The sequence below is a fragment of the Halichoeres trimaculatus genome, unplaced genomic scaffold (assembly GCF_033239565.1).
Source record: "Halichoeres trimaculatus isolate MK-OKI-2021-1 unplaced genomic scaffold, fHalTri1.1 fHalTri1_scaffold_3, whole genome shotgun sequence".
Taxonomy (NCBI): domain Eukaryota; kingdom Metazoa; phylum Chordata; class Actinopteri; order Labriformes; family Labridae; genus Halichoeres; species Halichoeres trimaculatus.
Genome location: NW_027437181.1, coordinates 36,256,160 through 36,400,338, shown reverse-complemented (window position 1 = coordinate 36,400,338; position 144,179 = coordinate 36,256,160). Strand labels below are relative to the sequence as shown.

General features: G+C 40.5%; 5 protein-coding genes across 5 annotated transcripts; 2 read left to right on the top strand and 3 right to left on the bottom strand.

The window, feature by feature from the left end:
• Nucleotides 1-8,637: 8,637 nt before the first annotated feature.
• On the top strand, nt 8,638-18,335 carry slc7a6os (solute carrier family 7 member 6 opposite strand). Its single transcript, XM_074666105.1, has 5 exons — nt 8,638-8,878; nt 9,760-10,089; nt 12,464-12,670; nt 13,562-13,694; nt 17,225-18,335. Exons 1-5 carry the CDS (start codon nt 8,690-8,692, stop codon nt 17,356-17,358), a joined length of 993 nt encoding a protein of 330 aa, XP_074522206.1. The 5' UTR covers nt 8,638-8,689; the 3' UTR covers nt 17,359-18,335.
• A 1,028-nt stretch (nt 18,336-19,363) lies between these two features.
• On the bottom strand, nt 19,364-29,759 carry slc7a6 (solute carrier family 7 member 6). The gene is made up of 10 exons (XM_074666104.1): nt 29,623-29,759; nt 24,779-25,330; nt 24,313-24,438; nt 22,027-22,171; nt 21,813-21,936; nt 21,634-21,737; nt 21,417-21,513; nt 21,106-21,255; nt 20,391-20,574; nt 19,364-20,306 (listed from the first exon to the last, which is right to left on the bottom strand). The coding sequence occupies exons 2-10, from the start codon at nt 25,266-25,268 to the stop codon at nt 20,239-20,241; spliced, it is 1,488 nt and encodes a 495-aa protein (XP_074522205.1). The 5' UTR covers nt 25,269-25,330; nt 29,623-29,759; the 3' UTR covers nt 19,364-20,238.
• Nucleotides 29,760-32,963: 3,204 nt separating this feature from the next.
• On the bottom strand, nt 32,964-61,803 carry LOC141787402 (adhesion G-protein coupled receptor G1-like). The gene is made up of 15 exons (XM_074665693.1): nt 61,464-61,803; nt 48,845-48,918; nt 46,118-46,377; nt 45,651-45,849; nt 45,449-45,506; nt 43,539-43,614; nt 41,909-42,031; nt 40,979-41,092; nt 39,840-39,882; nt 39,646-39,749; nt 39,264-39,379; nt 38,911-39,170; nt 38,734-38,830; nt 36,706-36,980; nt 32,964-34,316 (listed from the first exon to the last, which is right to left on the bottom strand). Exons 2-15 carry the CDS (start codon nt 48,906-48,908, stop codon nt 34,189-34,191), a joined length of 1,917 nt encoding a protein of 638 aa, XP_074521794.1. The 5' UTR covers nt 48,909-48,918; nt 61,464-61,803; the 3' UTR covers nt 32,964-34,188.
• Nucleotides 61,804-73,888: 12,085 nt separating this feature from the next.
• On the bottom strand, nt 73,889-89,087 carry LOC141787373 (synapse-associated protein 1-like). Its single transcript, XM_074665664.1, has 9 exons — nt 88,759-89,087; nt 88,310-88,428; nt 82,650-82,716; nt 79,880-79,953; nt 79,326-79,465; nt 79,009-79,160; nt 75,854-75,900; nt 75,578-75,734; nt 73,889-74,586 (listed from the first exon to the last, which is right to left on the bottom strand). Exons 1-9 carry the CDS (start codon nt 88,958-88,960, stop codon nt 74,456-74,458), a joined length of 1,089 nt encoding a protein of 362 aa, XP_074521765.1. The 5' UTR covers nt 88,961-89,087; the 3' UTR covers nt 73,889-74,455.
• Nucleotides 89,088-89,862: 775 nt separating this feature from the next.
• On the top strand, nt 89,863-96,779 carry phospho2 (phosphatase, orphan 2). Its single transcript, XM_074665595.1, has 3 exons — nt 89,863-90,003; nt 90,294-90,388; nt 95,024-96,779. Exons 1-3 carry the CDS (start codon nt 89,933-89,935, stop codon nt 95,575-95,577), a joined length of 720 nt encoding a protein of 239 aa, XP_074521696.1. The 5' UTR covers nt 89,863-89,932; the 3' UTR covers nt 95,578-96,779.
• Nucleotides 96,780-144,179: the final 47,400 nt, after the last annotated feature.

Sequence of the window (144,179 nt, the reverse complement as noted above, 5' to 3'; positions counted from 1 at the left end):
CAGATGGTGTTGGACTTGCTGGTGAAGGAATACTTACCATTATGTCAACTGGCAGCAGACCACAGATTTCTCCCTCTGGAGCTGGAGACATGCATGGACTTAGAGGCAGGGGGACCCCCCAAGGCTTCACATTTTGAGCCTTGGAGAACACCGCTGCCTTTTCATTATCCACAGCTGAATCATCATAGTTGTCCAGACATGGGAACCCAAGGATCTTAAAGTCAGGGTACATATTTGAATCCAGTCCAGAGTCCACCATGGTCTCAGCAGGTGTTGGACTTGCTGGTAAAGGAATTTCTGCCAGGACATCTAGTGGTATTAGACCAGGAACCTTTTCTCCTTCTGGAGCAGGAAACATGCATGGGCTCAGAGGTAGTGGGACCTCCCAAGGCATTTGGTTTGTGAGCCTTGGGGAACAATGCTGCCACTTCATCATCTAGAGCTGGATCATCTTCATCCTCCAGAGAAGGAAACCCAAACCCTGCCATATCAGGGTACAGCACCTCTTTATAATCTTTGATTTCCAGCTCATTAGGGCTTGGAGGAAGTGGAGCCTTAAAGGCCCGTTGGTTTAACTGCTGCTGAGCCAGCAACAAGGACACTTCTTCAGTCTCAGCGAGAAACCAGATCGTGTCTGGTGGTGGACTGCGAGACAGGATCCCTGGCTCTGGGCTCTCTAGAAGTGGGACCTCCCATGGCATTGGTTTGCGAGTCTTGGAGGATGTTGCTGTTATATCATCCTCCAGAAACTGAAACCCAATCCTTGCCATGTCAGGGTAAGGCCTCTCTTTAGGATTGTCCAGTTCATCATCCAGTGGTGGAGTATGAGACAGGACTCCTGGTTCTGGGCTGTCTGGCAGTGGAACCTCTTCAGCAAAGACGAATGTAGAGTTGAAGTTGTTCATTGCTGTAATAGTGGAAGTATCGACTGCCTTTTCAAAACTTTGCAAGTTGTACTTGGTAAGTTTTTTCTCAAGTGCTCAGGAAAGCAGACACAGTGTGCTGACTTTGAAGAGTGAGCAGGTAATGAGGATTGTGGCTTCTACATGGGAATCAATCTACACCCCTTCAAAGTGGTTGACTCCCTGGCTGCTTTATGACACAAGGCCAAGAGTAATACATATGACATATATATGACTGTTAAAGTATTTCAAGCTGTTACTTTTCTTCTTCTTCCCCCTTTTTGTTCAATAAACACCTTGCAAACATTTACTTTTTTTAATGATACCCGTTTGGTTTTGATTTTGTTAGCAGTTCATATTTTACTGATAATAACTCAGGTTATCCAAAGTCTTGACCATAGACTGTATAAAATATGGATGTAGTCTCAACGACATTACTCTCCTGTTCCTTATGTAGAGAAATAAAGCCAATCTTTGGAGGGAGCCATATTGGATATGATGTTAGTGTGAGCTTCTTTTTCCATAAGTTGTAGGTCACCAATTAGTCAAGTGAACTGAGATGTGTCTCTGATTGGACATATAAATATCCTAATATATTCTAAAAAAAAAAGATAAAAGTAAAGTTAAGCGTGTGCCATAAGGATGGGAACCAAATTAGGTTCTTTTATAGGTACTGACCAAATTCTGTCAAAAATACTGGGTACCAATTCATATAAAATCAAAAGGTACCATGTTAAGGTACCTTAATTCATCCTTGTGACTGTGAGGGACAGAAAGAGTCGGTGATTTTCCATGCTGGACATGAACACAGCATTGCAAGGTTATATATTGAAAAATAAATATGTGAAATAGAAAAAATATATGTATCTTATTATTAAACAAATTGATATTTTTTTACCACATAAACACATAAAAAGTACCGAAAATTGGTACCATTAAGTACCGGTAGCAACTGCCAGGTACCAGGCATTGGTACCGTTTCGTTTCGAATGTGAAAGGTACCCATCCCTAGTGAGATGATAGCAAAATTAGCATTTCAGACTTAAGCGGATTTTTAAACCAGGCTGTAAATCGTTTTTTTTGATGAAGTAAAAGTCTGTCCGGTCATGTTTTATCTATTTTGTAATAGAAGGATTGTCAGCGCAGGCTGAAGTTGGGTTCATGGCAGTGAACCCATTTTCATGCTTTGTTATTGTTTTCTTTCTTTCTTTACAGAGCTAACCGAGTGGAGGAATTAGCATGTTGCCGTGAGTAAATAAAAACTAAGACAATTGAGATAACAGCTCATTCGACTTTTGATGCAGCTTGTAGCAGCATTTCTGATATTTTTTAATGTGATAATGAAAAAATAATGGAGGCACAACTTTGGCCCAAAACATTTTAAGCTGTAAATATTTGGTGCATTGTAAAATGAAACCAAAAACTGTGCACTATGTATAGTTGCATCACGAATAGTGCTCCCCCCTCTCAAAGATTTAGGGGTGTGGCTATAATCCAGACTCAACCAATGAATTCAAACTGTTGTGTTTCAGCTGTGACATAAAATCTGGGGACACTATTTTTCAGCATATCAAAAGTAATTTAAATTTTATTCCCACAATAGATCGAAATCTTTCAACTCATTTTAGACTTAATCACAAATATCTGTTTAACCACACTTTTTAAAAAAAAAAATCTAAAAAATGTTTTTGCTGTTGTTTACACAAAGTAAATTTCAGAGGTCTGGGCATATATATATATAGCTTATCTCTATCTCATTTTAATGTTTTTGTGTAAACAGTTTACAAAAAGACTTTTGCAACCATATATGACTTAACACATTTTTGTCTGCTTTTTTTTTTTAATGTCAGGGGACAGCAATTTGGACCCTTTCAGTAGAATGCCCCATATATATAATTTTCTTTAATGACTCCAAACATAAATTTGGAAGCTTTTAAAACATTCAAACTCCTTAAATTTGAAACAGTTGTTCTGCTGGACGGTTGGCTCCATCTCTAACATATTTTTTGTCCATGAATCTTGGGATATGTGAGGCTATGAAGGATCCATCCTTCGCAGAATTCGAAACAGAGGACCGATTCATCTGCCACATTTTGAGGAGCCTCTGTTGTAATGTCCCGTAGTAGGTACTAGTGAAGGCTGCGCAGTGATCTTTGATTCTAGGCTATGAGAGCCATAGTACAAGCATGCGGAGCAGTATTGTTTACAGCAGCAAAGGAGGGAAGCTCCTGTTTATGTTCCTGACTGAATTCACTTATTGAAGTTCCTAAACTTGGACACCTGGACTGTTTATTGAACATTACATGGTGTCAGAAGTCAACCATGGCAAAGTTCCCACCGCCAGACAACTTTGACTTCACCCATCCGGAGCTGAGGCCTGAATGGAACCAGAGGTTCTGCAGGTACAGATAAGCTACCAAGCTCAGCAAAGAGGATGAAGACGTGCAGGTCTCTATTCTATTGTATTCCCTTGGAGGTGAGGTTGAACAAATAGTTAAGACTTTCGTCTACGATAATTCTGCAGATGCGGAAAAGTATGGAGCTGTAATGGATAAATTGGACCACTATTTTGTGCCTAAAGTGAACGTTATCCACGAGAGAGCAAGGTTTCACCAGCGAGCACAGAAACATGGAGAAAGTGTGGAGGAATACATATGCTGTCTGCACGAACTGGCCGAGAAATGTGATTTTGGGGCCGTAAAAAACGAGAATATAAGGGACAGACTTGTGATGGACTTGATGACTTCCGGATGGCTTCGAAGAGGTTCTGGACCACCATCCGGCATCTCAGAAGGGGGAAGCAGTGCACTGTAAACACTGTGCTAAGTGGGGACGGTGTGCTGCTGACCTCGACTCAGGATGTTGTGGATCAGTGGAAGGAATACTTCGAAGACCTTCTCAATCCCACCGGCACACCTTCGTTGGAGGAAGCAGGACTTGGGAATGTAGGGGTGGGCTCTTCCATCTCAGTGGAGGTAGTTAAAAAGCTCCTCGGTGGCAGGGCCCCAGGCGTGGATGAGATCCGCCCAGAGTTCCTTAAGGCCCTGGATGTTGTGGGTCTGTTGTGGCTGACATGACTTTGCAACATCGCGTGGACATCGGGGGCAGTGCCTCTGGATTGGTAGATCAGGGTGGTGGTCCCTCTTTTTAAGAAGGGGGACCTGAGGGTGTGTTCCAACTACAGGGGGATCACACTCCTCAGCCTCCCTGGAAGGGTCTATTCGGGGGCACTGGAGAGGAGGGTCCGTAGGATAGTTGAACCTCGGATTCAGGAGGAGCAATGTGGTTTTCGTCCTGGCCATGGAACTGTGAACCAGCTCTATACCCTCAGCAGGGTCCTCGAGGGTGCATGGGAGTTTGCCCAACCTGTCCACGTGTTTTGTGGACTTGGAGAAGGCATTAGACCGTGTCCCTCGGGGGAGTCCTGTGGGGGGAGTATGGGGTGTCGGACTGCTTGTTACCAGCCGTCTGTTCCCTGTACGACCGGTGCCAGAGCTTGGTCCGCATTGCTGGCAGTAAGTCGGACTCGTTCCCAGTGAGGGTTGGACTCCGCCAGGGCTGCCCTTTGTCACCCATTCTGTTCATGACTTTTATGGACAGAATTTCCAGGCGCAGCCAGGGTGTTGAGGGGGTCCAGTTTGGTGACCTCAGGATCAGATCACTGCTTTTTGCAGATGATGTGGTCCTGTTGGCTTCATCAAGCCGTGACCTTCAACTCTCTCTGGATCGGTTTGCAGCCCAGTGTGAAGCGGCTGAGATGAGAATCAGCACCTCCAAATTCGAGTCCATAGTGCTCAGTTGGAAAAGGGTGGAGTACCCTCTCCGGGTCGGGGATGAGATCCTGTCCCAAGTAGAGGAGTTTAAGTATCTCAGGGTCTTGTTCACGAGTGAGGGAAGGATGGAGCGAGAGATCGACAGGCGGATCAGTGCAGTGTCTACAGTAATGTAGACTCTGCACAGGTCTGTCGTGGTGAAGAGGGAGCTGAGCCGGAAGGCAAAGCTCTCTGTTTACTGGTCGATCTTCGTTCCCACCCTCACCTATAGTCATGAGCTTTGGGTAGGGACCGAAAGAACAAGATCGCGGGTACAAGTGGCTGAAATGAGCTTCCTCTGTAGGGTGGCCGGGCTCTCCCTTAGAGATAGGGTGAGAGGAACCAGATGAGGTGGCTCGGGCATCTGATGAGGATGCCTCCCGGACACCTCCCTGGTGAGGTGTTCAGGGCACGTCCCACCGGGAGGAGACCCTGGGGCAGACCCAGGACACCCTGGGGAGACTACATCTCTTGGCTGGCCTGGGAACGTCTCGGGATCCCCTGGGAAGAGCTGGACGATGTGGCTAGGGAAAGGGAAGTCTGGGCTTCCCTGCTTCGGCTGCTGCCTCCCTGACCCGACCCCAGATAAGCGGTAGAAAATGGCTGGATGGATGGATGGATGGATGGATGGATGGACTAGTGATAGGCTTCCTAGAGAAAGATGTTGTAAATGATGTCAGATTTAACCCTGGATAACGTGTGCAGACAAGCGAGGCAGTCGAAACAGATCAAAGGACAGATCTCGGAGCAGAGCGGAGCCACAGCGTTGTGAGGTGACGCGCACACATAAGAGGGACTACGTGGTGCGGCCAATAGGCGGAGAGAAGGGACAGCCAAGGACACCACTGATCTCCCAGGCAGCAGTTCTCAGGTGCGGGCAGTACAGTCCAAGGAAAGTGCTCAAAATGTGGCAAGCAGCACGGCAGAGACAATGCGTGCGCTGTAAGTGTGGTAAGAGAGGCCACTACGCCGTTATGTGGTACGTTACATTGGTATTAACTCAAATAATCCACACATGAAAAGAAACGACAACGTTTAGGTCCATAAATAATGATTATGTGGAATTAAGTACGATAACACAGGAAAAAAGTATTGAACACACCATGGAAAGGCTGAATACTTTGGCAAGGAAATGCACCATCCCGGCTGAAATCTGTCAGTAATTATTACTTGAACTTCCAATTAGTGCAAACCAACATCAGCTGGGCTACAGCAAATTGATGGTCCTATAAAAAAGGTTGTTTTTTCACCAAGCAGTTAAATACGACACACCTCATGGGTGAAGGCAAAAAGCTCTCTGAAGACATTCAACCTGATTGTTGCTCAGCATCAGAATGGATCTGGTTACAGACTTATATCAAAGCACCTGAATATTCCAGTCAGCACCGTTGGGGCCATTATTCACAAGTGGAAGAAGCACCACCTTACTATTAACAGGCCACACACAGGAGCTCCTTGCAAGACTTCTGACCAGGGAGTCAGAGAGATAGTCAGAAGAGTACTCAATGTGCCAAGGACCACCCTGAAAGTGCTCCAGAAAGACTTGGAGGCAGCAGGTACAATTGTTACAGAGAAAACAATAGGCAATGCACTCCACCGCCATGGTCCCTATGGACGCTCAGACCGCAAGACTCCATTCCTCAAGAAAAGGCATGTTGAAGCTCGTTCAATGTTTGCAAAACAGCATCTTGACAAGCCTGTAGAATACTGGGAGAATGTTGTCTGGTCAGATGAGACCAAAATTGAACTTTTCGGCTGTCATACTACATACCATGTTTGGAGGACAAATGGCACTGCACATCACCCAAAAAACACTACACCAACAATGAAGTTTGGAGATGAAAGCATCATGGCATGGAGTTGTTTCTCATCTCATGGTATTTGCAAACTTCATGTAATTGACGGAGCAATGAATGAAGCCATATGTCGGGAAATTCTTGATATGAAGATGCTGCCATCCACCAGGATGATGAAGATGACACGTGGCTGGACCTTCCAGCAAGACAACGACCAAAGCACACGGCAAAGTTGACTCTCAAATGGTTTCCTAAAAAGAAAATCAATCTGTTAGAATGGACTAGTCAATCACCTGACTTAAAGCCAATTGAACATTTGTAGAAATAACTGAAGAAAAGGGTTGACCAGAGGGCACCAAAGAATATTCAGAATTTAAAGACAATCTGTGCAGAGGAATGGGCCAAAATCACATCTGAGCAGTGTGGGCCATTAGTTCAAACATACAAGAAGCTCTTGAAGCTGTCATTGCAAACAAAGGCTTCTCCACTAAGTATTAGATGAGTCTCAGTTAGTGTGTTCCACACTTTTTTCTTGTGTACTAAATTCCGCATCATCATTATTTATGGACCTGAGCATTGTGATTTATTTTCATGTGTGGATTATTTGAGTTAATACCAATGTCTGGTAGAAATTTTGTTTGAATTGTATCTTTGGAATTAAATGTGATAAAAAAATTTTTTTTAAAAGTTGACGCATTCAATACTTATTTTCCCCACTGTATGAGCAAATGTAGAAACAATATTTCAATCTCCTAATATACACCTGTCAAAGTCATGTGTATAAAGTTCACTCTAGAAAAACTATTAACAATCCAAGTCATTCTAAATAAATGCAACGTGTCGTCCAGTGCGACATATATCTGTTGTTTTCTCATCACAACACATTTTTTGACTGATACACCTTCATAAAGCATATCATTGTACTACGGAGTGACTTATAGCCCAGAAAGTATGGTACATAGTTTATCACTGAAAAATGATGGTTGTAAATAACTATTTATCTTCAATCTTCACAACTTTAATTAAATGCAATCTGAGACTACTCCTTTTATGACCTTGTCCCAATAGACTGCATATTTTCATATGAAAGGAGTACAACCTTCCACGTGGCCTTTTCGGGGCTGAATACCTGATAATGACCGGTAGCTTTAAACATTAATGTAGTCTGGGCTCAGGCGTCATTTACATTAAAAAAAGTTGTAAATTTAGTTCAAGTAAACTTTAGCATGTCATCATTGGCTTTATTCACATAATTATCCAAGAACAAAATTGTGGCTTGTGAAAATGCCGAGTGGCTAGTAACTTTGGGAAACCACTAGCCACAGTCACTGGTGAGCAAAAAAGTTAATTTCAAACCCTTATGTTTTCATGTCTTTGGGTAGATAATGATAAAGATGCTAAATCCTTGTATGGGTCTCTCCCGCTCATTAGGTGTTGGCAGAAAGTAGTTTTTGTAGAAGTAGTAGTAAAGTTTGTTTCAGACAAAATAATGACGATAACAATAATAGTGCTAAAATATAGAAATAATAATAACAATAATGATGATAATGATAAACAAACAACAACAAAAATACTCTACAGAAGCCAAACACATGAAAAATAAGCAATAAAACATATCAGATAAGAAATCTTAAAATCACATTTTGTCGCTCACTTCTATCTCCATCCAGTCATGTGTTTATATTTGTGTATCTCCACTATGGCTGCACATTTGGGTAACTACCATAATAGTGACATCAGTGCAAACACTCAACAAGCCTGTACAATACTTTAACATGTAAATATTAAAAAAATAATTTATGGTTAAATCAAGAGAACACAATTTATCAACCAATCATATCAACCATTCATTAACTAGTAATTTTTACACTTGTCTCTACGTTTGATGTTGAATTCTCAGGTGTATGCAAATCACTAGAGGGGACATATCTGGAACTTTAAAAAATGGGAGGAAAAAAAAGAAATATTTGAATTTTTTTTTTTTTTTTACTTGCCTAATAAAGAATAAAAACACTTTACGGATCATCTTGACACAGGCATTCTTAACTCATGCTCAGGGTGTAAACTTGCGCTTGTTACTCCAGTACGGTAGGTGGCAGTACAAATAGTTTGACGCCATGGTGTTAAACGTAATAAAGGCTAAAGAAGAAGAGTTGTGAACATCAGACAGTGGGTTAACATGGATCCGAACACAACCATCTTGCGGGTAAAGAGAAAAAGGGGCACTGACCCCGCTGATGCCCTGTTATTGGCGTGTAAGCGTATTCGTCCAGAGTCGTCTCAGAGCCCAGCAGAAACAGTCCCGGAGCCCAATGAGGCCGAAGTGGAGAACTCTGTCTTCAAACTCGTTGCGACCGTCGCAACCCAGGTAAGGGGCCCGCTAACGGCTACGCAGCTCTAACGACCAACGACGACCAAACATCATATATCCTATTGGTGTACGTGTAACGGCTGATTAGACTGCCTGTCTACAACGACGAGCGTTTACAGCCTAAACCCGGTCGGTGTCGTGCAACGATGAGTCACACCGTTTGGAGTTGTTAGCTTAGCTTTAGCTAGTCAACGTCGTTAGCAAACATTGGATCTACGTTGAATGGGCTCATGGCGTTAGCTTAGCTGTCGTTAGCTTTTTATTGACGTTGAGGCAACTTGTGACGTGTTTGTAGGCCTCAGAATGACCTGACTGTTCCCAAACAGAGTGTGTTGTATCTTATATAAGATTTAATATTTTTATTTAAAACTATTAGGACATATTTGATTCAAAATCTATGATGAAGCAGATTTTTAATTACGGTGCGATTACGATAATAAGAAAGGAAGAATTGAAGAAGAAATACTAAATGAATCGTCAAGAGATGAAATGCACAAAACTGGAACGATAAATGACACCTGTTGATTCAAAAACATTCTTTGATATTTCAGAGTGATTTCATACTTTGAACGCAATTTTATAAAACAATATTAATGAAGTAAATAGAGTGGATAAATAACAATGGTTTGTATTATGTTTTGCATGGAAGATTCTCTGCCCATCAGTGTTAGCAAGAATTATAAGCGAAAGGGACTACACTACAAAAGTTTCTATTGGTTAAGGATAGTTTTCAAATACTGCACATTTTATGGTTTTTAGTTGTGCTCTGATTTTAATAAAGATCTACAAATCTAATGGTGGCCTGAGACTTTTGCACAGTCTTGATTCCATGTTACCATGTCAAGCTTTACATTGTCAAATTGTCCCCTGTCCTCCAGGATGCTCCGGTTCAGACACAGGTCCGACAGGCTCTGGCCCGGCCTCGCACAGCCCATGCATTGCGCCCCTCTGCTGCGAGCTCCCAGCGGATAGTTGGAGACCTACGGAGCACAAAGTGGAGCACTCGGAGGGAGGAACGCTACAGGATACTGTCCAGCCATCGCACAGGGCTGTCAAGCCCAGCTGAACAGCAGCTCCCCCAGTCAGATACTCCAGAAGGTGCTGATGAGATGGGGAAGGAGAATCAGAAATTTTTAGGCCTTGGCGAAATCCAAGTGGTTGATCTTGTACATGAGGATGTGGAGGGACAGGACAAGTCCTGTGGCAAGGTGAGTGGTGTGTAAGTGAAGTTTGAAAGAGTTGAGTTATGCAGAAAACATACACATCTGTACTTCACTGATTAATTGGTAGATATGGGAAGTTTGCCCAAAAAACAAGAAAGAAAAAACACCGACAACGATATGTAAATTTGCCCTCAGTAAGCTCCTGTTAGTGGGAACTCTGTGACTCTCAAGGCCAAAAGCAGATTATTATGAGCTCTCTATATTTTGGTTTGAGATTTAAGTGGGCATTACATGAAAATTTACTTAATATTCTCTATTTTTGGTGAAAAGAATCAACTGAATTTTTTGTGTTAGATATTTATGAAGAGGGAATCAGTAAGGGATGAAGTCTAAGCAGAGCAATGTCAGCTGCTCTTATATGGTTTATTCAGGTAAAGTTGTCTCTGTAGCAGTGCAGAGCTGGAGTGTGTTATGAAAACTCTATATATTGAGTTGTCTGCTTTGGTCTCAGAGTCATATTGATAGTTCAAACTCGTGCCCCTGACCACACACTAAAGGTAGAGTCTGCAGGAATTTTTGTTGTTTGTTGGTAAACACCACATTCAGACTGGGCTCCTCCTCCTTGGATCAGTGCCAGCAGTAGGGCACAACCTCTGACCGTGACTACTTGAACACACTCACTAGCCCAGCAACAACCTGCAGCATCCTGTTTCTGAGTGGGAGAGACTTGAGACCCATGCACCTGACTTGGCATGTTAGCACAAGCTAATCACAGGTATTTGACACATACCTGCTCAGCAGAAAGCCAACTTGCGTTGCTCTTTGTCCTGCTCTGTTCTCCAAGTGCCCAAAAGCAGACAAGCTTCACCTTTGTTTAGGAGAAAGCTTTGCCTGTTTGGTGTTTCATTTCACTTTGGTTGGGTTTTTCATGCTCCCCGCTACAGCCACTATCATAGCTGCTAGTTTCCTCCACTTGCTAATCAACACCATAGACTGTAAAACAAATGGACGTCCGCTTGCTTGGCTCGAAATGAGGTCTCCACAAAAACTGCTCCCCCTGGTGGCTGGCTGCAGTATAGGTTTAAAAATACGGCTTTCCAGCCATTCCAGATGGGCTGTGGTCAAACTTTAAAAAATTATTACACCTCGTAGAAATGTTTCTCTCATCCAATTGTTGTGATGATTTGAAGATATTATTTGGCTGTCTTGTATCCAACTCCTCTTTTTTCTGAAAAGTTTCGTTTTCATGAGTTATACAAGGTTAAAAACAAGGCTTTATGAAACGTTTAACAATGATTGACAGCTACTGTTCTCGTGTATTTTTTTCAGGGATCGTAAAATATGTCGAGAGGTGGAGTCAGGAAGTGATTAGACTCTCGAAAGAAAAAAATAATTATTATTTTTGTCACCCGGCTCCACTCAGATTCTCCCAGAATCCCTCACAGTCTCTACCGCACACACTTTGGCTCCAAACTGCTACAATGGTGGCGCCTGAGATGGCAGTATTTTGGCTTTAAAGCCAGTAGAATGATAAATGGTGGAGCCACGCTGTCCACTCTATGTACAGTCTATGATCAACACGCAAAGTCACTTTCAGACTAGGTGCACTGTGATGGACTGAGGTAGCCATGCCCACTCTTCAAGTGTCACGACACAACCAAAACATCAACATACAGGCTGAGGAGAGGGTTCACAGCACTGTACTCCTGCTGGAGAGTATGTTCAGCGGTCACACTACTCCAACCAGAACTTAAACTAAACTTGGGACATACACATGGCGCGCCTATGTCATTGTTAAGCATCTGTTTACACAATGCGCAATCTCATCAGAGTCTGCACAATGAGACAGTCTTCAACTTAAGAGACTTTTTGGTTTATGTCAAGTCATATTGGTCCGACACAGCCCTCTAACACCCTGTTAATGTTTAAAATGACTGTTGAGAGGAGTGTTTGGAGCGAGCATATGTCATGGATCATACCCCATATCCACATGCCTGTGCTTGTGTATGAAGTGTACCCTGCCAAAGCAGAGAAGTTAACCGGGCTAAAGCACGACATGCTTGCTGTCACACTGTCCAAATGAACAGGACTTAAAGGTTGAAGTGTGCTTAAGCACAGTACGGTTTGCAAGTGTGACAGCACCCAAAGACACTGACACACATGTGTATAGAGGCTCAGAAGTAACCAGAGAGCAGGATTATTCCTGTAAAGGCTGACCTTTTTTGACAGTGTTAGGAAAATCCTGCAGACGCTACCTTAAAGGCTCAGGTTGGGTGGGGGGTTGATACAAATCTCATGTTTTCCTCTCAATGTTGATTGTTTAACTCTTATTCCATGTTAATGTGGTGAAAGTGTAAATATTGAGCTTTTTCCTTTGGGGAGGCGTTTGTCTCACTGATTTGTGTTGTGTTGTCCAAAGACCCCGTCCTCAGATCCAGAAGTGATCCTGTGTAACAACACCAAGATGCTGCGAGAGCGTCTGAGCATATCTGGAGAGAGACCCAGAGAGCAGCATCAAGATCAGGATGCCGACTACGTTTATGACCTTTACTATCAGGAGACGGTCACGCCGGGCTGGATCCAGGACATCCTGTCTGTCAGAGCCTACGCTGATGAAGGAGAACTGGTGTGTGTGGATGGATGGACGGACAGATGAATGAATGCTGAACTCTGAGTGAGTGAATGAAGACATGGGGGAAACGAGGCATGTGAGAACAGACAGGTTATGAACTTGTTAGTGACATCTTGTGTCTCAGGTCTTATTCCGTTTAAATTTACTTGTTGAATTCTTAGTATTTGTGTGTTAAACTCAAAAAGGGGACACATGGGTTAACAGCCTATTAGACCGCTTTGAAACAAGTTAGTTGTAGTTTTGCATGATGCTGCCATGATGTTGCTTCAGGGAACACCCTGTATTGTCATGGTTTCACCGCATTCACCCCTGGGATATTTCCAGGATCTAATGTTACGGAAAGATTTGGGATCTTTCCGTAACAGTAGAGCTGCACAGTTATGTCCCAAATATTAATCAGCATTAGTTGTTCACTTTTTACTGTCCCGTTTTTGCTTTTAAGTTTGTTATTTTTTTAATGTAAATTTCTAAATTTGAGGGCGAACCTCATGGAGCACGACCTAGGCCACTAAGCCATCTGTGCTCCATTTTATGAACTGTTGTCTAGGTCAGCCCTTTTGACTTTGTTTCATTTCACACTAGCTCCCTTTAAAAAGTGGAGCTGAACCCTCTCCACCCCCCCTCCAGTGAGCATTTTAGGTCTACATTCTGCCGTGAAATGGTACGAAGGACAAAATCACAATGGAGATGTAAATTCAGCTTATTGTGCAGCCCAACTGAAGAGTGTTGTGTTAACAAAACATATTTGAGCAGATTTAGTTCTGTTAATTTATCTAACATTAGTGTTGGTTCATTTTACAGCTTTAAACTTTTAGACTTAATGAATAAAAAAAATAATGAAGTGATGAAACAACTTTAAGATAATCTGTCATCTGTTTATCTAAGGTGCCTGATCTTGTAGTCCATGAAGAGGAGGTGTATGACGACGAGGATGATGAAAATGAAGAAGCCAACTGGAGGAATGACTACCCAGATGAAGACAGCGATGCAGACAGTGACAGAGAGGAGCGCTATGGTGGTATGTACAAATGTATGGCTTAATGACGTGTAAGTTGTAAGCTGTGCTGGTGTGCTAAAGGCCTGGACAGTGAATTACTTTTGAAACCTGTAAAGTTTAACTGAAGATGCTCCACAACTTTTAGTTTAGTTCAATAAGCTGCTCTTCTGAACTTCCCCTCTGAAATAAAAAGCTTAAACATGGAGTAAAATTAATGAAATTCGACTTGCTCACCTGTAGATTTATAAATCTTTTGTCTTAATTTTATAACACTATTCTCAAAATCCCATTTCTCCCTCTCAAGTGGCTCTAAAGCCTGGCTCACACTACAGGATTCTCGGCCTGATTTAACCCCGATTCGGTCCTCCCGACAATCGGGGAAGAAATCTGGTCGGGGACTAAAATCGTCTTGACGTTCGGGCAAGATTATCCTCTAGTGTGAGCAGTTGACAGATGAATCTTTAGCCCCATGATTGTCTCACAGACTCGTCGGACTGATCATTTTCAACATGTTTGATACTTACCTGGATGATTACAACATTCATCCTCACTGAGGATGACAACAGCCAAGAGAGAGAGAGAGCCCCCTTACAAGAGACCAGACAACAGACAACAAACAGGCTCAAAATGCAACTGAAAGACTCCGGGTCAGCTGACTGCGTGCTCCACTGGCCCACTCGAGCCAGTTCAATAATGCCTTTAAGAATAACACATAATCACACCATTTTCATACAGTAGCAAACTGTTGTTTTATCAGTGATGGGTGTGAGATCATGCCACTGTTGGCTGATACAGCAACAGTTTCACCTCTGTCCCTCTGCGTAATGGATGAAAGGCACGGCTGCAGACAGCTCCTCTTCTCTCTCCTCCTGTCTCACCAGTGTACTAAAAACCTCAGATCAAACAACTGAGCACATGTGGTACATCACTCATTCTGGTCAAAAAATCTTGGTGAAATCCTGTAGTGTGTGCTGGTCAGTATTTTCAAATCTTGTTGTTAGAGCGTGCTTAAGATTTAAGAGGAGGTGATCCGTGAAGATTCTCCTTGTGTGTGAGATACAACCTGATTTCAGAATCTAAAATTAAATTAAAATGAAGAGTCAAGCGAGCTCAAGCTTCGTATTAAAGCTCAAATGACTGATAAAGAGAAAATATAACTGCTACAGTTAGTCTGAATATTGTTTTAAGTGTTTTGTTCCCATTTTTAAAGTTCAAAAGCCTGTTTAAAGAGGGCTTTTTTAACAGAGCTCCATTTTTTTTGTGGTTTAATTATCAGTTATGTTACGTTCTGCTTTTGAAGAATCATCAACATGCATGAGTGAGGGGGTACTCATGGTACGACACAAAAGGATCAGGGGGTACACAGGACAATACAGGTTACGAAGCAGCGGTTTTAAAGAAAAGACCTGTCAGTCTCAAGTCGCTTCTACAGATAGTGCTGTGTGACATCACATGAACCCAAGCAGCAACCTCTGGCCCAAAAATATGAAGCAAAATGGAAGTGCTAAAATTTGCAGTTTTTCAAGTTTCCGCTTGAGGTTGGCTCTGAAATGACCAGAAACCACACACCAAACCAAAAAAGCTGTTTTTCACAGCAGAAATAAACATGCTTTTGTACCATAGCCTGGTACAAGAAGTGTCCCCCATCTAAAAGCCTAATCTCTTCAACGGCATAAATGAATGTGTTTTTACAACTCGCCAGTTTAAGAAGATCTTAAGAATGCGGATTGGCCCAATCGGAGTCACAGATCAGCTGATTGACAGGCAGACGCCCAAAAGCTCTGTGGGGGCTCAAACCCGCCCCATTAACAGTATGGCCCCTGACGACACTTTGCTTCAGAACTCTGTTTCAGAAACAGACAGATGACATCACGGAGACTATGTGCATTTATTAAACAATCCTGAAACCTATGAATATGCTGGCAGAGCAAATTGCTACAGAGGGCTCATGCTTCTAGATAAACTCTGCTGCATCTCTGTGCAGTTCATATAACTTTAGTTTTGTTTTGAAAGATAATTTTGACTTTTGCCTGTATTTAATGGGTTCAAGGAAACTATTGAGCATTTTTACATGTAGTGGCATGTGTTCAGTCATCATACCAGAGAGTAGCAGCAGTAAGAGTACCGTATTTTCCACACTATAAGGCGCTTCGAAGTATAAGGCGCACCTTCAATGAATGGCCTATTGGAAAACTGTTTTCATTCACCACATTATAAGGCGCATAGAGTAGAAGCTAGAGTAGTGGCTGGGGTTGCGTTATGCATCCACTAGATGGAGCTGTGCTAAAGGGAATGTCAACAAAACAGTCAATAAGTCAGTCAAACTCAGGCTACATCTACACGGACCGGCACATTTTTCTATCCAACTATTTACAGTGCCGTTTTCAAAAAAAAGGTGCACTGTAAAGATGAAGCTGTTTCTGCTGTCCACGAAAGCCGTTTCCAGAGATCAGTTCACATGCCAGAGCTTTGGGGGGCGCTGTATTGCTCTAACAATAAACAAGAGAAGAAGCCCGGGCCAGCCTGTGAGCTAATGTTAGCACTTAGCAGAATTCCTCTTCACTGGTTCTGTTACTTCGGCGATGCCTCCTGACTACAGTAGCCATGATTAATCCTTACCTATACCATGGTCAGTGAGAATTCAAATGTCAACTGGTGTGCTTTAGATTGGTCTAATGCACGCTAGTTGACAGTTAGTTCGGCAAGTTAAATCACCATTGTATCACTCCGCTGTGCGCGTTACCATAGCAACGTATCACACACATTTCAACGGGTGAGGATAACACAAGAGCGCTGAAATATGGATTTTGAAGTCGATTTCAACATTTTTGGACCAAACAAAACATGATGAATGGGAAGAAGAGGAAACAAAAATAGAACAAGATAGGCAACGTTACAAGCAGGTAACATCAGAAGAACTCAACAAGATTGCAAAGGAAAAAGATGAAGAGAACACAAAAAAAGTTTCAAAATGGGCTGTTACAATTTTAAGAGAATATTAAATGTTGAAAGGAAGAGATGCTGAGTTGAATTTGTCAGCTGCTGAACTAAATACTATTCGAAGAGAGTTTTACGCATCAGTGCACACCCAAACTGGGAATAGTTCCTATATTTGAGCACGTTTAGTAAGTTTACAGCAATTATTCATTATTTCTTTTAAAGTTTACAGTTTGTGGGACCATAGTATAAGCAGATTAAACTACTCGGAATCGGGGTTAGAACGTCCTAAGGCACGATGTGGAGTGGGAACACCACAACGTGCAGCAGAGTGGTGTTACTCCGTGAAGTACCTTAGAACGGCCTAACGCACGCTTCTGAGTAGTTTAATCCTTACTTAATCCATATATAAGGCGCATCGGATTATAAGGCGCACTGTTGCCTTTTGAGAAAACTGAAGGCTTTTAGGTGCGCCTTATAGTGTGGAAAATACGGTAGCCATAAGAAGTGGTATTATCGATGGACAGGATCTGTATTGATGAGATCCTAGCTCTTCTTTGATGTGTAACACAAGCCTGTCATCATTAATCGACTGTTTCTTTTCTCGTGTGCAGGTTACTGGGAGGAGGAGCACTCTTACAGCCGGAGGAGCTGGGAGCGCTACCAAAGGGAGGTGCTAAATGAGCTGAGCTGCAGGGGTGATGAAGAAGATGATGAAGATGGAGATAAATATTCGGATTCAGATTGAGCTGCGTCCTAACCTACACCTGTCAGTGGATCCTTCCCAGCACCCTTTTTACCAGTAACACAGCTCTCCTTAGACCTCTGTGTAGGTGAGAGTTCAACTGCAGGACAGACGCCAACTTGAATAAGCACTGCGGCCATGTGTAGCACTCTTTAGATTTTATTACAATAAAAATTGCAAAGTGAAATCTGGTGAAGTTAAGTTGCATTACACTTCATATTAACATTCCTTTAATGTCAACCATTGAAATATTTTTTTTCTCTTGTGCGCAGCAAGTTTTTTTATTTATTCTTCAGAAGTTTCTCCAGACATCTCACAAAAACTGTTGAGAGATAACTTTGAGGTAAAACATGAAAATATTTGAACCCTGGCTTAAATTCAGACCTTGGTACAAACTCCACATTGATAAAAGTGAAATGTATCGAGCAGTTCATCTGATTTTCACACAGGTTTGGATTTTAGAGTAAAGTCCTCTCTTCTACACAGTGTGAAGGAGTGTGTGTTCCCTCTCAGTTGGATCCAGTCTTTTTTTTTAACTGTGGTGGAGTGAACTTGTGAGTGGGTGTTGTGTTCAAAGTGAATGTGTGTTAGAAATGTTGCATATTAGTGTTAAATGCCCGGTATGCTTTGTGCTGTTAACACTTCTGTTAGTGAGATGATGTCTTGAGCTGAGTGTGTTTGCATTTCAGGATGTTTGCATTTTGTGCATGGTAGTGTGTGTAGGTATATAACTGTGTGTGTTCAGGTTTTTTGCATAATGTGAGTGTGCTGCATAAGTTGTGTTGTATGTGTGGCTCAGAGTTTTCTCTTGGATGGCTTCTCTTGGATGCTTGTTGAAAGAAAATTTTGTAAATATGTAGATGTGTATAAAAAGAAAGCTTTCAAAATAAACTTCAAACAACTGTGTTGGTTTGTCTTAAATGATGACATCTCAAAGGGATTAATTTACAAAGATTTTTAAAAAAAGTGAGCGATGAATTTACACTGCTCAAAACAATAAAGGGAGCACTTAAACAACACAGTGTAACTCCAAGTCAATCACACTTCTGTGTAATCAAACTGTCCACTTAGGAAGCAACACCGAGTGACAATTTCACATGTTGTGCAAATGAAATAGACAACAGGCGGAAGTTATAGGCAATAAGCAAGACTCCCCCAATAAAGCAGTGGTTCTGCAGGTGGTGACCACAGACCACTTCTCAGTTCCTGAGCTTTCTGGATGATGCTTTGGTCACTTTTGAATGCTGGCGGTGCTTTCACTCTAGTGTTAGCATGAGACAGAGTCTACAACCCACACAAGTGGCTCAGGTAGAGCAGCTCATCCAGGATGGCACATCAATGTGAGCTGTGGAGGTTTGCTGTGTCTGTCAGCGTAGTGTCCAGAGCATAGAGGCGCTACCAGGAGGCAGGCCAGTACATCAGGAGATGCTGCCAGAGCTCTGCAACATGAGCTTCAGCAGGCCGCAAATGTGCATGTGTCTGCTCAAAGGGTCAGAAGGGTCAGATTTTCCTGTTAAAGACATGCTCTTTTCCCACCTGTGTTTCATTTGTTCTATCTATGGTTCTTGTGTCCTTTATGTTAAAAAAAAGTGAAAAATATGTGTTTGTTTACTAGTGTTAAGTTAGTTAAAAAAACAGACTTTCCACAACACAATAATAAGTGAAATATACTCAATAAAAGCATAATTTTCTAATTTCTCTCTGTTTTGATTTTACTTTAGCAAATAAAGCCTATGGGCAAGAAAAACAAACAAACACTAATTTAGATAAAAAAAACAACAACTCATTAGAGAAGCATGATTCTTGATACAAGTTGTCTTATCTTGAAATAAGTGTAATCTTATATTAGGGCCTCAGCTTCCTCCATGTTCATGATTCATCCTCATCCCTTGTCTCCCATTGTTTTCCTTTGTACAGAATTTAAAGTGCATGTATGCATTTAATCGATGAATTTAGACATAAGAACTCAGCGAAGCCTCAATTTGTTATTAAATTTATTCTTAGTTTGTTACAAAATCAAGATTTTATAGCCTGCTAAGATTTTGCACACTCAAGACACATTTAAATTCTTTGACACGAGACCAAAACAAAAACAAAAGATGTGCAAATTGAAGTGTATTGAAGGATGGAGCGCTACGATCGGTAGCTCAGTCTGTAGTTTGACCTGAGTTTGAACCTCTGGAGGTGTCCTGAATACAGCATGTTGTGAAGACTTCGATTAAAGCGATTTAGTGCCACATGGTTCAAAGCAAACATACAGCCCCAGAGTTAGTTTACCCACCTCAGCCAAAGTGCTTCAAAAATGTACAAAGTTGTTAAAATACCAGGTAAAAAAAGTCTAGACATTCAGGAACCAAAGAGAGAGAGACACAGAAAAAAAAAACACAGTGAAATCAAACTGAACACACATGATGGGAACAACAGCTTCATCTATCTTCATTTAGCAGCAGACAAACAGAATACATTCCCTTTTTTCATCCAGGACTTACACATGACAGTACTCCAGAGACCCTCAGGTATCAGCACACACCACACAGAATCTCTGATCCTCAGGTTACACTTCTCATAGACTCTTTGCATTGATTTCAGTGTTATTTGGTTGTGTGTGTGTGACTCCTGTAAATTCTCACCCGCACAATTTATTTACAATACATACATACAATTAATTGTTAAACAGAAAGGCAATTCTTTATTCTAGAGTTCATTAAAGTAGAGTGAGCATGAATTCCAGGATAAATCTGCATTGACTGTGCATCCTGTGGCAGCATTTCAGTGCTGTAAACCCGTGGAGTAGAAAAAGAAGAGTCTGATTTTCTAACAGAAGGATTTCTGCTCTGGTCCGCTGGTGACTGTCAGAGACCTCTGAGTAAAGTTTGCTGCATCTTATTCACTTTTGTCCAACTCTGTGAGTACACAGAAGCAGGTGAACTGAGTGAGGTGAGTCAGAGAACCTGTGAAAGAAGAGAAACAGCACATTAATGATGAAACCAACACATCTCTGTCCTCTCCACATGCAGGATGTGCAGTGAACTTACGCAGCAGTTTGGTGATGACAGGTGGTCGTTTGGACTCTGGCAGGTGGACTCCCAGGAAGTAGACAGGAACTCCTGACAAGGCGATGCCGATGCCAATCAGAGAGTTGATGGTGTCACTGTAGAGCGGGACGGCCACCAGGAAGACTGTACACAGACAGAATATCACTGGGTATGCTAAGGTCAGCTGCAGAGAGAGACAGTAGAGAGACTGTTAGTCTTTGCACACTGAGTGGCTCCGCTTTTTCGTCTGTAATTAACCCACGTAAAAAAAGAAATTCGATCACACACTTACACCAAAACTTTCATCAATCATTGTTTTTTCCCGAACAGGTTCAATTTTTTGTGTTTTTTTTTTTTTTTTTTTTTTTTTTTGCATCTGCCCAGCTCGTTTTCTAAGGTAGTTTGACAATTCATTCAAATAGTTGCAACATCAGATTTTCACATTTCCAGCACATTTTCTCTGTACATTTCGGGTTATGTTTGGATAACAGTATAAGCAGTAGAAGATCATGGATGAATAAATAATCACAGTATTGTTATCTAAAACCATGTGACAAAAATACTGCTGTGTTTTTTGGGTGCCGGTAACGAATTAACGGCATTTCATTTCATTTTGATGGGAAAAACTGATTAAACATTGGAGTAATTTGAGTTACAAGCTCCGTCACACGACAAATTAAACTCATAAGTAAAAGGACCATGGTATTATTAATACCTTCAGTGGTCTGGGTCTGTCTGGCTCCTTCCAGCGGAGGTAGATCTGCCCGGCGATGGACAAACCCATGAAGAACCAGTAACTAAAGCTGTAGTAGTTGATGAGCTGGAAGACATCTTCCACGGTGAGGTAGATCAGTGACATCACACACTGAAGAGATAATTTTAGGAAAGGAGGGGTGGAGAGCACAGGTAAGAGCTGAGGACAGAGGATGCTTTGGTTGTTGTTCATGGGAACAAAAGAAAACAGCACATGTAGTCCAGCTCCTGCAGCTTTCCCATGCAGCATCAAATAACTGATGGTATACTTACATTAAAGATCAGCGCAGGGATGGGAGTGAATCTGTGTATGTGGATCATGGACAGAGCGTCTGGGAGGTGACCCTCACGAGAGCCAACAAAGAACAACCTGGACAACAAACATGAATCAGGAGGGAAAGCATTACATCCACATTGCCTGAGTGACTGAACACAGCTTCACACACAGCTGTGCTGCTCTGATCTAGGTTTGTTTGGGTGTTTGCTCTACCTGGAAGCAGCAATGATGGAGGCATTGAGGCCTCCGTAGCAGGACAGAGCCACAGCGATGGGGATGATCCAGCTCATCACACCCAGAGTGTGATCTGCAAAAGTCTGGAGCAGAAACACGGCTTAGTTCAGCAGCTGCTTCTTCAGCTCACACATTCATTTCACTGCTGAGTGACTCACCACTGCTACTGCATCACTGGCCAGTATGGCGCTAACATCCAGAACAGCGTAGTAGGCCACGTTGGTGAGGATGTAGATGATGGTGACAATAGGCATGGAGATAGCGATGGCCAGAGGCAGGTTCCTGCATCAGCAAGGACAGCTGGTTCAAATACTCTGACCTGTTTCTGCTCAGACTTTGTGTTACATGAAGGAAGAATAAAAGAAAAAGCACCTTTCAGGATTCCTGATCTCCTCCGTAACAAAGTTGAGGGTGTCCCAGCCTGAGTAGGAGAAGAGAGCAGAGTAGAGGGCCAGAGCAATGTCCCCAGGATCTGTAGACGATCCCTGAAAAGATGACTCAAAGTTGGTGGTGTAGCCTGAAACAAAGGACAAAAAACTTTACACAGAATCTTTTTATTAGAGCAGAATTTTTATTTAGATATGAGCAGTAAACGATGTTCATGATGGTAGAGTTAAAACAAAACCACTGATCATGGAGAAGCCGATTCAGTACACACCTGATGAAAATTTTAAGACCAGTTGAAAGTTGCACAAATTTATATTTTCCGCTGTTGGCTCCTAAGAGAGTTCTAAGTAGAGTTTTAAAATGTAAAAAGGAAAAATGGGAGTGAGACAAAATTGAGTAAGTAAGTTATTAAAAACAACAATTAAAGTGAAATAGTCTGTTCATCAGCTGATTAAAAGTTAAGACCACAGCCCTTTAAAGAGAAAATCTGTGATAAAATGTGGATTTAGTGTCATTTCCTGTCACGTCTGTGACCTGACCTCTTGATGGCGGAGGCTAAAAAGATATCTCTCTTTGAACGTGGTTGGATTATTGAGCCGCACAAGCAAGAATTCCAACAACGCCCCATCGCTGCTGAGGTTTGATGCAGTTAGACAGCCATTTTGAAATTCTTCAAAGATCCTGAGGGTTATGGACAAGAGACGATCCCTCACCCAATTTAAGGTCCTTACTAGAGCCAACTGCAGCGCAATAACATTAGAGAGAAGAGCTTTAAGAACAAAGCATGTCTTCAAAGGCCTCGTCTCCTTCAGCGCCACAAACTCACCGTTTGGACTTTTTCAGAGAGCAGCAAACATGGGACACTGAAAGGTGAAGAAAGTTTGATTCTCTGAGGAGAAAAAACTGAACCTTGACGTCCTGATGGCTCCAACGTTACTGACATGACCAGGAGATCCCACTGGAGATGTTTTCACGGCGGCACAGTGGAGGGGGCGCCATCACGATCTGGGGCTTTTTCATTCAATGGACCAATGGAGCTTCAGGTTGGTCAGGGGCGACAAACGGCGGCTGGCTCTGTGGAAATGTTGCAGGGAGCCTCCTTCATGACTGAGGGCCCTGGTCCGTGTGGTAATGTCTGGGTGTTTTAACAGAACAACGCTGGCCACCTGACAAAGGACTTCTTCCGGAGGAATCATCATGAGTCTTTTTTTCAAACTTGATTTCTATTCTAATAATAAGATAAGATAAGATAAGATATACTTTATTGATCCCCAGAGGGAAATTCATGTTGTTTGGGCTCTCTTCCAAGCAGAGAATTGTACACTCTGATGGCTGCAGGGAGGAACGATCTTCGGTACCTCTCGGTCCTGTAGCGCACAGAGGTAAGGTGTCCCCTGCTGCTTATCCTCTGGACTATGATGTTGTGAAGTGGGTGATCAGAGTGACGGATGATGGCCTCCACTTTCTTCTGTGTATACCTTTCCACCACAGCCTCCAGTGAGTCCAAACTGGATCCAACCACGGAGCTAGCTCTCTTCACCAGCTTATCCAGTCGCCTCTTGTCCGTCTGCTTTAAACTATTTCCCCAGCAGACTGCACCATAAAACAAAGCACTGGCTACCACATTCTGGGGATTTTTCAAGTTTTTTTTAAGCTGTGATCTTGAATTTTTGATCAGCTGATGAAAAGCCTACTTCGGTTCAATAGTTATTTGCAATAAAATGCCTACCCACATTTTTTCTCTATCTCCCATTCCTTTTTGTATATTAAAGCTCAACTTGAAACTTTTTGACGATCCCACTGTGCAATAAGTACATTTTTGATATTTTCAACTGGTCTTAAGTAGGGATGGGTACCAAATTAGGTACTTTTATAGGGACCCACCGAATTCTTTCAAAAGTACCAGGTACTGATTCACGTAAAATCGTAAGGTACCATATATAGGTACCAAAATGCATCCTTGTGACTGTGAGAGAGTGGAAGAAAGGGTGAATTTCCATGCTGGACATGAACACAGCATTACAAGGTTACATACTGAAGAATAAATATGTTAAATTAAAAAGAGTTTACATTTTATTATTTAACAAATTTATATTTTTTGCCACATAAACACACATAATTGGTACCGTTTAGTACCGGTACCGATTGCCAGGTACCGGGAAACGGTAGTGTATCGTTTGAAGCTGAAAGGTGCCCATCCCTAGTCTTAAGATATCAATGTGTGCATTCGTCCGGTCTTAATCTCTGGTTTGAGCTGCAGCCTCCACTCACCCTGACACAGCTTGATGATACCAGTTATGATGATGACGATGAGAGCTGCCACCTTAGCGTAGGTGAAAACATCCTGCACACGTGTGCCCCACTTCACATAGGCAGAGTTGATGAATGTCAGTAAGCCTGTGGAGAGAGGAGAGTGTTACTGATAAGGTCAAAGTACAAAGACAGAGGAAATCGGACCAGTGAAAAAAGCCATGATGTACTAATTGTGCTTAAAGTGGGAACATTTTAAAGCTCCTCTTTGTCTGCTCAGCTGTGACGGTGTGAACAGTGCAGAATGTTAAAATATGGAGTCGCTGCACAGTCTTCTGGACCAGCTAAGCATTGGCACCATTTCTAAAAAAAATGTTTTTTTTTCTTCCTTTCAAACACAGTGTTGCTGGTAGGCCAGTGACAGGGAATGGCAGCAAGGACACACACACACATAATGCAGAAATATCACAGAGGCTCCTGTACGTACATATACAGGCTGCAGCGATGAGCCTGGCAGCAGCATAGGGGGGCTCACACGTTGGGAAGAGCGGCTGCACCAGATAGTTTGCAAACGTGATGGCGATGACGGCCTGGCTGGTGGGCTCGATGATCAACAAAGACGTCCACAGACGGATGAATGCGATGAAGCCGCCGAAAGACTCCAGGATGTATGCATAAGAAGCCCCTGATTTGGTGATGGTGGTACCCAGCTCAGCGTAACAGAGAGCCCCCACTACAGAGAACAGGCCTCCAATGGCCCAGATGACCAGGGACAGCCCGTAGGAGGCGCTGTAGATCAAGACCCCTTTGGGGGAGACAAAGATGCCAGAGCCAATCATGTTTCCTACGATCAGGCTGACTCCGTTGACCAGTGAGATCTCCTTCTTGAGCTGCATGCTCTCTTTGGGCGGCTCCAGGAGTTGGGAGGCGTGTCCTGCACTGCCGTTCCTCTTCTTGGAGTCCTCATGGTTGGCCATGGTGGTTTTCTACGGACTGGACCAGGAGGAACCACGAGCCCTCGTCCCTCTCTGGCAACAACCTGTACAACAGATTCAGATGACAACTTTTTAGTGAGGTGACAAAAAACTCAAAGCCTCTTATAATTCTAACAAGAAACATAAAATATGGTTAAGGGTGTGAATTAAACACCTTTAGCAGATTTACACCAATCAGAGGAGCCAAACCTTTAATTAATACCTCGCTTTATTCTGAACTTCAGCCTCAAAATTGTCTCCTAAATCAATCTGCCGATGCTGATACCGTTGTTATCCTGGTTAAGTCACCTCAGGGGTCAAGTAGCAACAAAGAAATGGGGAAAATAGATCAAACATTTTCTGTTGCATGGCTTACTATCATATTTAACAACATGTTCTGTTTATATTTTTACAATCATGGATGAACTATGCAACTGTTAACAGTTCTTGATTTTTAAAGGTATTAAAAACCTTCTCATCAGTGTTTCATGACCCCCCACCTAGTGACCCACTGTTCCATATTACCTATCTGAATCATTTTTGCAAACAGCAGTGTTGCCCCCTGCTGGCCATTAGCAGGAATGCAGATTCAAGGCACTGTTGCAGCATCTTATTTTTCAAAACCCAACAGTCTGCAATGGATTATTTTTACATTTTGTGGGTTAGTATCCAGAGTATTAAAAGCTGCTTTAATAAAAGCCATGACTTCAGCACAGATCAGTGAGAAAAGAGGAAAGATGGGAAAAGTTTGGGTAGAGATACACTTAATAGAAAGTGTAACTTTTTGGTCTCCAAGTCACTGTTTGCTTCTGTAGAAACTGGCAAAGGTAGGTGGGCCTGTAGCTTCAAACAGAAACATCATGCCACCCTGTCGGTAAATTCATAAGCGTAACCTTTGAACTTCAGCCTTTATACGTTAACTGTAACATGGCTGAGTTATCCCTCCAGTAAGAATGTAGATGTGGAAGTCCTAGTTTCTGATAAGAGCTCATTCTTTCAAAAGTAAATTATCTCTGTGTTCTCCAAACTCAAACTTATAGTAGGATCATCTCAGAGCCTATAAGACAATAAGCTTGGGCAGATCTTTGCCTGACTGGCTGTGGTCCTGTTCACTCTCTGCTCTCAGTTGTGTTTGTTCAAAATTGCGAGCGACCTGAGCGCCAGAATAGTCAAACTGAAACGGAAAAAGAAAATAAACACAACAAAATGAGATAAAATGAAGGAAGGAAGAAACAATGAAAGTTTTTTCATTATGAAAACTGAGTCTACTGTTACAACCAGCCCTGCTGCTGTCAGTCCAGTAAAGTTTTTATTTTACTTGAAATGATGGAGTTTGAAATGTTTAGTTTTAGCTCAGTGAAGCACTTTTACATTTTCTTTTTCTTTTTATTTATAACTGTGCCTCAAATAAAGACAAGCATTTCTTTACGCCTTACTCTTGTTTCAAAATTATTCACATTATATAAAAGTTATGGAGACGATAAAAGTGTGACCTAATGGTATTAAAGGTAATGCGATGACAAATTTGGATGCACCTTAAAAAGAGAAAAAACAAAAAATTAAGCGCACCAGTGCAACTAACACCAAATGTAGACCTGTGGAAATATGAGAGGTTAATCAGCAGGATGAAACACAGCTGGGCCCCACTGAGGCTCGGGTTTAAAGTCGTAGAGGTCCCAGGGAGATCTGACCTCTTCAATCATGTGATTTTGGTTTGTCTTTGTTTCAGTCACATGACAAGTACACAGTACATTAGCACTTCCCTACACTACACACCCAACCTTTGAACTCTGCAAATAAAACACATGTGCCTCCAAGTATTGAAGTATTCTAATTTTGATGCCTTCTATTCTGAAGCATCTCCAAATACTTTGTATCCATAGTGTCTGCAGCCTTTTCTCTGAACTAATGGTTATTCCAATACACAAAACGACTGAAAAAGTATTAACAGTTTGTGCTTATTTTAACAGCTAGTTGACTCTTGCTGTATGTTTCTACTTATTTCACCCTGGCATACATGAATGGAGGATACCTGAGCTGTTTAAAGAAAAGACAGATAATTGATTCCACATTTATTTTGTTGATCTAATAGGATCATCATGAAAACTGCCAGCAGAGGTTTGATTTCAAACAAAAAACCTTCACAACATCCTCCTGTACATGAACCTCAGTGAGCAGCTACAGCAGGTAGTGGTGCGAGTCTCTATATGAGGGTGTGAACTTGTGTGTCAAACTGTGAAATACTTCAAATGTTATATGACAACACACTTGACCATCTTGAAGATGTAAGTGTGAAGTGCAGTACACTCTCTGATACTTCATGGCCCCTTGTGATAACCAGAAATAAAACCATGCAGTGAACATTTAGCTGATTGATCTTGATGCAGAGATCTGTCACTTTGATGTGATCACTGCTCCTCTTTAAAACTCATTTACAACCCTGCTGCCGCTGTCTGGAGACTGTAAAGGTCTAAGGTGCTTTTTCATGTGGGTGTGATCTCCTGGGTTTAAAATAGGCCATGCTCCCTCTTTTTTAAAGGTTTACTCCCTCATTTTTTAAAAACTGGAGCCTCAAACCCCCACCCACCGAATGTGCTTCTGTGCTTCTTTAGGCTGCTAAGTTTCAGCTAAATTAAAAAAAAAATCAACAAGTTGATTGAGAGTTGTTTTCAGCCTGTTCTGTAACCACAGACAGGTTGAGTGTCAGAGGAGCTGCAGCAGGTAAACCTTTAAAAAAGATCCTGATCTTTTTTTCTCTACATAGATATATCTTTGGATTAACATTGAATGAAGAAAGCAGCAGCTCCTACGGTAGTGCTGAGTGTGTAATATACGGCTCCTGTGAACCGGCCCACTCTCTCCCTAATCTTCTTTCTCAGGCTCGGATGAAATCGGTGTCTTTGTTCTGATGACCTGTGATTGAAAACAGGATAACTATGTCTGTGACAATAAATAGACACGATCATTAAAAAAGACCTCACAAAGCATCACCGTCAGCGGTTTCCGACTAAAATAGCCGGCATCAAGTTACAGATATGAACGCGTAACACTTCCTCTGCGGGCTTTCAAAATAAAAGCACAGTTAATATATTGCTGCAACTCGAATTGATTCCCTCTCGATAGATAGATGATAGATAGATAGATAGATAGATGATAGATAGATAGATAGATAGATAGATAGATAGATAGATAGATAGATAGATAGATAGAGAAAAAAACTATGTGCCTAAAGCCAGCTATTGCCAAAGACAGGCTCTTTGTGGGAGTGGGTTTTGTGATCTTTCTCCACGTCTCCTCATGTTTTTGAATGGCTAACTACATCAATCACGATCAAATGGCATCAATATAATCCTTCTATGTCAATAGACAGTCTCTATTTGATGGGAAGACAGCAGAGAGTGAGTAAGAATGACTTGGTAGGAGGTGGCGGTACCTTAATAAGACATAAGGGAACTCTTGTGGACAAAAATCAGAAGTGCAGGTGCCAAGTATTTCCTGCAATAGCCATCACTAATATCTTCTTTAACTAAAGGACAATATCAAACACAATATTTTTGCATTTAATATTAATCTGATAATAATAATAATCTAAACAGATCATCTAAACCATTTGCTGATAAAGTGCTCAACGACAGAAGTCCTGGAGCCAAATAAATAAAACCAAACTAAAAGCCTGAAAGCAAACAGCAATGGTTTAACCTAATCAGTGGGTACAACCTCAAAATGCACAGTAAATACATGAAAACCCAAAGGCAAGGGAAGAGAACTCAGGCCGCACAAAAACCCAATAACATAGACTGGGATGTGAGAAGAGGTAAATAAAGAAGGTACCTGAAGGAAAGATAAGAAAAAAAGACCAAAAAGTAGAAATGAGGTGAAAGGCAGAAAAAGTCAACAACAGAGAGCTAAACCTTCCGGCTCAATGCTTTAAAATGTGAACTATTAAGCACCAGCTCCAGGAAAGTTTTTATTTTAAAGCTTTTTAAAGACTACAGACATTTGACTGATCTGCCTCATGACACAGGTAGGAGTGTATGTCACCCCAGGCCACCCTCTATGAGTCTAAAAACATAGATTTGCTCTTATATCAAATATCATTTGATGAGTCATAAAAGAGCAGCATCACATCACATCACAGCATCACAGTTGTTCGTGATTATCTCAGCCATGAGTTTTTATTTCTTTCATTTTGAATGTGAACCTCCGGTAGCATCTGGGCTAAGTTCGGTTAGCTTTCCGCAGACACGGACCTGGCTTCCCTTTTGTCTCTTCCTTTATGTGTGTCTTTGTCCCGACTCTCTTTATCTTTATTTCGCCTCAATTAGAATCCGTCCCATGAGTAAATCTCCGGTCTTACCTGTGCTGGTTTTCCTGCTGTCTCCGTGATTTTGACAGCCTGCCAGCTCTGTGTCTGTCCACAAACGCATCAGTAGCAGCTCCGGTAAACAACTGGCTGCTCAGCACGGTGACGTCACATGACGCCGCAGCACCGCTCGAGCGTGATAAACACGACACGCGGCAGGTTTACCATGATTTATATCCAATTTACCACCTTCAGCATTCACTTTTTTGTTTATTCATTTATTTATCTATTTTTTTTATTTTTCATTGGTGATAATATTTAGCAATTCATTTGGATAAGGTAATGTTTCTCCTTCTTTATAGTACATCAAATACGGAAATCTAAGCAGGTGTTCATACCAAATCTTAAGTGAAAATTGTCTTATCAAACCAAATATGAGCCAAATTCAGCTCAGAAATCCCGAAAAATGTCTAATTTTGTGATACTGAAAGACAAAATTTACGCCTTAATTAAATGAATAAAAATAAGTTTAAAAAGATAATCTTCCAAAGAGGTGAGCAAAATGTGCTTGTTTAGTTTGTCGTTTTAAGACATTTTCTTTCAAGTACTTTAACAAGAAAATTATTATTATTATCATTATTATTATTATTATTATTATTTTTATTTTTTTTCAAGCAACTCAGACGCCATGTTTTTTTTTAATGAATAAGACAATTTTTCAGGACTTGTCAGGTGTATGTGGTTCATATCAAGTCTAATTAATCAGCTTTCACTTAAAAAAAGGCATGAATACATGCTTAGATTTCAGTATTTGGAGTAAAAAGGTGTGTTTTAGTTTCAGTTAAATCAGTACTGTTTCTGTAATTTGGAGGAACTGTCAAAAGCCAGACCAGAAAAAAAAAATGTGTAGTGAAACTTTAAGAAGGTACACCGTATAAATTTTGAAGGCAAACCATGAAGACATACAAAAACAAAATCTCTGCTTTTTTAAAGCACAATATATATTATTTCTGTTTTTTAACTGGTGAAACCTCATTCATATGTTTAGACCCCCAAAATTTTTTGATCTTGTATGACTTTTTGATTTTTGGCCTCATAAAAAAAAAAAAAAATGGCCTAACAGTAACCCTGCTGCACATGTTCCTATTCTTAAAGGTCTACTTTTTATCACAGGTCTTAACAATCTTCCTAATGAACACTCCTCAATGACCCCATCTTCTGTTTTCAGTGAAACTGAAACCTTTGTTTGCCTGAGCTCTTTAGAATAAACTTCCTCAACCTACACATTTCATTCCAAATTATTTTGTGCAACCAAGAATTTATGAGGGTTCTAACACTGCTCCTTCAAATGATAGGAGCCATGGCAAAGCCACTACAAAGTAAAACATGTAATCTGTTAATCCCATTACAGTTATAAAAAACACAGAAATCTCTTGATTATACAAGCCTGAGGCAGACACACAGCCATACATTTTAACTGCTGTGTTGTAACATTGCCAAAACCTACATCCAGACAACAATGCTCTTACCAGTCCAATGGTAACCCAGAACCCAGAACTGCCAAAGCACAAAACACAGGAAGTGGCTTGATTGAGTTAATGCAATGGCAATGGCTACATGAACAGCCATAATGATAAAATCAGCCTCAGTTGTTAAATAATTTTAGCTAACTTTGAAGCTCTTCATTTCACTCAATCATTGTCTCCTTTCATCTTTCATGCCCCTGGGATTACAGTTGTCATTGTCCTAAGTAATGAAGGAGATACATCCATTACAGATAGGGGGCGCTGTCCTCTGCTGTGAACCTGTATTTGTAGATAATTTTCTAAGCTTTGAAGCAGAGATCTTGTTAAAAAAAATCTGTGAAGAGAGGAGCGGATATAGTATAAATGCCTGCCTGTTCAGGGCTTCTATACTTAAAATATTTAATGTTTTATTTCTGTTGTTATGTATTTATTTGCCACCAGCTGCAAACAAATTACAGTAAAGATATCTTTGACCCTTGACCCCACTTAATGCTGAAAAGCATCTGTTTAATTCATGCTTATCAAATTCCACCTTTTCTCAAATTATTGATCAAGAAATATTTAATTTTCTTTGTTTTGTTTGTTTTTCCATTAAATTTGAACCCCCTGCAACCTCAGTACAGCCTGTCTTTGTGGAGCACATCTAGCACATGTATAATTGTGATTTCTGACCAAGAATACAAATCTTATCTTGCTTGTCTTAAACTAATTTAACTAATTCTGCTGTAAGTCATCCTCTTCTTACAGTAGAGTCACAGACATTTAGACAGTGTTATTAGTTTTTTTCTGTTTAATATCAAGCAAAAAATTCCTCACTGGAGCTTTAGTAAAGATGATGTTGCATATGTGTTATGTCTTATTGGCTTGTGACCTTACTGGCCACAGATTTGTCTTTATCAAATGAACTTATATGGTCCAGTGAGATAGGCAACAAGCCTGCCAGTGTGTGAAGTGCATGTACGTAATTAGAGCCAACCTGTCAGGAGCATGGGGCAGAGGGGTTGAGGCCTGGTGAACAATATGCGCAATTGACATGTCAGTGATTTGTTACACATGCACACACATGGAAAAGTGATAAGAGACTGTCGTATTGAGGGCAACACCATCAGTAATTTGCTGTCTTTATTTGGTTTTTGATGTAAGGAGAGCTCAGGTTAAGTCAGCAATGAGCCAGTGCTTCATATGCAAACATTCCTATGGTGAAGAGAAACTTGCTGGTGTGGCTGAAAGAGAAAGAGTAGATTGAAAAACCACAACAAAACAGCAGGAAGCATGTAAAGGCACCTCTGATGATGGCTAAGTGTAAGCTATGTGCTGCACAATGCTTTTTGGAATGCACTCCTCCAAATCATGATAGTGGAGGAGACGGCTTTGGATGTCCTCTGTGTTTATGAGAACTCCCCTGGCCCTGATCTGTGGCAGTTTTTATCACCTATGACCTGATCTGCCTGTGCTGACTGATAGTGGAGAAAAAAAACTGTGCAAGAGAAGTAAACGTGTCTGTCTAGGCCACTGTTCTCCAGTCTCTCTCTTGCTTTTTTTGTTTGGAAAATGAAAGACTGTGAGTATGTATGCAGCAGAGACAGTGAGGATATTGTTGGCAATCACGCAGCATGTTTGTGAAGAGAATAACTATAAAACCTCCCGGGAGGAAACACACGGGCAAAGATAAGAAGGAGGGTGGACTGAGCAGGAAAAACAGAGAGCCTTCAAAATGCAAAGTCTGCCCCGCTGCACGGTCTCATTCAGACAATCTCACACAAAGTTTTACTTTCCAGATAAAACACTTTTATTCATACTCTGCATTTATACACAGAAATGCAATTTATACACAATAACTTGAGTTACAAACAATGTTACTGAAGAAAATAAAGAGTGCAAATATCACAGTATCCAAAAGCTGACTTGTGGGTTCTGCCAGAGATGAAAAAGGTCACTCTGAGTTTTTTGTTTTTAATTCAAACTGGACCACATACATGCTGCATCCAAAACTTTACAGCAGCTTAAAACTAACCCGTTCAATGAATTTTGGTCCATTCTGAGGAATAAAACTCAGAATCTGCATGAATGTGTCAAAAAGTCTAAAACTGGTCAGGAATGAAATGTGGAGTCAACCTGAACATTCTTCTATTTACAATACAAACTGTACATGAACTTTTGTCTATTAATCATTTGAAAACAACACAAAAAAACAGCTGGCTGAGGTTTTTTCTTAAGTATCTGTATAAATCTAAAGTGCTACTTAACAAGACAATAGCTCTAAATCAAATGTTTGCACAGTACAAAATAGCAAATAAAAGCTTATCAAAGGCTCATTTCTTAAAAAATAATGACTAGAGAAGTAAAATACAGTGAAGCACAATAACCTGCAGTCATTGAATATTTGTCTGTTTTTCCCTGTCTGAGTATAGAGCTTACTGTACCCCCAGCTTTCAGTGTACAATCTCAAATAAATTTTCTCCCTTCATTAACTAGACCCAGTCTAGGTATCTTATATACATATACATATACATCTTATATAACAGGCTCCTGGCCTGTCTGTGAGTTCCTGAGTGACCGTTTTATTTCTTTTTTTGCCGTTCTGAAGAGGTGCTAAAGAAATACTTTAAGTGTCTTTTAACTGCAAAGTTGAATGGACTGATTAAAAATATGTCCTGGATAATGTTTATGACTTTATTCAAGGCTAATTCTTTAAATCTGAATGCCATCTGTAGCCTTTAGGAAGAGATAAAATTGCAAAGATTAAATTCTTGTGACTTACAGTATGATTAACACACCTCGTACCGTATTTGTACCCAAATGAACGACTGCTGAAGTCAATTTCCCTTAATAATTCAGTGCTGACACACAGTCTTCTTGAAAAAGTGCTGAAGAAGGAATCATCATCATCATTAAATTGGGAGTAACACTGGATTTCCAGGACCTAATGCTGCAGAGCAGGAGGAGAGTCCAAACAGTGAAGCTTCTCTGTGACAGTCCTTGCCTCAAGTTCTCATTTGTTTTTTCTTTTCGTTTAAAAAGAAAGAGGAAAAGAGGGGGAGTTTTTACTTCAACAGTAGCTTTGGTTTTGTTCCTCTGTCTTTTTTGAACTTGTCTAGCTCTTCTCCTGGGCCTGAAGCATGTGCTGTCTGGTAGATCCGGTGCTGGTGCTGCCCAATGTAGAACCTCCAGCCTGTTTCCTCATCCAGTCCAGCATGAAGAACCGCAGCATCAGAAGGAATCCTGGTTAAAAAGCAAAATAAAAGAAATAATCAGATTCAAGGTCCAATCCCCTGTTTAAGGTTCACTTTAAACTGTTTCACAACATTAAGGTTCAGAGACTTAACTAAAGCTGTATTCAGACCAGAAAAGTCCTTTGGTCCACTTGTTTGGTGCGGACCAAAAGCGGACTTTATTTTTTCATTTGGTGCGGTTCGTATTCAGATTGTACTTTTTTCAAGTGGACTATATTCTGTAAACACATCCAGGGGTGTGACGATCAGTGCTCTCATTGGACAGCACTGACAAAGGGCGGCACACAGAATACAGACCAGTAAATGGAGGTAAATGTGAGTTTGTGCTCTTATTAGAGCTGCAAAATCATTTTCAGTTTCAAGAGCAGCTCCTTCAAAGCAGGCTTAACAACACCGTTTACAATTTTGGAACAGCAAAGACGAATGCGCGCAGCGAGGAGGCGCTATGCTCTGCGTGTCCTGACCCACAACATGCTAGCAACAGCGTGGCTAAACAGAAGACGGAGGATCAGATATGAACCAAAGACGGTTGGGTTATGGTGGCTTTATAGGCCCAAAAGGCGCATGTATCCTGTAGTTAGTTTGGATGGACCTTGGTTTGTATTCAGACCTGCACCAGAGAACCACGAACCACACCAGAGTTTGTTTGGAAGCGGACCGAGACCACCTCAAAAAGTGGGTCTCGGTCCGGTTGTTTGTTCTGCACCAGGGTTCGTTTGTGTCTATTCACACCTGCATGAAAAGTCCACACCAGCGTGGGAAACAAACCCTGGTCCGTTTAAAGTGGACCAAACAGTCCAGGTCTGAATATGCCCTTAGAGTATTGTTTGTGACCATATATTGAACAATGACGTCTATAAACAACTGACAGGTGCTTTAACCTGAATAACACAAAACATTTGTCAGAAGACTTGAAAAAACCTTAAAGAAGAACCTCCTTGTCTCATAAATGATTTTTAAGAAACGCTTTTTAGCAATCAAATTTAGTTTAGAATAAAACAACAACTTCAACTGCAAACAAAAAAATAAATAAAAAAGGATATGCAATAAATACAGTTTATCAAACGCAATTTCTTACAACCTGCAGACTCTGAGCTCTGGGGCAGCATACTGCTTCCACTTTTACCACCATCTTCAAACATCATAACTCCACCTTAGTTGCTGAATAACTGAGCATACTTTTGGGACACTTTGTTCCAGACAACCACTTCGTCCCCATCTTTCATCCACCAAACACAGGGGTCATAAGTTTCTTAATAAACCCAGAGTATATGATGATCAGATATATTTTGTGGGAAAGACAAACTCATTTTCTATGGGTTGATATCAGCATTTAATCAATGACGCCCTCATGGAGGACAATCCTAGTTGTTTCAGAAGTATTTCAAACAAAAATGTTTATTACTCAAGGGGGCAAATATCAAAGTCATGAATCCTTACATCCATCCATCCATTTTCTGAACCACTTATCCTATTCAGGGTCGTGGGTGGCTGGAGCCTATCCCAGCTGTCATGGAGTACACCCTGGACTGGTCGCCAGCCAATCACAGGGCTGACATAGAGACAGACAACCATTCACTCACACACTCACACCTAGGGACAATTTAGAGTGCTCAATTAACCTACCAATTAACCATGTCTATTAAATATTTTTCAAGTTTTTTCTTCCAAGTGCTTCATATCTAATTAATCTAATCTGTCTGACTGTGAATATTGTAGATCGGACATGAGAGGGTTGTTGACCATGGCTATCAATGATCTCTCTTCAAACAAAAGACAAAGTGTCTTTTTAAAGTTTCATTTTCTTTCTTCAGTGTTCTAATTAAAAGTGTTAATATACAAACAGTAGATGACGGCGTGAACAGCTGTGTCCTCAAACTGTGTTATTCAAAACAAAACAATCCACGTGAACGTCCAGTGTGCAGCAGCACAGGGGTTAATATGTTGAGTTTCTGGATCTGAATCAAAAACAAGCTGCTGCACGCTGCTTTGTGAGAGGAAACAGCTTCTCGTCTGATAGGCACCAGTAACACAAGGCCGTGATTAACCACGGCGGTTGGCTCATTCCCACACTGATACAATGGACTACAGGCTGAAAATACACCGCCACAATCTCTGAGGCAACAATGAAAATAACTCTGTCCAAAGACTGACTGTATATGGTTTCACCTTCACTGAATGTTCAGAGAAAACAACAGAGAGTTACACTACCCCGCCATGATTTATCCCTGTGTTTCTAAATGTGAGAACAAAAACAGAATTCACACTCATTGCAGTCCAAGAGTCATTTATCGAGGGCCTGTGTGGATTCTACACGCACAACAAACCATAACCCCCCCCCCGCAGTGAAATGTGTGACACCATTCCCGAGCACAGACCTTGAAAGGAGTTGAGGATGCAGCCGAGGAAGCGAAAGACATCAGTAAGTACGCCAAATTCCAGGAAGGCGAGAGCCCACATGGTCCCAAAGAGGCAGCTGAGGCCCCAGATGCTGAGAAAAGCCACCCGGTGCTGCCTCCACTCGTCCCTGGTGCGGATCTCCCTGTAGACTAGGAAGAGCATCACAAAACCTGACAACACCAGGATGACCAATACGGTCATATTGGTGAAGTAGTGGGCAAGTAACGCTTTATTGTTATCCAACATCCAGCACCTAGAAACACAGAATACAGAGAGTGAGGAACAGAAACTTACTCTGACATAAATGTCTGCCAAGTGTTAACAGTATAAATGTAAGGGTGATACTAAAGCTGCCCAGCTTGTTGAGATGAGTGAACATCACTGGTTGAGGACAAGCTGCTACAGTTTGCATCAAATATAGAAAATAACATAACTGTTAAACAAACTGAGCAGACTTTAGAAAGCTTTGACTCAGCTCAGACAGCTGAGAAAAACTTGACTAAGACAAAAATATCTCATCCTAAATATGAGTTATAATACATGAACAGTTTTAAGACAGTATGTTTTTAGTATCACCTCTAACTTCCACATTGACAAACAGCAATCATTAAAGAGGCAGGAAAAGATGAGCCCGCAGACGACAACAAACAACTACATTAAAGGTAGGGCGCAGGATTTTCCTTAAAAAAGATTAAAGCGACAACTTTTTTAGAAATTAATATTTTTACTACATGAACACAAAAAAGTACTGAAAATTGGTACCATTGAGTACCGGCACCAATTGCCAGGTACCAGGCATCTGTACCGTATTTATAAGGTTATATATTGAAGAATAAATGTGTCAAATTGAAAACCGGTACCGATTGCCAGGTGCCGGGCATCGGTACCGTATCGCTTCAAATGTAAAAGGTACCCATCCCTAGTCCAGGCAGTGGGTAGCCGCAGCTACCTCAGCCAATCATATCCCGTCCAGAGCGCAAGTGACTTTGCTTGATGCTGTTGGAGAAGCTATCCTGAGCAGCCACTGTAGTGGATGTAGCATTGAGAACATGGGTGAAGCTTAGCTCAACTTTCACTTAGCTCAGGCACTTTGGCGCAAGTTGGCGTTCAACTGAGCAGGTACAAGTCAAATACCCATGATTAGCTTGTGCTAACATACCAAGTCAGGTACACGGCTCTCGAGTCTCTTCCACACAAAAAGGCAATGCTACAGGTGGTTGCTGATGTATGCTCAGACGTATGTCTCTGTTGATCCTTATACAGATGCCACACACACCTGAAATTTTCCCAACATTGTTCAGGTGCATAAGTGAGGTCCGACCTCATGAGTCCAACTTTGAAAGGATGTCTGTCCCCTATCCACAACGCAAGTTTTTTAAACATGAAGTCAGGTTTTGGCCATTGTGTGAAGACAGCTGGTTACAAACCCTGAAAATGTACGAGGAACGTTATGAAAATGTTGAGTTAATGTCAGAGTTTCTTCGCTGGGGCTGCAAAGGGGTGGAAAATTTCTGGCAGATTTCAAAATTTCCATGGGAATTTTAACTGGGAAATTTTCAGGGTTCTGTGTCTGTTAACTTAAGTAATTTTTTGTAAAAATCATCAGGAAATTAAAAAAAAAAAAAGAATCTTGTTATTATTTTGAATGAGGTTTTCTGAAATGTTCTTGGATGAAACAACATGATTAAATACTAATTTAATTGTGTATCATGAACCACGTGTAAAAAAGAGAGGCTAAAATAAACACTTTGACATTATTGAATGGGACTTTTTCGGGGGGAGGCTCAGGGGACATTATAGTCTACTTATAACAAACCAAAAATGTTTAATACTCATACATGTACCTGCAAATTTTAGTACCTAAATGTCCTGAAATTGTCCATAAATGAGAAGAGTTCATACCTATAAGGGTTTTAAACACTTGCATTTTATTTTTACACATCGTTAAGGAATATCTGTGACTGTTTCTTTGCAGCAAACATCTGAGTCCAAAGAGTTTTACTCACATCTTATAAGGCTCTGGGTCTTCTTCACTTGGTATCTTTCGCACCCCATAAATGCCCCCGACTGCAACCAGGATGCTAACAGGGACAACAGGAAGACCTGAAAAGAAGACTAATGTCAATACAACCTGTGGTCCATGAATTCGGATCCTTCCAGAACGTGACTGTTCACACACTCACCAAAGCCAGCCAGGTTCCACACATACGGCTTTGGGGAGGGGCTGAAAACCCTGTAGACCAACCAGAAGGTGTGGAAGATTTCTATTCCCATCCAACAGAAGGAGCTCAGCAGGGTGTAATGGAGTCCTGCCCCGACCCAGGTGCACAAAGACTCCTCCACATTAGCCAGGACTCCGGTGAAGAAGAAGATCAGGTAGAGGAGGGCGAGAGAGACTGCCAAGCCCAGGTGGATCGGTATGGACTGCTCTTTAGACCGCTTACTTCAGGGAGAGAGGATACCAGAGGTTCACCAGAATGTAAATAAATAATAATTTTATCCTTTGACAACACAAGCCCTAAAGAAGTGGTCTTACTTTTTCCTGCAGAGGAAAGCAATGAGAGCGATGCAGCTGATCAGGGACACGGCACAGCCCAGAGATGTAATGACAGTCAGAGCCAGGAGGTGGCGCACTGGGCGAGGCTCCAGTTGCTTCAAGGATGAAATATGAGAGTTCATGTTTTTCTGTTTGCTTCTCAGCTCACCTGTCTTCACTACAGAACTGTACGTGTAAGCCTCTCTCTGTGTATTGGGATGTATTCACTTATTACTTTACCTTTTTAAAACACTGAACATTGCTTTCATGTTTGAAAACTGTCAAGTACTGCTTACATCATGCTCAGGTGCATACGTTTGACAGTTGTATGAAAAATCACAATCTACTTCTTGTGTCTTCCAGTGTGTGCTGCAGGACTCACCACAAGTACAGTAAAGTAAGTCAAATGGTTGCACAGGCACTCTGTGTGATATGCGTCCATCTTCCCTATCTCACATCCGTCCACCCAGTTGACCTGATGTGGATCTGCAAGAAAAGAGCATTGATTCAAATTTATTTCAGTTTGGAGAGGCAGACAAATGCTCATGTAACAGGTTTTTTCTTAAGGTTTCCAACCTTTCTTTGTGTCCCATGAAACACATTTCCTCCGGTGAGATTTCTGAAATGCACAAATGAAATGGATTTCAGCTTTTCATCTTAAAATGTTTTAAGTTTTTACAATATACAAAGTTTGAGTCTTTTTACGTGACATACACATGTCTTTAAGAGTTTGAGGGGCTGCTGCTGTAAGACTCCATTTTCATCACAGACAACAAGCATGTTAAACCTGCAGCATAATCCCACAGAAGTCAGAGTGCGGCTGCAATACAGCTCAGGTTTGATACATAAGTGTATGTCGAGTTGTGACAAAGACGCTTAACTTGTGGTTTTGTGCGTTCACCATTTTGACAAGGTGCAAAGCTTGAATCAGATGTCAGCGAAGCTGTTTGTTTTTACAACAGCATCTGCAGCAAACCCACAACTGAAAAGCTGTTTTATTTGTGCTGTTTTGTGCATTCATTTTAGTATTCCAAGAACATTTATTCGCATTGGTCTTGAGTTTATGATGAAATTACAGGTTTCTGGGACAGCATTTGGCTTTAAGAATGCACAATGATTATTTGTGTGGTGGTTCCTGAAGTTGTCTGCTGTGGAGTGTTTTTTCTGGTCTCCCCTACAGAGTCTTGGGTGGCTCCCTCTCTTCTGCATTGGTCCTCCCTCCTGCTTTGACTGCTCCTGCTCCTGCACACCTGGTCCCTATCAGGCTCATCAGGAACCTGCTCTTAAGCTCTGGGGAGAGAGGAGACCAGGGCCACAGTATTCCAGCTGCTACTTGTGGTACCCCGGTTGTCTACTCGAGAATTCTAGTATTTGGATTACCTTTTGAACTTTACCTGCAGCTAATTGCTGTTGTTCTCTTCTTTTTTTCCCAGTGCCTCCCTGAACCTCCTGCTTTGCCACCCAAGCTCAATCACACTGCCACGCCCCTACCCTTTTTGGGGTAACTCTGAAATTGCCTCCTCCACCTTTGCTTTGCTTTTGGGTTCTAAATAAAACAACTGGTTTAAAACCCTAACAGAATACTGTGTTGCACCTGTGAGTGTTTTGGAAAGAGGATGGGCTTACAGCAGCCCCCACTGATTTTTGAGTATAGAATGATACACCATGAAGTGAGCAAAGATTGAAGTGAAGCAGACAAAAGTGCACAAACTTACAGGTATGACTTTATGGTAAAAACTGATCCTTATTGGCTGAGTCAGATTTTCGATGATGTCATTCCCAACAGTGATTTCCACCACATTAAGGATACTACCCTTTGCGGAACTCTCCTGAAACCACACACACACAAACACAAAAAAACAAATGACTTTCATAATCAAAAATGGTTTCAAATGTCATATTTCATGCATTTCGTATGAATAATAACTGAAATAGTGACTAAATTTTGTATAAAATCATGCAACCATTGACTTTTTTAAATCTGTTTTCCACATTTCTTTGCTGAAAAAAGGACCCCCAATTGTTAAAGGTAGAATTATGACTGTATTTTAGGATCATGACTGTATCAGAGGCGCCAGGTGTATTTAGGAAGCACACTGGTAGTCTATTTTTATTTTTTACAGATCAGCTACATAAAGAATCTAAGGTTTTTATTTCGATACACTTGTGTTCATTTTTGGATGTGCCTATTAGTGTATTTCCACAGCAGGGGGTTGCTGGTCTCAAATCGGATCCGGCTATTTCAGGGCAGGAACTCATGCTTCATAAAGAGCACAGTCTGTGCTGTTTAAGCCAGGGGCGTTCTGGAGTGGCTAGATTACTAGTTGTCAACCCAGAAATTAAAAGTCAGACTAACTGGCCAGTCAAAGCAAAAAAAAAAAAAAAAAGTACAGCCAAAACTACGCACAGTTAATCCAAAGCAGCTAAACCCAGTGTCACAAAGTCAGTGAGTAAGAGACTTACACTTGAGACAAAAAACATGTAATTCTGCAGCACACATGCAAAACTTACAACCGTGTACTCGTCTGATTACACAGATCCCTAGTTTAGTCTTAGACAATTTAAAGTATTATATGTTCTTATACCTTTTGTATTGTGTCCTTGTCAGGAGAAAATCTGCATTAACAACATGGACGGGTCCTCACCTGGAACATGTAGTCATTTTCATGGAAAGTGCAGACTACTTTCTTAGTACTCTGTGCAGCATCTTTTAAAACCGGAGGGATCTGTATGATCGTCCTGGTCTCTGCGTATAAACCTGTGGTGTCCTGAAACAGAGGTTATACAAAGACAACCATTAAAAAATAAGCACAATGCATTTCAAAACAAAGTGTTTTCGGTTTTTCAGGGAGAGCAGCGGCATCTCTGCTCTGCAGAGTGTGCAGCGGCATCCAAACCTCGTGCTTTACACAGTTATAATGAGTAGATCTGAATGTGGATTACTGGGTTCTGACACAGATCACCCTGTTTTGAGACAGTTTGGAGAGAAAATATCACCTTTCACAGTGTATCCACTACTTGTCTGCAAAATGCTGCTATCATTGACTTTCATGTGGTTAACCCCTCGCCTATATTCTTAACTTAGTCACCACCCCCTCAACTAAATGAAAATGTTAACAGTTACTCATTTACAGAGTTAGAAACCTGCTAAAAGGGAACTGCTGATTAAAAAAGGGCACACAAGTATGGAGAATGGTGAGAGACAGCTACACAGTGGAGGTTTATTATGCAGCAGTAATATTTTTGACTTTAAACAATCAAATGTAGCAAATATTTTCATTTTGATGCTTTATCTGCTTTGCGAGTACAGATATGAAGTAGATCTGCTAATAGTGAAGTCTTTTATGTGACACGCCTGAGGATCCTCTTTTTTTAATCCTCTTTTCATGCCACACCTTTTTTGTTCAGCCTGCTGAATTCAATGTCTCTCTCATCCCTTCATTCTGGTGTTTCTGTTTCTTCTCGAGTTTTCATCCCTTCATTTTTACTATTCAATGTCTCGGCCTTTGTTTTTAATTTTTTCTCTCTACCTTCCTCATGCATTAAGTTTAACCCTAAGGTTTAATCAGAGTTTTGTGTGTAAAGACATTTTTATGTAACTGAGAAATCAAAGGGTTTGTTCATTTTAAAATCTTTAACTGTCCCATAAATGACCAAAAGCTTTGAACAGCAAGTCTATCTACCATCTCTACCACTGAAAAGGTCAGCTGAGCATCTCAGCTTACATTAAGGTGTGAGTAGCATCAAGTTGTGAACAAAAAGAAGCCTGTGTATGATGATCGATGCAGAAAAAAACTGCTGCTGTTGGAATTTGATAAAAAGGATGTGGTATTTTTTCTGTTTGGGTCTGAGAGGAAACGTGCTCAAATTTTGCAGGTAAAGCAAAAAGACAGAAAAATTGCAGCCACAGTCTGACTGATATGGCCTGTGTGGGTTTAAACATGACGCATGTAACCTTAAGTAGTTTCGGTTCAAAAGTTCTAACTTAAAAACATAGGTTCATATATGATATGATGATAAAAATAAACCTGAGAAAAGCTTTGTAGTGCAGACTGGGGGCAAATATTTTCACTACAGCTTTAACCAAAGTTAAGATACATTTTAGCCCCTTCTCTTAAATGGACAGATTTTAAGTCACCAATCAGCTCAGCAATCATACATAACTAAAAAATAGATCATGAAGTATGAGGACAGAGCCATGGCTGCAGCTAAAGGACCTGGACTTCTGTGTTTTAATTAATGAAATGATGTCTGTAATGTCTGTTCTGTTCTTACAGGGGTGATGTTGAAGCCTCTGAAATGCTCCTTCATCTCAATCTGAACAGTGCTCCCCATCTTCTTGTCTTCAGTCCTGCACACAGACATTGAAAACACACATTACCCAGAGTGAACGCAGCATTTGTGGTGTCAGAGGAATGTCAGTTTTTGCCTCATGATGGATCAATCAAACCTTCGCAAATTCTGAGATACTTTTCTTAAAAGCCTGTGTGAACTCAAACCTGAGGTGCACGAGGGCTCTGATGTTCATTTCTTAACATGTTTGCAGAGATGCTTGTGTTTTGTGTTTTCAGGCAAATGCTCTGATTGGGTTCATGGCTTTTATTGTTTGGCTTTGGCAGCCAGCTGAAGTGTTCGGATGTTGGAATGCAGGGGTCTCAAACTCAAATTACCTGAGGCTTGCAGAGCATTGAATCTTGTCACAAAGGGGGCCGCTTCAGGTATTCCACAAAAAAATTCAAATAACCTTTCAGGGGTGTCCCGATTAGATCATGTGATTGGTTACAGACTCTGTCGGAATCGGACATTACATCCTGATCAGGATCAGTTGTGTGTGTGTGTGCATGTCTATATATATTTGTGTGGTGGTACAGAGTCAGACTGTCTCAACCCCACACAGAAACAACACAGGGCATGACATCACAACCGTGACACCACTGGTTAAATGCCGTAAAATAGAGCAGAACATGGCAGGAGTTTAAACCTGGGAGCATGATGTATCAGAAAAGAAGTATCGGACTGGGACTCGTAACGGCAGATACTCAAAATCAAATGACTGAGACTCAGGGGCAAGAATACCTGATCGGGACACCCCTAGTTGTTCTCCTTAAGAACGTTGTTTTGCTCTTTGCACATGAGACAGGTGTAACTCCCCTTAAAGGATAAGTTTGGTTTATACAGCTTTTACATTGTTTATAGAATGAGGTAGAACAAAATACTCACCCAGAAGGTTTTCCTGATCCAAGCAGTGCTTCGGGAGATATTTAGATCCAAAATCGTGCAGAAAGTGGAGTCAGCTCTCCAGAGAGTACAGCTCATGCGCGGAGGGGCAAACGTAAACAGAGTCTTCGTCAGTTCAGAGGTCATTACAGCCACACAGCGCTGTCTGGAGTGACACAGACTGCAGCAGAGGACTATCTCGGAGCGGACCATGATGGAATATTGGTGAAAAACACGAGTTTTTGGACGATAAATGCAGTTTTAGGAGCGGCGCTGTCTATGCCCCGATGGATCCCATCATACGGACGTCCGCTGCACGATTTTGGATCTAAATATCTCCTGAAGCACTGCTTGGATCAGGAAAGCCTTCTGGGTTAGTATTTTGTTCTACTTCATTCTATAAACAATGTAAAAGCTGTATAAACTGAACTTATCCTTTAACCCCCCTGACCCTGATCCCTTCTCTTGGTCTGTGAAAGGGACATCTTGATTAAACATTTTGAGGACTTTGGCAGCGTACCAAATGTTTGTTTTTTTTTTCCAATTGTGTTCATGTGGTAATCATGCTGCATTCAGGGTCAACTAGGACATTTCTATATAGGATATTTCTTCCCTGAACTAGACAGCGGAGTGGGCCATGAATGTGGTGGGCTGGATTTTCCCAATAAACTGATAATTCATGTTGGGCCGTATGAACTGGTTTCATAGCCTGTAATGTCATGCTAGTGTGCCCTACTCATTTTCATAATGTCTCGAGCCTTTAACAATCACACATCAGTAAAGACTTTGAGGGTTAAGAGCTCAGGCCTCAGGAGGGGGGCTTAGTGTATGTGAACCTCAGCTTCCTGTTAGTTGTCAAAGCTAATCACACAAAACTTCAAAACAGCAATCATGAAAGCAGCATATGATAAACACACACTGTGCTGCTTCTGCAGTAAAGACCCCAGAAAAAAAAAGAGAGTAATTACACAGTGATTTGGGCAGATCCCTGATTCATGTTGTTCACAGCATCAACTTGCAACTCCTCTGCAAAAAAGAAAGAGAACAGGTTTGAGACCTCATGTTAAAGGTAGAGGTCATCCTGAGCACAAATTACTGAAAATTAAAAATGTATCTAATATGTTACTTAATCAATGAACAGCTGTATTGATAACTTTCAGTGTCTCTTACTGCAGGCGACAGGAGTCCCATTGAACTTGTAGGCTGCGTGTACTTTATCACTGATGAGATCATTTCTAACTGTCCCATTGATGATCCCATAAGGCATTTCATCAGCTTTGGCGCCATTGGACAGATCGCTGCAGCAGGAGCTCCGCGGGCTGTTATGTAGGCTGTCACGTGGGCACAGAGTGATGTTGCTTCCCCTGAACTGTGCAGGAAATATGTTGTAAAAAGTCAAAGTTGAGGCACTATTTGTGCACACACATGTCAGCTTAACACAATGCTATGACAGTTTCAGAGAGTGATGCTGCAGAGAAAAAACAAGATATATGTTTGGTTTTCACACCTTTACTTTAGCAACTGAAAGCAGCAACTTAAAGGTAGGTGAGAAAAGTGGTGACAAAAGTGAAAAGTGTAAACTTTGTGAAAAATATTCAACAGCAAATTCAACATAGCTCCATCTCCTACTGACTAACCTGCAGCAAGAGATGATCCTCCAGAGGCTCCCAGAACAGACAGAAGGAGCTGTCCTGCTTTGGCCCAGCCTCGGAGAGACGCATTACTTTAGACTGGCTGCAAACAGACGTGATCTGTCCCTGGATGGACAGAGAGCTCCTGTTCGCTGAGATTGAGATTTCATCACAGCCAGTAGAAAGGCTGAGGTTCAGGTTCAGGGGGCCATCGCCGTGTTGCCACGTGCCACAAAAGCTCAGGTCCTCGTAAGGTAGAGCAAAACCTGGAGGAGACAGAAGAAGACCTACGATGTTCAGGTTTTCCTTAACTGAAAATGTCTTCACACCCTCTGCGTAACAAACACGGACACTAACACACACAGATGTGTCCCCATCAGATAATTGTTTCATCCAAAATAGATTGATGGTGGCAGAAATGAGCTTTTAATTACAACAAACTGAAATATAATCATGAAGTGGATCAACACTGATATCTACCTTCTGTTTAAATACACCAGGGCATGCCACACACACTCTGACATGTACGTACACATTGCTGTGTTCCTGCTTGCCAACTACACATCTCGACTTTCTTCCACCACTTCAGAGGCAAAACATCTCTACCCCTTCATTATTCATAGTGATATTATTCCTCTGTGTGTTACACGTTGTAGCCGATGCAACATCCCCTTTTAAAATGGGGTTATGTGAGCACCTTGTGTCTTGTCCCGCCTCCTACTGTTACTTTTTGCCTTTCTTGATGTGTCTGATGTCCTGAAATTACCTTTACTCAACATGAATGTTTAGATAAATAAATCATCCAATCCTCCAAACAACAGTTAACTGCAGAATAAGCTGTTTGACATCCACTTACTATTTGTGCTTAATCGAAGATCACCAAGCCTTTTAACATTATTTTGTAATATTCATTCTATCAATCTTATCCTTTTTGTTGCATAAATTTTTCCTATATTTCCCTCCAGGGATAAATAAAGTGCATTCTATTCTATTCTATTCTATTCTATTCTATTCTATTCTATTCTATTCTATTCTATTCTGTTCTGTTCTTAATGAATAAAGGCAGGAGAAATCAGGTTTGCAAAGGGCTAGAAAATTCCAGAAAATTACCAGAAAGTTTCATTCTATAGGGAATTTTAGCTTGAGAATGATGGGCATTTTCAGGGTTTTGTTGCATCACCTTAAATTACTTTTTCTAAACATTTGATGGCCAAAAAAATTCCTTTTTTTTTCATTGTTCATCCTTTTTGTTAGTCTGTGAAAGAAACCATTAAAATTCTAAGGTTCTAAAAACTAATTAGGGCTCTAATTTCGTGGTGCAGCACAGGGGGCGCAAGCCAGGCGCACCCTGCGCAGTGCTAATTTCGTGCAGAGCACCGCTGTGCGCTGCTAATTTGAGAATTTGGTAGGCCGTCTGCGCAGAGATGGGTGTGACTGTGCGCCAGGGGGAGGTGTCAGCAGATTCATGTTGGCGCAGTGACAATTTCGTGTCAAAAACAGTGCAGAAAGTGCGCTGAAAGCTCACCAGCTCCAACCTGGTCTTTTCTCTGCGCAAAGCGGAGCGCACCCTCCGCAGCTGTAATTTGGTGACAGGTGCACATGTGCGCACACATCAACAAAACCTCAGAGGCAGGTTTCCAGAGTGTCAGGCACATTTTAATGCAGTAAACAATCACAGCAATCACTGACCATCTCCGCTACCAGCACGGTGCTGGGGCTCACTCAGACCAATCAGACGCTGCGCCTTGGCTGCAGGGCATTTAAAGGCGAGGAGAGGCGCTCATCTGACTGGTGAAGACAGCGCATGGCTGTGTAAAACCCACTCATGCCTTTTCTCCTCCCTCTCTGCCATTTGAGCGGAGGGAGGCGTGGAAGCCCACCCCTGCGCCTCTCTGCGCCTTCAGTGCGCCTCTCTTGGCACTGCAGGAAACTTGCAAAGTGCGCCGGTCATGCCCTGTCTCCGCGGCGAAGGCCGGCGCAGGGCAGGTGTGCCTGCGCTTGCACCTGGTCAACGAAATTAGGGCCCTTAGTGTCAATCATAAATGTTGTATAATGCATTTTTGCATGTGTGTTTGCTTAAGACAAACATTTATGCTTTATTCATGATAGTTTAACTCATTAGGGAAAATTCTGCAAAATTACTTGAAAATTATGTAGTATCATTTAAAAATAATGCATTACACAATGTCTGCTTATAAGAAAGCAAACCATGTTTAATATTTCAAAATGTATTTGATCTCGTCTATACTGATCCTTCCTGAAAATTCCCAGAAAATTATCCGAAAACTCCATAATTTCCAAATATTCCCATGTAAAGTTTCCAACTTTGAAAACTCTGTATGGACTCTGATAACACTGTAATTTTACAACCCTAGTGGAAATCAGTGCAGAAAATGGCCTGATTTCAGGTCTTTCAACCCACTGAACAAGGAGACACTGGAACATGAAAGTCCAAAGACTAAAGAGCTCTGACTGCTCAGGAGTCAGAGTTATTAGGGGCAGTTTTTCCTCTCCTTATCTCACTCAAGGTTTAAGTACCATTGGTAATTTTGAGGAGTGTCTTTAATAAAACCCACCCCAATACCCATGATTAGTGTCTTACAAACAGAGTGTTCAGGAGCTGGGAGAGGAAAGCGTTTAGACCATATCAATGTCCTGTGAATGTAAAAGTGCAGCTACAAGAGTTACACAGGTGTAGATGTTTGATTTGTTCAAACAGAGGGCTCCTCTTACTTGTGGAGAGGAGGATGGTCAGGATGAAGGCGGTCATCAGATTTTTTGTCCGTCTCAGCTCCATTGCTGACAAACTGTGGAGGAGAGAGAAAACAGAATTAAAAAGAGGAAGAAACACATAGTTTATGTTGGACCAGGAGAGGAAACAGTCAGCAAATCGCTAACACCGCCTCCAGAGCTGCTGCTGCTGAAGTGTCTATGAGAAGCAGCTCTGTGGCTGTAAAAGGTGAGTTTTATTAAACATACACATGTACCTTACACACAGTCACACACACACATCTGAACTCAAACAATAAATGCTTATCTGGAGTTAGCACAGGTTTTCTTAATGATACTATTCTTATCCACACGTCTGTTTTGTTATCTACGCTCATACAAATGAGTTCAGGCCCAAAATACACACAGGGACCTTTCTGTGCTGTTATCAATGGAAACAGTCTTCCCCTTCAACGGACACATGCACACGCATTCACTCACAACAGTGTTTCAGTTTCTCCTTCCCCCTTTGACAACCAGATGTTTCTCAATCCAAAGAAGGAGATGTGCTGTGGCAGATATTCAGGGCTCTGATCTTGGACGAGACAGTATTTACAGGAATCAAAGTGAGAACCAAGCGACAGTCACAAGTCAGGCGTGTGAATTAACCACATGTATGTGGAAATGCAGTTTTGTTTCTTTCAGTTTCCACCAAAGACGTCATGTCTTCCCACATTAACTCCATTATGACTGTGTGTGTGTGCGTGTGTGTGTGTGAGTGTGACAGGGACAGCGTGCCCTAAGACACTGATGCTCATCTTTGAAGGGAAATGGAGCTGTTGTGGTTTATCCTCAACAAGACAGACAGGAACCGGCTGAGACACAGACAAAGCAGAAAAGAGGCACGGAAACAAAAAGACGGACAAAAACTCAGAGACGGAATAGAGTCAGGCTGCATGCTCCGAGGGGGGTCAGCTGGTTATTTATAACCACAGACACTGAAACACACACCTGATACTGGAGAGGGGTTTAGGCCTTCTACAACCACGGAGACGCACAGATAAACAAACAAACACACAGGGACATTTTACAGCATGAGAACAATGTCTTAGAAAAGGAAAAGACCAACGAGCTGAATCTTGATTTTAAATCTGTAAAAATTTCCACCAGCCTTCATTGTTGTTAACAGAAATAGGCCAATCTAACTTTTGAGCCACAATACCCTGGCTTTAGAATCAGTGTATTTAAATACAATGATACCAGCATTAATTTTAAATTATTTATTTGTTAACATGAGACTGAGTGTTATGTTTTAACTTCAGGCTTTTCTAACTTTGCATGCTTTCCACAGGAATTACAGTTAAACTGTAAAACTCAGCAGTGGGTTATTGGAAAACCAAACTTGAACATGTTGAAAACAAGCGGCAACCTCTGCTTTAAGAATATGAGACAATGCTGAAGTGCTAAAATCTGCTGTTAATAAGCTGTTTACACAGCAAAAACAAACATTTGTACAGTCTGATACAAAATCTGTCTCCTGTCTGATTCACTTATTTCACTATTGACACACACAGGGGCGTAGCTACAATCAGGCAAACACAGGCAGTTGCCTGGGGCCCCAAGATTCCCAGGGGCCCCCAAAGCATCTCTTAAAAACTGGTTTATGAAGTTCTCTTCAATTGAAGCATTTCTTTTTTCTAAATCTTACTTCACATGCTTCAAAATACATCAAAAGGCTTAATCTTTAATGATGGTTTTGGGTACTCCCCCTCCCTTCTTATTCAATGCTCCATGTTACAACAAATCTGAAAATTTGATTCAGGAAGAAAGTGGTAAAAAACACTTTTTTCCCATTTTTTTCTTATTGTCAACCAAGTCGGAAATAAAAACAATGTTGCTCTGAGATCTGAGATAAACTTATAAGACTTTTAGGATTTTAAGGACTTTATCTAGCCCAGGAAACAGGATAAATTTCTCAAAATCAAACTTTTTGAGTTGGTGATAAACATTGTTGTACAAAATCTCTTTTTTGGATACAAAACTCACTGGACAGGGGGTCGAATAAAAATACATTAATTATAAAATAAAATATAAATAAAAAATAAATATCACCTCTTTCAGTAGATTTTTTTCCAGTTTTATGTTGTGCTTGATATTTACATATTTTTTCTTTACTAAATTATTTTTTTCAATATTTACCTATTGTAATGTTTTTCACTTCATACTTTCTTGTTTGTTACTGTTACTCTGTAAATTCCCCACTGTGGGACAAATAAGCTGTCAATTGATCATAAAAGATTTCAAATCCAGGACAAAGTGGACTAAATTATGTATTCACTTTTTTTCAAAATCAAACTAAAGTACAGAACTTGAGGAAATGCATTTAGTTGCGCTAAGTTACCATGTACAAGATTCACACTGTCTCATGCCTTGATTCTGGGAAAGAGACAGTGGACCCAGGGAAGGCCAGTCTAGCTCTGAGGAAGATGAGTTACAAGGACATGGAGGGCCCCATTGACTGGGTTTGCCTTGGGCCCCCAAACCACTAAATACGCCCCTGGACACACACTGTAAGGGGGGTGAATTTTTTTAGAGCTAAAGTGAACTCTTGAGGCCCACGTCATTTCCAAAATGCGCCAGCTGATTTGCTTCAAAAATCCTTTTCAGACTTAAAAAGTCAGTTGGATATCTGTGACAAAGAGCCAGTCTGTACAACAGGTCTGTCTATCTTTGTTCTGTGCTCATCTGTGTTTGCAACAACCATGTGTACACTGTTCACGGTTAAACTGCAATTCCAGTTAGTATTGGAGATTTGTTCACCACACATTCACACATTAATAATCCTGAAAAATAATAATACCGACAGTGTTAATATAAATATGAAATATTTTTATTTTGTTTGGTTTTCTAAGTCAGAAAACCCTGACATTTCCAGGAAATAATTCTCAGTCTCATATTAAGGAGGAAAGAATGTTAAATTAACGCTGGCATCAGATCACTTTCAGTATCTGCTGAAACCACAGCCCAGGAATCAGTATTGGTATCAGTCTTAAAAAACTGCATCTGTGAATCCATAGACTAGACCTCACTCAGCACCATGATGGTTAAATTCTTACTCTCAATGACTTTCAATCAGCTGGTAAGGAAGTGTTTAGAGATGTTAAACAGACAGGTGGGTTAACAGTGTTAGCAATGAGGCAAAGCTGTGAATTCAACTTCGCCTCTTCTGTTCTGGTTTCTGGATCAGCTGAAAGTTAGTTTGAGTCAGCATTTTCAGTCATGTGAGAACCATCTTTGGACTTTCATACTGTTTCTGCAGAAACCAGCAGTCACTGTGACTACTGTTCAATACAACCCACAGTATGTACTGTATATGTTCTGAACAAAGTCATGAGACTACTTGTCATAAAAATGAGAAGAACGTCCAGCATCATAAAGCGCTTTAACTGTGACTCTGTTTTCAGAGATTTTCCGTTGTTTCACCCTTTTGAACTGAAGTGAGGAGCTTCTAACTCAATCTATGTTTTCATTCTTGAATTTGAGTCAGATAACCAGAATTTTCTGAGGAGGAAGAAAATCATTAAAAATGAAAAGCAACCACCAAAACACATTTTCTGTAGGAATGTGTACCGAATTAGGTACTTTTATAGGTACTGACTGAATCCTGTCAAAAGTACCAGGTATCGATTCATGTAAAATCCAAAGGTACCATGTTTAGGTACCTAAATGCATCCTTGTGACTGTGAGGGAGTGGAAGAGTAGGCAATTTTTTCATGCTGGACATAAACACAGCATTGCAAGGTTATATATTGAAGAATAAATATGTCAAATTGAAAAAAAAACTTTATTATGAAGCAAATTGATATTTTTTACCACATGAACACAAAAAAGTACCGAAAATTGGTACCGTTGAGTACCAATACCGATTGCCAGGTACCGGGCATCTGCACCGCATCGCTTCAAATGTGAAAGGTACCCATTCCTAATTTTCTGTGCTTTATTTTCTCAACTTTTTTGTAAATCAGTACATTTTGGAATTCATCGATACCAACAGTTATCATATCTTAGCATAGAATATATAATTTGGATTAAAGAGTTTGCACATCCTGGTGGATTAACGGCCACAGAAGCATACCAAGTGTTTTGGTAGTGAACCATATACTGTTAACTTGGCGCAGTAAGGGTTAACACCAAATACTGGGTGGCAGTCTAATGAACAAGGTACGCTGACCAACACTTCCTCTAATGGATCATCCTAACAGTGTTTCTCTTTCTGCTGGAGCTTTACATTTACTTCTTCTGCAGCAGAGATAAAAACACACTCACTACTCCAAGACTGAAAAATTCTGCCTGAGGAACTTAAGTAACACAGGCACAATAAACTCTAAAAGTGATGATTCACTCTGCTTTCACTTCTGTGAAATAAAGCATGTGAAAATGCACCCTCTTAGTATTTTAAGTCTGACTGGGCTCTTTTGTGGTTTGGGCACTTCCTCTTAAAGATGGTTCAAATGCAGCTAGAGAAGTTTTGGGGAAAAGGTGTCAAAGTGGATCTTCATTGTGGTTTTCTGAAGAGGAACTAATAACTTCTGTGAACACCTCTCAGAGTGGGTGTGGAGCAAGGTGGTGGTTAGCAGCTCCAGTCGTTTTAACACATGACTTTTTAATTTGGCACATCATCACAGCAAATATACTCATCTTGTTTCTTCTTCTGTTTTCATTAAAATTTTGCAGTTGTGATACATGTTTTTTATATGTGAGCAATGATTCTAGATCACTACATTGCTAGTTTGTATGCATATTTACTTTTTGCTGAGTGACACTGAAGCAGAACAGGCCTTCTTGCTCAGCAAGATCTATAAAAACACAATTGGTTTACCAGAGGAGCACAGGATCGAGCATCAGTGGTAATGAAGGTTAAAATGTGGCGACAGTCTATAATATTTGGATAAGCAGAACCTTGTTGTGGCTGCACTATCGGTGACAATGAGACTCTAGGTTGTGACATATTATGACAGAGATGTGTAACTTCTGATTGGACGTTGTAAATGTGGTTATTCAATCTCAGGGTCATCATCAGCTACTCTGACATAATCATAATGAAAAATAAAGCAAAGTTTTATCACTAATGCTGAAAACACATTGCTAAATTCTTATTGGACCGTCACCTTGGGAACCGGGTCACACTTTTGAGCCTGAAACTTGCAGCTTTTAACTTCAAAGAAGTATGCGTGGAGAGGAAATTTACATGTCTGCCTCAGAGTTTCACACTCCTGTCAGACGGTGACTGCACAGAGAACAATCACACAGAATTACACTTTTGTGAGTTTGAATATGTGTCATTATTAATGCAGAATTAATAAACTCAAAAACACGCATTTTCCACATGCATTCCAATGTAAATACTTTACTAATTGCTAATGTAAAATTTCATTTCAAGTCATTTGCATGTATGTGTACACTGGAGGAGAGGGGAATAACATCGATAACAGACAGACAGCCTGCAATAACACTGTAAATGTGTTCAGACCTACAAATGAACTTTCCATGGATTATTTTTTTTAGCTAAAATATTAATCCTCCTCCACCATTCACTTGTATGCAGTTTCCTTCTCTGGTTGTAGCTGAGGGGGACTGCTAACAGCAAGAAGTCCATCTGTGAGTGATTTTGCCTGATTCAGGCAAAAAAAAAAAAAAAAAAATGAACATATTATTTTTCAAAATCAGTAATGTATCCTCTTTTTGTCTCTTCTTTCTGACTCTACTTTTGACTCCACTTTCTGGATCTGCTTTCTGACACTTCTTACTGACTCTCCTTCCCATTCTTCTGTCTGACTCTTCTTTCTGATTCTTCCTTCTGACTCTTCGGACTGAATAATAATAATTATGATACTATTCATAAGCATCTCTCAGCACTCAAGGACACTTTGCACTGTGAATTAAAACAACAATACATTAAAATGGCACGATAAAATACATAAAAAGAACAAGCGAAAGTAAGACCAAGTTAAAAATAGATCAGTGAAAATGAAAGCAAGAATTCAGCTGGGAACAGATGATTTTTGAGTCTTCATTTGAATAAGGGTAATGAACCAATGTTTCTGATGTCTGGTGGGAGTTGGTTCCTGTGTTGGGGGCGACTAAAAGCTCTGCTCCCCAAGGAGTTGAGATGGGCTTATGGGGGGATTTGTATGGAGCACCCAATAGGAGTAGGTACCAACAATCAATGCAGGAGGTGACAAGGCTGTGGATGAGGGTGGCTGTGGTGTGAGGGGTGAGAAAGGGACAGAGACAGCTAATAAATGGAGGCTGCGTAAATGGAAATGTGCAGACCAGGTTGTTATCGATGTGAGAAAGAAACTGCAGAGGATGACACCCAGACTCTTTACCTGAAGGGAGGGTGGAACTGTCAGCTTTGGATAAAGTGGATTTGGTGTCAATGAGGTGGAAGAGTATCATTGTTAAGTTTAAGGAAGTTGGAGGTGAACCAGGATTTAATGTTAGAGAGCGAGACTGAATCTTCCTCTGACTCTTCTTGGGATGTGCTGGAGCCTGTAAGCTGTCACTGTTTGCACATAATAAATGTGTCACCTTATTGGCCATGCATATCAGCGATACGCCTTTTGTTATACTGACTCTCTCCTCATCCTCATGTTTTGAAGAGAAATGATGTCTCAATGATCAGATTCAGCATTCAGTCAGCATCACACTGGTACTGTGTTCACAACCACACTCAGCCTTAGTGTGACTCACGTCAGCCCGGACCCGGCCTCACTCATCACTATGCGTCCATTCGGCCTCTCTCACTACATGGACTGATAAAGAAGACTTGTAGAGGCACTGGGGGAAACAGTGACCTACTGTCATCTACACGCAGACAGCCACAAGTGTCGAGACACAGGAAGGAGCTCAGTTGTCATGAAATGTTTCTTAAAGGGGAAAAGTTTCCGCTGTCATCAACATTAAACATGTGTACATGCACAATAACTATAAAATGACAGTTTCCCTGTGAGACAACAGAGCAAAAGCACATATTTACGCTTTCTGAGCTCAAACTTCCTCATATTTTTTTCTCTCCTGTGCCACCTTGTTCACGCTGAAGCAGCACGGCATGTAAACTAACTCTCTGTCTCTGCCCCCACACTCTCCATTGTCCTTACATGGCGCCCAGGCATCAATTCAGCACAAGAATTTCCCCTTTTCTTTCACTTCCAAGCCTGTGTGTGTGTGTGTGTGTGTGTGTGTGTGTGTGTGTGTGTGTGTGTGTGTGTGTGTGTGTGTGTGCTCTCTGCTCTCACAGTGCAGCGTAGACTTCAGCATCTTTCATCTTCCCGCACTAAACCCACAGTCATCATGAAACTTGTTGCTCCGCTTCACTCGTCTCGTTCACACAGACACAAATAAACACGGTGTGTGAACAGCCCACGCGTGTTCAAACACGACTGGCACTTGTCACCTATAGACCTCTGCTCTGTCGCTTCAAGCTTTCCAGTAAAATTTCCCATCTGTCTTCCCATCGCTGCACCTCGTACGGGTATGACTCACTCTTTCGCATTCAAGATTAATCATCTTCAGTTTTGTGTGACCTCATTCACTGATTGTTCGCCAAAACAATGTGACAGAGAGTAGATTCAAGAGATCTTCTGAGGTTAAGCATCCTTTATTGTGAGTTTTAACGTGCCAAATCTTCGATTCAACCAGGACTTTTGGACTTTGATGGGTTAAGACTCACTGACCCTGATTATCCACTGACTTTCGTATTTGACAGATCAGAAGAACGCCACTGTTTTTTAAATATACGCTTAGGATAGTTTTCCAATTTCTTTGAGTTGAGAAAAAGTCTCCTACTTTCATTTTTCAGTTTCAAGGTCAGCATCAGAGGCAGAAAAGTTTGAGGCATTTCAAAGCCTTATGTCTTTGTGTGTCAGCTGACCTGGTGGTTTAAGCATGCATCCCTGTATACTCGGAGAAAGTAGTCCGTATGGTGGTGGCAGTGGTTATTTTTTAATTACACCATGTTGGTAGTAAAGTTTGGAAAATATATATTGATATCATATTAACTGCATTTACCTGTTTATATGCATTTGTAATACAGGGTGAGCCATAAGTTTCTATACAAAGGAAAGATAAACATTGAATGTTGGACAACTGTTTTAATTTAATGAACTCTATATGGTTACCATAGTTTCAAAAACACATAAAGCCATTGTGTATAAGGGGAAGAAACGAGACATGAATCATCTCAAGAAACCTATCACCAACACTATTACAAGCACAACTTCAACTGTGCTAAAGTAAGTTCATTAACAGTGAAAACACTTATAAAAAAGTGTTTTTTGAAACAATAGTAATCATACAGAGAATGTTATATAAAGAAAACAGTTGTCCAACATAAAATGTTTATTTATCCTACACACTCTGTGTTTAACATTGTGGTTTGTTATAAGCACCCACACACGCAAACATGTCTAATGCAATATTTGAAATGACTAAAATAAGTTCAGTTTTCAGGGATTTTTTAAGAAATTTCCCCCAACTGAGTGCAACTGTCATAAATACAGCCATAAATATTTGTTGTGAGCAAACATGCAAATATGCCTGACACAGCATTTCTAAATGACACTTATTAGTTTTAAGAACTGTAGAACTTTAATAGTTTCATTTACAGAGCAACAAAAACCATCAATGGGGAAAAATAAGACATTTTTTGGAATGTAACTTTTGGAAAAATTCATTGAAGTTGACTGCAACCAAACCCTATATAAACTTCCTGTATTTCTGAGCTAAAATTCCCATAAAAACTTTCAGGATACTTTCCTAAAATTTACTGTAAATTTTCCACCCCTATGCAACTGGACTTCTGGAAAGTGTCTTGGGAAAACATTTTTCATGATTCAGCGCTATGAAAATATAGATTGATCGGTTGATTAAATAGTTGACCAGAAAAAACAAACAAACATGTTATGAAATTCAACTTTCAGGCTTGCCTGACTATTTCTGCAGCTCAGACTTTGGATTCAACTAGAGCCCGAACGATTAATCGGCGCAATTAATCAGTCAGTGCAATTAATTATGCCTGTCCCTGATTAATCAACATTAGCCAAAATGTAGCCGATTATAAAAAAATTTTTGCTCCCGGGAGACTCTTTCGCTCCTGCTCCTGTGTGTCTGTGTGTTGGGCTGCACACTGCCTGAGTGCCTGCCCCCTCAGTCCACCGTTATGTAGTATAAGACTATAGAATGACGTTTTAACATTGTGTAAGTTGCTTATTGTGTGTTTACAGTTTGACTTTTTTCTTCTTAATGTGTTTGAAGTTTGACTTCTTTATTTATTATTGTGTTTACAGCTTATTCTTATTTATCATTGGTTAACACTACAGTTCTTATGTTGACAGTTTTATAATTTAAGTTCCTTGTTTTAATTTAATAGTGTTCTGTCTCTGTCTTGAATCATATGGGTATTATAATAATTTAAGGCCATATACAGTATATATCCTGTGTATATCAATGAATTTATTTTATATATCAGTAGGGATGGGTACCTTTCAAATTTGAAACGATACGGTACCGATGCCCGATACCTGGCAATCGGTACCAGTACTCAACGGTACCACTTTTCGGTACTTTTTTGTGTTTATGTGGTAAAAAGTACTAATTTGTTTAATAATAAAATATTACATTTTTTTCAATTTAACATATTCATTCATCAATATATAACCTCGCAATGCTGTGTTCATGTCCAGCATGAGAAATCGCCTACTCTTCCACTTCCTCACAGTCACAAAGATGCATTTAGGTACCTAAACACGGTACCTTTTGGTTTTACATGAATCGATACCCGGTACTTTTGACAGAATTCGGTCGGTACCTATAAAAGAACCTAATTCGGTACCCATCCCTATATCTCAGCCTATATTTCGGATATTAGTTGATTTATTGAATATCATCTTTTTTTTTGCCCCCAGTATCGGTATCGGCATCGGCCCCAAAAATCCCATATCGGCCGTGCTCTAGTTTCAACACATCTGACTTACAAACCTTGTACCAGTGCAGCAAACCACCTTTTGTTCACCACTTCCTGCACCTGAATTTCTCCTTTGCTTTGACATTTGTTCCATCAAAGTCCCCACATGCTCATCAGATTTGAATACCTTCATTTTTGTGTCTTTTTTCTTCGTCTTGTTTCACTCCCTGACTTAGATTCCCATTGCATTAAGTCTATGCAATAACAATATCAAGTTAAAGTAGACAGTTTAATCTTTCAGCTGCTTTCTTAGTTTATAAGTGCTGTCCTTAAACACGTTCACTCTCTGTTACCCCACTCCCTGCAAGCAGTGGAGTGACAAAGCAAAGAATGTGCATGGAAGAGTAATCTGAAGAACAAAAGCGCCACTTTGTTGTAAAGCCTTAGAGCTGAAGAGACAGCCAGCCTGAATAAGGGTCAAAGATCACTGGCTGGTTTGGAGGCTGTGTAAGCCAATGGACACATACACAGCTAAGCAGCTCACACTCTCTGCAACATGACCGACAAAACATGGAGGGTAAATACCACGAAGGAAAAGAGATTCCAGGTGAATCCTGTTGTCTTTTTGCACAAGGTGTTGCCATGGGAAGATCGCAGAGTGCCACAATGATCTGCACCGCTGCCAACACGTCTGCATGATAAGACTGAGTTTGTTTTCTTTAATCACAAAACAAGTCACAACTGGCATGCTACCACATGCCGGCTGGCATTTCAATAAACGGTGGGTTGTATCAACAGCTCAAGACTTGTTTGTGTGAAAGGGACAGGTTTACAGTCACATCCTGAGACAGCCTCTCAAAGTCAGACTCATAATATCTTATCAGAGGCAACACCACAATAAAACCCCGACAGAGCTGTGTCAAAGCAGGAATGAGAACCAAGGACGTCTGATCAGAGCGGTTTCAAGTTGAAGTGGAAGACTAGACGAAAAGTGGCTGCTGAGGAATTTTCCCTGGGCTACACTGGAGTTAGGACCTCACATTCTTTGTTAAAGCACCATAGTGATGCATGTCTGCATGTCTCCCTTTATCTGTATATTCATGTCCTCTGTGAGGAAATTGGAGGAGCAGGTGGAATGCTGCAGATGTTTCCTTCGGGGCTGTGAATAAATCAATAAGACAACACACACACACACAGATGCAGAGAGGCTAAAGCCTGCACGTTATTGAGCTCAAATCACCCCCAGTGTAGCTGTAGGTAAAGGTCACGAGTCTGTGCCATCAGGGGCTTTCTTCCCCTCGTTATGAAAAATGTATAAGTATCTGTATGAGTCACACAGACACATGACATTTGCATAAATTACAAGGGGAGGAATTTCAGAAAAACCCTCTTCGTGCTTCATTTGTAACATCGAGAGCTTCTCTGATCTGCTTCACCGCTTTCACAGATGTTTCAGCATGAGCAAGGCTTTGTTTCAGTGAGATCATTTCACACCATGCTTTTATTTCAGGGAGTGAAGTATTCTGATTGTGATAAAAAAGCGCTCTCAGGAAAACCACAACGCAGAGCTGTAAGAATGGCAGAGAGGATTCACGAAGCCGCTGCTTTCTGCATGTGATGGCTTTTCAACTGCAGCAAAAAAAAAAAAAAAAAATATGCTTCTTAAGACACAAGACATGAGAGGATACCTTCACTATGTTCTTCACTATAAGCTGGCTAAAAGTGCCATAACCATAATATGACTGCATGGGGTATCACCAGCAGTCACAGAAATGTCTGGAAACAACTGCTTTTGTCTCTGATTTTTCCAATGAAACTGGGAATGTTATCTAACCCTGCGTTGGTACATGCGTGTTTTATCAAGCCCATTTTAACTGTTCACAGATTGTGCTTTACTTTTTCTTCAATAATCTTCAGCTATAAGGTCATTTTATGATGTTCTTTACTTACAGAGAGTAGATTCAAGAGATCTTCTGAGGTTAAGCATCCTTTATTGTGAGTTTTAGCATGTCTGTAAGACTTAAAAGAATCACACACTTTGTGTGAGTCTGCACATTTTCTTTTTCATACACTCCAGGGATGTGCATTTCAAGTGAAAAAAACTTTAGTCACTGCACATTATTTGCATATTGTTAGAATATCACCCGTTGGATATGTTGTATGAATGGATATGTTTTAATATTTTTTTTCCAGTTCTTAATCTCAGTGCTGCACCTGTTCTACTGCCAACTGCCACCCCCTATGTTATCATGTTATTATGGGTTTATTGTTATTATTCATTAGCAAAAGGTAAACAGCCTCCATATGCCCCACAAACATTGTAAAATAAGGTAATAAAAGCATTGAAGGATGAAATACTAGTCGCATCAACTGTTCGATCTTTTTTTTTTTTTTTTTTTTTTTTTTTTTGTTTGTTATCAAACGATTTAATATTTATATAAGGACTCATCCATACACTCGCATGTGATTTAACCTCGGTTAAAATGTAAGATTAAAAATGAACAGAAAACAAATTTACAACTAGTTCTGCTGGGTGTCCTCTCCCTTTAGGACTGACTGTAACTAGTTAATACATTTAAGGCAGATCAAATAAGTCTCCATTGAAATTGTTACTTCCAGATTATAATATAAGTATAGCTGTGTATGGTTGGTTTCGTTCCGTCAGGTGTGCGGACTCACCTTGAATAGTTTTCGAGAGTCAAGTGTCGAGGTTCCCGGTCACCTTACAAGATTTTCTGATTCTCCAGCCGTCCCTTAAAACTTTGTCCCAGAAACGCACCGCGGATCTAAGCACGGACCGGACGCTTGAGGTCGGTCCGGGCAGACTGACCAGAGGCGTAAGACACCAAACTTAACTTGTGTTCACCTGTTTTCTGTCAAATGATTACTGACGTCTTCAAATCACTATATGTTATCAGTGATGTTTAAAAAAGGACCAAACGAGAAACCAAAGTGCTGCCCGAAGCCGTCACACAGAGCCTCGCGCTCACAGAAAGCTTGTCAGCGCGAGCGAGGTGTGATTCAGACCTCTTCTGTCAATCACATACTCTGAAGGAGTGCTGTTTCCGGTAGTGACTTTTCAGAATAAACCCCACAGGTAAACAGCCCGGACCTTTCAAATCTCTATATTCCAGTCAGCACAAATATCTTTTCTTTCCAAGCACTGGGCTGAAATTATACCTGACTGCATACCTGGGCTGGTATTATTTATATTATACTTGTCTGTTTGATGCCTTGTTGTTCTAAAGCAAATACACATGCTTTGTATTATTATATTTATTATATTATTATTATTAGTTGTAGTAGTAGCAGTGGTAGTAGTCGTAGTATCTTAAATAGTTGGCATAGGCAATCACAGATATTGTTTCATTCTGGACCTTGAAAGTTTGACCCATATCCTAAGAGAAATAGCCGTGTTATCTTGAGAAAAATACACAAAGTTATCCACTGGAATGAGAAAACCTACTTTGTTATCCTGAGACAACAACATGTCAGTAACCGATGTCAGTAACAGCACCGATTTTTTCTGCCATCGACAAGAAACAATGTTACAGTAGTGTTTCGTAGAAGTCCATTTGTCCATTAAAAAAAAATCTCTCTACAGGTCCTATGGCACCAGAATGTACGCTCAAGAAACGCTTTATTTATCCTCGGCCTTTATTTTGAAGGAACTGGCACTTCCGCTTCACTGCATGTTTACCGATTTCTACCCTGACTGATGTCTGGTAAGAATTGAAACGGGAATGAAGAAGTGATGAGTGCATGAGGATGTGCTGCTCCAAGGTTAAGTAAACCACTGTCAGTCATGGATGAAAAAATAAGCGTTACAAAGCCTGTGGTGTTTGAAATGACTAACAGAGTCTGGTTTTTATAGACCCTCATTATGTCAAAATGTTTCCTCTTTCAGCAGGACTCATCCACTGACTGCGATAAGTCTTGTTTTATCATTTTATCATGGTGATGGGTTACGTAAAAACTAAGTCAGGCTCCAGGGTTAACGTATAGTCATTACTTGACAAAGTATAGTCTACAGTATTCAAATATTGATCAATCAAAGTGAAACTTCATATCTTTTCTGGGGTTGAGGTTCTTTGTACTTACCAACAACACTCTTGAGCCCTTTCTTAGAAAAATTTCATTCTTTTTCCCACACTACAGGAGTGCAACAAGAAGACATGTGTGTACATTCCGCTTTTATAACAGATGCAGATTGTGCAGATTTTAGAATCTCTTATATGTTGTAGAAATCACAGAATCTGTAAACTGATCAAAATGCTCTGTTCTGAAAATAGCACAAGATCTTCACCAGACTTCTTAGAATGATAAGGTCATTGCATAAAGATCTCCTGACTGATTCATGACACATTGCAGGGGCGGGACTCAAACACCATGGTCTGCCCATGAACCTGCACCCAACAATCCTCCAGAGGGCTGGCCAATCAGAGGAAAGGGGGTTAGTGGAGCAGGGGGTCTGGTCTCTAGGTTATGCTCCCCTCATGAATGTGACGTTTAAAAGCCAAACTTTTTAACACTGCGTATGGCGTCCATTCCCAAACTGCAAGGGGCGAGGTATTGTGCATGCACATCTACACTGCACTAACATAGAGTAGAAGTTGTTTACCTTTTTTACAATATTTTTTTCACCACTTCCTCTTCTCTGCCAAGTTTGGCTGCAATTTCAAGCCAGGAGTTGTTCATCACACAGTTATGGTGATCTCTCTGTGTTAAATCATATAAATGCCTGTATTTTTGTACTTTAGACACTAGGGGCTCTGGTTCGTCTGTGTGCCACAACAACTTTACAGACTTTTGGTTTATGTTAAGTTGTTGTGGCCTGACACAGCCCTTCAGCACACTCACTTTTTTAAAATGACCGGAGGGACAAAATAAATACTTTAAGAAAAAAAGGGGAAGAACCCCAAACAATTGTGTTCTGTGTTTTATTTCACTTGTTTCCCACCAGCAACAAAGACAGTGATGTATTAGAGCCATCCTTCACTGGCACAAGCAGGCATGCTGTCAAGTTTCACATGTTACCACAGACCACAACTTTACCTCCAGGAAGCTTTCATGTCTTTAAAAAAACAGACAAACACGCTGATTTGTGCAAACAGAAATATCTGTGGGTGAAGTATGAAGCACATGACACAGTTTGGAGAAGGAAATGTTTGAGATAATGACTTTTAATTTACTTCATCTGAGATTATTTTGTCTTTTCTGTGAAACAAAGTCATGAAACAGGTTTTGAAAGTGTTTTAGATCTAATGAAGGTGAAGATTTTACCCTGCTGCTGCTGCTCTGTCAGATATCCATGACAAAGACAGTCAAATCTGACCTGAACTTGTCCTGGCTACAAAGTCCTGCAGTAAACATTACAGTTGACTTTTCCGCTCTGCTGTTTGTCAAGAAAGTCACAAATGGCACCCCAATAAATCTCCCTGTGTGTTACACAAAAGAAGCTAATGGTCTCTGAGCTCTCTTGGTATTATTTCAACAAAGTGAAACAAAAAAATAGAAATAATGACACACTCTTTTTGCCAAAACTTTGTATATTTACTTTATGTGCAAGTTGATAGAAACTTGTATCCATCAAAAGTTTGGGTTCTTGTCTTCTTTAGATAAATGTTTAAGCTTAGTATGTACTAATTCTTTTTAGATGCTTTTATTTTCCAATCTACTGAGCTGAGTGTGTGTGTGTAACACACCTGCAGCAGTCTGCAGGTATAAAAGCAGCTTAATGATTAAACCTGCAGCATAATCTTGTGTCATTGTCCGTGTCCAGCCAGTGTTTTCCATTAAAAAAAGCTGCTCCTCTGAAATTAACGTTTACATCTTATTAAAGCCTGAGATGGAAAAAGAGGGGAGGAAGCAGAGAGAGTGGGACTGGAGAGGGGGCTGGGAAAGGGGACAAAGGAGGAAGTGGGTAGATTGAGCACCTGGCTCCTCTCTTCTGTTCAACTGTCTATGTGAGTGGTTGTGCATGTGTGTGTGTGTGTGTGTGTGTGTGTGTGTGTGTGTGTGTGTGTGTGTGTGTGTGTGTGTGTGTGTGTGTGTGTGTGTGTGTGTGTGTCCATAGAAGGATTTGTCAGTTGATTTGTGTGGGTTTGGGTAATAAAGGGCCTGCTGTCTCGACATCGACAGGTGTGCTTGGAACTGTGCACACATAAATGAACACACACACACACGAACACACACACACATGAACACACACACACATCCTCTTTTCCTCTTTTGTGACTTAAAAAAAAGAAGAGTGAAAGTGATATGCAGGATTACAACAGAGGAAGAGCAGAGAAAAAAGAAAAACATTTAACAAACAAAAACAGATACAGGAGACTTGAAAAACAGGAGTTAACAAGCAATCTGTTGCGTAAACCTGTGATCTTATCAACCATCAGCATGTAAAAGCTGTTGCAGATGCTTCCTATGTCTGAGCTCTTTCTTAATAGATGAACTATTAGCCCTGACAACATCAGCACAAGGTGCAGCAGAGGGGGAAGTGCTTGTGCATTTCTGTCAGCAGGTAAGTCTGTCCTCGTCTCGTCTTGTCGAGACTGTCATGATACTACAAGTCAAAGGTCTTGTATACCAAATGTCCCTCCACAGTCTGCACTTGAAGACTGGTGTTTTTGAGGTCAAAGATGTGACGAGACAGTGGTCAACGTGCAGTCTGACAGGAAATAAAACACTCAGTCACTGGGTTTGAGCTAACATCCTGTAATAAGGGTTTCACATCAACAACCTCAACAAGAGAAAACCTGAAGTCAGTTCTCTGAAATCCATCGAGCCCACACGTCACTTTCACCACGCTCTTTAAGTCAGAGTTGTGTTTGCGAATGAGCGTTTTCTGTGTTCCTGTGTCAATGAGCTGCAGCGTGAGGGGAAGCACACACCTTCACACATTCAGACGCTGCCCATGCTGTTAACAATGACACATTGTACACTGTGAAACACACTGATATTACTGTACTTGTAAGGACCAACAGTAACACTCTATGCCACATGCAGAGCCTTGATAAGAAATTGTTCCAAGTACTGGCTTCCACTTTGAATTTCTAACCATATTATCTGACTACAGTGTAAAGCTTTCTCAAACTTCAACTCAAAATCCACAAAACATCTCACAGATGCCTATTTTCCTGATGTAGGTGGCTCACATGGGCTTTTTCTTGTGAACTCTAAACAATAGTCCCAGGACTAGTTACGCCAGCTGCACTTTGAATTACTTTACAGACCAGTCATAAAAGCAAAGGCCCAGCATCCACAATGACAACAACAGCTTTACAGGGGGCTTAAATCATCAGCCCTGCTCCCAATTCAAGTTCAGCCATGAAACTACTCCAGCCAGGTAGGGGTGCACCCAGGCACACCAGCGTAAGGTAGTACAACTTTACTTTTCAGAGTTATCTTTCAGCATGTGGCCTGGAGAAGCTACAGCATATTTCAGCTCTAATTTTCAGCCTGTCTTCACTCAATTTGATTTTAAATTCATATGAGAAGGAAAATCGGCTCCTGAAGTTTGAGAGCAGAAGATGTTATAAGGAAAGTCACATGTTGAATATGGAATGGCAGGATATTCAGCTGCATTCATGACAGTCAGAGTAAGCTGCAGAAAAACCACACAAAGGTTTGCTCTGAATTCCATATTAACCCTCTGGTTTTGTTCTTGTGGCTACAAGGGTGCTGTATTTTTTCTGTTTATAAAACTCAAAGAACAATATATGTGTGGTATCTGTCAAACCACAAAGATTTATTTATGTCTTTTCACCTCCTTCCCAACCCTTTCTTTACACACTTTCTTTACCTCATTTCTCTCCTGCCCACGCCCCTCATCGTTGCCTTTTTTCTGCTTTGACCATTCAGCTTTGCTTTCTTTGAACTTCTCCTTTTTAAGGGACATTCCTTCCGTTTTGTATCCCAGCAGGCTGAGGGTGCAGCCAACAGTGAACCTGTCAGCTCATATGAGGACAGGACATGCCCCTGGGAACGACAGTAAGCATGTCGAACATTTCAGGATAACCAGAGCTCATCAAGACACTACATTCAGACAAGACTTCAAGGTTGTCTGAACATTGTTATAAAATGCTGTCAGTTTCAGCACATAGTCATAGTTAATCCCCCAGAGGAGCCTTCTGTTCAGCTGCATTTGTTGAGTCTCAGTTTCACTGTGAACAGAAACATTCCTCCAAGGGTTGTAACCCTCAGTGTTAAAACAAAAACCCAGTGCAAAATACAAAAAGACTAGTTTTTAAAATGACCTCTCAAGGCTGGCTCCAAAAGCCCAAATATCTTTAATATTATTTATGATAAATTTTGATAAATTTTCTGCATTTTCTGTTAATCCTTTATTCTTACACACTGGGCAGAAAGATTCTTTTTTAGAACTTCATTTTTTTTCTATCATATATTAAATTTCAAATTTAATGCTAAATCCCCATAATTACAGTCATGAGTGAATTAACCCACAGGTCGGTGTGATGTCCGTGTTTACCAGAAGGCCCTCATCGCTGCTGTCTTTTTAAGGCTCCCAGGTCCACAAACCCCTGGTTTCTGATTGGTCAGTCCTCTGGAGGCCTGTTGGGTGCAGAGTTATGTGCAGGCCTTGGTGTTTGAGGCCCCTTCAATGTGTCATGAACCAGTTAGGAGATCCCTATGTGATGACCTCATCATTTCAGCAAGTCTTCTGAAGATTTAAACGAGATTTCAAAGAAGACCTCGTGAAGATTTTGTTGATTATTTGTATATTTTAAGGACAGATTCAAGGATTTCCACATATGAATATGTAGAGGGTTGAAAATCAGCGCACTTTTTTATTATGAACATCCAGCATTTTTACTCTATTCCCGTGTGTTAAATATTGGAAAGCTTAAATACCCCCTCTTTAAATTAAACTTAAACAAATAATGTATATTCAAAACCTCAGATCATTCATTTCAAAGTTCATGTTATCAACAGGTTTTCACCTCTAGACATTATGTAATACAGCAGTTTGTATTGAGACCAACCTGGACCTTTACTTCATCAGTTTTGGTTAGCTTGGTGTCTCCGTGGTTGCATTGCAAACTGAATAGAGCACCTAAATCTTTTTAAATCTGACACAAAAAGTCAACATGGTGGGCCCACTTTAGTATGAAGCAACGGGTTTATCTGTAAACATAATCTACTGATGCATCAAACACTGATATGAGTCATGTTAGAAGTCATTGATGTAGACATACACTTAAGTAAACCGCTGCAGGAAGAAACACAGATGGTTTCCATTTTTTTTCCACCTCTGTGAAAACAGATTCTCCTTCCTCTAATTTTTTTTTCATCTCTGGCTCTGATACATTAAAAGTCTTCCCTGGAAAGACAATGACTTTCAAACATTTGTGTGCAAAACAGAGGTTGGGTTAATTATCTACAATGCACTTCAGGAGGCCACTGTCTGGCTGCTGACTCACTGTCTGGATTGTGTCTAGCAGATTTGTTCCTTAAGTTTTAATTTTTGATCCTGAGCTAACTATCAGCTGCTCTTTAACGCTTTCATTCAACATTTTAACGTCTGTTATAGTTAGAGATTAAGAGAGCACCGATCAGCGCTGAAAAAAAAAAGTCAATCAAATGTTAAAAGAAATATATAAAGAATATTTTTGCCAAATAACACACACATCACACACCTCACACACACACACTCAGTGCTGTTTTGGCTGAGTTTACCACCTCGCATCTCTTTGTTCTATAGTCTCTTCTTTGTCTGAAGAAGAGACAAGAAGATCTGCAGGCAATGGGGGCTGTGGGGGCTACACACACACACACACACACACACACACACACACACACACACACACACACACACACACACACACACACACACACACACACACACACACACACACACACACACACACACACACACACACACACACAGGTCAGCCTTTATGCATTATTAAAACATTGTTAAACCAGCATCACATGAGCAATAAACATGCACACACACAAGGGTCCTCAGCTGCTGGCCTTAGTCACCATGGAGACAATTGTGTGTCCTGCCAGAGACCAGCTGGTGGACTCTGACTGGGGCTGTGATGAGAGCGATATATATGTGTGTACATGTGTGTGTATGTGTGTGTGTAAGAGAGAGAAGCAGACACCAAACAAAGAGGCGGCTCATTACATGCTGCACACACACCTGAACCTGGGGGGAGGAGAAAGCAGATCAACATATTGATGAGTGTATTGATCGCGGCTGCAAATGAGTATTCATTCTACAATTCATTTTAGTCACCTGTCCTGTGGTGGGAGAAGTGTTGACATCCAGTCAGCGTACCATCTGTTTCCACCCTCACAGAGAAACATAAAGAGCACGCAGAGACACGTCTGGGTGTCTGGTTGGTACAGGACACGTTATGTTTGTCTCATTTAAACATGATTACAGAGTTTCTACAGGTGAAACACGCAGACCTCCCCTCCATCATTCCTCATGACTGACTCACTCTCACTCTTAACTTTCCTTTCCTACTTAAAGCACACCTGAAGGGACTGTCATATACAACCCCAGTTTTTAAGATGGTTCACTGCAAATACTCACTACAACGCAAGTGGTGATGTCTGACTTTGAATATGTGTTTTTTTTTGTAAAGAATAAAATAGATCTGCCAATAGGATCTATCTATCTATCTATCTATCTATCTATCTATCTATCTATCTATCTATCTATCTATCTATCTATCTATCTATCTATCTATCTATCTATCTAAATATCTATGCTAGGCGCTGCCCTGTTGGCTAGGGCTGCCTGTTGCAGCAGCTCTCTCTTCTTTGTCTGTTTCTCGTAATTTTTTTTGTCTCTTTTTCATAATCTTTGTTTTAGGAGTGGATCATTACTTTCTATGGTTCATTGTTGGTCATGGACACCAAGCTTTTTGTGGCTTCAGCGATATTTTTACGACTTTTTCTCCTGTGTTTGTCTGGAGATCCTAAATGTAACCATGTCTGCATTGTTTACATGTGAACTCTGCTGTTAGCAGCCTGTAGCATGTCAATGCTAGCTGGTGTAAGGCCAGATGTCTTCCCACAAGGTGGGGAGAAGGAGGTGAGGACAACGTGCTGGTTCTCAGGTGTGATCTAAGAAGTGACAACATCAACCTGTCCTTCCATCCATCGTTGTTGGGAACATAAGATCTATCTCCAATAAGATGGCCAAGCTAGCCATGCTGACCCAGGAACAGAGGGAATACCAGAGGGCAGAGTAGCATCATGCGATTCACAGATATGCAACAACATCAGACACCAACACCACATTGGAAGAGCTTCACCTACTGTGGGCAGACAGGATCCAGGAGACAGAGATGGAGCATGACTGAAGAAGCTCAGTCCTGGACCCTGTGGAGGTGGAGACTGACTGGGCTGGAGAGTGATGGACGAGCTGTCATCATCTACTTTCTTATGGACCTTTTTGCACTTTCTATACACTTTCATACTTTTGTTTTCTTGATTGCTGCTGTGACTTCAGTTTCGTTGTACTTGTTACAATGACAATAAAGTTCTATTCTTTTCTATTCTATTCTATTCTATTCTATTCTATTCTATTCTATTCTATCTATCTATCTATCTATCTATCTATCTATCTATCTATCTATCTATCTATCTATCTATCTATCTATCTATCTATCTATCTATCTATCTATCTATCTATCTATCTATATCATTGAAATTTGCATGATTGGCAGAGCAGAGATAGAGTTGAGTCTTCCTCTGTCTTGAGGGGATAGAGCTGAAAGCTTGGTGAACCTGTGAGCAGTTGTCTGCTGAATGGGTTTGTTTCTGACTGAAAGATGGCAACTTTGGCCATTGTGTATCCACTGATGTGTGTTTAAAGACAATAACATCGGTAACATTGAAAATATTTGAAAAAACATTTGTATAAAAAAAGCCTAATCAACCAAAAATGTAATGGACCCCCTGCAGTACCTCCACAGACCTCCTAGGGGCTGTGGACCCCCTGTTGTAGACCTCTGCTTTAGATGATTGTTAGTCAAAAACAAGACCAAAACACTTGTCTAAATTCAAGTTAGGGACAATATTTCACTTTTAACTCCAGAAACTGATTTCATAAGTTCCCAAATGTTTATAGATTATCGATAATGGAAGAGGTGATGACACACAGAGTGGTAAACATGCCTTTGAACCTGCTGTATCGAAACATGATGCTGGCATCAAAGTTGCTTTCCCCAAACACATCTGGTGGAGAAAAGTAGAGCAACACCCTGTCACACAAGTTGGAGAGAGCATCTCTGAGCTGCTGAGTCACTCCAATCACAATAGATAGCGATAACAACAACCTCATACATCCCACTTTTGTTTGAAGATGTGTCAAGTGTAGAGCTCAGAGAGGACAGAGAGCTGAATGAAGTCTAAAATGTCAACAGAAATATTCCTGCAGAAGTCCTGCTTACCTTGTCCAGTGTTAACATCAGTGGAAATGTTCAGTTTTAACATCAATTATTGCAAAAAAAGACGGCTTATGTTTCAATTTGACAGCTAAAATCACCCATTTACAAAACATTATTCTTAACATAACAACACAACAGTCTGTTTGTAATGGAAGATCAGGAAGGACAAAACAGAGTTTTTTCAATAGACCCATATCAGGTTGCTGCTGCTGTCTTTTTGTCAAAGCTTGGCTGCATTAGACAGTATACGTAGGGGAGGTGGTGAGGGCTTACTGAGGGGCCGGGGTTGGTTGCATCAAAAGTCCCCAGCTGTGCTCTGTGACACTGTAATTACATGGTTGACATCTTGGGCCTCTGATCCATCAGGATGACTGCAAAAAGAAAATTTACACGGCTTCAGTGAGCAGAGGAAATAAAAAAGGGAAACATGCACCTACATTTAGCTGAAGCTAATTACAAAAGATTTACACCATGACTCAGAAGTTTGTTTCCACTGGGATTTCTGTAAATAATAAAAACACACTTTTTGCACAGGAGATTGGTCTGAAGATTCAAACAAGACAAGCTTAAAGAAGTAGTCATACGTTTAAACCCCATTATACTGAAACCATGTTTTAGTTCCCCGTGCAAAATAAACAACATGAAGTCAATTTGAAGGTTTTAAAGAGAATGGGAAACAAATTGCATTACCCCAAGGAATTTTTAAAAGAACAGCAACACAATGACATCCATGTTGTTTGCTGCAATTTGTATCTCAGCCATGGCTTTCAAAAGTCAAAAACTATCTACAATTGCTTATTTCATTCATTACTTTTTTTATGTATAAACACAAATAGAGGTTTTGCAAACAGAAAGTGTTTTAGGGTGACCAAACCAGGATAAAGATGTGTCAGTTGGGGCTGATTCAGTTAGAAAACACAGCAACATGTGCTCATAGTTTGACTAGTTTTCTACAGATCAACAAAATTAAGTATCTGAGGCCGTTTTTTTGGAGTTCACGGGCTGAAAAGTTTAGGAATCTTTGTTTGAAACCATGTTCAGGTTTTTTTTTGTCAAGTTTATTCAGCTTCATTGAGTTCCATCAAATTTGAAAACATGATCACATATTAAGATTAACTCCTCATTGGTCTGTCATCTTGAAAGCTTGAAAATGACGAAAGTTGTTATTCAATTATCAGGGCTTTGATTTTCTGCCTCTCTTGACGAGGGCTTGATTTACCAACATGACAGCCATGCTGACACTAAACATTTTATGAAATGTAACTGAAAACAAAATCCAGGATGGTCATAATTTTTTTGTGTGTTTTATTTTGTGTGTCAGAAGTATGCAGACTTTTTATTGCTTACTGAACAATGGTTGGCCCCTATTTCTGCTCTGATTCTCCCATCATGCATTGAGATGTTTTGAGGCAGTCGCCCAAACCACTGTGAGGCCAAACATTTTATTTCATGCCCACAATTGGCACAAGTGTTTTTAGTGCATTTTACAGGTTAGGAGTCAGTGATGCACACAGGGTGGGTGATCATCCCTCTTTGTAGCCCAATTGTTGAAAAACCCGCTGAAGTGCCCACTCAGGTGCACAAATACACACTAAAGCGCAGTCTTGGCTGGTTAAAACATGATAAACGTGGTGGGTGGCGAGGACATGCTATATGTGCCTTCTTATAATTTTGCTCCTGCTCTTCAAAAACAGTGCCCGCCACTGATAGCAGTATTGGGGGGACTAGAGTTTTGGGGTCCAGTCCCCTCTGCCCCTCAATGACTCCCCTGTGTGCTTGAAAGCATTCCTGTTTCTTCACTGTCAGAAGGATCTACTGTGAATCATGTCCATTAAAATATAATGAAGCCTGTTTCACCTGTGTGCTGTGACTCACCCAGGGCCCCAGTGTCATCCACATCAGAGTCTTATAAGAAGGATCACTGCAGAGTGAGTCACATCTCTCGCTGATGTGGAGTCTTCTCTGGTGTATGCAGTGACTTAGAAGTAGAAACCAAAAAACTAAGTTGACGTTTACAAAGGACAAAAAACTTTTACAAGATGTAAAACTCCTCTACGAGCATTGAGACAGATTTACAAATGGCAGAACACTTTTACAAGTCCTGAAACAAATCTATAGTCAGAATTTTGACAGAAAGGGAATGTTTTAAATGCCAAACGTGACCCTGAAGTTGAGTCAGTCAGTTTGTATTGATGGATGGTGTGATGGTGGAGTTGCGCAAAATGTTGCGCATTTTCAGGCTGTTTCGAAGTGTCCCCTGGTGCCTGGTCCTTCTGTATCCTTCACGTTGTTGAAAAATTCCAGGGTCCATCCACACAAGGAGCACAACCATGGTTTTTGCATCTTGTAAGTTTGTTTCGCCCTTTTTTTTTTTTTTACAAAAAAGTATGATTTTTTTTGTTGTAAAAATGTTTTGTAAAATGTAAATTTGTAAAAGTGTTTCAAAATGTGTGATTTTGTTTTGCACTTCTCATCCACTTTAGGTACACCATATACATAAAGACATCAGAACTGTTTCATAACAGAAACTAAAAACTCAGCTGGGGGAGTTTTGTATACGTGAAGCTCATCACACTCTGGACTTATCCTCAGTCAAATCAACAGAAGAAAAAAAAAGGTAGTTTTGGAGCCTGTATTTGGCTCCCCGTTAACACCATTTACTGTCCCTTATTAGCAGATAAATATTTATTAAAAGCTGTCAGATAAACAGGTCATACACAGTATTTCAGATGCAGAGGAGAAAGGGAAAGCAGACATGCTCAGAACTTGTTACAAAATGTAAAATATCAAGCAGATGTACTGACAGTGAAATGACTAAAGAATAGTGTTAGAATCCTCTTTATTTACATAACTTTATCTTCTTTACATTTGACTTTACTTTACTGAAGCTACACTGAGACTTTACTGTACAGCCCACCAGAAAGAAGGAGTAGAAACAGAGATTAAACGTCATGTGTTTCAAACGCCCCCTGTGATTATGAAACTCATGGTGCTTGTATCTGAGCGCCATCTAGTGGCCGTTTCCCACTGAAAAGAGAGAGTGTACAGGAAACAAACTGATACACCTGCCTGAGGAGGGCACAGTGTCTGCTATCACTGGATCTACACCTTCACCACGAACAGGAGAATGTTTACAAAATCATCATCACAGTTTTAACAGAGAGAACTCCAACGTTCATCCTGGTTTTCCTGGTTTTTAGGCCGGATCGTTGAACAGGAGACGGACGCAGAGGACGCTTAGCTGCCATCCGCCTCCAGCATCTTCTCGATCTCTTGGTCCCATTGGTCGTCTTTGTTGTCAGACTCGGTCACCACCTCGTACTCCTGGAGTTCCTGCTGAAGCTCCTTCTCCCAGTCTGCGGACTCGTCTTAATGAGAGAGAAAGAGAGAGTGTTTCAGTTTTTCTCAGTTGCTTTGATTCATTTCTCAGATCAGAATTGGAATTTTCAAAACCATTTGTTCAATTTCCTCATCATTGTGTCACTTGTGCACATCAAAAATAGTAGTTTCTCATTTCTTTAAACAAGTTACAAATGCTTTAGGACATCCATGCAAATTATTATGTACAATTCTCTGCTGTTTCCTACATCATCAGCTGCTTATGTCATGTTGACAAAAAACTGATGTCTTCATTATTTAAGGAAAGAAAAGACCAGAGTATTGTTTTGAAAAGAGGCCGATTTTACAAACGTGTCAATCACACTATTGATAACCTGCGGGTGAAACAAAAAGGGTTCTGACTTTGTAAATGTTTCAGTAAAAGCAAATTCCTTAAAAATTCCAAAAAAATAAAACACAATATTTAACAGACCATAAACAACGTGTGGTCATCAAGGTGCTTCATGTCAATGAGAACAAGAACATTTTTATGACATTCTAGTTTTTGTTATTTTCATTAGTTCTTGTGACTTCTTGTTACATATCAGCCAGAGCAGCTGACAGGCGTGTGAGAGGTTGTCATGTTTATAAACACAGATACAGACACAGATTATAATTTTTCTTTTTGTGCTCCTTTTTGTTACTCTTACCTTTGTAAGGTATTTTTTTTAGAGCAATCTGACTGAAATTGACACGTTTCTTTCCTATTCTTTTTTTTTAATTTGACTTGCTTTTTTTTCCATTTGGTTTTTGTTTGAGGTTTTATCTTTACTTCCATGGCTCTGATAACTACAGAACAAAATAGCTCATCTGTGACACCAACTTTGTCTGTTTCACCTGTTGGATCTCATTTATGTCCGTATCAGTTATCTTCATGATACCACTGGGACTCCCTTTCCCAGCCTCAAACACCAAGTTTTGTTTAGTCTAGCATTTTTGTTGGCCTCAAACTCTCATCCATCAAAAAAGAGAAAGTCTAACCATCAGGAGTGGAGACACTGTCTTTTTTATCCAGCACCAGCTGCTCCATCTCTTTCCTCAGATCCTCCTGGTCGATGGCTGTTGAATCAAAAGCGTCGCTGACAAACTCAGACACCCCAGGGCTCGTTGACATCTCTTCCTCATCCTCTTGAGGTGGCTGAGAGAGACAAGGATGGGGCAGGACAAACATTTTTTAGACACTACTTCTTTGGCCTTTGGATGACAAAGTGTAGTCATGACGGTGTGCAGGCACGTCTTTGTTTTGGTTTCTCTTACCTTCTGTATGCTGCTGATGGAAACTGGAGGAGTTTTTGGTCGGACATCTGTAAAACAGAAGAAGTGCTGTTCATTCATTTTCATGTTTAAACCCTGCTTTAGTGTCAGCTGAAGTTTTCTTTAAAACCACAGCACTGTCTGTGGTTTGTAGCAGAGGTTGTGTTCAGTGGAACAGGGAATTATACTCTGAAGATCTAAAAAAAAATAAATGAATGTGAGAAATGAAGACTTGGTCCTCTTTTGATGCAACAATCCTTTTAATGCCATTTTGAACATGGTCCTCTGATCATACACCAGCTCCACCTGCAGAGCCCAGTCATTTATTTTATCAGGTCTCTTTATTTTTATAGTTTTTTGATTTTCAATAAGTTTCACAAACCAAATTAAGATTCTGTATGATTGAGTAATTTTCTTTTATGTGATGAACGTTTGCGTAGTAAAGACACATCCTGTCTGCAAATATGAGCCAGAGCTGTCAACTGAAGATGCTTAATCAAACAGAAGTATGGATAAACAAACATCCAGCGTCTGCATCAGTCCAACAGGTGCAGTGGATGTCAGGCTCATGAGTAAGTTAGGAGTGTAGTCACACATTTAGGTAGCTCTTCAAACTTTTAAACAGGGACACACAAATAACTACAGACCATGCCAAACCGCACACAAATATTCAAGGTAACATGGAACTGTACTGACTGTGGAACTGTGAGTCTGAGTGGCTCTGTATTACTCTGGTTTAAAATAGAAACTGCTATTTATTTAGTGCTGCTCGATAAGTTGTTCTTTGTGTTATGCAGCTTCAGAGAGAAACAATACTTTGAACATGAATGCAGAAGACTGAGGTGTATGTACTGTATGGTGCTCAAAACAACCGGTCACACCTTTACAAGCTTTGAGATGCTTAAACTTTCCAACCATAAAGGAATAAAACACCTGAAAATAAAATACTATATTTAGACTTAAAAAAAAAGAAGAAGGGAAGCAGAAGAAGAAGAAGAAAAAGAAGAAACTGACATAAAGAGTGTGAAAAATCTGTGTCTAAGTTTTGGTGGCATTTGTTCTTCTGGGGTTAATTCATTGGATTAAACACAATGATTTGAAACCTCTATAAGTAGCATTAATCAGTACGCTGTGCTTTCAGCTCAGGACGGAAAGGCTCAACAGCAGTGTTATATTTAACATGCTTCCATCTTGCTAACACGCAGAGGTATGTTTTATCAGTGTGCATAATCCCAAACAGAAAAAAACTGAAATACAAGCAAGTGTTAATGTCTTATTTTTAGTACAAGTTGTCTATTAGACTTGATTTGAGCTACATTCACCTGACATGTAATTTTACTTGTCAGATTTCTGGCAGTAAAAATGTCTTTAGGAGTTTCTAAGGGATCTTACAAAAGTCTCCCTTCTAGATATATGCCTGATCATAATCCACACTTTAAAATGAGATTATCAGTGCCATTATAGGTAATTTCAAAATGCTACTTTTTAGCTTTCCAATCAAGTCAGACAGGACCGGATTGGTTTACAGCATGTCTTCATGACACTACCATGCCCACTGAGGAAGTTTAGTAGTGAGAAGAGAGATCTGTGTTTTTCTCCACTCACGACTCTAACTGTCAGACTCTAACTGTCAGACAGAAAAAAGACAGCTGTTAGTGCTAATGTTCATTCCAGCCCACAGTCAGCAGTTATTCTGCAGTGGTCTGTTCAAACGTGAGAGTCTATCAATAAAATGAGAAGTGAGGTTACATTAGCATATGTTTGGGAGATGACTGGCAGGACATGGCTAACCAGGATTCACTAACATTACACATTACATTGGTACTGAATATAGTCAGCTACTACCCTATGGTACAAACTGACAAAGTTTGCTTGTTGTCATGTCTCAAACAACGGCGCTACAAAGCTGTTGATAATACCCTACTTTGTTGCCCTGTATCTGGTAAAAATTTGTATTGAACAAATTACATTTGGTCCAATCTGATCTCCATTCATTTTCAAAACAAACACGCCTGGTTCAAAGCCACGTCTTTGCAACAGTGTGCGTGAGAATCTGGGCCAGGTGTGGCCAACGAGTCAGGGACCAAGAGCCACAAAAATTACTGTGGTACTACAAAGAGCCTAAAAAAAACAAAAACGTGGTCTTACAAATGCACTTCCTCTTACACATAAACAAAATGACATAATATAACAATCACTACATTTCTAATTTTCAAAGAAAGATTAATTGTGTTTGTAAATGTGTTTACATTTGTCCTTGGAGCCCTGTAAAAGACAAATTTCTGTTTTTACTGCAGAAGAGACAAAGTTCTATCTATCTATCTATCTATCTATCTATCTATCTATCTATCTATCTATCTATCTATCTATCTATCTATCTATCTATCTATTTATCTATCTATCTATCTATCTATCTATCTATCTATCTATCTATCTATCTATCTATCTATCTATCTATCTATCTATCTATCTACAAGCAAATGAACAATTGAGAGGAGCACTTGTAGAGAAAAGAAACTGAAACTTAAGTATCAATCTCATCACCCAAGTATTGATCAGTACTGATCCTAATATTGGCATCAGTTTTATGAATGGATCGAAGAGCAGCACACCGAAAAGCAAAGAGCCACATGTGGCTCGCGAGCCGCAGGTTGGCCACCCCTGCTCTGGACCAAAAGGTGGCAGGCAGTCCAATTAAAACAGATCCTCCTTATAGCATCTTTAATTAAAGAAATTAAACAAGTCAATTTCTCCCCGTCTTTACAAGCAAATCAGGCTTGTTTTTTTTTCTGGACTTGTCAGATGGATCTGGAAAAGTCCAGGAAAATGTCTTATTCCACATGCATGCAGCTCATACAAGTCTAATAAAACAGTTTCTATTAAAAACAAACACTTTCTTAGATTTCAATTTTTGCGGTGTACATCACAGCTTCCTGCTTGTGGCTGAAAGGGCTCTCTGAATCGTTTTCAAAAGCAGATTTTACTTTCTGTTAAGTGCATTATACACTATGAGTCATAGAATTTTAAAAACACAAACCTCAAACCGTATTCATTTTCACAAGAAATGAAAGACTGACTGTGATATAAACTACTGTGCTCTGAATGATGGTTGAACCCCCCCCCCCCCCCGAAGTCATGTGACTGTATGGAGGTCTGACCTGTTAAGACCACGTCCTCAGGAGACACACTGGCTCCTCTGTCCTCACCATCCTTCTGCTGCTGCTGAGCTGCAAGAGCTGTGAGCTGAGCAGACTGCTTGATCAGGGACACCCGGTAGAAATAATTCCTCCAGAAAACGTCCTCCTTCACACTGTAAAACACACACACACACACACACACACACACACACACACACACACACACACACACACACACACACACACACACACACACACACACACACACACACACACATTTATTCATTATGCAGAGGGAAACTTCACGCGCACACAAATGATCCTGGTGGTCTACTGACTGTTTAGGAACCAGGTCGAAGCGCATGCGGTTGAGAAGCTGGTCTTCTTCCAGCATCACTGAAGCCAGAGGATACATCTGCTCCATGTCGAAGTGGAACTGAACGCCAGCTGGAGGGTCTCGCAAGAAGTTCCTCTTGTCCTGGAATCAGTGGAAAAAGACATTTTGTCTACTCACTCTGCAAAATTTCAAGACGGCCTGCCCCCAGAATTTTTCAGTTGATAATTCAAATTCAATGTCCCTCACTGTGTAAGAATTTGCCCTGTGGAGTGGCGTAGCACAAATCAGAATGCTGCAGAAACTACAGTGTAATGACTAAGATATCCAAAGTAGAATCTGACACTAAAAAGGCAAATTTTCCCCTTATATGAATGTTTTGTTCTTTCGTTCTCTGTAACCATGCATAGTCACAGATCAAATAATTAAGGAAATGTGTCTAAGTTCACCCATGTAGCCCACACTGAGGATCTCAGGGGGTTAAATGATGTATTTATCATATACAGTGATACTGTCACCAGCGGACGTGTTCATATCATAAATCCCTTCTTTTCTTACGGCTGACAGCGCGAGGATCTGTTGCTGGATCGTCTCCTCCTCGTTGTAGCCGACCCATGGAGGCACTGCTGCTTCTGGAAGGACAGAAAGTAGTAAAGTAAAATAAACTCCTGACGACTGTTCCATTACTATATGCACTAGACCCATCTCTCACAGAAAATGATACACACCTGAGACCTGAGATTGACACAATTTCAAACATTACTGCTTTGAACGATACACATTTCATTTGTCTTGATATTTTAACAGTTGTTCATCACTAAATTTTGACTGATTACAATTTTGTGACAGTTCAATTCACCACATGCTTTTTAAAACAAGCAAGGTGTGATAATCTTCCACGTATCAACAGTAGTTTGAAATTTTGAGTTTTTGTCTTATCTATTTTAATGTCTAATTTCACCCCAGTTTCTGTTCGAATCTCCCTCCTCTCCCTGTCAGTAAATCTGAACACTGACTGTAACAGAAAGCATTCTTTGTTTCATCTTTAGTTTACAGTAAGCGCATGATGTGTTTGAGAGTGGCAAATAATTATCTTCAGCTGAAGACTTCCAAAACAAATCCTGATCCTGTGGCTTCAGTGACGAAGAGGAGGCTTGTTTTTTGCACCCTCTGCTGTTAAACCTGTCAACCAGTGCAAGTGGACAGATTGACTTGAATGGGATCCTATCTGATCCAGGGCTGTGACAGAGTGGAGCTGGACCACAGTCATACCTGGTGTATTTCAGCTGAAAGAATTATAACCAAAGTCAGACCTCTACTGTGCCAGAAGTAATAAAAAAAATTAACTCTGTTGACTGTTCATTTAAAGACAAAGACGCTAACTTCCAGAAAAGTTTGTTGGCTGATTCTGTTCAAAATAAATGACACACTGTGATGCGTCAGAGCTTTTGAAGATGTTGCTTCTAAACTCATGAGCTGTTACTGACTGTGGACATTTTTAAAAAGCAAAGACCAGAAATCTTTTTAGACTTGAAACACTTTGTGACCTCTGCTCTTAAGGCGCTACATAAAGAAACTTCATCCAGTGTGTCACCTGGGTCTAGAACCCTGAAGTAATAAGGATTTTTTACGGTTTACAGCTGACTTCCTTGGTATTTATTTTCCACAGATATCCATCATGTGACCTTGTGCATGGCAAACTTGGTGCTTATATATTGATCATCTATAAGGTTTGCCTTATATTCTTATATTTTGGAAGTATTTCTCTAACCTTGATTTTGGTAAAAATGTAAATTTAAGAATACAAAGAAAACAATCTTGAGAAAAAAGTAATGTTGCTTTTATATTCCTTTAGAGTTAAAGCTATGGTGTACGATTTGGAAGCTTTGCATATCTTAATAACACCATTTATAGGGCTGTTATGGTCCTATGGTCCAATCTACACAATATAAAGACCAAAAAGAACTTAAAAAATCCATTCAGTATATCTGCTGCAAAGCTACATACTAGCTGACCAATCCCAACCGCGGTCCGTGAGCCCATCCAATCTCCCTGACTTCACACCATGGTCATGCCCATGGTCCCACCTTGTCCTTCCCCACTACCCCTCTCACGGCAGCTAGCTGCTCAGCTCCCAAAGCATCACGGAGCCAGAGACCAAAACCAGGAAGCTGTTACTGTTACCCTCCACAGGGGAGAGAAGAAAACAAAAAAGCTTCAAGGAAAAGGCTGAAGCAAGGAAGAATTATGAGCGATACAGGTACCAACAGAGACTGAATATTGGAGAAATGTACGACCGGTGGAAAAAGCTGCAGAGGGATTTGGGACTGAAGACTGACGCTGAGACAGCTGAGTTTCTTGAACAGGTAATGACTTTGTTTACCACAGTGGGAGATGTCAGCTGAATAACTCTGGTTAGTCTGTGCCTATACTGGCTAATGACTGAACGCTGCTGGTCAGAACGGGTCGGCTCTGTCAATAGATTTTAGCATAAGTTAGCCACACATCTTTAGCATTGTAAACTGAGCTGGTGAAGACACGCCGAGAAAGGTAGAGCCTCACCCACAGTCAGCTCTGCTCTGATCAGCTGGCAGTGGCAACGCCAGACCTGCTTTGCCGGCTAATTCATGGTTTTGATCGCGCCAGTCCAATTGAAAAAGCTACCACTGTGTGTTACAAGGAGGATGACTGTCTTGTTTGTTACATTTTCTGCCGGCCCGCTTCTTGCTCTGTCAGAGGGGGCGTGTTGTTAGGAGGCAAAGAAGGGCGATACGGGCTGGGGGGCGGGATCTTGGAACACGGAGGGGAGGGGTGAGTGAGGCTGCGTTTTTCAAATGTGTTTTATCAGCCAAACTGGGTTTCAGATCGTAGACCATAGCTTTAAATAAACCTCATTGAATGCTTCTGACTTCAAATTTAAAAGCATAATAAAGACATAATCAACAAATTGCCACATAAATACTTGAAAACATAGTATCGGGGTCAGAGACTCCTCCTGAGAGCTGACAATGATGAGATGACTCTATATATTGAGTGATTGCTCTTTTCTCTGTCAGCAGAAACTGGTGGCCGTTTGGATCAACATACTGAACTTAACTCTTCTATTGACAGAACAGGAGGAGTGTCACTTCAGGTAAATATCAAGTAATAAACCCACATGAAGCCAGTAAAGCTTTTTGATTACTTTGCCAACTGTAAAATCAGGATCTGTTTGTCCTTAGCGTTGCTTCCCTCTGTTGTAACGTAGGTAATTCTTGTTCTTAAACAGAGGGAAAAAACTTTCAAGAGATCAGTCAGTGTGTTTAGCTTTCCTCCCTTTCTGTTTTACCTGATTTTTTGGACTTCTTCTCTTGAACAAACTTCTCTTGTTCCTTTTGGAAATCCCCAAGGAAAGTCTGAAACAAATACAGGCAAATGTGAGGTATTGAAGAGGGATAATTCTTGTCTTTATTGTCCAGCTATTGAATTCTTGATTATGATCAGTCAAAAACCTGTAGCAATGATAAATAATTCTTAATGTGAAAAGCAATGCTACAGATACCAGGCTGTCCAGCACTTTTCTTCTCTGCCTGTTGACACTGTGGTAGAATGTTAGTGTCTGTCTCAGGCTGGTCTCAGAGTGGGGACATAATGAAAGTAGTGGGCACAGAAGTGAGAGCAGCCTCAAGGGCTACTGGATCCAAAATATCTCTGATGGAACAAAGTGCAGCAGCATCCCGTACTGCAAATATGACACTGGCAGCAGAGCTGATGAGAGCACCTCAGAGCTGCTGATCGCTGTAAGGCAACTTAGAGGAAGTAGTGATAACAGTAATAGTGCTAAAACTGTAAAAATGTCAAGCAGTGTTTGATGTAGCTTATGTTGCTCGGCGCTGCCCAAGTAGCTGCCTGTTGCAGTAGCTCTCTCTTCTTTAACCGTTTCTTGTAATTCTTTTGCCTCTTTTTCGTCATCTTTGTATTTGGAGTGGATCATTACTTTGTATGGTTCATTGTTGGTCATGGACACCAAACTTTTTGTGTCTTCAGTGATATCTTTACTACTTTTCTCCTGTGTTTGTCTGATCCTACATGTAACCATGGCTGCATTGTTTACATGTGAAATTAGCTGTTAGCAGCCTGTAGCATGTCAATGCTAACTAGTGTAAGGCTTGATGATTTCCCTCGAGGTGAGGAGGAGGAGGTGAGGACAGCGTGCTGGTTCTCAGGTGTGAGCTGGGAGGTGACGACGTGGACCTGTCCTTTCATCCATGGTTGTTGGTAACGTGGGCTCTATCTCCGGTGGGATGGACGAGCTAGCCGTGCTAGCCCAGCGGCAGAGGGGCTGCTGGAGGGCAGAGTGGCATCGTGCTGTTCACGGACGCGGCTGACGGAGCTGACATTGGACGCCGGCCCCACATAGTGGAGCAGATAAGTGAAAAAATCGTTCACATGATGATGCAAGCATGAAATTTGGTACAGATACTCTCTAAGGGACACTCTTTTGAAATAAAACGTTAGACACGCCAAAATTCAAGATGGCGGCCATTTTTTCAGATGGACGCCATTTCTATCAAACGATTCTTATTTTAAAAGTTCAAATGGTGATGCAAGCATGAAATTTGGTACAGACACTCTCTAAGGGACACTCTTTTGAAACAAAATGTTAGACATGCCAAAATTCAAGATGGCGGCCATTTTTATAGATGGACGCCATTTCTATCAGACGATTCTTATTTCAAAAGTTCAAATGGTGATGCAAGCATGAAATTTGGTACAGATACTCTCTAAGGAACACTCTTTTGAAATAAAACGTTAGACACGCCAAAATTCAAGATGGCGGCCATTTTTTCAGATGGACCCCATTTCTATCAGACGATTCTTATTTCAGAAGTTCAAATGGTGATGCAAGCATGACATTTGGTACAGATACTCTCTAAGGAACACTCTTTTGAAATAAAACGTTAGACACGCCAAAATTCAAGATGGCGGCCATTTTTTCAGATGGACGCCATTTCTATCAGACGATTCTTATTTCAGAAGTTCAAATGGTGATGCAAGCATGACATTTGGTACAGATACTCTCTAAGGAACACTCTTTTGAAACAAAATGTTAGACATGCCAAAATTCAAGGTGGCGGCCATTTTTAAAGATGGCCGCCATTTTGTTGAACACTTGTTATTTTAATATATTTCTATTGGTGATGCGAGCATGAGTTTTTGCACATACACTCTCTAACACTCATGAAAAATCAATTTAGACACCCCAAAATACAAATTGGTGACCATTTTTCATGATGGGGGCCATTTTATTCAAGATGGCTGCCATTTCAGTTGAACGCTCATTATTCCAACTCAAACTCAAACTGTGATGCAAATGTAAAATTTGGCACAACTACTCTTTAAGGGACACAAAAACTATGCTAGACATACAAAAATTGAAGATTGCCGACATTTTTCAAGATGGCCACCATTTTGTTTTAAAAGCTCTGTTTTCAAGAACATTAATAATAATGACAATACTAATAATTTAATGGTAAAAACAATAATTACATGAATGCTAAATATATACATTAAAAGACGTTAAATAATAATAATTGTTATTACTATTAAAATAATTTTATGAAGAAAAATAATAATAACCTGAAAAAATGATATATGTTTTATGCTACAGAGGTAAGAGAATTAAAATACAGGCACTTATTTTGGAGAGAATTTTTTTTTTTTAATCAAACAGCTTAAGTTGGAAGGTGCAAATGTTTCAGGTTGGGGTTCACCTGCACAGCACTGTGCAGCTGCAAGTGTGAATAGAAGAGTAAGCAGCCAGCTTGAGTCTTTGGTATGGCTCAGTCTTTGTGTAGTTATCTTTTCTTTCTTTCTGTGTCTCTCTGTTCCCCTCTCTCTCTTGCTCTTAAAAAAAACATGTACATATATATATATACATATATATATATATATATATATATATATATATATATATATATATATATATATATATATATATATATATATATATATAGTATAGTTTCCTCTACACTCAGACGGGGCCATATTTTACTTGACGAAAAACACAAATAAACTGACTACCACCAAAAAACGCTGATATCAGTCTGCATTCACGCTTTATTTAGAGAATTTTCAGCGCATTACTTACACCGCTAAATAAGGCTCTAATTCTCATCGTGTCTCTTCGTCCGGCAGACTACCTGCGTTTGTTTATATCTGGCACGCCGTGCGCGCAGACTGATACACATATACATTTTGGTTACTCATTGTGTTTTTCCGCCAATTTCACTTCCGGTTCCACCGCGGTCAGCAACAGACATACAAAATAAAAGCATGTGAGCAACATGCACTAATGCGCGATAAAATATTCAACGGCGTTAATAGATTGACGGGTTAACGTGAAAATAACGCGTTAACTTGCCCAGCACTAGTATATATATATATATATATATATATATATATATATATATATATATATATATATATATATATGAAAGCATAAAAAAGCAAAAAAACAAAAAAAACAAAGCCTCCCTTGTGACTGTTACCTTGTTACGGTAAGGGAGCTTGCGTACTCTGATGAACTCTGTGAGCTATGCCGTTAGGGGGCAGTTCTGGCAGGTTTAACCAATTCGGACAGGTCAAGGGTAAGGAGTTAGACAAAACACAGTCAAATAAACACTCTTGGCTCTCAGTTTTGAAGTTTCGAGTGGCTGTAAATGGTTCCTTGTAAAGGGACCTCACGAGCACTCTTAACACCAGTTTTAGTACGGTGGTGGTTATCCTGAAAAATGACTACCATTTTTAATATTCAAGTGTCAAATGTCCTTGTTCAAATGAGTGGCTCAGAAGGAGTATTTGTGCCTTCTTTTAAGCTTGCATCACCATTAGAACCATTGAAAAAAGGAGCATACAATAAAAATAGCAGCCATCTATGAAAATGGCCGCCATCTTGAAATTGTGTCGTGTCTAACGTTTTGTTTCAAAAGAGTGTCCCTTAGAGAGTGTCTGTACCAAATTTCATGCTTGCATCACCATTTGAACTTTTAAAATAATAATCGTCTGATAGAAATGGCGTCCATCTATGAAAATGGCCGCCATCTTGAAATTGTGTCGTGTCTAACGTTTTGTTTCAAAAGAGTGTCCCTTAGAGAGTGTCTGTACCAAATTTCATGCTTGCATCACTGGTCGCACTTTTGAAATAAGAATCGTTTGATAGAAATGGCGTCCATCTTTAAAAATGGCCGCCATCTTGAATTTTGGCATGTCTAACGTTTTATTTCAAAAGAGTGACCCTAAGAGAGTATCTGTACCAAATTTCATGCTTGCATCACCATTTGAACGATTCTCTTGAAATTTAACAGTTATCTGCTCCACTAACATTGGAGGAGCTTCGCCTGCTGTGGCCAGACAGGATCCAGGAGACAGAGACTTGAACAGACTGCTGGGGAGGCTCAGTCCTGGACCCTGTGGAGGTGGAGACTGGCTGGGCTGGAGAGTGGTGGACGAGTGGTGGACAGGATGTCGTCATCTATTTTCTTATGGACCTTTTTGCACTTTTTTGTACTTTCATACTTTTGTTTTCTTAACTGCTGCAGTGACTCCAGTATTTCCCCTCAGGGATAAATAAAGTATTTTCTATTCTATTATATTTTTAACAAAAACAGAAAGTGATGTTTTACCTTTACAAGAAACTAAATGTTCGGTTTATTGTTGATTTCTCTTGCAAGCAGGCAGATGAGAGGATGGGATGATACTGGATGAGGATATAATTTGGCAATTTCAGAATAACATTCCTGGACATAAAATTGCAAATACTTTGTTTTCTTTTTTTCCCATTATCTACAGTACATGACAACAACAAAAAAAAATGATTCAGGGATTTTGAAACAATCCTGAAGGAACAAGGCCCCAAACCAAAACTGGTTGGGTCTTTGAACTTCTTGGCAGAAGTCTGCATTTTTCTACAGTTCCAAATGTCACTGCACCATGCTTTTCTGGCTGTTATAATCACACTGCAACGAGGGATTTGAAAAAATCTGGGAGGACAGTCACATAAACTCTTCAGTTTTTTATTATTAAACAATTATTTTAATATTAAAAATGCACGACTCATCCTTACTAAAAACAGAAACTCTTTAGCAGTGGAAATCACTGATTGAGCTCAAAAATAACATCTGAAAGCTTCTGTCTGAGAAGACAGTTTGTCGCTGCCTCCTAATATGCAGGTTAAAACAGCATGGCACAGCTAACTTCTACAACTGGAAAGCTCTATTAATGTTGGATGACAGACAGAGGATTTGGAGCAACATCTTGTTAATTCTTTTTTCAGGTTAGACCTTACAGCTAGAAGATATCAAACCACGTTTTGCACACATTGCAACAGCCTGACTCCAGGTGCTAAACTGTCCAGTCTGCAGTCTTGACTTGTTATCTTTAAAAAAACTTGGTTCATCATGACAAAAAAATACTAAGAAGGAGACATTAAACTATTATTTGACAGAAAGACAATATCAGGCAGAAATAGGACATCGTTTCACTTCAGAAACATTAACACACTGGACTCTTTGTTTCCCTGAGGTTTAGGTCTCTGTTGCTAAAAGAGGAGTCAATGCAACAAAAAGCAGTAAACACGCTCTTGAGCCAAATATTTTTGAAACCTGAACATTAAATACAACATTTCAGTTTCAAAATTGATATGCTCTTTCTGCTGTCCTTTGAGTTACATATATTTTGAAGATTTTAAACCATCAAAATCTGTTTTGATTGACATTTTCAAAAACATCATTCCTCTTCCTATAACTTGTAGTTGGCAGGTAAATAATAAGCAGGATATGTTATTGTGAATGGGTGGTAATGCAAATATCACACTTGCATAACCACCCGTTCTCAGTACAGTCACCTTGAGCAGCCAAACATCTGTCCTAGGCCATTACTTAAATGTGCTACTTTACTTTTCTTCTAAATGTTGCTAAACTTGTTAAACGAGCCTCGAGAGCAGCATACCTTGTCTATGATGCCGTCAATATTCCCTTCTTCCACAGACTTCTTGATGGTCTGAGCTGTCTCCACCACAGACTCAGAGATCTTCTTTGTAGCACTGGAGGCAAAACTGAAGATGTAACCTGAACATAGTAAAGATACAATAAATGAGAGTCAGGATTAATCTGCGACAAAAACTGCTGGAATTGTATCTGGTAGCTGTTAGAACTGGGAAATAAAGCAAGTAAAAAAAACTAATTTGGTAATCGCTGAAAGATAGAAAACAGGAAGAGGCATTCTCTGATTTGACACACTGACTTAACTAGCGATTTAACTAGATTATGATTAGACAGTGACACATGAAATGAGACAACCCTAGCCAAAAGTAAGCTGTTTATTATCCCGATAACAAGGAATAAAGTAATTTATTCAGAAATTATTGTCTTTATGAAGTGAAAAGAGTTTAATCTGACCTCCAAGTCCTTTGTTCTGCTCAGAGCTGTCCTGGTTCGTCTCTGGTTCTCCGTCCTGGTCCGCTGGTTGCTGTTTGTTTACCTCGTTTTGTGCCTCCACCACCTTTTCTTCCTGCTCCACTGTCAGCGCCTCCGTGTCATCAGACGTCTTCGTGAACGTCGGGTTCTCAAACCCCAGCCACGTCCCGAAGCCTCTGAACATTTTTACCGGATAAAATAGCTTTTTACCCGTAAAAAGTGAGATGTGACAAGTGGACAGTCGAGCTTATTGTGGACTTTAAGCGACCAGGAACTAGAGCGACAGAATCTCTTCTTCTTTGCTTGCTTCAGTGACATTAACTATGCATGTTGCTGCCATCTACAGGCCAAACGACTGTCGACCATGTCAACATTGTCACGTCATCCGTCTCTTTAGAGCTGCTGGATGACAAAAAAAAGTGGTTCTATATATTTTTTAAACAGAAACCAAGATGCGTCATACAGTCCTAACAGGAGTGGAAAAACAAGGGCCAGTAAAAGTGCCATAAAACCCGAGAAAAGCAGCAGTAGAAAAAGAAGCGGCCTTTCACCAGCAGGGGGCGATAAAGAGCCGACTCCCGTAACACTTAACCGAAAGCAACAAGACGAGGAGGAAGAAAACCCAGCGGACTGATCTCATTCAAGTACAGGTATGTTCGTCTTGTGTTCAGCGGCTTTAAGTTTTATTTTTTATTTTTCCATGCGTAGTGTCTAACATGGGAATAATGTCAATATCCGGTCGTTTTCTGGATCTTTAGACCGTCATTCTAAAATATCAGCCGGTCAGACAGTTTTCGCACTGTTAGACGAGGTTTCACCAAACCTCTCACAAGAATTGAGTAATTTTAAATAGAGAAGACTAAAATTAAAATGTGATGTTGCTTTTATTAGCAGTTTTAATAGTTTATGATGAAGGCTGACGTTGTGTTAGAAACGGCGAATATGGAAAGGCGGTTTAATGTAACTTCACGTAGTTAAGGAGGGTTATTTTGTATTGGCTTGTGTACTATCTTTAACCAGCGTAAGTGTACACTTGTGCTGGTTTAAGATAGCACACTGATAGATCGAAACTAGCCGCACCTTAATTTTACGACAGGGTTGTATTACTGCTGTTCACGGTTGTTTGCGTTTAACTCTTTTGTCTTTTTCAGTTAAAATGAAGATTCTCATGGTATTTGATTTTGACCATACAGTGGTTGATGATAACAGTGACACATGGGTGATAAGGTGAATTTAAATATTTACATTGGACTAGCTAGCTAATCAGTATGAAAAGTGGCTAGAGTATCTATCTATCTATCTATCTATCTATCTATCTATCTATCTATCTATCTATCTATCTATCTATCTATCTATCTATCTATTTTTTTATTTATTTAAGTGGTAAGAAATATATAAACTGACTGCCAAAAGGCTTGTACTAGGACAGAAAGCAAAGTAAGAAACGTGCCACTGTAAAGAGGCACTTTAATTACAAACTACTTTATTCACAGCTGTTCTGTTTTTGTCCCTTGCAGATGCCTTCCTGATGAGAAACTTCCTGACTCTGTGAAAAACTCCTACAGAAAAGGCTACTGGACTGAATTCATGGGGCGAGTTATGAAATACATAGGTGAGAATTGTTGATTTATTTCTTTATATAGCTTTCTTATAAAGGTGATTCTGTCTTGGTTATGAAATAGCAACATTTCATTGCAATGGTCTGTAACTTCTCAGAAGGGATACGCCGATCCGGCTTTTTAAGTCTCGATACCAGTACTGGTACTCTGGTATGCAGAAACCAATACTAACACGATCCATTACCAGTATAAATTTAACATTCTCTGTTCCTTGATTTGAGGATGAGACTAAGAATTATTATTTGGCAACTTCAGGCTTCTCTAACTTTGTAAACCTAAATTAGAATAAAATAAATTTAGTGTGACTTAATCATTTTTAGTTCGATTATAAATATGTAAGTGTGTGGTGAGTAACTTCTTGCTACTAACAGGAATTAAAGTTTAACTGTATATCTTAGTAGAGGATAAGTAATGAATTAAGCTTGCTCCTCAGAGTTATTGGCAAAACAAGTGAATTACCTCCTAGTTAATGAGCTGCTGCAGTTGTCTCAATTCATGACCCTAATTCCAAAAAAGTTGAGAAGTTTTTTATGTTATGTTTTTATGAAGTTTGTTATGTTAAAATAATGAAAGTCAGATGCAGTGTTCCATACATATGCTTGAAAATATTACATGTGTCAATTTTGTCACTTAAACTACTGTGACATTAAACTAATGTTACAAAAATTTATTGACGTGGCCAGTTGGTGAAACTGATAAATGTCACATGGTGTAACCAATGTTACTCATAAAAAATCTAATACTAACTGCACAAAACGTGACTGATTATTATTTTATCAGTCTACACTGTAACATTAAACTTAAAATGATTATAAAATAACTGACCCAAGGATTGAGAAAAAACATTGATGTTTATTGCATCAAAATCCACATCATCAAGTTTAGTAATGAAATCTTTTGAATATACTTTGAGATTATAATTATTATACAGTTTATGGGCAGCAAACAGCAGAGTAGCTCTTTGACGCCATCTGTCTCAGTGAAGGTGCAGAAGACATATTGCACTTCCAACCCACCTGAAAAATGAATTTTTCTTAAAAAAAAAAAAAAATCAATATTAAGCGCTGATATATTGATATTTAATCATAGGTCAAAGTATGGCAATATATTGTCGTATCAATATTTTTTCACATCTCTAAACTCAAATGCAATTGATCTGTGCATTTCCAGCTTTATTTTCCTCAAGAGTGTCATGTGAAACTCTGAAGGAAAGGACATCTCATTTCTCTCTCTCCTCTCTTCATTTCCTTGTATCTCTGGTGGGACACACTAAAGTCCTGTTTCCACCAAGCAGTCCAGTTGAGATCAACACAGTTTAGTATGGGTTGGCTCGATTAAGTCCTGTTTGTGTTTCCATAGCCAACCATGCGCCCTCGTGGTAGGTGGCGTGCAAGCTGGATGCCGATAGTTGCATCAGTTAAATAATAGTGTGACGCCATAGCAGTGTGACACAGTGTACCCCGCTAATAAATCCAACTAAGAAGAAAAACACGGCGCAGTAAACAAAGAGCAACTATGGGAAATATCCAGCAATTCATCCTCTTTGTGATTGGTATGTGGCTCTTTGTTACAAAGCACTTTTCTTGGAGCTTTAAGATGCATCCACTGTAGTGGAGTTCACTGCATTAAAAACAGACGTGACTGTCGTGGAAATCACTGCGTGGGTTAAGGAACACTCCTGCAATTCACTGTCTGTGCACGCAGTTCACCATGCCGTCCACTTACCAAAGTTTCCCGTGCAAAATGAAAGCCATTTGTAAGCAGGAACCAGAAACACCAGAAACAATGCTGTCTCCTCGTGGCCTCATTTAAGTTGGACTGAGGTAGAGGAGAAAACTAGTCTGTGGTCAGACAACTCCAAATTTGAAATTCTTTTTGGGAAACACGTTGGAAAGGGATCATCTGGTCTGTTACCAGCTCAGCTCAAAGCCTTCATCTGTGATGATGTTAAGGGTGGATCAGTGTCTATGGCATGGGCAGCTTAGACATCTGAGGCCTATAGCACGAAGCGCGGTCAACTTATCCGCAGTAACTCACACCTATCCAGGATTGAGTAACCGTAACAATGGCAATCAGGATAATCGATCGAGCACGACGCGAGTTATCAACACGATAACTCAACCCAGGATTGTCTCATCAAGAGCCGTGAACGCTCACGTGAAAGAGGAGGGCTCAGAGGCAGCTGACCAATCACAATCATGAGCGACTAAGAAAGCTCCGTACGTCACCGCTGAAGAGCAGCGGCTGATAATGCAGCAACACAAGGAGGAGAGAAGCAATAACTCGGTAAGGGGGAACACGGTAGCAGCAGCCAACCGCAGGCAAAATGCATGGCAACGCATAGCAGACTGTGTAAATGCTTAAGTTACTCATCGGTGGCTCAGTATGACAGTGATCACACTTCTAAATCACATAAAATAATAAATGCTACTGTGCAAACGACTTGTGTGTATTCCAATTATCATGTCATTGTCCCATATGTAATCCTTCTGGAGTCAGAAGAACACCGGAGCAGATAAAAAACAAATACAAGATCATCATCACGTCTGATAAGTCTGTTTCAAGCAGTGGCGATTGCTCTAAGACTACAAGGGAAGCTCAGCTTCCCCTAAAATGTTCCCAAAAAAGTGGTGATATGTTCTGCTGTGTGTACATTTTATTGACAAAATATGCGCTAGATTTCCTTCATCTTTTGTTCAGAATCAGCTACCTATCACAGGTAACTGGCTCCACCTCTTCTCATTCATCCTGGGAACGCTATGAATTTGTCCCTAAGTTACGTGAGGGCAGCAGCCACTTGATGCACAACGCAGGATGCCATAAACTTGCTCAGATGCTCCACATCCCCGACAGAGTACATGGAACTGCCCGTGGCAAAGAATCGCAGGGCGATACACAATGTCTGTGGGACAGTCAGTGCACCGCTCCTGTGGGTTGCATGGGCAATGTACGGCTCTAATATTTCACAGAGGTAGAGTAGTCCGGACCGTCAGAACCTAAACCTCTCATACAGTGAATCGTTGTTTTGATCGAGTGTATCTGATCGATCTTTAAACACCCTTTCTCTTCGTAAAGCTCTTCTTACAACTTGTGCGCCTCTGTCCACCGGGTTTGGGAGAAAAGGGCAGGCCATTGTTTCTGAGAAGCTGATTGGCCAGTGGGAGGGTTTTTTTTATAGGATCAGATTCAACCTCCAACTTACCCTGCTCCAGAGCGGGGTAGCTGTTCAGAGTAGGTCACCATGGTGATCTACCGGCTTCGTGCTATCGCTTATCATGAGTTAACCCTGAAGTTATCTCGCTAAGACAGTAATCCTGCTTTGTGATATAGGCCTCTGGAGAGGCTCCATCAACACTGAAAGGTATACACTTTGTGACAACATATGCTCCCATCCAGAAGATGTCTTTCAGTGAAGGCCTTACATATTTCAGCCAGACAATGCCAAACCACATACTGCATCCATTACAGCAGTATGGCTTCTTTGTAGAGTGGTCCAGAAGCAGAAGTGGCCGGCCTACAGTCTTCACCTTTCACAAACTGATAACATTTGGTGCATCATTAAACCAAAAATCTGGCAAAGAAAACCCAGGACTGTGAATCTTACCTAAGGCCAGAATGGGACAACACTCTTCTCCAAAAGCTTCAAGAACAGGTCTCCTCAGTCCCCCCTACGTTCTCAAACTTTTGTTAAAAGAAGACACAGAGGTAAACATGGCACTGCCCCTACTCATTTTAGAGGTGTTGCTGCCATTAAAATCAAAATTACCTTTTTTTTTTCCTAAAATGGTACAGTCTTGTAGTTTAAACATCAAATATGTTGTCCATGCAACACAACGTCCCAACTTTTTATAATTGGTGTTGTAGCTTGTAGTATGGGGGAGAAACCAGACTATCACACAGAGTTTGGTGAACATAAAACAAAAAATTTGCAGGGTTTATTCATTCCAGGGAAAAGGGGCAGGGAGGAAAGAGGAGACTACAGTTGAAGGCTATGTCCATGCCTGGAAACTGCATTTATTTTTTATAAAGTGAAGATTTTGGTAAATTTCAGTTTCAGTTTAAAAAATACCCGGCTACGTGTGGTCATGGCCTCAAACTCTGGGAGTCAGCCAAGGTAATGTCAGATTGATAACTCTGCCCAGCTCGTGTCAACTCTGCCCTGCTCTCTGGTGGCCTCTGGTGGCCTTTGCTGGCGATGAAGCAACAGTGGTGGGGAGAGACACCACCATAGCTGTGAACAGTCCAACCAATGTTGACAAGGAAGTACACTGTACATGGTTGCTGTAAAAACAGAAGAGCATAGAACAGAGTTTAATAAATCTTCACCTTGGATAATCCTTTTGTGACTATATGTAACTTTTTGAGTCTGTATCAGACTGATACCTGTACCAGGTTTGGGTATTGGTGCATTTTTACCTTCTCAATAGCCCAGTTCCTAGTGTGAATAACTGATTGAGTTTTTATCATTGTAGTAAAGAATCAGTCTCTTCAGGGTGAGAAGGACCTGATCTGAAACACTGAACATTCACAGATTTGAACATGAATACTGTCAAACTGCTCCATGTGATTTGTTTAACTGACAACTTATGGCTCCCTCCTCTTTCCTCTTTCTGTGTGTGTCTTACCAGGAGACCAGGATGTCAGCCCGGACAGGATTCGCAGTATGATGGAGACAATCCCCTTCACAGCTGGAATGACTGACTTGCTGACTTTTATATCGGAGCATAAAAGCATCATTGACTGCATCATTGTCTCTGACTCCAACACCCTCTTCATTGACTGGATCCTCCAGGCAGCAGGACTCCAGGCAGCTGTGGACCAGGTCTTCACCAACCCAGCTGTGTTCAACGAGCTTGGGCACATGGAGGTACAGTGTTGCCACACTCACGACTGTGAGCGATGCCCTGTGAACCTGTGCAAGAGAAAGATACTGGAATTATACCTGTCAGAGAGGTTGGATGGAGGTGTGAAGTACGAGCGAATATTTTATGTGGGGGATGGTGGGAATGATCTCTGTCCAGCTTTATGTTTGAGAGGGACTGATGTTGTGATGCCGAGGAAAGGCTACACCCTGGAGAAACATCTGGCCAGACTGGGAACTCAGGATTCTTCTCTAAAAGCTAAAGTCATTGCTTGGAGCAGCGGTGCAGAGATCCTTCAAGAGCTAAAAGCCAGTATGTAGTCTCAGCAGAGGCCACTGGGTTCAAAATACATCATCACTTTATGACTCAAGTATTTAACTTCAGAGAATAACAGGACAGATGCTGCTCCTTGTAATTATAAAAAACTAAAAGAGTGCTTATTTTTTTATTCTTAAACACTGACAAACACTATTTTTAGACAATTAAATGTTAAAGGTAAACAATTTTAAATGTTTGATTAAATTAAGAGGCCAGTAAATGAGGGCAGAAGAGCCCCTAATGACAGAGATGTATTGGAAAACAATGTTTACCAGTGCAGAGCATACAGAGTTTTTCATCCAAACTCAGTACAGGTTATAATAAGTAACAACTTACAGAATCTTTATCCACGCTGCGAAAACGAAAATCTAAACTGGTGTTTGTCTTATTTTTACCACAAATTGTCTTATCAGATTCAACATAGGCCGCGTTCTCCTGATAAGTCCAGCAAAATGTGTTATGTCAAGATATTAAAAGACAAAAATTACGCTTGAATTGCTTGTGGAGAGTAAAATAAAATAAACTAATGGGGTAAGAAAAATTGTCTTGTCAGGTTTCTTGTATTGGGACGTTCTTATTTCCAAGATTTTTTCTTACCAACTGGCACACATTATTACTGGCTACTTCAAGCAATTCAAACACCAGTTTGTCCTTTGATATCTTGATGTAGGACATTTTTCCAGACTTGTCAGTTAAATGTCTAAGACTAATTCAGGGCAAAAATAATACATCAACACCCAGCCCAGAATTCACTTTTACAGTGGTTAATCCTTTTTAAGAGTACTCAGCAAAAGAAAACTAGAATGTTGGCTGGAAATGCCTAGTTGAAACCATTGACTTTATATAGGGTGGACAGCGTAGCTCCGCCATTGACTATTGTGCAGTTTTGAAGCCAAAATACCCCCATCACAGTTCGACCACAGCCCATCTGGAATGATTAGAGAGGTGCTTTTTTTTATTTTTTACCTATACCACACCCAGCCACAAGGGAGAGCAGTTTTTGTGGCAACCTCACTTCAAGCCAAGCAAGATGACGTCCATTTTTTACAGTTTGTGGTTAAAACTCATTAAAATCTTGGACTTTCAGAAGTGTTACAGGAAGTCCCTGAAGGAGACGGCAGCAACAGTAGAGAGGCAGTCAAAAAAATCTTACAATTGTATTAAGCAGCTTAAGTTTCTGAAATATATATATATATATATATATATGTATATATATATATATATACATATATATATATACATATATATATATATATATATATATATATATATATATATATATATATATGAGACTCCCCCCCAATTTAGAGTTTAGGAACAAAACCTTAGAGTACTTTGAAGCACTCTTATGCACATCTGTTTTGTGGTATACCTGTGATACTGTGATACTATTGGACTGTGTGCTTTCCTTCATTTAGAAACTTTATATTATTAATTATAGACATTTATAGTTGCACGATTTAATTGTAGCCAAATTTTATTTCTTTGATGTAGTATTTGCTCTGCAAAATGTGAACGCTTGAAGGCAAATGAAGCACTTTTAGGGTGAGATTAAAAACAAATATCTGATCAGAATCAGCAATCAAGAGAGTGAAAATGATAGAGATATGGTCTGCATCTCTCAGTTTCCATTACACTTTTTTTTAATGCACTTGCTGTTTCTGATGACAGCTGTATGTCTCCATTCGCCGTAGACCTACTTGATTTTCATCTAGTACTGAGGCTACAAAATAAAGCCCATCACTTCCTTTTCAGAACAACTCAAGCATACTTTAACCTGAAGCTCAGAGGAAAATCAGTTTAAGATTTATACACTCTGCATTCTCTCTGTGAGCACATGATACCACTGTCATATGTGCTTATATGAATGCAGGTATGGCATTTTTTCCTGAGGGTATGCTGTCTTCAACCTAGAACCTACAGGGACATGGCATTCATCAGATCAAAAACAAGAGTTCTGTAGTTTTAGAATGGCTTCATTAATCTACCCCAGACAAAATTTGAGCAGAAACCTTAAAAATGCTGTGAGAAGAATCTGTTTTAATTGGACTACAGCGCCACGTTTTGCCTGCAGTCTCATAAACAGTCATGAAGACGTAACTTTTAACCAGGTGTGCTTGTTTTTAAACAAGTTTTCTTTGTTCAAGACAATTTTTTATTGGATACAATGTGACAAGGTAAGGTATTACCTTGTAATAATAGGTAAGGTATTACAATGAACTCTCTTTGGCTTCATTTGTGCATGTAGCCAGAATGTATTCATAGCAGGGCTTACACTTTTTTCTTCTGCTTCCAGTCTTTGTCCACTGAGATATCCTGACTTGGGTTCAGTAGACATGAACATTTGAACAATATTTATGAGTGATGTGCTGATTGTAATCTCAAGTATCGGACTCAGGCTTTAAGCTCCTTTCTAACAGAGGGTACCCGTCAGTCCCGTGAGCTGAGCTGTGTGTCTGATAGGACAATCAGACCAGGTCCTAATACCTTTTGGGCTGCCAAGTTAGAAGAAATTTACCCCCTCCCCCCGTTTTTTGAACCAGGCTGTAAACATGCTTTTAAAGGCTGTAAAAGTCTGTTTTTCGGCTTGGTGTGTACCCGATTTCCAGTCTTTCTGCAGCCAGCCTCAAGTGGATTCTCAATGAACAGCAACTTTTAGCAGTGCCACATAGGCTTCATTTATCCAAATCGGATGTTGCCCCTTGACTACGACCATTTTTGGAATTGTTCAGTTCGATCAACATCCTAAAACAGCATGCAATGGCTGCTCCGCTGTTTCCGCAGTCAAAGTCATCTCTGTTATCTGCAGTATTTCTTGCCATTCAGACACTTGGTTTCCCATCCTGCCTCTCTGGAGTTGTACAGCACAGTGACGACATATGAAGTGATTCATTTGACAACAGAAGATTTTCTTGTGTTTCTGCTCAGCCTTGCAGAAAGTGTCTTACATTTACGTCGGTAGTCTCGCACTGTCTTGTGAGAGTTCAAAGCACCCTCTGATTTAAGTGTGCTGAATTGCATGCACACAAGTTCAGGGGGCCTCATACAGGAGAGCATGTTAAATAGATCAGATGACTTTAACATCAGAACGACCCTGAATAAGTTTAATGGAATTAATAAGTTTAAAACATGTTATAGCTATTATGTTTTACTATCTATTATTGTTAATACACAAAAGAAAAACGTGTGCAGCTTCACCTTCTCACCTCTCTAGCAAAGTTTGGATCAGGGCTCGATATCGGCAGATATTCAGTGTTTAAAAAAAGATCAATCTTGGAGGCAAGAAATGCTGATCCACACATCCCTTTAAATTTTTGCGTCTCTGGACAATATCTAAATGTACACACTTGTCTTTAGGATAAACAGATTCAGAGAAAATAAAAACTGTTTGAATCCTAGAAGCACCAAATGTAATTTAAGTAATGAAAACTATTTAACAGTGCAGTTTGTTTTTACATGGAAGTGTTGAAGTTCTTTTAAACTCTGAAAATAAATGCATCGCAGTTTCATTTGCAAATTGATTTTGTAATTATACAGCCATAAATCACCTCAAACTGAGCCAGTTCTGTATTTTTTAAATGAATTTTGCTTTTGATTGATTAATTAATTTTGTTTTAATGTGTGGTGCACCTTTAACACTTTTCTTTGTCACTCAAAGTGTTTTCCCTTCAGTGTTTAAATTAACATCTCAGGTTTATTGTTTTCAGTCAAACATGTAAAAATACTCATTTAAACCAGGTTTGGATCTCTGTGGTATACACTGTGAGTTTACTTGAATGGCAATAATTTTTTTTTTTTTAACTGAATGAACAAAATGTTTGTTATTTTTATGTGCTTTTTAATCTCATCTAAATTCAGATTAAAAAAATCTTGATTTTAAATCCACACCTTACATTTTCAAGAAGTGTATTTTAGGTAAATGGTGCAGATATTCTCTGGTAATCCTGGTTTGTTAATCCTGGTTTAATCCTCAGTTAGTACAACAGCAACTGTGATTGTATTTTTACAAATGATCTAAAGAAGCAGATTGTTTGCACCTGATGTGTGTGTGTGTGTGTGTGTGTGTGTGTGTGTGTGTGTGTGTGTGTGTGTGTGTGTGTGTGTGTGTGTGTGTGTGTATTTTCTTATTATTAAAAGTCTTGTAATTCTAATGGTGTGATTAAAACCAGGAAACCTCACATGTCTCCTTTCATTGTTTTGCTGATTTAGAGAAATCAAAAAGGAAAAGAAAAATCTGAGCACTGCTTTACAAAGAGACAGAAATGGAAATGGAAGACGTTTTTTTTTTTTTTTTTTTTTTCCACAGACTTTTTTCTCTTTCTTAAATCATCTTCATAAAGAAAAGAGAATCAACAAGAAAACTAGAGAAGTTGCATTTCCTTGCAGCAAATGCGTTGAAATGCTGAAGCTGGAAAAGTTTGAATAAAAGTGGAAAAAGCTGAAAATGTAAAATAAAGACGAGAAAAATGGTAAGAGGAATGAAGAAAAGACAATGAGTGGGTAAAAAGAGTGGATACAATGGAAATGTAAATCAGCCTTTAAAAGTTAAAATAAATAAATAAATACAAAGAGAGAAACCGAACAGTGAAATCTTAAAAAATGTAGAAGAAAGCAGAAATCTATGACTAATGTTTAAATGAGATAAAGAGAATAGGACCAGTTTAATGTGTGAACAGAGTCTCTAGTCAAAGTTTGCAAAAGGTAGAAGCAGTTGAAGTTGAAGGAGTAGCAGTGGATCAGAAGATTATTTCAGTCTCTGTTTTTGATGGTAAAATGTTTTAAATAAAGTTTAATCATTTAAAAGTTAAAAAAGGGGGTTATGATGTGAACTAGAGCTGAAAATGTGTTATGTTGCTTGAAGAGTGAAATCTCAAAAACAGTAAAAGCTGTTTAAGAGCAGATAAAAACCTGAAGAGAGGAAAGATAGCTGAACATTTTAAAGTTTAATTGAAGTCTGTAAGTGGAAGTAAGATGAAGTTAGAGCTTGTTAAAGTTGAAGGAGATTTAAAGGAAGGAGCTGACATTTCCCATCTGTTTAACATAGAGAAATTTTTTTGGAAAAAGCTGAATAAATCAAAAAGTTTAATAGTTAGAAAAGTGAAAAGATATAGCACACATGTCCTAAACAAGCTGAATAGTTTAAAAGTTGAACGGTGAAAATCGGACAAAATTTGAAGGCTGTGAAAAGGTCCAAAAAACGTACGGAAGAATAAGAAGTTTAACTAGAGAAGTTGCATTTCCTTGCAGCAAATGCGTTGAAATGCTGAAGCTGGAAAAGTTTGAATAAAAGTGGAAAAAACTGAAAATGTAAAATAAAGGAAAAAAAAAAATGTTAAGAGAAATGAGGAAAAGACAATGAGTGGATAAAGAAAGTGGATACAGTGGAAATGTAAATCAGCCTACAAAAGTTAAAATAATTAAATAAAAAGAGAGAGAAACCAAACAGTGAAATCTCAAAAATGTAGAAGAAAGCAGAAATCTATGATTAATGTGTAAATGAGATGAGGAGAATAGGACCAGTTTAATGTGTGAACAGAGTCTCGAGTCAAAGTCTGCAAAAGGTAGAGGCAGTTGAAGTTGAAGGAGTAGCAGCCTTTTTTGTTTGATTTGAGTCAAGTTTGAGAATTTTATGGCAGGTTAATCGGCAGTTTTTTTCAGTAGCAGCAGCTGCTTCTCTCAGTCAAATTGAAAACATTCCGCCCTCTGAGAGCAGGAGGAGAGGTGAAAAGAGTGAAAAGTTTGTGTCGCTTATACAGTGAAATCTCAAAAACAGTTGAAGATATTAAAAAAGTTATTACAGATATCAGTAGTGGAAAGATCAGTGAACATTTTAAAGCAAAAATGAAGTCTGTAAGTGGAAGTAAGCTGAAGTTAGAGCTTGTTGAAGTTGAAGCAGATTTTAGTCAGAGGAGCTGAAATTTCCCATCTGTTTAACATAGAGAATTTTTTTTTGGAAAAAGCTGAATAAATCAAAAAGTTTAATAGTTAGAAAAGTGAAAAGATATAGCACACTATTCCTAAACAAGCTGAATAGTTTAAAAGTTGAACGGTGAAAATCGGACAAAATTTGAAGGCTGTGAAAAGAGCCAAAAAACGTACGGAAGAATAAGAAGAAGAAGAAGTGGAATAAAGTCACAGGATAACAATATGTTGAAATGCTGAGTCAGCATTTCAACATAATAAAGTCACCGGATAACAATATGTTGAAATGCTGAGTCAGCATTTCAACATAATGAATAAGAGAAACTAGTGATCACAAATATTTCTATCACGTCTGTTTATTGAACTTGAATGAATTATTTCATTGTTAGATGGTGACTCTGACCTCAACAGTTATAAAAACTGGGTATTGATCCTCTGTTATATCGATTGTATGATGGTTGTGCTCAGTGTTTTGTGCTTCAAACTGAAACACTTTTTAATCCCAGCTTTATGACCTGATTTGAATGATCCTCAGTGACTGTTTTCAGCTCTCTGCAGTCCCAGGGAATCTGACAGATAGGATAACCCCACCTGCGTTAAATCAGCTGAAGACAGGTCACATCAACATCATCATGTTGACCATGTGACACCTCTGGGGAAGACTGTGGCAGTTGAAATATGTCAACGTAATGACACTGAAAACAACAGTATGAAATTTTGTGGCCAATTTGTCCCGGGTGTCTTTTTTTATTCATAAAACATATCTATCTAACCTAACTTGGGCTTTATTCTTTGAGGTTTGACTTTTTCAATACTTGAGCACACCTGGCTGCCGTATTTCATGTTGTTCTGGTGTGTACTGTACCTGGTCTGCAAGTATGGTGGCCGATAAGTGACAGACAATTTGAAAAATGAACAACACAAATGCCAACACCACAACAGAAATGCAAAAGCCACAACTTAATGGAGGTGCAGCCACAACATAAGATAAGAGGACAGTTTTCCTAACAACACAGCAAAGTTGTGAAAGTAAGTTAATGATTGTTTTTTTATAGCTTAAGCAATAATAATGCTCCAATGCTAATTTAAAAAAAGAAATATAAGTACTATGAAGGATGTCACAAGGTGACACCCCTACAAAGCTATACTTACACTCATTACTTTTACAACTTTTTTGTAAGTAACCTCTTTTAACTTCCGTTGTGGCCGTACTTCCGTTGTGTTATGGTGTTTGCATTGGTGTTCTCGCTTTTGCATTTGTGTATTTTGCACTTGTATGTGTGTTGTCACTTTTGCATTTGTGTTGTGGTGTTTGCATTTTTGTTGTCCTTTTTGCAGTCACGTTGTGGCTTTTGCATTTGTGTTTGTGTTGTGGCTTATGCATCATCATTTTTGCTCTTGCATTCATGTCGTAGCTTTTGGATTTGCGTTTTTGCTCTTGCGGTCATGTTGTGGTTTCTGCGTTCATGTTTTTTGCTCTTACACTCGTGTCAGAATTTTTGCAAATCCTCTGACACCCACCGGCCACCGTATGCAAGAAATGTCTTGGTTGAGTACCCGAGTCCTCTGTGGGCAATTCAGCAAGGGTAATGACCAGAAGCCACCAGGAGATGGCAGTGTTGCAGTATGAACTGCATGCACAGATGAAGTGGGCTGTCAGTCAGAGCAGATGTGAGTACCATAAGAAGTCCCTGTGGTGCAGCGGCCTGACGCCTAAAACTCCTCCACAGCAGACCTGGTTGAAGAGCAGAGTCCTCATCACTCGCCAGCAGCCAACATATGTGTCAGCCAGCTTATCACAATGAAGTAGCCATGGCTGAAATGTCCGCACAGTTCAGAGAATATCCCATATCGTTTCTGCCAATGGAGGGGCTTCTGGTAGGCTAGATTAACCAGTTTACCATAATAATGACCCAGTTCCATCTAAAAGCCCCTGTGAGAAGTTTTTACCTCATTATGAAACAGACATTAAATAAACAATCCAGTCCAGGAAATTTGATACCAAAAAAACTATTTCTAGATTTTAAATCAAGAACGCTTATGAAAGGAAGTGAATTTGACCTGGCACTGAAGAAAACACTATTTTCACTCTCTTCACTGTAACTATTTACTGTTACTGACTTGTTTACCTAAAAATCACAGCAGGATACACATAGTGTAACATTGGTATCATCCCCTGAGCTATGTCATTCATTTATTTGTCTGGTCAGAAAACATAGCACACATCAACACAAGACAAGCACAGCAATGACCTGAGTGTCCTGATCATACTTTTGTTTTGGTTTCTCGTTAGTCTCTTAAATAGAGGTGAGAAAAGATCATGAAATATCAGATTTGGTGCCTTTATGAGGAAAATCAAAATGAAAATTTTTTTTAAATCAGTGTAAATTTGTCACTGTAGATTGGCTAATTTTAATCAGTATGCCTCAAGTACACCAGTTACGTCTGCAGTCCAGCTTCACTCCGTTGAGTGTGTGTATATCAACTCAGACCGACAGCGTTTTCAGTTCAGCAAGCAGCATGACTGACAGACAGCTGGAGTCACAGGCTGAGAAGTTCCCATGCTTCCCACTCCATTGATCAGTCTCTTTTCATTCATTTTGGGCTGCTGCTCTCTGAAAAAGTCCAAACAGACAGACTGTGGCGTTGAGGGACACGAGGCCTTTGAAGACGTGTTTTATTCTTAAAGCTCTTCTCTCTCAGATGTTGTCTAATGGTTGTTGGGCTGCTGTCGGCTCCAGTAACGGCCTTAATTTGAGTCGTGTCATGACGGACAGCTAATCTGATCCCCTGGCTTAGCGCCAGTGAAATGTTTTCTTGTCTACCACTTAACTTTTTTGTTCTGTAACCCTCAGGATCTTTGGAGAAATTAAAAAAGGCGGTCTTACTCTGTCCAACCCATAGACTGTATAAAACATAGGGATGGGTACCTTTTCACATTTGAAACGATAGAAAAGATACTGTACCAATGCCCAATGCCTGGCAATCAGTACCAGTACTCAACGGTACAAATTTTCATTACTCTTTTGTGTTTATGTGGTACAAAAATTTAAATTTGTTTCAAAATAAAACCTCTTTTTTTCATTTTAATTTATTTATTCTTCAGTATATAACCTTGTAATGCTGTGTTCATGTACAGTATGGAAAAATCACCTACTCTTCCACTCCCTCACAGTCACAAGAATGTGTTTAGGTACCGGAACATGGTACCTTTTGTTTTCATGTGAATTGGTACCTGGTACTTTTGACAGAATTCTGTCGTTTAAAAAGTACCTAATTCGGTACGCATCCCTAATAAAACATGGACGAATCATCCACAATGTCACCCTTCTGTTCCTGAAACCACGAAATGGAGTCAATCCGCAGACGCAGCCCCATTCGCTCTGACGCTGGCAGTGAGTTTTTCTTCAAGCAGCTACAGGGCACCCGGCAGTCACGTGACCTGAGCTGTGCCTCTGATTAGAAAATCAAACGATACTAATGACTTCTTAACTACAGAGATAGAAAAAAAAAAAACACTCACCGTACTGTGTGTGTCAATGGTGAAATCAGCATTTTTGACCCAAGCTGTTTTTTGAACCAGGCTGTAAATATGTTTTTTGATGCCGTAAAAGTCAGTTTTTATGGCTTGGTGTGTACATGACTTCTGGTTTTTCTGCAGCCAGCCTCAAGCAGGTTAATGATGAAGAGTGACTTTTAGCACTTCTGCATAGGCTTCATTCTTACTGACCGGATGTTGCCCTTTGGTCCAACCTCAGCAGTGATGGGGTATTGTGAGAGGCTTTGCTCATGCAGTTTAACAATCCGACCACGTTCAAAGAGAGAACACTTTTTAGCCTTTGCCATCAGGAGGTCATGAATACCTGACAGAAAATGACACTGAGTCAAAGCAAATTTTGTCTTTAAAGGCTGTGCTGTTAAACTTTAGATCAGCTGATGAACAGACTATTTCGCTTCAACTTTTGTTTCCAATAAATTGCTTACTCAAATTATTATTTTATTTCTTTCCCATTTCTTCTTTTTGCATTTTGATGCTCTCATTAAAACTTTCTTAAGATCCGACAATGCCAAGTATAATTTCTTACAACTGGTCTTAAAATTTTGATCAGGTGTGTAAGTGGGTAGTAACATGGGTAATACCCTTGCAGTTGTTTTAAATGACAAAATTTCCTCTCATTTTGGTAATGGAACAAGATACAACAAGTGGATCATAGTTAGTTTCAAATTGTGCTCGCTGTTTTCTGAGTGTGGCTGATTTTTTTTTTCCAGATGCTATGATCTAAAACGATGTCACCATGTATTTTCATTATTCATTGTCCTAACTGGTGCTGATAAATCTGGACGCTTTGAGAAAATAACCTTGATCTACAACCTGTCACACTGCAGCTCAATAATATGACAGCATCTTGATTCAGTGTGAGTTACGAGCAAAATATCTCTCAATCCAGTACGGTCTGTGGGTAGGTGAGCTTTCTATGTTCTTGTACTTTAAAAAAAAAACAAAAAAAAAAACAAGTACTTATACCTGGATTTCTTTTATTTATTTATTTATTATTTTATATTTTGAGGGAAGTTTTTACTTTTCTACATTTTACATTTAGATTCCATTCCTGAGTAAAAAAAAAAAAAGAAGCAGGAAGGACCCAAGCTGTCCATCAACAGTGTGCCTGCAGCTGATTTGCTGACATCTCTGGCCCAGTGATCAGGTGAACCAAGGTGGAGAAAGAGAAGAACACACTGCTCATGCTTAGACCACAACAGATACTTCTGACTGCTCAGATTAACACAGATTTGATAAGGCTTGACTCCTCTTTCCAACCACAGTCAGCTGAAATGTGAGCCCATAACTGATTCTGATCAGAAAAGGGTGTCCTGCAATCCAGACACTTCATGGTAAACTCATGAGGCTGTGACTTTATGTAGGGAGCGTCTACAAAGTCTAATGTTCAGGAACTTCAACTTGAATATGTGTTGTCACATTAATGCTCTCCTGTTGGTTAGACTTCAGCTATCAGCACAGGGAAAGATGTTCTGATGTGTTTGGAGCTCATATCTGATCTGATCCAAACCCCCTCATTCTACACCCTCTGATTTAAAAATAAGTACTCAGGACTTTAAGGAGATTTTAAACTCTAAAAACCTGATCTCACATTTTATTTTATCAGTTTGAACGATATGAGCTACCTTCTGCGCTAGATGCCTGTTACATGGGATTGCGGTGATATCATATGGACCTGAACAGACCTAGTCCCATCTAACCTCAGAAGTTAACCAGGTTTGGGTCTGGTTAATACTCTGATGGGAGTCTACCATCTGAGAACAGTTGATTCTATCCGTTCTGATGGTCTCTTAAAAGTGTCAATCATCCAAACTGGAGAGTATCGTCCATGTGGTGACCCAGCAGACAGAGGGGCTAAATAATGAAATAATAATAAAAAATATTTATATCATGTCAAAATAAACTTCTTTACTGCAATCATACACACAGACATGACATTTAAAAATAAACATGTTCATTTCATTTTGCTATTTTAGATTTTATTTCTGTTTTATATATGTTATGAAATGTTAGACATATGAATGACTGATGTGATATGTGTTTCCATCAACTTTGACAACAGTATGCTTATGTTCAAGCAAATAAAGCTTGGCCTATTTGAGAAAAAGAGAGAGAAAATAACTGCTGCTATTACTACACTCACTCAGCTCACTGTATATTTACAATATTCATCTTGAACAGCCACAGAGTGATGATAAAACACTTAATCCTACAGAGAGTTAATCCATTAACATAATTTATGAGTAACTTTGAGATTACAAATCTTTCAGTTGTTGGTAACTGATAGTCAACGGGCACCATCCTTCTGTCACACCTCTTGAACGGTGTGGTCAACAGAGTGGAAAGTGTCCTCAAAGTATGTTGGGAAATGTAGTTGTGTGGTGATGCTCACAAACAGCAAAGGTAGGAGAAAAGTTTTGGTTGTGTTTTTCCAGAAGCAGGGAGTTATTCTGTCTTATTTTGCTGCTGGATCACTGGATCTTACTGAGTTTGGTCATCAAGGGATAAAATGGCATTGTTGCAATCCGTGGGGTCTGTGATTTCAGTGAAACATGTTTTTTTTTATTGAGTTTCCATCATATGACTGCCTCATTCGTTTTTCTTTTTGTTTGTTTGTGTTTGCTGATGCCTTATTTCAATTGCTTGGTGTTTTAACTGTTGGTCATAAAATGTTTTACATGAGCTTTTAGTTCTGTTTCTGAACTTTCTGTGGATGTGACACGTGTATATTAACACGAGGCAGACATCGTTATTGCTTCAAGACTGTAACAGACTCTTCAGGTTATTAATGTTTCTGTCTGAGAACATGTTAACATGTTGCTGTTAACATGAGGTGTTGTGTGTTTGAGAGTTACTGGGTTTAAGTGAATGCACCATGAACTGGGCAGTCCTTCATGTTTATGTGTGTGGGTGGAGGAGAGTGACAATGAACGGGGCGTGTTGTTACAGAGTTCTAAGATAGCTAAACTGTTGCTGTATTTCTTCTTTTTGGCGTGGTTACGGCCGACAGTAGCCGGTTTGGGTTTGTCAATAAACCGTCAACTGCAAACCCCTCAGAATCCCACTTCTGACACCAAATGTAGCGTCTACAAATGAGGCACTGAGGGGTTCGCAGTTGACGGTTTGTTGACAAACCCGAACTGGCTACTGTCGGCCATAACCACACCAAAAAGAAGAAATACAGCAACAGTTCAGCTATCTTAGAACTCTGTAACAACACCGTTTATTGTCCCTCTCCTTCACCCACACACACAGTAGTGATGGGAAACTCGATTCTTTTTACTGAATCGAGTTAAAATGAGTCACTCACCAAAGTGAATCGGGTTTTTGAGTCATTTGAGTCACTAGAGTCAGTTACCCAGAAAGTGCATAGAAATCTATATTTCAGAGAGATTCATATGTGGCAGCGGTGCTGTTTTAATGAGAGATCAGCATAGACAGGAGAATAAAATGCGAGATGACAGCAATATGGCAAGACATTGAAAGTTGGAAAAGTTTGCGAACTCAAGTGTCTGCGCCAGCGGGAGGTGAGTGAGATTATGTGCTGTGAGTCGAGCCGTGCAACATATTAAGCTATTGAGTGATTCGTAACTCACGGGGAGGAAGGGGTTGCGTGAGTGACCTGTATGTGCTTTGAGTCATACTGTGAGTGAGTTAGTGATTCGTATGTACTATGAGTTGAGCCATTCTACGTACCAGCCATTCTCCCGTAATGTGAGTGAGGGGCTGGGCTACCGTGAGCTTTGTACTGAGTCAGTAAATGAGTCATTTGGGGCAAAGAATCATGATTCTCGAGTCAGTAAAGTGATTCTCGGGTATTGAACGATTCTTTCATGATTCGCACAACACTAACACATAGACGAAACCTGAAGAACTGCCAGGTCATGGTGCGTTCACTTAAACCCTGTAACTCTCTAACACACAACACCTCATGTTAACAGATACATGTTATCAAACAGAAACAGTAATAACTCTAACAGTCCGTTACAATACATTGCAGGCTTTAGGGGTACTGAGGGCGCCAGGGAAGAAGAGGTTAATGTCTCTGTCTGAGTTCTGTCTCTTTATCTCTATTCATTTGCCTCTGTCTCACAGGCTCGTTACATGATGTCTGTTTAGTTTCTTCTGGTTCTGCCCAAGGTTCCTTACTGTTAGAAGAAAGTTTGTCCTCACCAGTGTTGCTGCATACTTGCCTTGCAGTAAAGTGATGCAGGGTTATATTGGTACAGTCCGGACAATCCTTGAAGTGTCCTGATGTGACTTGTGATATGGAGCCTGTCTCAATAAAGACTGATTGATTGATTGATATGTTTTAGGGATGCAACTCAAACCAGACTTGACTTTGTCTGTTTTCATCAGCTCATTAGAGTCGTCAAACAGATCAATCGTAGTTCAGATTCTTCCCTGACTTTGAGCAAGCTTTTTACAGAAATTCTTGCATTTTGAGCCACCTTTACCAAACATTTCTTGGTCTTCGTTCACTAATTGATGAAAAGGACCAGCTCTGTGACCGGCGCCTTATTAACCAGCAGCCTTGATCTGGACTTGTTTGTCTCTGGGGGTTACTTCTTGTTGTGTGTGTTGATGCTGCCAGTGGTGTTGTTTGCTCAGTCAGAAGCAGGCCAGACCTCCCTCAGGGCCGTGCCACCACCACATGTAAACAAGCTGCTCCAGTGTCTATCAGCAGACACTCTGATATCACCAGCTGACTTTGTTTCTCTTCTCTTATTCATTAATATTTGATTGACTCATTTACAGCAGTGAAGTGAAATACTGACTGAAACAGGGGCAACGATGGGTGTTTTTCAGGAACTTGGATGTATAAGTTTGTTTTTTTGGTGTTTGGTAATCAGCTGCTTAGATAATGAATAAAAATCCATGATCATTTCCAGTTGATCAATGTTGTGTCTGAAGGTTTGGTGATTGTTTTGGGGCCACGGTGAACCCTGAAGTGTCCTTAAAGGGAAAGTTAAACACACGTGTGTTAAAGTCAAATGCTCAGGGACTCTTGATGTAAACTGGTGCTGTGTGTAATGTCTGTCTGCCTCCCTCTTGTGGCTACTTTAATTAAAAGCAGCACCGCCTGCTGAACCACAGATTCACTCAGGAACATAATGATCCTGCTCTGAGGAGACACAAGGAAGGGGAAGGAACAGTTCTTGGATTTATTTCTGTTACATGAGTTGATGTTCTTCTCGAGGTGCAGAGGCAAAAATATATGGAATGCAACCCTGATGTGGTTTAGATGGTGAGACTGGTGGTTCATAGCATCTCTGAATCTCAACAATGTATGTGATGTTTATATTTGTGTGTTTACGTGTTGGTTTCTGTCATAAATGAACCTTTTCATATTAGCCTGATGGTTACCATAATAATCACCGTGAAAGACTAGTTTGCAACATGTAGAGAGTTGTAACACCATCATTTCTAACATTCAGGGGTAACACAGGGGTCCCATAATTGGCTCAGTGTTTACAATAAGCTGCTACACATCCCATTTCACTTTACTTATTACATTTTACAATTTTAAGAACTTCTTAGGAAGTTAAAGTGTTGCCTACTCCTTTAATAGTTTAACACCTGAACCTTAAAATCCCTAACCAGACCTTTTCTTTCTTTCTTTCTTTCTTTCTTTCTTTCTTTCTTTCTTTCTTTCTTTCTTTCTTTCTATCTTGTTTTTACCATAAAAAGGTCAGAAAATCTGTAAGGGCTTTGGCCCATTTTTCTGGCATGCTTGAAACATTTAATGTTTGGGGGTACTTTCTAATTCACTGCATTTTCCATGAGAGTAAAAAAAAAAATTTTAAATGCAAAAACAGATTCTAATTTTGAAGTTGTTTTTAAAAAAAATAAAAGATAAGCTTAGTGTTTTTATTCGGTCTAAAAAGGTTACTGAATTTTATAAAGATGGAATTTTGCACATATTGTACCAGTTGTACCAATTGGTCCACTGTTCTAAAAAAATCACAACACTAAACAAGCATCAAGCTACATGTACAGGCTATGTTTTCTGTGCTTTACTTTTATGAAAAAGCTAGAAAAAGTGTTGACATCCATCCATTTGTTTAACCGCTTATCCCGTTCAGGGTGGTGGATGGCTGGAGCATATATCCCAGCTGTCATTGGGCGAAAGGCGGGGTACACCCTGGATGGGTCGCCAGCCAATTACAGGGATATGGGGTTAACAACTTTAATCAAATGATTGTTTTTTTTATACAGTTTTGAAGTTAGTGTCTTGCTGGCCAAATTAAACACACAGACACACTCCTGAGTCAAAGAGGAAGTGAAATCAGTTCTTAAACCTCTTTTACAAAAGAGCTTATGGTGTGGCCTTTCTTAACTTCTTTTGTCTAGTTTTCTCTTTTTAATCAACCAAGAAAAATGTGTATCTGACTCTAACTTATGATTAGAACTGCTTTAGTTTGACTTGGTTTCATTTGTAGTACACAAATGTGGGCCTGTTGTGTAAAAATGAAAAATTTAAATTAAAAGTTCAGTGAGCAGCACGTGCTGGAGCACAAAGTGTTACCTTAAACCTAACCCTAACCCTAACCCTAACCCTCTACCTTAGACTTCCCTCATACTCATTCCTTCCAGCAGCTGACATGCCTTACCTGTCTACCTTCTGACCTCTGCACCTGTGTGCACACCGGGTATGTGCTTTTTACACATAACCATGAGCTGAGGAAGGAGCAAGAAGCACACATCTGTCTGGCATAGATTATCAGATAAAATTACAATAGCACACTGCTGCATTGACTGTAACTGAAGTACTGAATTCTCATGTGTTTGAAGGTGCTGGCTTAGAGTTTTCTACAACCAGATACACTAAACATCACACACACACCTTCAGTGATCATATTTGACCCTTTGTATGAGGTGTGTGTGCTGGTGGTGAAAGGAGTACAAAGGAGAAATTAAAAAGATCGGTGATGATTTGTTGTCTTTCTTCTTAGCGCTGATGTGTTTTATTTTAAAGAATATAGATTCACAGATGAAACCCATTAGTTTAGATATATTTTAATTTGTCACAGCAAGAGACGCAGATGTGTAGCTGATATAATTATTGATGGTTCTGTTTTAAAATCACAGTAAGCCACAGCATGCACCAACGTCCTTAACTGAACTGAAATAAATGATAATCACAACACCTGAGCTTTCACATGATAGAAAATCTAGTCTCAGGTGTCTCTAAGGCCATTTGTAGGGTGCAGTTTATTTTTTACTGAAAATAACAAACTATATTGTATATGAAAAATACATTCAGGACACTGTCAAAAACGTTTTTAAGAAAGGAGGCGTTATAAGGTTTTTTCTGTGGTTTTAATGTGTAAGTATTGGTGGTCAGAGTCGTTTACATGTTCTTTTAATCTTTTAATGGAAGGATGCTCACCAGGTTCATAAAGCCGCAGCCTCAGCTTATTGTAATACTGGAGAGAGATGAACAAGAGACTCCTCGCTGGTTGTTTCAAAACAGAGTAAAAAGTTTTCTTACTTTATTTTACAACTATTCAGCTGTTTTTTAGCTCCCCAGAAAATCTAGACTTAGAAAATTAAGATCGGTGAAGTCATGAACTTGTTCAGTAAGGCAACTCAACCTGCTCACCTCTTGTGTACTGGTCTAATTTGAGAGACTGTTCAAAGATCCTTATTGACCAATAGTTCCTAGAACCTTTAATACCTGGAAGAATTCTTTCTGGAACCAAATGGTTCCTTTGACCTATTAATGTCTGAATTTCCACTAAAGTCTGAAGTCCTCTTAAGACTGCTTCAGTTCAAGTTAGTGATATATGAAGGAAAAATAAAAGTAATTGCACCACAACACCTGACTGATAGTAGTAAGACAACTATAGTTCATCAGTAAAACTGAAGCCATGGAAGATGAAGACAGACCAGCACCAAAAATAGCCTGTTAGCATGGAGGATATGCAGCCTGTGCTGGTTTTGATGGTGCCATATTGCTCTGTAGATGGATTTGTTTAATCATCAATCAAAGGTGATAACTTTGAGTGGATAAAAGTTGTTCTGCGCTTATCCGCGGTTGAGCCCAATATGGGCTTTTAAGAAGGCATCAACTTGCGAATCAGCGGTCGATCTCTGCCAAAGCATGAAGGGACGAACCGCTGTTACTGCTTAGAGAGCGACTGTTGATTGATGACTGAGACATCCTTCTCAAATTGCTCTTCTGCATTTTTTTCAAGGTAAAAACAGACAGTGGAGAGGGATGAGATGTTTCCCAGGTGCTTTGAGTTGTGGGGATCCACCTATCCTTGACAATCTGCAAAGTACCAGACTGTTGGTAATTATGAAATACAGCATAGCTGTTCAGGACCTTCCTGAAATTCTTGGGCTATCCTGCCTCTGCATCTTGTGTTCACGTGGATCCAGATCAGATTGATACTGCCGCCAATTTCCATGTAAGGGGCTGATCTTTATTTAAATAGGACCGGGGTATAGTTGGGACGTGATTAAGATTTTATTTTTTCCTTACCTTTTAGCACTTCCGCATTGTCTCCTATTCCCAGACTGGAGGTTGCCGCTTGGTTTCTACCGGCTCGCGCCACCTTGTCATCCTTTGGTACGACCCACACTGTACTTTAAGACCAATCAAATCACCCTGTATTAAACCATTGCATTAAACCAGGGGTGCTGGGTGAGAGCATGTCCATTGGCCACTGTTTTCATTCAAGCCAGGTGACGCGAAGATAAACATGCCACTATGAAAGTGACGTGTGCACAAGTGGGAAATACAGTCTATGGGGAAACACCATTGTGGACCATGCAGGGTAACTTCATATAGGGAATATAAACCAAAACCTCTGAGTAAAATACAAATGGAAAACAAACAAAAAAGCATACAAAACTTAACAAATTAAAGTTGCATGGAAACCCCCCCCCCCAGTGCTCCAAAAAAGTTTGGGAACCCCCCCTGTTTTGGACCAGCCCCATTTGCATATAAATATCGATCAGCCCCTAACCACTAACCGTGAAGCCTTAAACAATACTTGGTAAAACCAACTTTCCTGGTGCATCCCAAATAGTAAGGAGGGACTAAGTCAAGTCTGTTGTGTGTTGCTTGCTTATGTCAACTCACACAGGCAGTGTGTTCAGTGCTGCACCTTGCCGGACACCAGATAGCTGGAGTCATAAGAAGGAAGAGTTCCTGCGCTTCCCAGTCCATTAATGAGCCGCTCTTCATTCTTGTTTTAGCTGTAAAACCTCAAACCAATTGACTCCTGGTCTGGCTGCCCTCATTATATCAGTTTGTTGTTCAAGTTAAGTATGATCTGGTTTTCTCGTGGTTTGAAAGTCACGGGTCACTTTTAGGTCCATGCACATATTCCTGTCTTGCTTAATCTGCTTTCTGTCAAATAGTTGCATCTCAGCTCTGGCATCCGTCAAAAATGCTGTTGCATATCTGCTGCCACCTGCAGGGACACAGCCACACTGCAACAGAGTGGATCCAGCGTGACACACATATTGACTTGAATGAAAACTCAAACAACAAACCTAAGCCTTTGTTAAGGAAAACTTGACCTGCAAGAGACATTCCTGACCTCCTCCTCTCTGATCTTGGGAAATAATTTGTTTCATCTATCTTTCAAAGTGTTTGCAGAACCTGTAAAGTGCTTCTCAACATAACATCAGCTCATTGCTTGCTTTAAGTTTTGATGGTGTCTTGTTGTAGGAAATAGGGAAACAGTTGTGGTTGTGTCTCCCAGTCCTTTGCCAGCATGTTCAGATGAAGTGTGCAGGCAGTCTGTGCGGTTACGTCGTTATTTATTGGAGGGATCTGCTGTTTGAAATCAGATCTTCTTGTTCACACGATGACACAGTCCCTCTGCTGTTGTCTTAAACTGCTTTGACCAAAGTTAGTGTCAGTATTTATTAAAGTGTATTTGGCAAAAGTAACCACTCCTGTACAGGGGATGGCACAGTTTTAGATTTTTTGGGGGTGTCAGAAGGTCTGCTGGTCCACAGAGTATGTTGGTGTGTTGGTTCAGTGTCTTAGAGGAGACTTTAACATGAAGAAATGGTAAAACATTTAATTTTAAAAATACAAATAAAGTTGTCTGACTGAAACGTCCCTCATGTGTGACGACATTTCACCACTTGGTTTGAACCTCCTCTAAGCACTCAGCACTATGACTAAAATCTTAAACTGGATGCAGCCCTTGTTGTTCAGGGTGTGCAGGTTAAACCATACGCCCGTCTATTCCATAACTGTTCACCTAAACTCACTTTATGAATTTCCCCTCCACCTGTGAGTGAATCTAGAAGTTGTGTCAGGCCTGATGAGATGAGTATCAGTATCTTCCTTCATAATTCAGACTGAGAGGGACATATTTGGAGGAGATCTTAGAGCTGTTTGGTACAATGGAGCATGTGTGGATTAGGCCTATTTAATAATGCCAGCACAAAGGCATTCTGTTCTTTTAAGTCTTTATGGGATTTCATAAAGTGTGTTTGTGCGCGTGCATGTGTCTGAATGTGTGTGTGTGGCTTACATGAGAGGCCGTTTCCTGTCGATACTACTCCACACATCCCCGGTTCCTTTCCATTGTAATTCCTTTAATTAAAGTGATTTTATTCACAGGCACACAGCTGGCACCGGCTACTTTCCATTAGCCATCTGAGTGGACGCCTCGTTCAGTGGGAGGACCCGCGCTGGGGCTGCTTCCTATGGAGCACACAATACTATTTTCATCTCCCAGCTGAGTTTGTTGTGTGTTTTGAATTTATTAATCATTGATTTTAATGTGCTGCCTCTTGACAGTGGCAGCTACCCACGCATTAATTAATTCCTGCTTCCAGCCTTACAAAATGGCATTTAAAAACAATGACAGGTCGGCTGGTGTTTCCTCTGACCTATAAATGGAAGGCGTCAAAAAGCAAAATGTCAAAATTTGCTTTTATTTGTTCTTCTCTTTGCAGATTTTATTGCCTCCTTTTATTTGATAGAGCAAGATAGAAATGAGGTTATTTTAGGTCTATTGAAATGATGTGTAAATACAGTTGTGTCACCTTTAATATTCAGCTCGTCTTTTTGGGAGGTTGTGAAATGCAATAATGTCTCTTTTGTCGGGCATGTTTCCCTCAGTGCACCTGCTTTGCATACGGCATCTGCCAGGAGCACTCTCAAAGGAACTGTGGGTCTTAAGTTGAGGATAAAGGTGCACTGCCGTCAACAATAGGTAGTCTGTGTTTATCCTTTGAGGTCTTAAACAACTATGTGTACAAAGATTTGCTTCCCGTGAATTGGAGGAAATAGAAAACGGGAGATTAGATCTTAAATTAAGCATATGGTGCAGGAATTTGAATGGTGTTGGGATTTGAATGCATTTATGGAAGTATATTCTTTTTTTATTTATTGTGCAGACCTGAATTGTTCATCCATTTAAATGAGTGACTGGTCTGTGTGTTTGAAGAGATAAAAGCTCGCTCTCATAATCCTTATTGACACTCTGGGATGCGTAAAGACAGCTATTGCTAAGTCCCTGCAGTGCCCTGCCCCATGGAAAGGCCTCATCCCTATTCACAGTGGGTTGTTTAAAGCTAAAGATTTCCTGACAGATTGCTCTCAACAGATTGATTAGCACATGTTGTGAGACAGACAACTACCCAAACTGGGTTTGTGTACAGTTTGCATGTGTGTTTGTGGGTGCATGGCAGCGCTGCTGTGGGTGCACACAGCCACAGTGAGGGTGGGACGCGGAGTGCTTATCGCATGCTTCAAAAGGCATTCCTGCCATAATTAAAAAAAGCAAACATCCACAGTCGTAACCTGATGGCATTTAGTGGGAGCCCCGCGGAGCTTTGGCACAAAACAGCGAACAGTGCTGACAGCTGCAAAAGATAATACACTCGCTCCTCTCAGCTCACCTCTATCACACTCCAAACGGCTGTTATGTAGGAAGAGAAGCGGTAAATAGATACTGTGTTCATGCACTCACTCACTCACACAGAAAAATAGTGCTCCTTCTTCACAAACCTAAAGTACAGTGTGCCTGATCTGTTTGGATTGTAAAACAAAGCCCATCTGATACACTCCCGTTCATGAGGTCACGCACCATTTTTAGAAACAGCTGTAAAATAATCAGCCAAATTGGTTTGATACGGAGTCTGTGACTTCATTGAGGAGTGTTCCCACATCCACACGGCTGCTCTGTGCCACAGACGGGAGGCCTCTGGCTCAGCCTCGCTACAAAGTAAAAAATAATCATTTCCATGCAAATGCACTGTTTGACACGTTCAATTAGACCCTTGTGAAGAAAACGATCGGCACTTTGAAGAGAGACAGTTCCCATTGTTAGTGCACCTATGAAGCCCTAAAGCTGCTTGGCCTTTCTCCCCCCTCCCTCCTCTCCCTCTCTGCCCTCCCCTAACCAGCCTCCCCTTCCTGTGCTCGGCCTCCAAAGGAAGAGAGAGGGAGAAATCCATCGATCAGTGGCGATCGTTGAGCGCCCGCCCCGCCTCCTGCCTCCTGCATCGCATTGTTTTTATCTCATCTCTCAACCCTGTTGCCATGGCACTGAAGATGGCACTTCAACCCTTGTGCTTAATGATCTCTTGGATGATAGCCTACTTGTCAGGCATTCATGCCCCGTTCTGTTGAAATGCAAGACAGAGAGAAATGAGCTGCTGCTGCTCATGAAGGGGAGAGGGGGGTTATTAGAACATTTTATTCTAAGCTTAACTGGTAGTGAACGTGGCGTTATGGGTTATTTACTAAATCAGCCTTCTTAAACAGCTGCTTGCCTCTTCTTCCTGGGCAGCTGAGGCATGTTCTCAGAGACGGACATACAGGAAGACAGAGGAGCCAATTTGCATTCATTTAGTGATTCCTTTTGTTTAGCAGCATTACTTTAAAAGCCATCCCTCTTTTCTGGCAGTTCAGTGCTTGGTGAAGGATTATCGCTCATATAAATAGCTGCCATTGATTTGACTAAGAGAATGCTTTGTGTCATTATGAAGGCAGAAAATCCTAATTTGGAAATTGGAACACAAAAAAAGAAGCTGAGCGTTCAATTCATATCCATAATCCACCACATTGCATGAAATCAGGGGTGTAGCGTTACAATGCTTGATTTTAGTCATCGCTGTGATGGAGACAAAGGTGGCGCCTGGAGCCATCATGGCGGTGTTTCTGAGTGAGGGGATGTGTCATTTTATTATGTTTTATCTGGCAGCCTCCCCCTGTGCTCGGCTGTGTGGAAGGCCCCGTGTGAGGAGCGCGCAGAGGCTGAGGAACTGCGTTTTAAAAGTGGATGGAAAAAGTGAATAATTAACAACAAATACATTCAAATATGAACGTAATCAAATGTAACTTGAAGGAGATGATGTGTGCACTAATGCCCCCCCTCCTCTCTTGTGTTATTTAAATAGGGATTCAGGCGTCTCACTCTGTCAAACACATTAGTGACTGCTTATTGATCCAGATTCCAGGAAAAGAAGAGATATGCCGGCTCACCATCGCTGGAGATGGAGCTGTTCGATCACATCTGACCTATTATTCATGTGTTGAGAGCTGAAGTTGTTGTTATTGTCTTGGCTTGATTCATCTCTCATATTTAGGGATTCACTCTCATTAGAGTACCATCATGATCACTGTGATCAACAAGATATGAAACTTTCCGTATGGAGGAATAAAAAGGGGGATGATTATCTGCATATACTCAGCTTAAAAGGTTGAAACTCTCTCTGATAGGACAGCTTTGTAACTTCTGGCTTTAGGAGAAGTCAAATATAGCTCTGGCCTGAGTTTATTTGAACGTGTTAGCTCGTGTTTTGTCTCCTGAAAGCAGACAGGCAGCATTATAAAGAGACTTAATCCTCTCTTTTCCAACAGAACAGAACACAGTGAAAAAACACACTCCTCGTTTTATCTGCTTACATCTCCCTTTGTGCAGAGAGCTTTAAAGAATCAGCGTCTTTATCTCTCCCCCACTCCCCATAATGCAATAGGGTGAATGCTTCCTGTGTGTCATAAGTAAGGTATTGAAAGGTCCAATTGAATTAAACTAAAAGATCTGGGAAGAAAATGGGAAGTACTCTCACTTTTTCCCTCTCATTTTTGACGGCGGGAATTGCTGTAAATTGACACTGAAATGGTCCGTCTTGCCTCGGCCGCCCTGCCTCTCACCCCCACACCCCCCTCGCTGGCTCCTTACGCCCCCTCAGAGCAGTCGGATAACGTGCATATTAACAGGCTCTGGACAAAGTGTGTTGAAATGGGACAGAAATGCAGTAAATGAGATATCCATTGTCTGGCAGATAGCATTTCCCCTCATCAGAGCGACTTGCTTGATTTCCTCCCCTACCGACGCCTGATGGGTTTATGACGTCGCCTCTCCAAATTAACTGACCTTGGCCTTTCTGACCACACACACACACACACACACACACACACACACACACACACACACACACACACAGTAAGTATCATAGAAAATATTCATACGTTATGAAATCAGGCTTTTTGTTTCACTACCAAAAGAAAAACCAAAACAAAACAGAAAGCTTTGGTTCACACTTTACCTGGAAAACAACACCACAAAAAGTTAAAAGGTTAACATGTGCTCAGAGTACATATATGTGCATCTGACTGATACTTTAAACAATTTGGTAAGCTACACTCGCTCTGCACAGTTTACACGTTTTTGTTGCCGTTTACACATTCATTCTAAGCTCAGCTCAATGCTAACCTGACACACCATTCGAACAGTTTCTTATATCCGCCACAGAAATATTTCACTAGTCCATCTGGGTAGCAGCTCATCAGATTTGTTTTCAGAGGCGTGACCTTCAAAAAAATCAGCAGCTGGTGATTGGACGACCATTTTAATAGACACACTCACCACAGACCAATCCCCATCAAGCCACAGTTTGACGTAGCCTATGTGCGGCGCTGCTGAGAAACAATAGACTAACAACTACAAGAAATAAAAAAAAAAAAGTTTTTTCAAAGTGAACTTAAGAATCAAAGGAATGCTGACAAGTATGAAAGTCTGCTGATGTCACGTCTGCTCATCAGCCTCTCTTCTCTGATTGGGCAGGTTAGAATTTGGCCGAGTGAATTAGTTGGTCAATGAAGCCTGGCAAGATGGATCTGCAGGATTTCAGAAACTGAATCAGGCAGGCCCATCTGCTCTGCAAGGTTAGCTCATTGCAGCAGCTCCCTCTTCCTTGTCCATTATTCTACCTTTTTCTTCTCTTTTTGGTCATCTTTGCACTTGGAGTCTGTAACTACTTCTTATGTCACGTTTGTTGGTGTTAAACACCAAACTGGTTATGTCTGCAGTGGTGTTTTTACTAACTTTGTTCCTGTGTTTGTCTGGGGATCCAACGTGCAGCCATGGTCACATTGTTTATACTGCCTGTTGGATGCTGATGCTAACTGGTGCTCGGTTCAATGTTCCCCACAAGCTGAAAAAGAGGCACGGACAATGTGCTGACGCAGCAGTGTGTGCCCTCCCATCCATTGTTATGGTACAATCTATCCCTCATAAGATGGGGGAGCTAGCAATGCTAACCCAGCAGCAGGGGAATACTGGCAGAGTAGCATCATGATGTCCACAGGGACATGGCAAATGGAGCTAACACCTGGCAATGACGCCACATAGAAGATACTCCACCTCCTGCTGGTGGACAGGAGGGTGGGTGTTAGCAGACTGGTTAAGAAGCCCAGCTCAGTCCTGGGCTGCCCTCTGGACCCACTTGACCCTGTGAAGGTGGAGGCTGATTGATGTACAAGCTGTCGTTTGTAATATACAACGTGTCCCACCCTTTTTATGAGACTTTCTTTCTTTATGTTATGCTTAATAAACATTCTTTTTAAAAATTACTCTTAATATTTTCCTATTGTAATGTTTTTTACCATACACTTTCTTGTTTGCCGCTGTAACTCTGTAAATTTCCCCGTGGGACAAAAAAAGGGGTATCCAAACTTATCTCATCTCATCACATCTCATCTCAACTACAAAACAGCAGGCAATGAAACAGAATGTTTGTGATATTAAAATGTTAATTTGTCTTAACTAAGTTGAATGAATATTTGAACATCAAAGTTTGTTGCGACAGTTAGAACGGTCAAAGTAAAGGTCATGTCCTACAAATGCTCCCGCTGCAGTTTCTCACAGACAGCCCTGCTACGCTGTAAGCCTCGATCTGGGCTTTCAGTGGGCACATCCCTACTGCTACCTGTTGTGAGGTGATATTTGGGGACACAGGTGCGTCAACGCCAAATCATAATGAATGTCAGCTTAAGACACTTCACAAAATCACTAACAGGTGGTACTTTTTCTTTGATTTTTCCCCAGAGAGTCTGATCTCATCTTAACCCACCATGAGTTGAGACCTTTGCAGCATTAAATGGGTTATAGTGGTAAGAATAAGCCTCCTTTAACAGACAGAAACCTGGGGCAGACTGCGAGTCTTTAGTAAAAACATTCACACAGCGTGTTCAATGATCCTTCTGCCCTCTGAGAGTCTTTAAGACTTTAGGTACATGAAGAAGAAGTAACATACAGAGATTCTTCATGGGATTCAGATCTGGAAAGTTTGGCCATTTAAGCACAGTAACATCATGGTTGTAATGGCCATTTTACTGGGCCATGTCTTTTGATGGGTGTGACCCCCAGTATATCCACTAGAGGGTGCTATGGCACTGGGGGGCCATAAATGTAATTATATATAAGTAGTAACTTTTGGTGGGAGCGTGTGTTGCTAGGCGGTAGGAGCACTTACGATTTCTGACCGCAGTGCCGCGAGGCCACTGCTCCGTAACGCCGTACACGTAAGACGGATTTTTAAAAACTGTGTGAAACCTCATTGTATAGTGGACTATTGTAAATGTTTGTGGACTCCACTGGGTGAGACAATAAATCTGAAGAAATACAAGTTATGAAGTTGGACATTATTCATACACAGTAAAGGTGTGGAGGGCGCAGCACGTCAGTTACCAAGCCTTTTATATTTCCGTTGCTAGGCGCTACCCAAGTAGCTGCCTGTTGCAGCAGCTCTCTCGTCTTTATCTGTTTCTTGTAATTATTTCGTCTCTTTTTCGTAATCTTTGTATTTGGAGTGGATCATCACTTTGTATGGTTCATTGTCGGTCACGGACACCAAACTTTTTGTGGCTTCAGCGATATTTTTTACTACTTTTCTCCTGTGTTTGTCTAGAGATCCTACATGTAACCATGGCTGCATTGTTTACATGCGAAATTAGCTGTTAGCAGCCTGTAGCATGTCAATGCTAACTAGTGTAGGGCTTGATGATTTCCCTCGAGCTGAGGAGGTGAGGACAACGTGCCGGTTCTTGGATGTGAGCTGGGAGGTGACGGTTGGACCTGTCCTTCCATCCATCGTTGTTGGGAACGTGGGTTCTAGCCCCGAGGGATGGACGAACTAGCTGTGCTAACCCAGCGGCATCGTGCTGTTCACGGACGTGGCTGACGGAGCTGACATCGGACGCCGGCCCCACATTGGAGGAGCTTCGCCTGTTGTGAGCAGACAGGATCCAGGAGACAGAGACTGAACAGACTGCTGGGGAGGCTCAGTCCTGGACCCTGTGGAGGTGGAGACTGGCTGGGCTGGAGAGTGGTGGACGAGTGGTGGACGGGATGTCATCATCTAATTTCTTATGGACTTTTTTGCACTTTCTATACTCTTTCTTACTTTTGTTTTCTTAAATGCTGCGGTGACTCCTGAATTTCCCCTCGGGGATAAATAAAGTATTTTCTATTCTATTTTCTATTCTATTCTATTTTATTTGCCACCAAGGTAGCTAAGCATTGGGCTTTAGCTATTCCACAATGGTCATTTGACCTGCTTTTGGTACTTTTGGCGCTGTGGGCAGGAGCCAAGTCCTGCTGGAAAATGAAATCAGTCTCTTTAAGAAGCTTGTCAGCAGAATCTAGAATTTCCTGGTAAATGTATGTGTTGGCTCTGGACTTCAGAAAACAGTGGACCAACAGCAGCAGAGACATGGCACCCCAAACCATTCTTGGCTGTTTAACTTTCACTCTGGATTCTGCGCCTCCTCCAGACTCTGGGTCCCTGGTTCAACAAATGTAATGAAAAATGACTTTCATCTGGAAAGAAGGCTTTGGACCACTGAGCTATAGTCCAGTTCTGTTTCTCCTTAGTCCAATGAAGACTCTTCTGATGTGGTCTTAAGTTCAGGAGTGGTTTGTCTGAGGAATGAGACAGTTGTAATTCTTCGATCCATCTGTGCGCGGTGGCTCGTGATGCTGTGACTCCAGACTCACTCACCTTGTGAATTTGCTCAACCACTCTTTCCTCTCACTCATCTTTTGAATAATCTGCTTGGATCCAGCACTCTGTGGACAACCAGCTTCTTCAGTAACCTTTGGTGTCTGACCTTCCTTGTGGAGGGGGTTAACAACTGTCTTATGGACAACTGTCAGTCAGCAGTCTTTATCATGATCATGGGGTGTTGGTAGTGGTTTTCGTTTTTGAAAATTCCCAGCTAAGTGTGTGCAAAGCCCAAAAGGCCATTGAAAGGCTCAGGAAACCGTTGCATGTCTTTCCAGTTTATCAGCTGATTAGAGTTTCTCACTCTGTTCTGATTCTATGAGAAACTGAATTTCAGGTTTTTATTAACTGTAAGCCATCATCATCACAGTTACAGAAATCAATGTCTGGAATATTTCACACTGTGTGTTCTGACTTTAATAAATGAGTTTCACTTTTTGAATTAAACTTCTGAAAAAAAATAAACTTTTCTACAACATTTTATTTAATTGAGATTCACCTATGTATGACCTGTGAAGTTCAGTCGATCAAACGAATTTCCAGAGGTCTGTCACCCTGACCAGTGCCAAAGCAGCTTTCTTTGAATGTGAACAGCAGGACAGACTTTGGCTCCTCAGCTGAGAACAGAGGAATGACGAGAGCTAATGAATCTTTCCCAGCGCTACCTGTGAAATGTAGGTTAGATGTTTCGTGGAACTTGCGTCAGTGTTTAGTGGTTGTCATTTCTGCTTTAGTGCGGCATTGTGGGGATTCTCTCCCTTAGAGTGGCAACTGTCAGGGAATATTTTGGTGTGTGTGAAAAAAGAGAGATGCCTTGAATACACATGCTATTAATAATTAAGCATGTGCTTTATTCCCCTTTGAAAGTTATTATGCAAAATTAATATTTCATATGGGTACAGGCTGTACATGACAACTGTGCTAAGACAAAGGATAGTAATGGCACAAAGTTTGACAAGTCTGTCTGGGCTTGCTCTAAAATCATTGGCCTTCATCTTATATTTAGTATTCAAGAGACGCCATGAGATGAATCTCTATTTTTGTTCACTTTCCTATTCATGAATTCTTCTTTCCCACCCTAAGTGTGAAATATAAAAAGTGCTCTATTTTGAATGTGCAGTGGTGTGTTTTCCCTTTGGAGATGGGAGCTGTCATTAGCCCATCAGGATCTGGAAGCTACTCGTGTGATCCACATCAGTCTTCAAAACTTAGACTCTAGAGAGGTTTGAAGATCTTTGGAGAAAAGGCAGATAGGGTTGACGATGAGCACAGCACCCTTTTCTCGCTGGTACTTAACCAGCCCATTATTTCCTGAGCCTTAAGTGCCTGTTGTGATAAGCAATGAATACAAGTCCACGATCAGGTTAACTTTTGGATAACCTGGTGCCCCGTCTCCATTTTCAAAGGTTTGCAGCATACATTGGTCATGCTTTGAGCATGAGGTTACACTGAATTAGAAGATGGCGTCAGTATCCGTTTTAACCCTTTCATATTCAATCTTTTAGACTCTCTAAGCTATGTGCATGGGATATGTGTTGAATTCTAACCACACTTCTGTCTGATGATGGCCATCTCCACTTGCCACTATGAATTTAATTTAAAGGCTTGAAACTTGAAAAACAGAGTGCGTCACAAGGGTTCTTACTCTCATGTTACAACTTATGACTTACGACTGTGTTGCCTACCCCAAAGACAACATTCTCCTCGAGTTAATGGGTCACACTGCTATTACAAGCAGTGTTACTGGCGGGGACGAAGCGGCCTACAGGAGGGAGATGGCCAGCCTGGTGTCATGGTGTGATAATACCAACCTTACCCTCAACACAGACAAGACGAAGGAGATGATAGTGGACACGAGGAAAGAGAAGAGACCTTATCAGCCACTGTTCATCTGGGAGTTTGAGGTGGAGCGGAGCTTGTCAAAAAAGCACAACAGCAGCTGTACTTCCTTAGGGGCCTGAGGAAGTTTGGAATGTACCCCAAGATCAGGGGTGGCCAACAAGCGGCTCACGAGCCTCATGCGTCTCTTTGCCTTTCGGTGTGCAGCTCTTTGATACGTTCATTATTGTTATGAGTAGTGGAGTACCAATCAATCTAAATTATTGATATATTGATGTTGTGATCCATAATGATCAATATTTGGGTGATTAGATTGATTCTTAAGTTTCAGTTTCTTTTCTCTACATGGCACATGTGCTCATAGCTATCTAGATAGATAGATGGATGGAACTTTGTCTCTTCTGCAGTAAAAAACTAAAATTTGCCTTTGACACGGCTCTTGGTTGAATTTGAAACACGCTTACAGACGCAATAAATGTCACTTCAAAATTTGGAAATCTTTTGATTTTCATCTTATGTCCTTTCCTTCATGTGTGAGAGGAAGTGTGTGATGTGGCTCTTTGTAGTACCACGGTTATTTTTGTGGCTCATGGTCTCTGACTGGTTGGCTACCCCTGCCCATGATCCTCAGCGACTTCTACGGCTGCATTCTTAGGAGCATCTTGACCAGCTGTATCATCATGTGGTACAGCAGCACTAGTGCTACGGGCCACAGTCGCCTGCAGAGAGTGGTGAAGGCTGCTAAGAGAACCACGAACACTCCACTGCCCTCTCTGCAGAGCATCTACCACCTTGGAGTTCACAGGAGAGCTGCCTTCATCCTCAAAGACCCCACTCACCCCCAACACACCTCTACCCTCAGGCTGGAGGTACAGGAGTGTGAAATGAAGGACCACCAGACTCAAAAAGTCTTTCTTTCCCACTGCCGTCTGACTCCCAAACAACTGATAGGAGTGTAACAACTTAACACTACCTGATGCTAGTTTGCACATATTACATTCATATTTTGAATAGTTTAGAATTATATTTGCACTTTCCGCTGCCTTCAACTGCTATACTTCTGGACTTGTTGTATATTTGTATATACTACTATTGTTTCTAATTTCTTTATCTTTGTATTCTTTTAATATTTTGATGTTGCATCCACTGTGGAAAGCAAAGAAAGAATTCCATTATACAGGTAAGCATGTTCCTTTACTGTGCAAATGACATTAAAGACTTTAAATCTTAAATCTCATTGTCTTAACTTCTTTGGCTGAGCTGTTATCAACTACGACCCTGGTGTTGGTTCAGGCTTGGCCTAGCAGTTTGGTCATGTGCTCATGTAGCGGGCAGCCTGGTCTCGACTCCAGCCTGGGGCCCCTTACTAGCATGTCATCCAAACACCAGTTCCCAGCACTGTCCTGTCATATGATCACCACATGAGAAAGGTGCAAAAGCCTGAAAATGTAACATAAAAACAATGACACTGTTGAGAATAAACCATCAGCCTCTCAATGCTGTTGATGAACCTAAGAAGAAGCGTCTTAATCCATCTTAAGTATGAGATCTCTTATTGTGCTTTAAACATGGTTTCTGGAAACACATGGAATATGTCCATAGTAATGTAATTATTTCAAACCTGTGTCAGCTTTCCATTCAAATATATCTTTACTACATCACCATTTCAAGGTCGCTCCTCTAAGAAAAATAAATCTTTTCTTTTTTTTAAAACACAATTATGTAACCAACATTGTTAATAATACATGGTAGGTTGCTGTTGTTTGTTTGATAAAGGAGTGTTTTCATTCATTCATTCATTCATTTATCTTCCATACTGCTTATCCAATTCAGGGTTGGGAGTGGCTGGAGCCTATTCTAGCTGGGTACACCCTGGACTGGTCACCAGTCACTCCCAGGGCTGACACACAGACAGACAACCTTTCATGCACACACTCACCTACGGGCAATTTTCGAATCACCAATGAACCTGACGAGCATGTTTTTGGACTGTGGGAGGCAGCCGGCAATCTTTCCAATAGCTTCAGAACAGATTGTTACATTAACATGTGTAAATTAATTTGACACGTTTATTTATACTTCTCTCCATGTGGCTTGGCAGGTGATTAAATATTCCTTTCTTGCTATGTCTTTCATGAGGTGTTATACAAATGAAGTCAATGTTGTTATTTAGACAAAATAAAATCTAAAATGACTTGCAGTTGATGAGATTGTTGACAGACCTATTCAGTTTTTCAGTAACATACTTGTACATGTATATTAAGATGATATGTTTTAAACTTTGTCAAACTTGTTTAATGTCTCTACCAAAAACAGATACCACAGAATTACAGTCACTCACTGTAGTTATGAATGTTGGCATTTAATTGGAACTTTGTTTTAGGGTAAAAAAGGCCCCTATTTGCCCCAACACTGTGATTGACTGTAAAGTAACTACAGAATTATTTCCACTGCTTAATGATCTCTTTTTTTTTTTCTCATACCACAAAATTTTTACAACTAATAGAAAAATGCACATTGGATTTGGTGTGTGAGGTGACTTTTTTTTCGGATTATGGATCCAAAAAATGCATATGAAAGTAATTTTTAAGATATGAATCATCTCCCAGATGATCATTCTGCTTCTAAAATCGGTCACAAGCCAGCTTTTGATACCAGTATCAGTGAACGCAGCCACATCTGCCCAGCTTCTGTGTCTCTGAACAAGCCATCCTGCAAAGTGGACGTTTCACAGTGAACTTTTGATGTGGGGAGCGTCTACAAAGTGTATTTTGTTTCTTCCCCCACTCTTAGTGCTTTCTTCTCACCCAGCCAGGCCCGCCAAAGCCCCTACAGTGCCGTGGTTTCTGGTCGCATCTCTTTTCTTGACTTGGTCTTGGACTTCTCTTTTATCAGATTCCTTCTGTTTTTAACACCCCTACTAGTTTCTGCAATGTTTGCCCACAGAGATGAAATGTGTTAGCCCAAAAATCAGAACTCCAAAGTCTAAATAAAAATACATCTGAATAATGTAAAATAAATGTCTCAAGATTTAAGATAAGATAATGTTTGGTGCCAACTTTAAAATTGTTTTGTGTGCATCAATGCTCATCCATCATGTGTACAACTGTAGTCTCAGTTGTCTGATTTGAAAGGTCTCAGATTAACAGGATGAACAGGCCGACAACCATTTGGGTCAAGACCTGAGGAGTCAGATACATTAGTTGTAGTTTAAAGGAAATGTTGGTTTGTTAAAAAACAAACTTAACAAAACACAAAAAAACATGAAACAGCTGCTATCACTGAGGTGAGTCAGGACAACAGTAGGAAGTAGTTGTGGTTGGAAACATCTCAGGGATGTGATTTCAACACATCTTTATTTAAAAAACATCCTGGTCTCAGTGCTCCCTCCTCTCCTCTCTCTGTTCTTCCTCCTCCCATCTTGCCTGACTCTCTTGTCTCATGATATGCCACAGAGAGACACAATTATCCACTTCATTTGAGTCATGGTGCTAATGGTTGAGACTGGCCTCTTGGGGTGTTTGGAGCTGGGTGCGGGGGGGTTGATAGGTAGCAGTAATTGTAAATGGTGTAATGAGTGTGAAATGGCCACAATGTAGCACTCTGCCATTACAGGTGACCCACTGCTGCCCCTCTCCTCCCCCCCACAACATCATCACACCCACAACAAGTGAGTGCCCCCCCTCCTCCTTCAGGGTTCACCAGAGACAGAGGAAATATTAGCCTCACAGACCATTACTCCCAAGTGGTTTGGCCATTACTCCTCGTTCTGCAGGTGGCCCTCTCATCTCCTGTTTCACTTCTTGCCTAAGCTGACATTTGTTGTTTTTCCTCTAACTTTAGTTTTTTCCCCCCAACAGATCAAAATCTGTCTTCGGTGACAGACAAGAAAAACAGAAATTTCTTATTCAGGCATTGTGGGGACTGACGGTGTTTAAAGGAATAAAAATATCTTGTTTATTTTCTATTCACATAATCTTTATTATGTGCAGAGATGAATGTCATCCGTTCCTAATAAGTGATATGATGGGTCTGCTGACTCTCAGGTCTTCATTAAAACCACAAAACTAAACATATGTAACGAAATGTCCTTTTGCTGATAAGAAAAAAAAATGGAGCCATGATGGAAATATTGACTCTACCCAACTTTTCGCTATATCACAAACAGAGGTGGATCAGAGGCAGGTCAGGATAACATCCTGTTACTCATTTTGGCCATTCGTACAAGTAAGGACGTGATGACTAACCATTTCAACCAAACCTAGCATATCACAGATAATTAATCTTAAATCGTCACTGTTGAATAGAGGCCTGTGCATTATATTAGGCACAATTTCCAAACAAAAATAAAGCAACACCTGTGTGAGGTTTTCCGTGTTTCACTTGCAGTACTTGCGGTTCCACCACTGTCTGGCGTTTTTTAATGAAGAACACCATTAACAGTTTGAACAGTTTAGACTGCAACGGCCATACATCAAAGTGGTGATGGCCGTATTGTATCATCATGAGTGCGGTGTGGTGGAGAGTTAAAAATAAACATTCCCCACAGCGTGAATTGTTTATGCCACTGGTGAGAAAACTATGTCCGAGAATCAAGAGGTAACATGCTGATCTCCAACACCTCCAACCTGTGAAGGGATTGTTCATTTGAGACAGTTATCATTGTTTGCTTCCCCCGACAGAGACTAATGAAGCTATAATCATTAGAATAATCTTAAAACCTTGATTATTCCTCACAATATAATTGTACCAACTTATATAATTGTATACCTACTGCTGAGTTGATCATGCATCCTAGTTTGACAAAGACAGTCCCGTTTTCAAGCCCAACAGAAACACCTGTATTTACAGGTTTTGAACAATCTCTTTCTCATGATGTGCCACAACCAGCAGACACTCAGAAAGGCTGAGAATATTTTAGCCTCTACAACTCATGTCCTTTTAAACCAATTCTGCTTATTGCCTTCACAGCATCCCTATGTTTTACCTGCTTGTAAAACAAACCGTTATTCTAAGTCGTTCATCTCCTCTGCAATTAGATTATTGAATGCTCCTCAACAATCTTTTATCTTGGCCCTGCTTATCTCTTTTTTTAATCCGTCTTTTATCATATTTATTATTTATTGGAACTTATTTTTCAGTCTTACTGACTTCTAACCTTGCCCAGTGTCATCATCTCCTGAAGTATTTTCATATTCTTAACCTTTAACTCCTTATGTAGTTTTTTTTTTACTGTTGCTTTTCTATCAACCTGTCTTTTTTCTGTTTCTGAATCTTTCTTGTGCAAGCTGCTCCACATGTTTTGCCCCTTGTGGGAATAATGAAGTTGTCTGAATCTGAATCTGAATGTTTGGCTGTGCCAAAAAAAACCGTTACTGAACCTGATCATTGTCCAGCTCGTGAACTAGAACATGGGTGCAGTTAGCTCATGAGTCTGTGAGTGATCACTAGCATTCCTGAATAATCAGAGAGGTATTCACAGTCTAAGTACAGTGTGTGCTGATAGTAAAATTAGCGAGACACTTTTTTTAAGCAGGGTGTAAATCATTTTTTTTTAAAATTATAATAATGATAATTATAATAATGAAAATGATAATAATAAACTTTTTATAAACTCTTGTAAACTCACGCTGCCATGTTGTCAACAAAAACTTTCTGACCTCTCAGGTATTATCACTTTCAAGTCACGAGTTAAGAGCCTTGTAAAAGTGCTTTGCCATTTGGTCATTTGTCTCCAACACGTTTTGCTCTGAGTAAATTTTTTTGTCTTTTGTAAAATTTTTTGCTTTTTTTTTTTAATTATTGTAGAAATGTTTTGTTTAAAATTTGTAAAAGGGTTTCAAACTTTTTGATTTTGGTTTGGACTTCTCAGCCACCGTAGTTAAGTCCAACCAGTGCTCATCGACCAACTCCAGCCTCGCCAAGCAGAACTAACATAACCTCACTCTTCATTTTATTGATAGACTCTCAAGTTTGAACAGACCACTGGAGAATAACTGCTGCATGTAGGTTGGAATGAACATTATCACTAACAGCTTAACCCATGATTTAGCCTGTAGCCCATGCTCTGTTACTCTCAGTATTCGAGGTTGGGTCAGTTTTCCCTGGGAGAACACAAACCCCTTCACAGCACGAAAGTCCCTTTGATGACACCACGCTGACCAACAAGCAGGGAAGACCAGGATATGGTGGGTACAACGCCTTCAATAATAAAAACTTGTTTTTTGGTGATTAACTCTCATTCAAATCAAACGGCCCATAGATGTAACCTGGTAGCAATTGCTTACAATAAAAATAGATGAAAAGAAATATCAAGCAAATGACTTTGGGACCAAAGAAGTCTCTTATTTTTAGAGAGCAGCATCAGCAAGGTAAAGGTGAACTCACCAGCAGCCAATCACAGCTCACAAAGTCTCTGGTTGTTGTAGCTCAGAATTCTAGCTGCATATTTAAAGGTGTTCATCTGACTCACATCTATAAATCAACCTTAACTCTAGTTGCTTTGTCCCACAGCAGTTACATACAGACTATGTTATGGGTAATAAATGACTAAACACAGCTTTAAATGAGTTTTTTTCCTCCATGTCCCTCTCAGTCACACAAACAGCAGCTGTTTAGTGAGAAGTAAAAGAGGTAGAGGAGGAGGAAGACGAGGGAGTAAGAGCTGCTCCTCTCCAGTGGGTGATGACATCCCGGCACGTGCGCAAAAACAGGTGAGCGAGCGATCCGACGTTCCCCAATTATCACAAGTGACACAGTGTCAGCGAATTACCTCCCCGCTCACCGACGCCTGGAGTGCCGGGGAGCAGCGGGAGGCCCGCAAACCTCAGGCAACATTCATCGAAGAGAGCTGCCGGCTGCCTGCGAGAGAGCAGCACACACACACACTTACACACACACTGCACTCACATTAAATGCTTTATCTCTTACTTTCTCATGATCCTGCTCTCTGCTTTCCCGTTTTCCTTCACTTCTGAATTTCTCAATTAATGGACTGACCCCCACCAACACACCTCTCCAGCCCAGTGTGTTTCCTAGTCTGAGAGGTGTTTTCCTCTATGTGTTTTGGATCTATCTGTCTCAACAAGTAAGGTGGTTAACAGTTGAGGGGTAGAAGCATAAACTTACGTCTCATCCTCAGTCTGATTTGCAACTGACTTGTGATGACCATCATTTTTAGTATAGCTTGACTGAATATGAAATAACTTAGGCCCAGTCACAGCTCAGCACCAGTGTTTCAGTGTAAGGCGGTAAATAGTAGCTCTACTTTATGACAGCACTGACTCTGTTTTGGCCTCCAAACGCGTCTAGGACATGAAAGTTAAGAACTGTACGCAGGTCAATTCTGGAGTGTCCTGTAACAGCAACAACAACAACAACAGTCGTGGCAGCAGTAACACTCAGCATCTCGATGTCCAGTGTCCTTGGATGTTTTCTCTGTATTCCTTTCAGTCTCCATCTGTAGCAGCTCTTCTTCTGTGTGCTCCGGTTCATACAGGTATCCTTTTGGTTCCAAAGTGAATGGAACTTCTTCGTCGCTGTCATAGTCACTCATTTTGAATTTCCTACGCTGCCTCACAATCCTTAGAGTACAAACAAAAGAATTACGATGCTTGATCAAACTTAAACAAGGCTAAAACTGGCGCCGAAGCATAGCTTGTTTACATTCCCTACAGCTGGAAGGAGAAGGGGGGACGGAGCGCACTAGCGCTGCGCGGAAGGACACATGACCAGTTAGTTAGGTCCGGATAAATGTTTATATTTCCGAAGACTTAATGCACTTAAAAAATATTTTATGTAGCGTACTCTTAAACTGTGGTATTACTGTTTGATTTGAGTTCTTGTAGGCGGAGAAAATAGTCTTTGAATTTTGTACGGTCTGTCCCTGTTAGCGTCTATTTCCTCATCACCATCGATTACAGTCTGTGTCTTACTGAGGGAGAGGAGACAACTTTCTACTGTATCTAATGTCCTTAGTGGTCACATAGAGCGCATACAACCCCACTTCAAAAAAACTGAACTATCCCTTTAACATCACCTATTTGTTTCTAACACAGAGATTTGAAGCCCATCATCCAAGAGGGTCATATCAGTGATGCTGAACGGGCCTTTGACCTCTTTGCAGCCAGCTATGGGGTGCTACCTGTCAGTCAAATCAGCCACGTCTTTATACTTGTCTATGTTTTATCACACTGGTGTTTTAGAAGATGCTTATTCCACCCTCAGTCTGAAAAACCTTGTGTTTTGGCTGCTGTCTCTTTAAGGCTCTCTGCTCCACAAACCAAGCATATTACCCTCATCTTTTATTTATATACACAATGAGTTGCTTTTCTCTTGAACCTTAAACTGGTTGGAGAACTCCTTTCCTTCACGTCCGGATAGAAGTTAGTTTGATAAGATTACAGAACATTTGAGTGGAGATGCTTACAGCTCATCTCAGTCATAACCATCTTACCTGTGCAATAACCAAAGGGCCAACCAATCATGAAGCTCAGTGTCTATATCATACATTAGTCTGACTTTGGTGCTTTGGTTTTGCTAAGTAACTTTCTAGGAATACACAGTAGGATGATCTATACTTGATCCAAACGGTCATGATTCCTACATTGAAACTGTTGAATAAAATCCCTCCCCACTGTAAATAGACGTGTTGGTGCCGGTGACGGGTCTTGGGTATCCACTGTGCGCGCAGAATTCCAGCGAGGAGAGAAGCTCTGAGGCACACCAGGAGATCTTTGCCTCATGTTGGGACTCAGGGAGGGGATATTAAAGACTCCATTGCCAGAGAGACATCTGTGGCACAGCTGAGCCCTCCTCCCATTAGCCTCCAGCATCTCCCCTCCCCTTTGTCCTACAAGTCCCAGAGGCCTTTGCTCCTCCAGTCTCCACTGAAAAAGGAGAGAGAGGAGGGGCTGTGACTGACATGGATCCTTAAGCTTCCCCTGGCTCTACTTTAACAATTAGTGAGGAGGACTGGCTGTAGAAAAGAGGACTCTTATTGTTTCTATGTAACAATCTTACTCAAACAGTCGCCGTTTGTTTGTTATGGTGCCTCAAAACTCCAAATGTTTTTTTTTTTTTTTTTTTTTTTTTTACCTGATTGGAGAGAGGACCTTTTTGAGCAGCATCAAGTGTGGTTGAAAGTTAGATTCATAATTAGCAAACACTCCCTGGTCCTCTTAAAGGGGCTGTGAAGACTATCTGGAATAGGTATTGTTTTCCAGCATAAGACTCCATTTCCCATGAGCACTTGCACCCACTGTCATGAAGGAGTGATTCTCACTGGGGTGTGCTTTTGTTTTGAAGCAAATGAATTGAGATCAGACCTACTTTTAACACTTCTTTCTTTGTTCAAGACAACTTTTTCCCAGGATGCAAAGTGGCGAGGTAATGTGTTCAATAGTCATATAGTGATATTGTTTTAAAAAAAAGCAAACTTTGTAAACTCAGTTCGTAGTAGTGTAGTTCAGTTAGTGGCTACATTTAGCCCTAATCACAGCTGGTTGCTCAGAGACGTGTCAGACCAAAAGTGAAACAGCTTCAAAGTTTAGGAGGAACCTCTTCAAAAACAGTCTCCTTTAGTTTCAGATCCTGGTACCAGGATCAATCAGCAGACCAAACTCAGAGGATCTCAGAATCTTGCTGGAGTTTTATGGCTTCAAGCTGGATCCCAACCATTCAGAGCTCTGTATATGCTAACCAGTATTCAAACAAAGTTAGAAATTACGAGGAAAAATAAAATTTGGTAAACAAACACTTGAGCTTGTTAGCTTGACAACAGCTAATGTCACAGTAGTATAGACTGTAAAATCAAGCAAAATACATAAAGACTACTTAAATATCAGCATTTTTTATTTCACTTTCTTTTGTAAATGCTGTAAAAACATTCATTTAAAAATAAATAAACAAAAATATAAATAAGTAAATCAGTCAAACTTGCTTATTGATTCGTCACATCAGAGTCCAGTGTTACTTCATGCTTCTGAAAGTTTTTAGAGTTTCTTTATCAAAATTCTCATTTCAAACATTTTCATTAAAGTAGTAGAAAAAAACCAACTGGATGACAAAAATAAAAGCATAAATGTAAACAACAACAATAACAGCTGACGTATTCAGTACAGCACTAAGTGCATGTCTGAATGTTACATGGTTTGGTTTACACTGATTTTTTTCTCCTCTACTTTAAAATAACTAGAACACAAACATTTTCTCAGTGTTGTTAAAGGAAAAAAAAAGAACCCCCTAAAGAATAAAAATAAAGGGAGATATGATGCACTGAATAATATCTTGTTCGTGACAGAGACGCTGATACGTCTGTACAGTGTCAATTATAATACATGTCTTTCATTAAGTTGATGAACCTGAAACTGGTTGTGTTGTTTTCATACATTTTCTTTACTCTGAGGTAATATAGACGAGAGGCTAAAGTGACATGAATAAAAAGTGACAAATGAAGACGGACCTGATTTCTGATAAATAAGAGTTTCCATAAATAGACAAGCAAAACTTCTCCAGGATTTGTAAATCATGAATAAGGACATCAGTGTGAGACTGTTTAATGATAATATTACCTTTGAGTAATACAACACTTAATCAAGCAGTCACAGAGAGTATCATAAACCCCCAGATAAGGAAGTTTTACTGATATGAGGAGAAAAAAAGAAAAACACCTCAGCACACATCCAGATATCATATTGAACAGATCAGAGAAACTACCTTACACACAGGTATGCCACCTGTGAAATCAAAATCAATACAAAACCAAAAGGTTGCTTTAAATGTGTAAAAGTTTTCACAGGGAAAGAGCATTTCTTGCAAAAACTCAAAACACGGTGAGTGTCTTTGTCGTAACTCATGTGGAAGTGTTTTGGCTTAATGTAAGCCACACTCACCTAAAAAGTCCAGAAAAATGTCTTATGTTGAGGTAACATGGGGCAAAGATATGGCCTAATTTGTTTGATATTAGTCAAAAATGTCTTGCAAATAGAATTAGACGCTGTTTTAAATAAAGAGTTCAGTTCCATAAAAAAATAGTAATATTCCGATTTAAGAAACGTATCAAATATATTCTTTCTAACAAAATAAATATACTCAATACAATTGTATTGGTCCCATTTTTGGCTTCCAATATTTAAAAATAAGACATTTTATTGAGTTGTAAGGTAAATGTGACTTATTTTGAGTCAAGAAAGTCATTTTTCTGAGAGAGTAGGAAAGTAAACTCCTTAGTTTTGATCAGTGCAGTTTGATACGTGTTGGCTCAGTTATGCCTGGTCCTGTTAGCATTTCCACAGCCAACCGTGCCCCCTCATGGTAGGCGGTGTATAAGCCGAATGCTGATAGCCGCATCAGCTGAATAGCGTGACGCCGTATCAACGCAACACAGTGCACCCCAAGAATAAATCCAAGTTCTGTTTCAGAGAAGGCTGTGTTCTGGGAGGAGGAAAACAGCTGCTGTCAGACGGTAAGTGACAATTTTTTTGACCAATCATCAGACTGCAGTGTTGTAGCTCCACCTTCAGTCTGGCACCCATACGAAAGGGTCCCAAAGAGTGTGACAGCTCAGCTCAGTTATTTGGGGATCTGTCCCGGGATTAGTCAGTGGAAACACCTTAAATCGCATGCCGTACCGAGACACACCTAACAGAACCGCTTGTTGGAAACTGGGCTTAAGGTTACTCATTGCTCATTTGGGCCACGGTCCCACCAAGAATCTGACTCCATAACATTGAGCTGAGCATTTAGATAAAGACCAATGATTTGGTCGACCCTGTCATACCACCTGGATTTGTCCTTCTCTCCTCTGAGGAGCCAGATTTCCTCAATGTAGCCCACACTAAAAAGTACTGAGTACAAAGCTGCTTCACTTTGCCTAAACACTGTTTAATTGTCACTTCGAAGCCTTGACTTCTAAGATAGTCACGAATCTGACCAAGTTTCCAGAAGTGTCTCGAGCTCAGCATCCCACCGAAGTGAACTCTTTGCTGCTATTGTTTAAAATGAATATGAAGGAGAGCGACCCCAGCAATTCTACGTCATGGATAATTTTTTTAATGTCACTGTTATGTCCGTGTGCTTGTGCTCGACTGCTCGTGCATGGAGTGAATCTTGTTGAGGCACACCTCACAAAGTGTACTAAATGAACCGTGCGCAAGCATGGCACACTTGAAGTCACAATGGCCAAACAAACTGGACTTTAGGGTTGAAGCGTGCTTGATGAAGATATGGATTGCCAGTGTGACCTAGCCCTTAGAGGACAGCAGGGCTTGTGTAGCACTACAGATCTCAGTGATACAGACCCATTTAGAAACTTGTCTTTGTAACACTCTAAAAGTTAGTGATAGCATTTTAAGATGGAGATGAAAAGAAAGCCAATGCTAAGAGATTGGAATAGGATCATGTGATCTCAAACAAATACCTTGACTAAAATCAGAAACACAAAACAAGAAGTATGAAAGTTTTTGTTTGTGTCATGAACACATGGGCTCACAGTTTAACATCATTATTTGAGAGATATTATTTCAGAGAGTTTGTGTTATCACAAAAGTTTGAGTTTGAGTTGGATCACCCTGAGTTTGATGGGAGACTGAGGTTTAGTGGATAACAATGAAGAGCTTGAAACTGTTGTTGCAAGATGGTAAATAGCTTTTGCTCATTCAGACCTCTTCTCTTGATAAGTGTCTTAAGAAAAGATGTTACACTTTTTACTGCTTATTCAGCTGGTTTTTCTCATTAAAACCAAGGTAGTTCCTTGTTTTTGACTAATATGTTCAAGTGTGGCCTACATTTGGGTGTTAAGAGATTTTTTTCCTTTTTAAAAAAGTTATTTTTTAGGCTTTTCATGCTTTAATCAGTGAGGAGAGGGTTATGGTTGGCCGGTAGATGTTGGACAATTTGCAAAAGTGACAACAGAAGTACAGCCGTGACAGAGGTTAAAAGAGGTCAACTTTAGCAGTTGTTTAAAAAAATAGTTATCCCAGCAGACACAGAAAAGTTGTGAAAGTGAGCAAAACATTGTTTTCTTTCTTCATGTTATGACATAACTTATTCTTAAAGCTAAATATAAGAAGACAAATTACAGGTAAATAGAAAAAAAAACAAGTACCACAAATGAAATCACAAGGTGACACCCATACAAAGCTATCATAGCCTAAGAAAAAAAAAAGTTTCACTTTTCTGTGACTGTTGGGAAAACTGTCTGTTAGAAAAACCACTACAGTTGACCTCTTTGAACTTCTTTTGTGGTGTTTGCATCCCTGTTGTGGCTTTTACAAATTGTCTGACATCTACTGGCCATCACAGAGGATAGTGTACAGAGCTGGAAACTGTAAAAATGAGGATTGACCTGCAGGAACGGTGCAGCAGGCTGTTTTTAAACTCATGCAGCCCTCTCCAGGGCTTGCCTCATGGAGCACACAACCTCGACTGCTAGGCCATACCAGTGACCCCTAATCGAGAGGCTTTTAACAAGAAACTACACCTGGTGGGTACTGACTCTCTTTCAGTGTAGTGGGACATTAAGAGCAATCAGTTACTCTATTCCACATAAAGTACAAATATTGAGTGATTCCATACAGTAAAAACACTTGTGCTGTAATAAAGCTGTAAATAAACTTTACACCAGCTTTAAGTCCAGTTTTGACATTGTACTTTAGTTGTCTGATATGTCTCTTTATTCAAAGAAGACCACTACCATGTGTAATCTGTGTTTTGCACTTTATGGGTGTTTTTAGAGATGACAGGGCACATGTACACACACAGAGAGTGTGACGAATGGGCATCAAAGGAGCCCCGATGACTGAGTGCAACTCTGGGCTCCAGAGTGTGTTGATCTTGCAGTGGTAGCTTTGTTTGCCTTGCTTTTCTGGTGTTTTACATGTGTAGCCGCTGTGCAAAGAAACAGACATTTAAAGGCTTTTCCACACAGATGTGTTTCACGCTCATGCGTGTAACGCTTTGTTCTGCTGGGCCAGTGTTGGAGGTTTCTGAGTCTTGTTTTGTTTCGTTGTTCACCTCAAACTATCTTGTTCACCCAGTGTACCCTTCTGTGTGGGATGGATGGTGAGTCAGTGGCCCCTATCCTCCAGCAGGGGGTGGTATTAGCACTTGTTTCCCAGCTCAGGCCTTGTGGGATCGACAGCTGAAATGCCAGCACTGCCTAGAGAGACAGAGGGAGAGATGGGGGGCAGAAAGAGAGAGGAAGAAAGGGGGGGGGGGTCTAAACACGCCAACAGTATCAGACATGTAGTCTTAACGGAGTCAGGAGAAGCTGATTGTTATTCAAAGTTCTGTGTGTCAGGGTCGTTAAGCGAGTCGATGACAGGGATTTCAACTGCAGCCTGCCGCTCGATCCCACACCGAACCCACAGCTCACATCCATCTCAATTCCCTCAACATATGTGTTTGAACGGGAAATAAATCATGGTTCATCATCGGCGTCTCTAAACGCTGTCACTCACTCCTGCTCATCACCGTCTCCTCTCTCCTCTCTGCTCTCTCCTCCTGCCCAGCTCTGCTTTAATTCTGATCTGCTCTATTTTTAAAAAGGCATTTCTCACATCATGTAGGCATTAAATCAGCCATCCCTAACATCACCCTCTTTACAGCCTAATCCGGCTCTGGTCAAGTGAAAAACTCCCACTGATCCACAGTTAAAGAAATGAGCTTTTTCTTTTCTTTTCTCTCTCATTTTTCTTTTCTTTTTTTTTTTTTTATTCCAGTGGATTTAAAGTCAGTCAGGAACATTATCAGGCTGGGCCCAGCCGAGCAGAAACATTCCATAACCCCAACCTTCCCGCTGACCCCTCCTTTGCTTTTAACAACTGCCGACATAGTTTGGCTCTGTTATGTGATCATGCTTGGATGAAATCTGTCAAACAGCTCCCTGAGTTATTAGGCTGTCTGCGCCTGACCTTTCCGCAATCAAAGATATATGACTTAAGGGCTCGGATTTGCCATGGCAACGGCTCCAATTTGCCGCCGTGAGAAAAGGTCTAATTGTTGCAGAAATTTAATGATCTAGCCCCGACATCAGGGGCTGTGAGATTTTATGAACTGTTTACGCTATAATTTTCTTTTGTTAATGCATTCCGCCTTAACCCCTTCCCCGCTGGCTGCCTGCAGGGAGGGGAAGAGCGCGCGTGTCAGTGAGTGTGTGTGTGTGTGTGTGAAAAGCAGGGGGGTGTACACTGGGTGAGGAAGAGGGAGGAGGCAGAGGGGAAGGAGGAGGGTGGTTTCTGCCCCCAACCTGTTAGCTTGTGTGTCTGGCTCCTCTTTAAAAAGGGCAGTTTTGTCTTTAAGAACAGCAGCTGCCTGCCGCATTATCTGCTCTCAGCGATGTAGACATCAGTAATATATTCTACAAGGTCAAAGACAACTGAGATTAAAATGTCTAATCAGTTAATTTGTTTTATTGAGAAGGACTGCCGTGTGATTGGACACACAGAGAGATAGAGGGGAGAGGAAGAGGAGGGGGAGGAATGGAAGAATATGGAGAGATGGAGAGATGGAGGGGAGGAGGTGCTCCCATTTGCACATTGGTATTTTGACTGAGCTTGATGCTGGAAAATATGGCCGTGCCACTCAGTTATAGCATGTTGATGAAGCCCTGACACCCTTTGTTTTTCTCCCTCGTCTCCCCACCGCCCTCCTCCTCACTCCCTCCTGTCTCGCCCTCTCTCACCATTCATTTTCAATCTATGGCACATTCATACAAGACTGATTTTATTAGTTGCTGAAATAGACTTATATTTTATATCTCATTAAATATTCAAAATAAATTCAGCATATTTGAGCTCTTCATACATATTCAGTTTCTGTAACTAGGATCAGAATATTTTGATTGAGCCTGTACAGCAGAGACATTTTGAATTTCTTTTTGTGTGCAGATAATTCCATTCAGAGGAATGAGTTGAATCACAATTGATCTCGTTGTTTTCTCTCCCCCCCCACTTACAATTAAACGAGGAGGAGTATTTTTCTGTGGAGAAAGTGGCTGCAGAGGGGATGGGATTGAGCAGGCCGGCACACGCTTACAGTTCGACTTCAAGGCTTGGGAAGGGAAAAGTGTGTGTGGTGAGAAAAGTTGGTGATATTTTACAATATATGAGACAAATGGTATCACAGGGATTACTGTAATGACCTTTAATGCCTCATTATGACCTATATCAGCATGTAGGTGAGCACTGTGATGGAGCACTTTCTAATTAATTTCATGAAATAAGATCTTTTAATTGGTTATATGTTACTGTAACTGGCTGCGCTGCTTTACTAATGTGAGCTTCACCTCCGCTCCAAACATCTTTCACAGTTTAACTTTTCTCACTCAGATGAGGAGCAGGAATGGAAATGTGACTGGATAAAAGAGCAGAATGACCAACACAATCTGGGTTAAAAAAAAAAAAAAAAAAAAAAAACATGAGGAGGGAGAATGTTGTGTCTCAATTTATCAGTCAGCAGAGTGGATTGTGTTTATACCTCAAACTGCCACTTCAGTGCATTTTTTATTCTATTTAGGAGCTTTTTTTGAAAGTGGAAAAGAATGTAAAAAAAATGCTAGAAACTTTTTGAATATTTTCCAATATAGAAAAAGAAGCAAATGAAGATCTTTATTTGTTGATGTCATGTAAGGCCTGTATCAAAATTACTGTACCCTTCAGCTGCGTTTGTATTCAGTGTAAAAAGACTTCAGTCTGGATCTGCTTTTAAAAATGTCTCAATTAAAATAATGAAACACAGTTTACTCAATATGCACAATTTTAAAGTGTCTTCTGCTGCATGTTTTTTTATTTTATTTTTTATTATTATCATGTTTGCATGTACTTATTTGAGTTTTTGTACCATCACAAAAGGAAAAAAAAAAGAAAAATCAGTCAGCCAAACCTCTTTTTTTTATAGGCCTAACATAATCGCACACATTGGAAACATTGATTTAAAACACATTTTTAAAGACTCATTCTTCATGAAAGTTGTATTTTTCTCTTACTTTATCTTTGTCCTCAGTCAGGACAGCCCATGCATGTTAGAGGATGTTTTTTATTTTTATTTTCCCACAGCCGTATGGGTAAATGTGTCTCAGTGAATGTGACCTCCATTAGGAGCAGCTGAGGAGATCCATCCAGGGGGGCAGTTTGTTTTCCAGAGAGGAGCAGCAGTGGTGGACGGCCCTTGATTTATTGGAACCATGAGCCAAGTGACCATGATGAAGTGCATTTCCATTTTAAAAGACTATACAGCTTCATCTGGTCTGAAGGAGGAGGAGGAGGAGGGAGGAAAAAAAAGTTAGAGCGCAGAGAAAGAGGAGAACAGGCATGTGGCGAGGACAAAGCAGACAGCTGAGACAGAGATGAACGCCAGAGAGATAATACACCAGGAAGTCAGCTGTTAGTTTATTCACATACATATTTAGATGCTCTAAAATTGGGTGAAGTAGTTTCCATCTTTAGACCCAACATGTGGAGAGTTTGGTCGCTGTGGGAAAGGAGGAAGGTGATGCTGAAAGAGAGAGAGGGAGAAATATGTTTGAGATGAAACATTAATATCAGATTTTTAATCCTATGTTAAGTTGTAATGCCTGATTCTTAAGCAGGAAAACATTTCAAGACAGTCTGTGCCAAACTTAGCAATCATGCAACAGCTGTGTAATGAAAAGCAGGATTTTCCACAGTAAGGGTGGCATGTCACAAGAGGAACCTTGCTTTTTGAGTGGCCATCCTTTATAAAAAATCATGCACATGACAACGACCTGAAGAGCTGAATGGATGTGTGTTCTCTGTGTCCGTTGCGGGCTGCAGAGCGTGTGCATCCTTCAGAGGGAGCGTAATAAACAGGCTCCCATCTGCAGAAGTGATGGAGTGTTTCTTAAATGAAAATACACCTGTCTTTAGGACAAATATGTGCCACTAATTACCTGTCTAACCTAAATCTCTGGGCGCCAGATGTTGCTAAAACACAGCGAGACAGAGACAAATTGCGGCATGCTGTTGTAGCCCTGCACATAAATATAGTCGAGGCTTAAATCATCTTTTCCTTGACCCTGTTACAGAAGTTGTTCAATGTGATTTTGGAGTGTGCGCTGCACCTGTAGGAGACTAATTGTAAAGATACGGGAAGGTATCAGAGTATCACATAATCTCCCCTCCTCTCCTGCTCCCCTCGGCCTGACCGAGCCATAAGCAGGATTACAATTTGATCTGTATCCTGGTGCTCAATTCAGATTTCTATTTCAGTTATGTAGCCTCCTCATGTCCTCCTCCTCTTCTGCTGCTGAAGAGGAAAAAGTGTGCATAAAGTGCTGAAGACTTCAGAGGCGAGCTTTGGCGTGGACCTTGAAAAACTTTCAGGTCTGAGTTACAGTAACCCAATAAGAACCCTTTTACACTCCCACTCAGACCTCTAAATGCTTCCTCCTCCCCTCCAGCTCCTCAGCCTCCTCTCCTTCTCATCTTCTTCACTCACATCTTTACTTCTCAATGATGCTCCTCTCTTCAATGACCATTAAAGTGATCATTCATCTTTAGTTTTATACTACCAGCTCTCTCGTTCTCTGTGTAATTAAGGCATGAAAAAAAATCAAAGTTGTACCGAATAATTCACAAAGCAAAGGTAACAGCTACCTCCAGAGCAGCAGGCCTGAGTTTTACACTCAGAACAGCTCTAATCCTTCAACGTCTCTGTATTAACTAATCCTCAACTGTTTTTAAGATTAACTGATGCAACTCAAGCTTTGGCTTCTGAATTACTCAAAGGGTTAAGCAGGCAAAGGCTCAGGAACCTGACGGGTCAGGAGGCCCTTAAGCCAACACCTTTGATTGAGGTAAGTGTTGAGAGGTCATACAGCTCAGTCAAAACAGAGGGAGGCTATGGGACGTGGTCACACTGGCAAACCATACCGTGCTTAAGCACGTTTCAACCCTAAAGCCCAGCCTGTTTGGCCAGTGTGACCGCAAGTGTGCCGTGCTTAAGCACAGTTCACTTATCTTCTTTGGCATGCTTCACTTCAAGCCCGCA

What these genes read in the sequence shown, in the direction of transcription:
- slc7a6os (XM_074666105.1), top strand. Translation starts at nt 8,690, where the DNA reads ATGGATCCGAACACAACCATCTTGCGGGTAAAGAGAAAAAGGGGCACT. An exon ending in TTGCGACCGTCGCAACCCAG is followed by an intron (nt 8,879 to 9,759) that starts GTAAGGGGCCCG and finishes CCTGTCCTCCAG; the next exon opens with GATGCTCCGGTTCAGACACA. An exon ending in AGGACAAGTCCTGTGGCAAG is followed by an intron (nt 10,090 to 12,463) that starts GTGAGTGGTGTG and finishes TGTTGTCCAAAG; the next exon opens with ACCCCGTCCTCAGATCCAGA.
- slc7a6 (XM_074666104.1), bottom strand. Translation starts at nt 25,268, where the DNA reads ATGGCCAACCATGAGGACTCCAAGAAGAGGAACGGCAGTGCAGGACAC. An exon ending in CATCGCTGCAGCCTGTATAT is followed by an intron (nt 24,439 to 24,778) that starts GTACGTACAGGA and finishes CTCTCTCCACAG; the next exon opens with GCTTACTGACATTCATCAAC. An exon ending in TCCATCATTGCTGCTTCCAG is followed by an intron (nt 21,514 to 21,633) that starts GTAGAGCAAACA and finishes TTTGTTGTCCAG; the next exon opens with GTTGTTCTTTGTTGGCTCTC.
- LOC141787402 (XM_074665693.1), bottom strand. Translation starts at nt 48,908, where the DNA reads ATGGAGCTGAGACGGACAAAAAATCTGATGACCGCCTTCATCCTGACC. An exon ending in GGATCTGCCCAAATCACTGT is followed by an intron (nt 43,615 to 45,448) that starts GTAATTACTCTC and finishes GTCTGTGTGCAG; the next exon opens with GACTGAAGACAAGAAGATGG. An exon ending in TTCATGGGACACAAAGAAAG is followed by an intron (nt 39,750 to 39,839) that starts GTTGGAAACCTT and finishes CTTTTCTTGCAG; the next exon opens with ATCCACATCAGGTCAACTGG.
- LOC141787373 (XM_074665664.1), bottom strand. Translation starts at nt 88,960, where the DNA reads ATGTTCAGAGGCTTCGGGACGTGGCTGGGGTTTGAGAACCCGACGTTC. An exon ending in TTGACGGCATCATAGACAAG is followed by an intron (nt 82,717 to 88,309) that starts GTATGCTGCTCT and finishes TATTTGTTTCAG; the next exon opens with ACTTTCCTTGGGGATTTCCA. An exon ending in TGAGGACGTGGTCTTAACAG is followed by an intron (nt 75,901 to 79,008) that starts GTCAGACCTCCA and finishes TCTGTTTTACAG; the next exon opens with ATGTCCGACCAAAAACTCCT.
- phospho2 (XM_074665595.1), top strand. Translation starts at nt 89,933, where the DNA reads ATGAAGATTCTCATGGTATTTGATTTTGACCATACAGTGGTTGATGAT. An exon ending in AGTGACACATGGGTGATAAG is followed by an intron (nt 90,004 to 90,293) that starts GTGAATTTAAAT and finishes TGTCCCTTGCAG; the next exon opens with ATGCCTTCCTGATGAGAAAC. An exon ending in GCGAGTTATGAAATACATAG is followed by an intron (nt 90,389 to 95,023) that starts GTGAGAATTGTT and finishes GTGTCTTACCAG; the next exon opens with GAGACCAGGATGTCAGCCCG.